This window comes from Oncorhynchus masou, chromosome 1 (assembly GCF_036934945.1).
Source record: "Oncorhynchus masou masou isolate Uvic2021 chromosome 1, UVic_Omas_1.1, whole genome shotgun sequence".
NCBI lineage: Eukaryota > Metazoa > Chordata > Actinopteri > Salmoniformes > Salmonidae > Oncorhynchus > Oncorhynchus masou.
The window spans coordinates 12,716,426-12,860,604 of NC_088212.1; the positions used below are offsets into that span (position 1 = coordinate 12,716,426).

Below are 144,179 nucleotides of genomic sequence, written 5' to 3' on the forward strand. Positions count from 1 at the left end.
TTTTACTATTTTCTACAATTGAAGAATAATAGTGAAACATCAACATTATGAAATAACACATATGGAATCATGTAGTAACCAAAAAAGTGTTAAATATATTTAATATTTGAGATTCTTCAAATAGCCGCCCTTTGCCTTGAGGACAGCTTTGCACACTCTTGGCATTCTCTCAACCAGCTTCACCTGGAATGCTTTTCCAACTGTCTTGAAGGAGTTCCCACATATGCTGAGCACTTGTTGGGTGCTTTTCCTTCACTCTGCGGTCCAACTCATCCCAAACCATCTCAATTTGGTTGAGGTCGGGGGATTGTGGAGACCAGGACCCCTGATGCAGCACTCCATCACTCTCTTTCTTGGTAAAATAGCCCTTACACAGCCTGGAGGTGTGTTGGGTCATTGCCCTGTTGAAAACCAAATTATAGTCCCACTAAGCCCAAAACAGATGGGATGGCGTATGGCTGCAGAATGCTGTGGTACAGTAGCCATGCTGGTTAAGTGTGTCTTGAATTCAAAATAAATCACAGACATTATCACCAGCAAAGCACCCCCACACCATAACACCTCCTCCTCCATGCTTTATAGTGGGAAATACACATGAGGACATCCGTTCACCCACACGGCGTCTCACAAAGATATGGCGGTTGGAACCCAAAAAATCACATTTGGACTCCAGACTAAAGAACACATTTCCACCAGTCTAATGTCAATTGCTCGTATTTCTTAGCCCAAGCAGGTCTCTTCTTATTGGTGTCCTTTATTAGTGGTTTCTTTACAGCAATTCGACCATGAAGGCCTGATTCACACAGTCTCCTCTGAACAGTTGATGTTGAGATGTGTCTGTTACTTGAACTCTGTGAAGCATTTATTTAGGCTGCAATTCTTGAGGCTGGTAACTCTAATGAACTTATCCTCTGCAGCAGAGGAAACTCTGGGTCATCCATTCCTGTGGCGGTCCTCATGAGAGCCAGTTTCATCATAGCTCTTGATGGTTTTTGCAACTGTACTTGAAGAAACTTAAAAAGTTCTTGGAATTTTCCGTATTGACTGACCTTCATGTCTTAAAGTAATGATGGACTGTTGTTTCTCTTTGCTTATTTGAGCTGTTCTTGCCATAATATGGACTTGGTCTTTTACCAAATAGGGCTATCTTCTGTATACCACCACCTTGTCACAACACAACTGATTGGCTCAAACACATTAAGGAAAGAAATTCCACAAATTAACTTTTAAGAAGGCACACCTGTTAATTGAAATGCAATTCAGGTGACTACCTCATGAAGCTGGTTGAGAGAATGCCAAGAGTGTGCAAAGCTGTCATCAAGGCAAAGGGTGGCTACTTTGAAGAATCTCAAATATAAAATATATTTCGATTTGTTTAACACTTTTTTTGGTTACTACATGATTCCATATGTGTTTTATTTATCATTTCAATGTCTTCACTATTATTCTACAATGTAGAAAATAGTCAAAATAAAGAAAATCCCTTGAATGAGTAGGTGCTCTAAAACTTTTGACCGGTAGTGTATATAACACAAGACACTGTGTAACCTTCACACGCCCCCCCCCCTCCCCAATGCCGCACCTCACATAGTCAATTCTCTATCAGATAGATAACTTCAAGCGAAGACTGAGGGTCAGACTGTAAGTAATCTCTTCCATGAAGACTAACTCTCCCACACACATTTGCACACACACACACATTTAAACAAAACAAATAGTTTGTGATTACTGATCAATTCATTTATACATTTATAATTAGTAGGTTTTGTTTTCTGTTTTAATAAACCTTTTTTTATTTTTGTACTGATTGTAAAGCCCTTGGGCTTCCAACCTCCTTTTTTTCAATCTGTATTGTTGTTTATCACTTGCTTTCTTTGGTGCAAATACATGTAACTAAACAAAAACTAAATGACTCTTAAACAAGCTCTCTTCAAATTCAATATGGTGGCAAGGAGAATTAGAGACTAAAACTGTGGGGAAAGACTAGAGGCACGCGCCGTTCACACTTCCATTCAGGAAATATTGTAGACCGATGCAGAGGTAGTATTTACTCTAGCAATTAGTCCAGCATTACAGCCATGGAAATTACCGTGATGCAGTAATAACTGTCTGCACTGCCTTAGGGGAAAGCAATGAGCACTCGAATAGAAAGTCACGTCTTATTATACTCATGGTGGAGGTGAGACATATGGGGTCCTGTAATTAGACTGGTGGTTGGCTGTTACTCTCCAACAAACACAACCATTCCTAAGAGATACTGTAGCTGATTTTCCTGAGATAGAGTAGCTACATCTATGTGAGACTTCTAGGATGATATCAGTTGTAAAGCAGATGACTTCCAGAAAATAATGAGAAGGAGCATCAAACTATTGGAAATCAGGAACTCAATGAATCTATTTTTGTGGAATGACATGGAGTGACAACATGGCCAACTCTTTCACCAATCATTGGCTAATTCCTTCAATGATCAAAACAATATTTTGGAAGTGAAAACCTTGATTCAACATCACGTCACCTTAAATACAGTGTCCGTTATGTTTGACCATTCATTTACCAATGTCTCAGCCACAGTCATGAGTAGCCAGCCTGTGGAACAAAAGGCCACATTAAGCCATTCACCTGTTAGTGTGAGAAATTAGTGACTGCACAACGGCGCCACTATTTAACAGCAACGACCCATCTTATCTGCGGAGGCGGCATGAAATGGTGTTTGCTTTAGATAACATCTCCCTATATGAACCATGCAGGGGAATTTAGCTAGCTAGCTAGCTGGCACTGGGACACAAACCCAGTATGGACGCAGGCAGGCTGCACCTCAGAGGGACATAAACCCTCACAGCACCCTGAAGGGAGTGGTAGAGAGAGGTACTGTTCTCCAGAAGCAACATTACAAGAGGATTCTTCTCTTATGTAGGTCAGATGATGAACAGGAGCTGTGCTGCACTGCCTGGAGATCATCTCCTCCCTTCCTCTCAGGTTACCTTGAATTAGCTCAACATGCTATAATCAGCTGACAGGGGAGCCCACCGTAACCTAAGAGAGGGTGACTAATGAATTGATGATGGTAATTTTTCCTAATTCACAAGCTACTTAAAATGGACTGTCGTTGAGGAACCTGTTTCAACTGTTATATAAACAGCATGGGGAAGAAAACAAATGACAGAATGCTCGGTCTACCAGACTTTTTCTGAAGTCAAACCATATTCCCTCTGACTGCTACATCAGTAGACTACCCACAGGGCCATGCATCTTAATACTGTCTCCAAACCCAATTAAATCAGCTAGCGTTGAATTGTCTTAGCAGCATTATCAATAAAGGGCAGATTTGTCGGTTGTACACAGGATGTAAAGACATGAATGAAACATGCAGCGCGACTAATAAAATTAGAATTGAGACAATGAACACATCACTATGCATGAAGCAATACAGCATCCGCTGCCATACATTTAATCAGGGCTGGCCAAGGAACCTAGCTGTTCCTCTCTTGGATGAGTGAAACGTGAGCGAGGGGGCATTGTGTGGCCTCTGTGAGAGTGATGATAAGTGTTCCCAGCCCACCACTCCACATGAGATGACGGACAGGCAGGAACTAGTGCTGAAACACTGGGGGCCTTGTGGTCATGCGCTTCTACTATCAGTCACATGACCACGCCACATGGCTGCAATTTGTTCACTAGATATGTCATAAATGTACACACAGAGGTATTACTGTTCACTTTTTAGTCCTGATTGGAGGGGGGTTCAGGCGGTTCTCTTAATGTAGTCTACCAACCACTGTGCCCTAATAGTAAGACCCGTTTTCCCCCCAGATTTGAGGGATGGTGAATACATTTCTTTGTGGTGTATATTTTTTCTTGTATGTCTTTAGTAACATTGTTGGTAGACTAAATTATGTTTTGCAATATTAGCATTGAAAAATCTATTTGTCAATTACTTTTACAAATGTATCTTCACATAAGGACAGGCTGCTGTAGAACCATGTAGTCCAATTGTACAACTGGTAAATTGCTGAGATTGCTTTCATATGGGTAAACTTAGAAATATGGAAATACCTCATAGAGCACTATTGCAAATACTCTGTCATTGTCTGAAAGTTGACATGACTTGGGAGGGCATTACAAATGACATCTGATGTATTAAATAACACTTACTAACCGCCGGTGTGCTTGATTAAGCTTTAGAGATAGACCTGGCCTTTGGGTGTAACATCAATCACATATCACTTTGCACAAGGTGCATTTCCCCACACAAATATCAATACCTACAACAGACGGGTGGGTTATTGAACCGTGGAGCAGAACTTGCGGTTTGGCTTAGAATCAAAGGATTAATGACAACATATAAACTATATTTCTGTTCCAAATTGTATTGAAAACATAAATACATTTGAACAATGAGCACTTGTTTACTCTTAAATACATCGTTGCAGTTGTTGGTTAGCTCGCTATCAAATGTTTTGCAATATTAGCATTGACATGACATCAGTCAAAACCCCTCAAAACAAGACATGATATCAATAACAAGATCCAACGGGCTGAAATGAGCCACCTGCGATTCCCAACATGGCAGCTTCTTGTCATTGTTGGTACCTATGTGATCGTCCAGAATGATAACACACTTTTGCCCCATCGATGCACAAACATCCTTTTCATTATGTTGTCAGCTAACCCTTCTAGAGTCCAGCAGCCCTGCACCCACACCAGTCACCTGCACCGGGGAATGATAACAAGATGATGTCACTGAGTCTACAAACATATCACTTCAAAGCCATAAAACATCTACATAGCTAAGTTGAGCAAACAGCCCATTTCTCATGGTATGATTCCCTCCAGAAAGGTCACCCAGATGAGAGAATTGTACCCCCAGCTTGGATTTCAGCCCAATGGCACTGACAATGACAAGGTTCTTTCTTCTTAATGTGGCCCACATGAAAGGCTGTGAAGAAAGTCCCATGATTAGAGACTGATTTTCCCACTAGACACTAGTTTCACTGAAAATACCCACTGGCAAGGTGTAATGTGATGAAGCACAGCAACAATATGGCCACATTAAATCATTACAAGACAGCAGAGATTACAGACTCCTTTGGGAGGTACAACATGACCAAGAAAGACCATCTTAGAGGAATTCAAAAATAAATGTTCAACACTGATCATCTCAACATACTGATAGTAAAAATACATTTTATAATGGAAAGTGGTCTCAAAATTCCCCAACATCCACTTTAAAAAATAAAAAAAACAGATAACAACATCAATCTCTCCAAACACATTCTATGTAATAGTGGAAGCCAATTCTATCTCTGAGTCACCCATTGTAAACAAAGGACAATAAGGCTTGTTTGGTTTACAGTAGACATAGCTTCAGCCTCTTAAGTGAAGGACACATGATTCCAGGTATGAACTCTACTGGAAAACCCTCCTTACATTTGATTCATCCTTCTACAGAGTGAGCATACTGCTTTGAGATGAAATTGCAAACCATTTTGCCTCTTCAAGCACACACCCAGGTAGAGAGGCTGCTCCGAGTGCTGCCCTGCAATCTCTCCTGGCCTTCTCCAGGCACCCCAACACCATCTCAGACCCTGAAACTATGGCAACCGAACAAGAGAGCAGCCTCCATGATTAATAGATGAGAAATGCTGTGCCAATCGCGGTGGGCCTGGGGAGGGGGACAGATGTACACCCCTCTCTGTGATTCACCGCCACACACCGCGGCACGGAAGGAGGAAAGAGGGCCTTGCGACGCAGGCAACATGCACCCCTGCAACACAGGGTCATGGAACAACCCCTCAACACAGGGTCATGGAACATCCCCTCCACACAGGGTCATTGAAACACCCCATCAACACAGGGTCATGGAACACCCCCCCAAAGAAGAGTCATGGAACACCCCCTAAACAAAGAATCATGGAACACCCCTCAAAGAAGAGTCATGGAACACCCCTTCAACAAAGAGTCATGGAACACCTCCTCAAAGAAGAGTCATGGAACACCCCCTCAACAAAGAATCATGTAACACCCCCTCAACAAAGAATCATGGAACACCCCTCAACAAAGAATCATGGAACACCCCTCAAAAAAGAGTCATGGAACACCCCTTCAACAAAGAGGGTCATGGAACACCCCTCAACACAGGGTCATGGAACATCATGGAACACCCCCTTAACACAGGGTCATGGAACACCCCTCCACAGGGTCATGGAACACCCCCTTAACACAGGGTCATGGAACACCCCTCAACAAAGGGTCATGGAACACCTCCTCAACAAAGAGTCATGGAACACCCTCTCAACACAGGGTCATGGAACACCCCCTCAACACAGGGTCATGGAACACCCCCTCAACACAGGGTCATGGAACACCCTCTCAAAACAGGGTCATGGAACACCTCCTCAACAAAGAGTCATGGAACACAACCCATGGAACACCCTCTCAACACAGGGTCATGGAACACCCCCTCAACACAGGGTCATGGAACACCCCCTCAACACAGGGTCATGGAACACCCCCTTAACACAGGATCATGGAACACCCCCTCAACACAGGGTCATGGAACACCCCCTAACACAGGGTCATGGAACACCCCCTCAACACAGGGTCATGGAACACCCCCTCAACAAAGAGTCATGGAACACCTCCTCAAAGAAGAGTCATGGAACACCCCCTCAACAAAGAATCATGGAACACCCCCACCCCCCAACAAAGAGTCATGGAACACCTCCTCAACAAAGAGTCATGGAACCCCCCCCCAACACAGGGTCATGGAACACCCCCTTAACACAGGAACATGGAACACCCCCTCAACAAAGAGTCATTGAACACCCGCAGAACAGTCTGCTGTAGAACCATGTAGTCCTACATGAGCATCAATGCATATTTCATGGGCAGCCAATGAGAGCTGATCACAACCGGAAGCAGCCAATGAGCTAACCATAACTGGAAGCCAAAGTTGTTCATAATGAGTGTTCACAGCGAGCAGCGTTTGTGACTCATGGCCACTTACCTGTATAAGCACAGTACACATTCAAGACATTTAACTATTTACATACCAAATGCTATGTGATGTCTGGCATCACATTAGACCCTTATCAACACTTGTCAATCTAAGACAGTTTCTAGTTTGTTTGCAGACAATAAAACCCCATTGCAGAGACAGGTGGATCATCTCTGATAACATCTATGATGCAAGCAGTTTGGCTACGTCAACTCTCCTCTCATCACAATTTCATTTAATACATTTCCATAAACAAAGTCTTGCCAAAGAGCAACAGTGAACATGCCAACAGACAGTCTGCCAATTCAGCCATTGACTTAAGAGGTTCTGTCCAAAAGCTTCATACTGTAAGCCTTTGGCTTTTCTGGCGCTAAAAATGCCCTCAATTATGTTAATTTAATGAGTCTAAGGGAAGGGAATTTTACACAAGGCCTACTAATTAAAAAAAATATATAGTGTATTGAGAGCCTGGGGAGTTAATGCAAGGTGAGAAACAGAGGCTAAACTACAACAGCAACGATGTTAACAAATCAGTACACTTCAAATGAGGCGTAATGTACAGAACAGAATGAACCATATGTCCCACAACCAAATACATTTCATTTAATTCATTATTGTCAGATCAATGGTCAGGTTTTTAATATAATGGGATGCGATTTCACCTTAGAGTGGAGCTTTCCCACAAAACATGATGTCATGATATTTGCAATAAGGGGACTGATGAGCGGAAGAAAACCTTCTCTAAATGTCATGCAGCTTCTGAACACCAGCACGCTCTTGGTTTCATCTTAGTATGACACCATTCTATTATGGGGTGGTTGGAGGATGCGAGGTGTTTATCATTTTCTATCAGCAGGAGGCACACAGAGAGATGCTCATGTAAAATTAGTTTTTGAAGAAAATATCCCCACAGACACACAAAATTAGAATTTTCCATTTGGCAAAAAGGTGAAAGGCGCTAGAGCGAAAACCGGTTAATGTTCACATCGAAACATAGCCTATATCCTACATATGAGATGTAATTTCCCCACAGGATTATGGTATTAAAATGTATATGATTCTGCTATCAGTGGACTACTAATGGAGCATGAATAAAATGCAATGAAAGCTGTTTTTTAAATGATTGAACCAGAATTTACAACTACAATTTTCAATGCTCTAATATACTGTGTGTACATATATATATATATCATAAATAAATCACATTTTGATGAGTGTGAGGATTGTAATGCTCTCATACACTCTAATTGATTACAATAAATTCTAAATCACACTGGATAAACATGAATTAAACATGCAATCATAAAATATGCATAAATACACAATTCTACTCGACCTACCGCATTGACACTGAATTTGAATCAATGATTAACATGGCCTCGCTTTGCGTAATTGAGTGCAATTCATTTCACATAGGCACGCCATTTATCAATTATTCAATACCAAGCACGTCTATCTGTCCTTGACTGACACATGTAAATACCAACTTACACCCCTGCACAGTGTATACAAGCACACCAGTGTGACAAATCCACATCAGTCACACACAATGCCAACCTCATTGCTATTGTTGGGAAGCTGCAGATCAAATGCTCCACAGAGCATTGCTCCAAACAGTGGTTACCCACAATGCATGCTGATGTTTTGTGTTTCCCCTTTTTTCTGCGTGACAAAAAAAACTATGCTTTCTCCAAAGGTAGTTAGTCACACAGTGACAGGCACACATGTACACATACATCAATAGCAGTATGATCTGCTTTTCGTGTATATCTTGTAAACAGTCTAGCATTTATGGCAGGTGTTTCAAAATGGCTCCAGGATTATTGCGCACCACTGTAGCAATACTGGATTGTATTCCACACACGGATAGCCCACCTACAGTACATATCTTCTCTAGTATCTCATCTCAACTTAACTGTTAGACCTTATCTCCATGGGCTAGTGAAGAGGATGAAAACGCATCAAATATTCTTTAGAGTGATTTCATGAAATAATATATTGCATACTTTTTTCCTATCAATGTGTTTTTACAAGACACTCTCATCTTTTTTTTTTGTAACAGTATTTTTATTGGAATTTCACAATTTTCACTCATATTAAGAGATACAACAACAGAGACAAAGCACACAGAACAAAAACAAGAAAAACAGCACCCACTTACACACATCTACGCGCATATATATACACATACATACATAAGACACTCTCATCTTAAAAGTAATTCCCACAAATATCATATATTACTGTAAAAAAAAATATATATATATTTTTGTTCACAGGCATTTAGCCCTATTCCTCATTGTTTTGATGTTATCAACACACAGGCCATGGAGCATCTATACACATCCCTTGACTAGAGCCCCTTTGCAAATACAGCAAGCCAGACGTCTTCAAACTGGTTGAAGAGAGGGAGAAATGGCTGAGAGAGCCGAGGTGTTAGCAGCCCTGTGTGTTGCATGGGGCCTCTGTACTGCACCTAAACACAGCTTTCAGTATATCACTGTAAAAAGTGAGATGGCACTGTTGTTCATCTGAGGTGCTTTTATTGAATGGTGTGATCTAACGTTATGTTTTGGTAATTTTTAAAAAATGTAATGAATGCTTCTAAATTGCTTTCGACACCTCATGCGCATGCCCATTGTATAGCGGTTGGGGCAATATAGCATTGGGGGCAATTAGAAGAGTTTGAGGCATGGCTTATTGGGGGCGTGGCTTCCAGTTTGTTCTTTTTGGCCATCCCTGAGAGTGAATGTCATTCCAGTTAATGTGTTCTGTTGTATTCATTATACAAGATTAAACGCAAGGTTTCCATTGATAACAATGATCGTCATTTGGTTACAATATTGTGGTCAAGAAATGTGACTGACCGGCTCAAATTGGTCTTATATAGCAACATTTGAAATGACTAAGCTTGTAATTTATGTGAAGTAGTGACCTGTGACATATGCCTAGTTTCCTGAAATGCGTCACAAATGTGAATGTTTTTTGTAAAGATTGTGTTTGGAGGTATTATTTAATGTTAATGAACAAACTTTTTTGATTTACAGGGAATTTATTTATTTGCTTGAAACCCAATTTAAGAATTTTGGAAAAGTCCAAGAGAAATTTCAACTTGGAGCAAAATGAAAAAAAAAGTGTTATATTAACATGAAATATTCCGTTATATTTATGTTACATATTAGGTTGAACAAAGGGGGAAAAGTCATTATGTTGCACCAGCCATATCCCTTTCTAAAGGAAATACATTACATGTAAAAGATATTTGATAACACGTGTGCCCAATGGAGCAATTACACCAGTGATCCGCCCTGAAATGGCCTTTAAAGCCTGGAGTCACTCAACAAACCCTGTGTGGACAATGCTTCACTCCCCTCTCTCTCTCTCTCTCTCTCTCTCTCTCTCTCTCTCTCTCTCTCTCTCTCTCTCTCTCTCTCTCTCACACTCTCTCTCTCACACTCTCTCACACTCTCTCTCTCACACTCTCTCACTCTCTCTCACACTCTCTCTCTCTCTCTAATGTGTGTGTGTGTGTGAGAGAGAAGTGATGTAACTACAACCATATTACACCAGTTAAGACATTTCAGTCTCTGAATTGTGGGTAGATAAAAATGAAACGAAATTAATGAAATAGCTACAATTAACTCCACAGCCATAAATAATGTATGATTCGAGTTGAAGACAGATAAAGGCCTATAGATTGAAATAGCGTATTTTCCACCTGGAAAGACACAGGTTAAATATTCGTTTTGCCAACAATGAACATTGAAATGCCTGTCTGTCTTCTCACACATGAGAATTGCATCTCTACATTACGCTACCATGGAGGGGGCAACAACGAAGGGCAGTGCAAATTATCCAAGTAGTTTATAATGCTGAGTCCTGTAGCCTATCAGTTCACACCACACTAAAAGCAACGGAGAGTTTGTATCCATACATTTCAGACGTTGAAATTATAAACGCTTTCATCACCTGGGGAAATTGTCGCAGAGTTGTCTATAATAACATATAGGCTAATTTCTGAAGCGTTGTAAGCACGCAGTAATTCTAAATGCAATGGAATTGACCTGATCCAGCTTGGATAAATACGCGTAAATACGTATTTACGCACAAACATCTCATATTTAAATTGCCAAAATAACTATTATCTTTACGAAATAATTGTACATTTCCCCAATGAATTGTTATTCATTAACTGCAACAGAAATAAATAATTATAAAGTTACTGAAGTGACGTGTAGTTAGTTACCTTGTTGCAGGCGCCTAGGTGTGCACTTGTCCTAGTAGTGATTGGGAAAACATTATAGCCATAGGTTCCAAATAAATAGATTACTATTATGCACATACAAAGTTAGAGAATAAAAATACAATACCTTCAGCTCATGAATGGAAATGCCTTGGGGTAAATGTATCGTTCGTCCTTTTATTAATCCATTCAAAATAATGTTCCTAAAGCAGCTCAGACAATGATCATTTCGAAAAAACAATGCGAAACGCTACTTTTCTAAACCTCTTGAGATTTTTTTTGTTACATGCCGCGCTTGTAGCCTACACAACTCTTCAAATCGGAATATCCATCGGAAATCCACTTGAAACCCAGCGGTTTTAAAAGCTCCTTTGAGAAAACTGAGCAAGACAACCTGGAATCCAATAACTAACAATTGAGGGTTCCGAACCATTCGTGGAAAGCCAACTCAGTCCCGCTACAAAAGCTGCAGGTCATCCTATTTCGAGATGAAGCCTTCTTACTAGTGCACAGCGATCCCAGCTGTCACCCGCTACACACAGGGAGGAGCTATACGCCCTAGACTGGAGTGTGCTAGTGAAACAGGATCTATTGTTTCATGGGTGCCACTTTATGGACGACTGTATTTTTAGAATTCGAAAATACACAATTCAAAAAATAAACCACTATAGGCTAAATGGCTAAATATAATGATTGCGTAGGCTGTATTATTAGTTTAAAAGAGAAACAACAACATTACAACAAACTGTATTTATTCCATATGGAAAAGTGAACCCTTTTTGGCTCGCACACAAAGTGTCAGAAACAATATTGGGGTGACAATGATGATGCCCACAGTTACGCATTGGTACCCCTATTGCTTTGAGCCCGGCCAATGCGAAAGGGAATGAATGCAACCAGGTTCAAAGCCTCTCTTGTCTTCATCAATGGGAGACCCCACTCCGGTGGTCCCATCCTCTCCAGCCACTGCACAGTGTTTATAATCGCCCTTCAGTCGGTTCCACATAACACAGAAGCCGATCAGTTTTGGGCCCCTTATCAGAATAACAGCAAATCCTGCTGAAGTTGCAGCTACTTTTGTTTGGAGTCTTCTACACCTAAAAAACAAACATGTTATACTCTGGATGGAAGCATGGCACATTGAAATCCGGCTGGCCATCTGCAACCAGAGGCTTACACTCTAAGAAGGCCAAGGATTCATAATGGCTCATGCTCAGCATGGGAGTTGTTTGCTTTATGTAGGCTAATAACAGACCACCTGTGATGACAATGTTAATTGTGTCCCAGATAGCCACTAGTCCAGATGCTTACTGTAACAAATTGTATTATAGGCGTGCTATTATAATTCATAAACTGGGCACTTTGAACCCTGAATGCTGACAGCCGTGATATATCGTATGACAAAACATCAGTTTTTACTGTTTTAATTACATCGGTAACCAGTTTATAATAGCAATAAGTCACCTGAGGGGTTTGTGGTATGGCCCATATTTGTAAACTATTTTGTACATAATGTTGCTGCTACTGTCTCTTATGATGGAAAATAACTGTTTGACATCAAAACAGCGATTACTCACCACAAACTGGCAGAAGCGAGTTAACGAGTCCGATGAGCCTGACGTGAATGACATACTGCTTTCCCGGGAACAGGCCCAAATCCCCGTCATTTGCGCGAAGAGACAACGGAGAAAAAGAAGACGGAGGTTGGGTTGCCTTCTGAGAATTCGTAGGCGATCAAATAAACCCCCCCTGCCCTCGTCCCCACAGTTCTACTAGCTAACATGCAATCATTGGAAAATAAAATCGACAACCTATGAGGAAGATTAAACTACCAACGGGACATTAAAAACTGTAATATCTTTTGCTTCATGACGTCGTGGCTGAACTATGACATTATCAACATACAGCTGGCTGGTTTTACACCGTCTCGGCAGGATAGAACAGCAGAGTCTGGTAAGACAAGGGGTGGCGGACTATGTATATAACAGCTGGTGCACGATATCTAAGTCTCAACGTTTTGCTCACCTGAGGTAGAGTAGCTCATGATAAGCTGTAGACCATACTATCTACCTAGAGAGTTTTTAATCTGTATTTTTCGTAGCTGTCAACATACCACCACAGACTGATGCTGGCACTAAGACCGCACTCATTGAGCTGTGCACTGCCATAAGCAAACAGAAAAACACTTATCCAGAGGTGGTGCTCCTAGTGGCCAGGGACTTTAATGTTTTACCAAAAATCTATCAGCTTATTAAATGTGCAACCAGAGGAGAAAAAACTCTAGACCACCTTTACTCCACACACAGAGACGCATACAAAGCTCTCCCTCACCCTCCATTTGGCAAATCTGACCATAATTATATCCTCCTGATTCCTGCTTAAAAGCAAAAATGTAAGCAGGAAGCACCAGTGACTCGGTCAATAAAAAAGCGGTTAGATGAAGCAGATACTAAGCTACAGGACTGTTTTGCAAGCACAGACTGGAATATGTTCCGGGATTCTTCCTATGGCATTGAGGAGTACACCACATGGGTCCTTAGATCCTCAAAAGGTTCTACAGCTGCACCATCGAGAGCGTCCTGACTGATTGTATCATTGCTTGGTATGGCAACTGCTCGGCCTCTGATCGCAAGTCACTACAGAGGGTAGTCCATATGGCCCAGTACATCACTGGGGCCAAGCTTTCTGCCATCCAGGACCTCTATACCAGGCGGTGTCAGAGGAAGGCCCTAAAAATTGTCAAAGACTCCAGCCACCCTACTCATAGACTGTTCTCTCTGCTACCGCACGGCAAGCAGTACTGGAGTGTCATGTCTAGGTCCAAGAGGCTTCTAAACAGCTTCAACCCCCAAGCCATAAGACTCCTGTACATCTACTTAAATGGCTACCCAGACTATTTGCATTGCCCCCCCACCCTTTTTACGCCGCTGCTGCTCTCTGTTATTATCTATGCATAGTCGCTTTAATAACCTACATGTACATATTGCCTCAATTACCTCGACTATCCGTTGCCCCCGCACATTGACTCTGTACCTGTACCCATTGTATATAGTCTCGCTATTGTTTTTTTTACTGCTGCTCTTTAACTTCTTGTTACTTTTATTTCTTATTCTCATTCATATTTTTTAAACTGCATTGTTGGTTAGGGGCTTGTAAGTAAGCATTTCGCTGTAAGGTCTACACCTGTTGTGTTCGGCGCATATGACTAATAACATTTGATTTGATTCGATATACCACGGCTGTATGCAAGCACTCCGTGTTGTGTCGTATAAACCACACCCACACTGGTGCTCAGGCAAGATTAATCAAACACCTTCAATCTTTGGCTCTATCCAAATGCTCGCAGGTACAGTGTTCGGATAGGCAAGCCTACATGATGAGATTATTATGGATAAAAACTAGATTATTTTTATTTGTCAAATGGTTGCCAGGGATCGATCTTCATGTCACCAGAGTAAGACCCTCAATATTCAATGGAAAGGCGCATCAATCTCATTACCGTGCACTTTCACCACCCTGTGATGTTCATCATAACATATTTAATCTGTACACAGTACATTTTGCAGTGTTAAACCAACACTTAAAGTGTTAATGTCAACACCATGTCAGATAGTGCCACTCTACAGAGTGTAAAACTCTGATTATAGTGTTACATTTTGAATGTTAATGTAACAATCGTATTGGGCATATGCCACACCCCCATGCTTACAGCATGGTTCGATATTCCTCCTTTATCATCATGAATTATATTGAATTGCATTTGAGTAACTCACTACTACATCACTTAGTAGCAGTGCAAGTGGATCCTTGTGTGTGAGTCAATAACCAAAAGATGATCAACTATTATCCCAGATAAATGGCTGTTGTCTCTTTACAGTTCTTGTGCCATGTGTTCTTCTAGACCTGCATGTATTTGATAATGTGCTCCCTTTGGTGGACAACATAAAAAACGATGTCACGTAAAATCATAGAACGCTGATTCAATCAATCAATCAATCGCATTTATAAAACCCTTTTTACATCAGCAGATGTTACAAAGTGCTCTAATGGTCAAATCCATTTGGAACAAATCTACATTATGCAAGTTGATACACCTGTTATTATGTATGGTAATATTATTCTTTCCATGTGACATAGCCATACTGTGTGACATAGCCATACCGTGTGACATAGCCATACCGTGTAACATAGCCATAACGTGTGACAACCATGTGACATAGCCATACCATGTGACATAGCCATACCATGTGACATAGCCATACCGTGTGACATACCCATACCATGTGACATAGCCATACCATGTGACATAGCCATACCGTGTGACATAGCCATACCGTGTGACATAGCCATACCGTGTGACATAGCCATAACGTGTGACAACCATGTGACATAGCCATACCATGTGACATAGCCATACCATGTGACATAGCCATACCGTGTGACATACCCATACCGTGTGACATAGCCATACCATGTGACATAGCCATACCATGTGACATAGCCATACCATGTGACATAGCCATACCATGTGACATAGCCATACCGTGTGACATACCCATACCATGTGACATAGCAATACCATGTGACATAGCCATACCGTGTGACATACCCATACCATGTGACATAGCCATACCATGTGACATAGCCATACCGTGTGACATAGCCATACCGTGTGACATAGCCATACCATGTGACATAGCCATACCATGTGACATAGCCATACCGGTGGCATTAATCCAATATAAATAACATGCCAAATAATCCTCCAACCAAAACAAAACATTCAGTGCCTTCAGAAAGTATTTACACCCCTTGACTTATTCCACATTTTGTTGTGTTACAGTCTGAATTCTAAATTGATTAAATAAAATATAAGTCTCACCCATAATGACAAATGATGAATACTCTATAATGACAAAGTGAAAACATGTTTTTAGAAATTTTTGCAAATGTTTTATAAATTAAATACAGAAATATCAATACTTTGTATAAGCACCTTTGGCAGCGATTACAGTTGCGAGTATTTTTGGGTAAGTCTCTAAGAGCCTTCCACACCTGGATTGTGCAACATTTGCTTGTTATTTTTTTATTTTAATTCTTCAAGCTCTGTCAAATTGGTTGTTAATCATTGCTGAACAACCATTTTCAGGTCTTGCCATAGATTCTCAAGTAGATTTAAGTCCAAATGGTAACTCCGCCACTCAAGAACATTCACTGTCTTCTTGGTGTACTCCATTGTAGATTAGGACTTGTGATTTAGGTTATTGTCCTGCGGAAAGGTGAATTCATCTCCCAGTGTCTGGTGGAAAGTAGACTGAACCAGGTTCTCCTCTAGGATATTGCCTGTGCTTTGCTTTCTGTTTATTTCTGATCCTGAACACTCCCCAGTCGTTAATGATTACACACACAGCCAAAAAACATGATGCAGCCATCATTATGCTTGAAAATATGGAGAGCAGTACTCAGTAATGTGTTGTATTGGATTTGCCCCAAACATAACACTTTGTATTCAGGACCAAAATCTATTGCTTTGCCACATTATTTCCAGTATTACTTTAGTGCCTTGTTGCTAACAGGATTCATGTTTTGAAATATTTGTATTCTGTACAGGCTTCCTTCTTTTCATTCTGTCAATTAGGTTAATATTGTGGAGTAAGTACAATGCTGTTGATCCAAGTCACCTTTGGCCTCCTGGTGAAATCCCTGAGCGGTTTTCTTACTCTCCGACAACTGAGTTAGGAAGGACGCCTGTATCTTTGTAGTGACAGGGTGCATTCATACACCATCCAAAGTGTAATTAATAACTTCACCTTTATTTTTATCCTACAAAGGGTCCCCTTCTTTGCGAGGCATTGGAAAACCTCCCTGGTCTTTGTGGCTGAATCTGTGTTTGAAATTCCCCGATTGACGGAGGGACCTTACAGATAATTGTATGTGTGGGGTACAGAGATGAGGTAGTCATTCAAAAATCCTGTTATTACACACGGAGTCTATGCAACTTATTATGTGTCTTGTTAAGCACATTTATACTTCTGAATTTATTTAGGCCCACCATAACAAAGGGGTTAAATACTTATTGACTCAAGACATTTTAGCTTTTAATTTTGTATTAATTTGTAAACATTTGTAAAAGCCTAATTCCACTTTGACATTATGGGGGTATTGTGTGTCGGCCAGTGATACAAAATGTCAATGTAATCCATTTTAAATTCAGGCTGTAACACAACAAAATGTGAAAAAATTCAAGGGGTGTGAATACTTTCTGAAGGCACTGAATGTATGCTCCTACTAGCTTGACAACATTTGATATACTATAAGTGTTTTGCGTGGGTATGAATACCCCTGGGTTATAGACTTGGGCTAGCTTGATTAGCTATGTATCAAAGCTGATCTCGCTGTGAAGATACAGAACACACAAGATTAGATACACACTAATCTTGTGTGTTCAATGGCCTATTTTGGGAGGACACAGCCAAATCAAATCAAATGATGCATTGACCTGGGGTGGCAGGTAGCCTAGTGGTTAGAGCATTGGGCCAGTAACCGAAAGGTTGCTAGATTGATTCCCTGAGCTGACAATGTAAAAATCTGTCGTTCTGCCCTGAACAGGCAGTTAAACCACTGTTCCTATGCTGTCATTGTAAATAAGAACTTGCCTGGTTAAATAGAGGTCAAATAAAAAACGTGTCAGGGGAAAGATCCCAGGATACTGGATTTGTCCATTGTTTCTCTAAGTGGTGACTGGTTGCTTGGGATTTAAGTCTGGTGGTTAATTCCTTTTTGTTAACAGGAACCCTTTGCTGTTGTTCACCTGCTGTGGCAATGAGACAGCTAGTATGGAGGGATTGGGGCCCTGCCACATGCAGTCTCAGCTACTGTATGTTCTATAGGAAAGGTATGGGGCCCTGCCACATGCAGTCTCAGCTACTGTATGTTCTATAGGAAAGGTATGGGGCCCTGCCACATGCAGTCTCAGCTACTGCATGTTCTATAGGAAAGGTATGGGGCCCATGCAGTCCACTATGCAGTCTCAGCTACTGTATGTTCTATAGGAAAGGTATGGGGCCCTGCCACATGCAGTCTCAGCTACTGTATGTTCTATAGGAAAGGTATGGGGCCCTGCCACATGCAGTCTCAGCTACTGTATGTTCTATAGGAAAGGTATGGGGCCCTGCCACATGCAGTCTCAGCTACTGTATGTTCTATAGGAAAGGTATGGGGCCCTGCCACATGCAGTCTCAGCTACTGCATGTTCTATGTTCTATAGGAAAGGTATGGGGCCCTGCCACATGCAGTCTCAGCTACTGCATGTTCTATAGGAAAGGTATGGGGCCCTGCCACATGCAGTCTCAGCTACTGCATGTTCTATAGGAAAGGTATGGGGCCCTGCCACATGCAGTCTCAGCTACTGTATGTTCTATAGGAAAGGTATGGGGCCCTGCCACATGCAGTCTCAGCTACTGTATGTTCTATAGGAAAGGTATGGGGCCCCCTGCAGCCACATGCAGTCTCAGCAGTCTCAGCTGCATGTTCTATAGGAAAGGTATAGGGGCCCTGCCACATGCAGTCTCAGCTACTGCATGTTCTATAGGAAAGGTATGGGGCCCTGCCACATGCAGTCTCAGCTACTGCATGTTCTATAGGAAAGGTATGGGGCCCTGCCACATGCAGTCTCAGCTACTGCATGTTCTATAGGAAAGGTATGGGGCCCTGCCACATGCAGTCTCAGCTACTGCATGTTCTATAGGAAAGGTATGGGGCCCTGCCACATGCAGTCTCAGCCACATAGTCTCAGCTACTATGTTCTAGGAAAGGTAGGAAAGGTATGGGGCCCTGCCACATGCAGTCTCAGCTACTGTATGTTCTATAGGAAAGGTATGGGGCCCTGCCACATGCAGTCTCTACTGCATGTTCTATAGGAAAGGTATGGGGCCCTGCCACATGCAGTCTCAGATACTGTATGTTCTATAGGAAAGGTATGGGGCCCTGCCACATGCAGTCTCAGCTACTGCATGTTCTATAGGAAAGGTATGGGGGCCCATGCAGTCTCAGCTACATGTTCAGTCTCAGCTACTGCATGTTCTATAGGAAAGGTATGGGGCCCTGCCACATGCAGTCTCAGCTACTGTATGTTCTATAGGAAAGGTATGGGGCCCTGCCACATGCAGTCTCAGCTACTGTATGTTCTATAGGAAAGGTATGGGGCCCCTGCCACATGCAGTCTCAGCTACTGCATGTTCTATAGGAAAGGTATGGGGCCTGCCACATGCAGTCTCAGCTACTGTATGTTCTATAGGAAAGGTATGGGGCCCTGCCACTGCAGTCTCAGCTACTGTATGTTCTATAGGAAAGGTATGGGGCCCTGCCACATGCAGTCTCAGCTACTGTCTCAGCTATGTTCTATAGGAAAGGTATTGCAGTCTCAGCTACTGTATGTTCTGCCACATGCAGTCTCAGCTACTGCATGTTCTATAGGAAAGGTATGGGGCCCTGCCACATGCAGTCTCAGCTACTGTATGTTCTATAGGAAAGGTATGGGGCCCTGCCACATGCAGTCTCAGCTACTGTATGTTCTATAGGAAAGGTATTTCCTGCCACATGCAGTCTCAGCTACTGCATGTTCTATAGGAAAGGTATGGGGCCCTGCCACATGCAGTCTCAGCTACTGTATGTTCTATAGGAAAGGTATGGGGCCCTGCCACATGCAGTCTCAGCTACTGTATGTTCTATAGGAAAGGTATGGGGCCCTGCCACATGCAGTCTCAGCTACTGTATGTTCTATAGGAAAGGTATGGGGCCCTGCCACATGCAGTCTCAGCTACTGTATGTTCTATAGGAAAGGTATGTCTCAGGGTTCTATAGGAAAGGTATGGGGCCCTGCCACATGCAGTCTCAGCTACTGTATGTTCTATAGGAAAGGTATTTCCTGCCACATGCAGTCTCAGCTACTGTATGTTCTATAGGAAAGGTATGGGGCCCTGCCACGTGCAGTCTCAGCTACTGTATGTTCTATAGGAAAGGTATGGGGCCCTGCCACATGCAGTCTCAGCTACTGTATGTTCTATAGGAAAGGTATGGGGCCCTGCCACGTGCAGTCTTGAGAGAGAAGAGAAACAGTCACCCATCCTAAGAGACAGTTATTAATTCATACTATTGTCTAAGTTAAAGACGGCACAATAATGTTCAATTACAACTTTTATATATTTTAGTATCCACTACTGTTGAACAGTTTATAATACTCTTGTTTTATTTCATAAGGGGATGTGTCAGCTTCCAGTTGACATGTACAATAAAAAAAACATTGGAGCGTGCATGACAAGTTGAAATGGGCTTGTTATGCATTTCAAGTGGAGGATCCTTTTAAAAGTCAGACAGACAGACAGACAGACAGACAGATGCGTAATGTCACCTCATTCCGGCAGGAACATGTTTTTTAATTCTGTGGCATTGGAGAGGGCATGCAGTCTTTAACACCCTCTCTCTGTCAGGGAACAGCTTCACACTACTTAATTGGTCTCAGAGAAAATTGCAGTGAAACGGTTTTCTCATCAACACATAGGCCACCATACTCTCCGTAACTGTCACGTTCGTTGAATGGAGGAGACCAAGGCGCAGCGTGATATGAATACATGTTTCTTTAATGACGACGAAGAAACACATAAACTACAAAACGAACGTGACGCTAAATATGTAGTGCAGACACAGGCAACTAACACATAGACATAGACAATAACCCACGAAATACCCAAAGATGGCTGCCTAAATATGGTTCCCAATCAGAGACAACAATAAACAGCTGCTTCTAATTGAGAACCAATCTAGGCAACCATAGACATACATAAACACCTAGATGGTAAACAACCCCATACACCTACAAAACCCCTAGACAGTACAAAAACACATACATCACCCATGTCACACCCTGACCTAACCAAAACAATAAAGAAAACAAAGAATACTAAGGTCAGGGTGTGACAGTAACATGTTATCAATATATAAATAAATGTATATTCAGGTAATAAGCGTTCCCTTTATTATATATTCTATTTAATTCCAGCAGGCTCCTCTTCTTCTCTGAATCATAACAGCTACCCACTGTGTTAAAGTGATGTGTTGTAAGTGATAAGCAGTAGGCTACTAAAATGACTCTGGTAGATGATTATCCAGAATAGGTTTTTCCATTTTTTCTTACTGACCATGGTTTTACTGTTTGCAGTTATGCCAACCATTATATTTTGTCCCATCATCACTGTTTTATAATAGTGTTGCAGTTTGCACATCAGCTCTTTCAGAGATGAGCTCTGAGCTCTGACTGAAAGCTTCAGACATCTACCTCAGCATATTCAATTAAGGTAAGCCTGGTGACCTATAATGGCAAAATGTTGTAAAGCTGGGGTAGAGATTCACTCAGAAACCTGCAACTTGAGTCTGAGCCAGAGCATGCACCAAGGCTTGCTTAAAAGCATGAATAAATCAGTGTTTCTGCCCTGAGTCCCTATAGTGACGAGTGACAGTTAAAGAGCCCAGTGTTTTGGGCTTCAGTAGGCATCCGCCGTCATGTGCCTTTCCAAATGGACCTGGTGCAGCAGAGAGGCATCTGCTTCAGGCACGGGGTAACTGGACCAGGAACCCGCCCTTCCTTGGCTCTGTGAGTCACATGTGCGTCTTTGAGTCCCCGGTTTAGGGGGGGGGGGGGTGTCCCATTAGCCCCATCTCTAGCCAGCTGTGGGTAAACCAGATGTTTTAATGACAACTGTGCTCAGGTCCTGCTGAATAAATAATCCTGCCAGTGCTAACACATGATAGTGCTCATACAATTTTTAGCCAATCCATCTCTGTCACTCTCTCAACGTGGATGCGTATGTACACGTTAGGCGGGCCTATTTTTCTGCATATTTTAGCATCATCTGAACTCTCTATTGAGTCATATGTTTTTTCTCAGTGGTTTTCGGAACTTGTTTTATTCCATTACCTGCAGATTTGCACGTGTTTCCCATGGTGAAGACTGTGTGGAAAGCAAGGGTTTCTGCTCTGAAATCAGTGTACCTCCACCATGTTGTATCTACATGTATTGTATATGAACAATAACAATGTTTTGATTAACTGAAAGGAATCAAGAGTAGAGGTCTGCAGAAACTGATATCCACCCATGATTAAACATCACAATCAGGCTTTTGACTTTCCAGTGTAGGCAGACCTGAATTTGAACTGATACATGATTGATGTGTCATATGAAAGCAATGTAGGTCATTGTGGGTGAGGATCCACATGCACAGCATAAATAATAACCAACTACCATGAAAGATAATGGCCCATCAGACCATTTCAGGTGCATTCAAGGTCCATAACTCAAACAACCTGTCTTTACATAGTCACTTATGTCTGGCACAGGTACATTTGTGATCGACAGTATTTAGGACATTAAACGCACATGTAATTTTATAGTGGGCTATTGATGTCAAGATTTACGGTGATGGATCAATATTCAATAAACAGACAACAAACAGTATGGCGCCAAAGGAAATCAATTCATATTAACTATATTTTAGATATTTTTATTCCCTGACAACGGTTTGCTATATAAGAAAGTAATGCCAGTTAATGTTGCTATTAATCAAATCAAATGTATTTATTTAGCCCTTCTTACATCGGCTGATATCTCAAAGTGCTGTACAGAAACCCAGCCTAAAACCCCAAACAGCAAGCAATGCAGGTGTAGAAGCAAGGTGGCAAGGAAAAACTCCCTAGAAAGGCCAAAACCTAGAAAGAAACCTAGAGAGGAACCAGGCTATGAGGTTTAGCCAGTCCTCTTCTGGCTGTGCCGGGTGGAGATTATAACAGAACATGGCCAAGATGTTCAAATGTTCACAAATGACCAGCATGTTCAAATAATAGTAATCACAGTGAACAGGTCAGGGTTCCATAGCCGCAGGCAGAACAGTTGAAACTGGAGCAGCATAATGGCCAGGTGGACTGGGGACAACAAGGAGTCATCATGCCAGGTAGTCCTGAGGCATGATCCTAGGGCTCAGGTCCTCTGAGAGAGAGAAAGAAAGAAAGAAAGAAAGAAAGAAAGAAAGAGAGAGAGAATTAGAGAGAGCATACTTAAATTCACACAGGACACCAGAAAAGACAGGAGAAATACTCCAGATATAACAGACTGACCCTCGCCCACCGACACATAAACTACTACATAAATACTGGAGGCTGAGACAGGAGGGGTCAGGAGACATTGTGGCCCCGTCCGATGATGCCCCCAGACAGGTCCAAACAGGCAGGATATAACCCCAACCACTTTGCCAAAGCACAGCCCCCACACCACTAGAGGGATATCTTCAACCACCAACTTACCATCCTGAGGCAAGGCCGAGTCTAGCCCACAAAGATCTCCGCCACGGCACAACCCAAGGGGGGGCGCCAACCCAGACAGGAAGATCACGTCAGTGACTCAACCCACTCAAGTGACGCACCCCTCCTAGGGACGGCATGGAAGAACACCAGTAAGCCAGTGACTCAGCCCCTGTAATAGGGTTAGAGGCAGAGAATCCCAGTGGTGAGAGGGGAACTGGCCAGGCAGAGACAGCAAGGGCGGTTCGTTGCTCCAGTGCCATTCCGGTCACCTTCACACTCCTGGGCCAGACTACACTCAATCATATGACCCACTGAAGAGATGAGTCTTTAATAAAGACTTAAAGATTGAGACCGAGTGTGCGTCTCTCACATAAGTAGGCAGACCATTCCATAAAAATGTCTCTATAGGAGAAAGCCCTGCCTCCAGCTGTTTGCTTAGAAATTCTAGGGACAATTAGGAGGCCTGCATCTTGTGACCATAGCGTACGTGTAGGTATGTACAGCAGGACCAAATCGGAAAGATAGGTAGGAGCAAGCCCGTGTAATGCTGCTTTTCTTTTCAATAAGTACATTTACAAAATCACATTTATTTTCCTCTTATATATAGTAGTTATAAACACGTTCATCAAAGAGTATCTACTGTATGTGGAAAAGGACATGCGAAAAATGATCTCTGCACACCTGTCTTTCATTCTCAACTAGGTTTCAGATGCCTTGGTGAGAGTACGCTATCTGAGTGAGAAGTGCTCAGAGCATCTGCTTATGTCCTATTGTTAAATTCTGTAAAACAATATATACTCCTTTCCTCATTAAGCCTAGTTCACTTAGCATTTTCAGAGACAAGAGAGGGGCTGCCAAACAATGAGTGATGCAAAGGCTATACTCAAAAGGCATAGACTGTCATCATGAAAAGTGCCGTGAAATTAAGCTGTGTAACATTTATAATTCAAAAACAGTTTAAATATATTTTTTTACCTTTTAGGAACCAAGTTTGTGCCAAAACAAAATCTAAGGTGGAGACCGAAATACATTTTACATCAATTTGCATAATTGAAAATGACTAGTTAACAAATTGTCCTCTTGACAGTTGACCTTACACAACATGCATACATTATAATACTTCATTATACTACATATTGTTGTTCATTACCAACATTCAATTGAATTCAAATGTAAATAGCCATTTTCAGCAGCAAAACAAATTCATCAAATCATATGATGAGTTATTTATTTAAGTCTCAGTATTTCCGAAACACAGCCACAAGCTACCCAAAATAACAAAAAGAGAACACAGCAGGCACTCCCTGAGCTCTCCTCTGTAAGAGAGAAAGCCACAAGCTACCCAAAATAACAAAAAGAGAACACAGCAGGCACTCCCTGAGCTCTCCTCTGTAAGAGAGAAAGCCACAAGCTACCCAAAATAACAAAAAGAGAACACAGCAGGCACTCCCTGAGCTCTCCTCTGTAAGAGAGAAAGCCACAAGCTACCCAAAATAAGAGAAAGCCACAAGCTACCCAAAATAACAAAAAAGACACAGCAGCACTCCCTGAGCTCTCCTCTGTAAGAGAGAAAGCCACAAGCTACCCAAAATAACAAAAAGAGAACACAGCAGGCACTCCCTGAGCTCTCCTCTGTAAGAGAGAAAGCTACCCAAAATAACAAAAAGAGAACACAAGCTACCCAAAATAATAAAAAGAGAACACAGCAGGCACTCCCTGAGCTCTCCTCTGTAAGAGAGAAAGCCACAAGCTACCCAAAATAACAAAAGAGAACACAGCAGGCACTCCCTGAGCTCTCCTCTGTAAGAGAGAAAGCCACAAGCTACCCAAAATAACAAAAAGAGAACACAGCAGGCACTCCCTGAGCTCTCCTCTGTAAGAGAGAAAGCCACAAGCTACCCAAAATAACAAAAAGAGAACACAGCAGGCACTCCCTGAGCTCTCCTCTGTAAGAGAGAAAGCCACAAGCTACCCAAAATAACAAAAAGAGAACACAGCAGGCACTCCCTGAGCTCTCCTCTGTAAGAGAGAAAGCCACAAGCTACCCAAAATAACAAAAAGAGAACACAGCAGACACTCCCTGAGCTCTCCTCTGTGAGAGAGAAAGTACTGTAGTTCTGTTGTTGTCAGCATAACAACGGCAGGCATGCAGGTGATGGAAGGATAATAACTGTGGGAGGAGGCTACTTGACCTCTGGCAACCTCTTCCTGGATGCTGCTGCTGGGACACGATTCAGGAAGTGGGTGCAGTTAATGTGATGGGATTTCCTGCTGCTGCCAGCCCTTCTTCCTCATACAGTAATTAATTGTTCCCACAGTCCGAGTCACCTTTGCAGGATGCTGCACTTGAAGTGCACACAGACACCTCCAGGTGTCTCAACAGACACAGCCGAGGACGCTTTCACTCAGACAGACAGCGTTGACACTGCAACAGAGAAAAGAGGAATTCAAAACTCACACAATCTAACAAAAATGGCGATAACAAAAGCAATGTGATCATCATGGTACAGTTGGACGAGGAATCCCCTGAACATGCAGTAGCTGCTAAGAGCACAAAGCTTTCTGTAAGTACAGTTTCACACATTTATGCCAAGAACAAAGCTTAGTGTTGAAAAGGTGTTTAAAGTACACTAATTCACCAAAATGACATAATTTCCCATTTTATGATTACTGGGGCCAAATGATGATGGTTCCCTCTTCAAATAATTTGTTGTTTTATTTGCCATTATGTGTTATTAAGGTTTGGTGCGTATGGCCTTCTCAGATATTTCTGTGAGCATTCTCTTGTTTGAAGGCTTGCATTTTTGTTCCTTGAACATCAAAGGATGGGCACACTGAAACTTCAAGCACATTTTGACATTGCCCTCCCTCCTGTCTCTTACACAGTAATTACAGCTCGGAAAAGACAACATTATTACCCATCAAGTCTGGATATAATAACACTACAAAACACTTTAAAGAGGAGGGAAAATAAAAGCCATGGATTATGTATTAGGAATTGTTCGACCTCTCCAAAGCTAATGGGAGCATTGTATGTCAACCATAAAGAAGATTAACAATACCTTTAATAATATATTCTAGCTTGCTGTACTTCTCATACAATCATACAACTGTTAATTGGGCCAATGGTCTTTGGGGAAACCCCATTATGAACAACTTCCATAAAAAAAACATTTTTCCATGAGAGAGTTATGGTTGTTACAAAATCAATATTCCATTAAGCATTGCATTTGTTTAGAAAGTCTTGACTGTTTGGTAAAGCTTGGAAGTTCTCCTCACTGAAGTACTTTCATGTTTCAACACTGCCCTCTTGTGCATGATGTTTAACATGCAAATGTACACAATAAAAATGCTTTCAATATGTGCTCTTCATTTTTTTTGTCAGACATGATAATTATACTGTTGGAACATTCATTTATATAACAAAATTAGATCTTTGCTCACAAATGTGCTTTGTGTACGAAGGTGTATTGTGACAAACTAAACCAAGCCAGATCAACAAGAAACATGGCCAACAAACAGACATGGTCAACAAACAGACATGGTCAACAAACAGACATGGTCAACAAACAAACACACATGGTCAACAAACAGACATGGTCAACAAACAGACATGGTCAACAAACCAACAGACATGGTCAACAAACAGACAGACATGGTCAACAAACAAACAGACATGGTCAACAAACAGACATGGTCAACAAACAAACATGGTCAACAAACAAACAGACATGGTCAACAAACAGACATGGTCAACAAACAAACAGACATGGTCAACAAACAGACAGACATGGTCAACAAACAGACATGGTCAACAAACAGACATGGTCAACAAAGAGACATGGTCAACAAACAAAAAGACATGGTCAACAAATAGACAGACGTGGTCAACAAACAGACAGATGGTCAAAAAACAGACGTGGTCAACAAACAGACAGACGTGGTCAACAAACAGACAGACATGGTCAACAAACAGACGCGGTCAACAAACAGACGTGGTCAATAAACAAACAGACATGGTCAACAAACAGACATGGTCAACAAACAGACAGACATGGTCAACAAACAGACATGGTCAACAAACAGACGTGGTCAATAAACAAACAGACATGGTCAACAAACAGACGTGGTCAACAAACAGACAGACGTGGTCAACAAACAGACAGACATGGTCAACAAACAGACATGGTCAACAAACAGACATAGTCAACAAACAGACAGACATGGTCAACAAACAGACAGACATGGTCAACAAACAGACAGACATGGTCAACAAACAGACATGGTCAACAAACAGACAGACATGGTCAACAAACAGACGTGGTCAACAAACAGACAGACATGGTCAACAAACAGACGTGGTCAACAAACAGACATGGTCAACAAACAGACATGGTCAACAAACAGACATGGTCAACAAACAGACGTGGTCAACAAACAGACATGGTCAACAAACAGACGTGGTCAACAAACAGACATGGTCAACAAACAGACATGGTCAACAAACAGACAGACATGGTCAACAAACAGACATGGTCAACAAACAGACGTGGTCAACAAACAGACATGGTCAACAAACAGACATGGTCAACAAACAGACATGGTCAACAAACAGACATGGTCAACAAACAGACATGGTCAACAAACAGACATGGTCAACAAACAGACATGGTCAACAAACAGACATGGTCAACAAACAGACATGGTCAACAAACAGACATGGTCAACAAACAGATAGCACAATACATCTAACACATCCTGCTACTTACTGCTTCCCCTACAAATACAAGTCTATTACTTTCGTTTTTTTTTGTATGTATGTTCTTAATTAATACATTGCACATCCATGATCCCTGTACACTGCACACTCCAGAATAATGAATCACCAGTCTTCTTATACATCCCTATATACCCCAACTGTCCTCATTGATACTTGTTAAGCAGGTCAATTGAGTATGAGGTTTTAAACCTGTTGGACCTGAGGAACATGAAAAACAAAATGATGTCATGATTGATGTTCAACCCCATGTAGTCCTTGGTGTGCCATATGGAAAGTACAGGTGAGATAACTCATACTGGTGCTACACAGTTTGTACACACAGACCAAGGTGGATTTGTGAGTGTTGTACTAGCTGAGCTCAATCAGCAAGGAACCAATGGTACCAGTTAGATGACGCGTGGGTTAAATGTCCACTGTCCAGCTGTTGCATTTTGGCATGTAGGATGTAGGGTTTGGATGGTGTTGAAAGCGAAGGAGAAATCTATAAAGAGACTCTGGCGTTAGTCTTTGATCGATCTGTCTGTTTGAGGATCAGGTGCTGGCTGAACTCATTTCTGTAAGCAAATTGGTATGGGTCCAGCTTCATTTCCACTGTGACAAGTAAGTGGTGTTGAATCACAAAATCTCTCCAATGTTTTTATCAGCACTGAGGCTACTTGGACCATGTGTTTGGGATGGAGATTATGTGTGATCTTTTCAATGGAGGATATCTGGCAGATGGGTTGCCAGACAGATGATAGATGCGTCAGCGGCAACTATGAAATATAGAAATAGATGTCTTTAAAAACCCCTAGTCTATTGACGCACCGGTGCATCAATCTAAGTAACATCATTTAAAAAAAATCCCCGTCAAAATCTGTCAGTTTAAGCTGGAGATATCTGGGCTGCGTCTCAACCCATTGCCTTCTGCATCTACAGTTGAAGGTGGCCGAACTACAGAGATGTTTGTCTGTGGAAGGATGAGACTCTCACAAACACGATGGTCGTCTCCGTTTTGTTCGACGACCCCCACAAGTGTCACGGGACTCGTCTGAAGGTAACCAGTAGTGGTTTATAAAATTAATGGAAGTACGGAGGTAGTTTAGTGCCAACAAAAATAAGGGGTTAATTATGTGAGCTTTCTTATATATCCTCAATACAGGACAGACACTTACAACGCTTATTCCTTATGATGTATTTGTTGGATGTCTTCACCATTTCTGAATGTGTTATTCAATGTGTTTCTATTGGCTATAGTAGTAAAGTACAAATTCAATATTTTATCAAATCATTTTTTTTATATATATTTTTTTGTATACCAATAGTGGTCCTACAATTCTAAATCAAATTGCTAAATGATCCATGCTATGGCCATCTTAAAACAATTCCATAGGTCAGCTTAGAACCCCCAACCCACCACCCACCAACGGCTTCGACTCTTAAGATATAAAATCATCTTTTTTGTTGTTGTTTTCTATCTTATTGCAACTGCAATTCTTTGCCATGTCAAAATAGAATATCTATTTTTGCAGAAGTCTGATCCGTGCACTCACTAACAAAGTTAGCCACCAGTGAGGCCTAAGAGAATTACATTTTATTCCCGAAAAACAAGTTCTTATGCAGATTACCTGACATAACACACTTGGGGCACAGCTTTTCTCTAGCATTTTCCAGTCAGTGTGTTTCTATTCAAAGCCGTATTCAATGGGGGTGGGGGGGTACTATCATGTACACACAGATAATGTGACATGTTTATACTGAGGGAGACTAAACCTGTGGTGTGTGCAGGCCCATAGCTACATATGAGGACACAGGTTGTTTCAAAATAAATACATTTAAACATAGTTTTTTTTGTAGGAATTCTTGCCGTGTGTGTGTGTTCTAAGCAATGTAATATTTAGTGTGAGGCATGGACTGAATCTTTAATGACGTTGTGACCTACTTCTGGTCAGCACAGTCAACAGTTTCACCAACTGCTGTAGAAGACAATATATCCCTAAACCATCTTAATGTCAATGACATGTCAGACTTTTAATTATTCAGGAGACTGTCTGTCCCACTTATCTCTGCACTATTTAGCTGACCTTGAAATGACCTCAATGCACTTCCACTGTGACGTTTTAGCCTTGACAATGAAGGCAGGCATACTGTCATTATGACAATTCACAGTGATTAATAAAGTGATTATTGACCAAATATCCCTGCGGGAACACACGCGGTAATAACACCAGACGGCCTGATAGTACCACAAACCCACAACCTAGAGGGCTTCCAGGTGGGGCGGGGGGGGGGGGGGGGGTGTAGGCTAGCTTACCTCTGGCTAGATTACATTAGCCACTGTACATGCAGTACAGATCGCTTTTTTAGAGCTCATACAAATGTAGACCATATTACACCACTCAAAATAGATTGGCTTTATGTTAAATGATCTTGACCATGATATTCAGTGAGCTCCAAAAGTATTGGAACAGTCACAATTTTGTGTTGTTGTTTTGGCTCTGTAATCCAGCACTTTGGATTTTAAATGATTCAATGATATGATGTTAATATGAAGACTGTCATCTTTAATTTGAGTGTATTTTCATCCATATCGGGTGAACCGTTAAGAAATTACAGTACTTTTTGTACATTGTCCCACTTTTTAGGGGACCAAAAGTATTGGGACAAATTCACTTATATATGTATTGAAGTAGTCAAAAGTTTAGTATTTGGTCCCATATTCATAGTACACAATGATTACATCAAGCTTGTGACTCTCCATCTGTTGGATGGATTTTCTGTTTATTTTGGTTGTGTTTCAGATTATTTTGTTCCCAATAAAAAATCATTGGTAAATAATGCATTATGTCATTGTTGAGTTTTATTTTTTGTAAATAAGAACAGAATATGTATCTAAACACTTCTAAATGAATGTGGATGCTACAATAATTAAGGATAGTCCTGAATGAGTCACAAGCTTGATGTAACCATTGTGTCACGATGTCAATCATTGTTCCTGTACTCAAGAAAGCAAAGGTAATTTAACTAAATTACTATCTCCCCAAAGCACTCGCTTCTGTCATCATGAAGTGCTTTGAGAGGCTAATTAAGGATCATATCACCTCCACCTTACCCGACACCCTAGACCCATTACAATTTGCATACCGCCCCAACAGATGCACAGATGACGCAATCGCCATTGATTGCACACTTCCCTATCCCATCTACATTTGTAAGAATGCTGTTCTTCCACTACAGCACAGCCTTCAACACCATAGTGGGAAGGGGTCTGTCCATGATAGGGCGTTGCTTTGCCTTCTTGACATCTCAGTTGACCAGACAGGTCCTACAGGCCCTGGTTTTGTCGCACCTGGACTAATACCCAGCTGTGTGGTCATGTGCGGAAAAGACATTGCAGTTGGTCCAGAACCAAGCAGCACGTATCACACTTAGATGTGTAGTTGCAAGAAAAAGTATGTGAACCATTTGGAATTACCTGGATTTCTGCATAAATTGGTCATCAAATTTGATCTGATCTTCATCTAAGTCACAACAATAGACAAACATAGTGTGATTAAACTAATAACACAGAAATGATTGTATGTTTCTTGTCTATATTGATACATCATTTAAACATTCACAGTGTAGTTTGGAAAAAGTATGTAAACCCCTAGGCTAATGACTTCTCCAAAAGCTAATTGGAGTCAGCTAACCTGAAGTCCAATCAATGAGACGAGATTGGAGATGCCTTGCCCTATAAAAAACATTCACAACATTTTTGTTTGCTATTCACAAGAAGCATTGCCTGGTGTGAACCATGCCTCAAACAAAACAGATCTCAGAAGACCTAAGATTAAGAATTGTTGACCTGCATAAAGGGTTACAAAAGTATCTCTAAAAGCCTTGATGATCATCAGTCCACAGTAAGACAAATTGTCTATAAATTGAAAAAGTTCAGCACTGTTGCTACTCTCCCCAGGAGTGGCCATCCTGCAAAGATGACTGCAAGAGCACAGTGCAGAATGCTCAGTGAAGTTAAGAAGAATCCTAGAGAGTCACCTAAAGACTTACAGAAATCTCTGGAACACGCTAACATCTCTGTTGACGAGTCTGCCGTCCAAAGAAAACCATTGCCGCAAGCCTGAAGTTAGCAAAAGTGTACCGGGACAGAAAAAAGGAACACACAACACCATGTGTGGAGGAAAAAAGGCACAGCACACCAACATCAAAACCTCATCCCAACTGTTAAGTATGGTGGAGGGAGCATCAAGGTTTGGGACTGCTTTGCTGCCTCAGGGCCTGGACAGCTTACTATCATCGATCTGAAAAATGTATTCCCAAGTTTATCAAGACATTTTGCAGGAGAATGTTAGGCTATCTGTCTGCATATTGAAGCTCAACGTAAGTTGGGTGACGCAACAGGACAAGGACCCAAAACACAGAAGTAAATCAACAGAATGGCTTCAACAGAAGAAAATACGCCTTCTGGAGTGGCCGAGTTAGAGTCCTGACCTCAACCCGATTGAGATGCTGTGGCATGACCTCAAGAGAGCAGTTCACACCAGACATCCCAAGAATATTGCTGAACTGAAACAGTTTTGTAAAGAGGAATGGTCCAAAATTCCTCTTGACCGTTGTGCAGGTCTGATCCGCAACTACAAAGTTTGGTTGAGGTTATTGCTGCCAAAGGAGGGTTAATCAGTTATTGAAACCAAAGGTTCACATTTTTCCCATCCTGCACTGTGAATGTTTACACGGTGTGTTCAATAAAGACATGAACATGTTTAATTGTTTGTGTGTTATTAGTTTAAGCAGATTGTGGTTGTCTACTGTTGTGACCTAGATGAAGGTCAGAACATTTTATGACCAATTTATGCAGAATTCCAGGTATTTCCAAAGGGTTCACATACTTTTTTTTGCCAACGTACATGGAGGGAAAGTGTCAGTGTAACGGCTTTCTTCCGTCGAAGGAGAGGAGGACCAAAATGCAGCATGGTTAGAGTTCATGTTTTTTAATAAGAAAAACTAAACATGAACACAAATACAAAATAACAAATGTGTCAAAACAGTCCTATCTGGGGCAGAGAACACAAAGACAGGAAACAACCACCCACAAATCCCAACACAAAACAGGCTACCGAAATATGGTTCCCAATCAGAGACAATGACTAACACCTGCCTCTGATTGAGAACCATATCAGGCCAAACATAGAAATAGACAAACTAGACACACAACATAGAATGCCCACCCAGCTCAAGTCCTGACCAACACTAAAACAAGGAAAACACACAAGAACTATGGTCAGAACATGACAGTCAGTAACATGCATATCAGTCTCTGCTGGCTCAAACTTGAAGAGAGATTGACTGCATCGCTATTGATTGTGTCCCACTTGTTGTTGATTCTTCGCCAAAAAATACAGTTTTATATCTTTATATTTTAAGCCTGAAATGTGGCAAAAGGTTGCAAAGTTCAAGGGGGCCGAATACTTTCGCAAGGCACTGTATCTTCAGGCCATCAGACTGCTAAATATTCATCACTAGCTACTGAAAAACAGCTTCTATCTCCAGGCCTTCAGACTGTTAAATAGTCATCACTAGCCGTCCTCGGCCAACTGGCACCCAGTACTCTACCCTGCACCTTAATCACTGTTTCTAGCCGGCTACCACCCGGTACTCTACCCTGCACCTTAGAGACTGCTGTCCTATGTACATAGTCATTGAACGCTGGTCACTTGTTTACATACTGTTTTACCCACTTCATATGTGCAGTTGAAGTCAGAAGTTTACATACACCTTAGTCAAATACATTTAAACTCAGTTTTTCACAATTCCTGATATTTAATCCTAGTAAAAATTCCCTGTCTTAGGTCAGTTAGGATCACCACTTTATTTTAAGAATGTGAAATGTCAGAATAATAGTAGAGAGAATGATTTATTTCAGCTTTTATTTCAGTCATCACATTCCCAGTGGGTCAGAAGTTTACATACACTCAATTAGTATTTGGTAGCATTGCCTTTAAATTATTTAACTTGGGTCAAATGTTTCGGGTAGACTTCCACAAGCTTCCCATAATAAGTTGGGTGAATTTTGGCCCATTCCTCCTGACAGAGCTGGTGTAACTGAGTCAGGTTTGTAGGCCTTCTTGCTCGCACACGCTTTTTCAGTTCTGCCCACAAATTTTCTATAGGATTGAGGTCAGGGCTTTGTGATGACCACTCCAATACCTTGACTTTGTTGTATGCTTGGGGTCATTGTCCATCTGGAAGACCCATTTGCGACCAAGCTTTAACTTCCTGACTGATGTCTTGCGATGTTGCTTCAATATATCCATAAAATTTTCCTCCCTCGTGATGCCATCTATTTTGTGAAGTGCACCAGTCCCTCCTGCAGCAGAGCATCCCCACAACATGATGCTGCCACCCCCGTGTGTCACGGTTGGGATGGTGTTCTTCGGCTTGCAAGGCTCTCCCTTTTTCCTCCAAACATAACAATGGTCCTTATGGCCAAACAGTTCTATTTTTGTTTCATCAAACCAGAGGACATTTCTCCAAAAAGTATGATCTTTGTCCCCATGTACAGTTGCAAACCGTAGTCTGGCTTTTTTATGGCGGGTTTGTAGCAATGGCTTCTTCCTTGCTGAGCGGTCATTCAGGTGATGCCAATATAGGACTCGTTTTACTGTGGATATAGATACTTTTGTACCTGTTTCCTCCAGCATCTTCACAGGGTCCTTTGCTGTTGTTCTGGGATTGATTTGCACTTTTCGTACCAAAGTACATTCATCTCTAGGAGACAGAACGCAACTCCTTCCTGAGCAGTATGTCAAGTTCTCCCTAGGAGAGGTGGGTGTGGAGTCAGGCACAGGAAAGAGCTAATTGCAAGAAAGGGTGTTTATTTACATGTCCAAAGAACAGGACCACAACAGTAGCTACAAAATGACAGGAACGCAGTCCAGAAAAACACCTGTTCAACAGAACAAACAAAAACGCAACCCAAACAAAATGACAGCTACATGAACAATCCCGCACAAAACCAAGAGGGTAGGGCAAGATTAAATACCCCCACTAATGACCTAAACTAGACACAGGTGAACAACAAGACAGACAAAACCAAACGAAAAAGGATCGGTGGCAGCTAGTAGACCGGCGACGACGAGCGCCGAGCGCCGCCCGAACAGGGAGAAGAGACACCTTCGGTGGAAGTCGTGACACAGTATGACGGCTTCGTGGTCCCATGGTGTTAAAACTTGCGTACTATTGTTTGTACAGATTAAAGTGGTACCTTCAGGCGTTTGGAAATTGCTCCCAAGAATGAAAAAGACTTGTGGAGGTCTATAATTTCTTTTTCTGAGGTCTTGGCTGATTTCTTTTGATTTTCCCATGATGTCAAGCAAAGAGGCACTGAGTTTGAAGGAAGGCCTTGAAATACATCTACAGGTACACCTCCAATTGACTCAAATTATGTCAATTAGCCTATCAGAAGCTTCTAAAGCCATGACATTATTTTCTGGAATTTCCCAAGCTGTTTAAAGGCACAGTCAACTTAGAGTATGTAAACTTCTGACCCACTGGAATTGTGATACAGTGAATTATAAGGGAAATAATCTGTCTGTAAACAATTGTGGGAAAAATGACTTGTGTCATGCACAAAGTAGATGTCCTAACCGACTTGCCAAAACTATAGTGTGTTAACAAGAAATTTGTGGAGTGGTTGAAAAACGAGTTTTAATGACTCCAACCTAAGTGTATGTAAACTTCTGACTTCAAACGTATATACTGTATTCTAGTCAAGGCTCATCCAGTGTAACTACTGCTGTACACAGCTTTTCTATTCATATGCTGCCCAAACAGTCTATTTCACAGCATTACATACATACATAATATGTATACATTTCATAGCATTATATACATTATATACATACATTCCGGACTCATTCTGATATTTATACATTTCTTTATTTACATTTTTTGGATGTATCCGCATTGTTTTGCATTGTTAGGTATTACTGCACTGTCGGAGCTAGAAACATTAGCATTTTGCTGCCGTTGCGATAACATTTGCAAAATTGCATTTAATTTGAAAACTATAATTTTGATATAATGTATATTCAGTCCTTGCATGCATAGCTCTGTCTATGAATTTGAGAGTGGTTACATTTCTCCAGGCCCATCTCTCAGCTTTTGACTAACAGAGGTAAATGCTTTGTTATTATTTCAATGAACTCTTCTAGCTTTAAAGGTATAATCTGCAATATTTACAAAGGTCATTTCAACATACAGTACATGTACAGTACCAGTCAAACGTTTTGGACACACCTTCTCATTCAAGGGTTTTTCTATTTTTTTTACAATTTTCTATATTGGCTTTAACCGAATCATAACGCAAAATGGAGTTATGTTTTGTTCGTAAATAGTGTTTTTGTTAACAAACCATTTATATCCCTATTCCGCATTTACAGCAAACCAAGTTGCAAGGCTGATGTTTGTCTTAAATAAGAATGAAGGAGTGAAATATGTCCCTTAAATATGTCCCTTATGTCCTACATGTAAAATTTTCCTGCGTGATATTTGTTCCTGCAAGAATTATCTTTTTTTTATTTTTTTTATTTACTTCTGAAGGTTGTCCCACAGAAAAATACACTCAAAATCCTGTAGGACTTGTTGTAAGGGTTGAAAGAGGTAAGAAAACATGATAAACTTACCTGGCATGTGAGATACATTGATCACCCAGGACAAGGCTCGACCATTGCACTCAGGCCATGCTGACTTCTGTGAATTTTAAAAATGTGGGAATCTCGACTGCATAATTTTTTAAAACATTTAATGTTCATACAAATTATAGACCCAGATCAGCATCATTGATTTACCCATCGCTGTCAGCAGTGAGGAGGAGAGTCAGAGGAAAAGACAAAATTAAAGAACTGTACAGAATTCTTGCCTCTGGAGGTGCTCTTGAGCCAAAAGGGGTCTGTCCCCTAAATGGACAAAAATATTGTCCAGAAATGACCTTTTTGGACATAAAGAGTACAACTCCCTTGTTGTTTTTTATCATTATTGGAGAATGGGGAATGACGTGGCAATTGGACCCAATACACTGCATGCTATTTTAGTTGACTGTGTGAGGGCCAGCATTGTTCTTTTTTAAATTTAACTAGACAAGTCAGTTAAGAACAAATTATTTATTTACAATGACAGCCTACACCGGCCAAACTCTGAAAACACTGGGCCAATTGTGCACTGCCCTATGGGTCTCCCAATCACAGGCGGTTGTGATACAGCCGGGAATCAAACCAGGGTGTCTAGTGATGCCTTGAACACTGAGGCGCAGTGCCTTAGACTGCTGTGCCACTCGGGAGCCCCAAGTTATGAAGGCATGAGGATATTGAATGGTGTAGCAAGTAAGGAATTATAATTTAGAATGCTGGACATGAACCTTCTTCTGATGGTCTAAAGGTCAGATATTTTGGTCAGGGACTTGGTCCACCATGGTTTGCCAGTTCTGTGATAAGAAAGTGTGTAAAATAATGCATTTTAAGAATGTATTTGCACCATATGTTTGTTAGTATTAACTGACAATATGCCAACATTCCATTGAAACAATGCAGTCAATACACAGCCATACATTGGCTAAAATCAGTTGATGGTAGGACTGATATTGTATCATATAATAGCACTCACAGCTTTCCAAGACAACACAATTTATGATCTGTTTACATATATTTTAAGAGACTACTTATACATACAATTTGTATAAAACCTATATAAACTGTATTTATTTTTTATATGACACGATTTTAGGTTGACAATAATTCTATTACACAATTTCTGATAAATCACTGGCCTTACTTTTATTTTCGTGTGGAAGAAAAAACTGGATTATGTTGTACAACTGACTCGGTATCTCCCTTTCCCTAGACTGGTTAGGATTTCTCCCTGACCAATATGGCTGCCATTTTCAATCCATTCTGAAACTTCGAGAGTTTATCATAAACACCTCTCTCTCCGTATGTAGAGGGCATCCGTAAAGGGCAAACATATTCCGCAAACAGCATCGTCATTGATGAAATCACGCACCATCAATTACTACAATGACCACAATCCATAGCACGGTTTCATGACCGTCACACGGGAGAGGAGCGCCACTAGCTAACTCTATACCACAGCTAGCTAAATGGTTTAACGTGTGTATTTAGCATATTATTTGAAATTGTCCGTTATCTTACAAGAAGAATAGCTAGCAACCAACGTGACTGAATGACATATGATAGCAGGTCGCAATGAGTCAAACCAAACGACGAGAAGTAAGTGCATTTTGACACTAGGCTAGCTAGCTGTAACGTTACATTTCGGATTTCGCCCAATAGTGTTCTATACTGTAACGTAATATTTTGTATCGAAACTGCAGCTAACTAGTTCATTTAGTTGACGATAACTAGCTAGTAAGCCTGTAGAGACGCAACAACATGGCTAGCTAGGTAGCTTATCTATGGGAAACATCTGTAATCTATGTATTAGTTACAGTGACTCCCGATGTGTCCCAAAGCTAGGTAGCAAGCTCGTGTCTTTGCTAGCTAGCTAGTTGGTTGTTGCGTGAATTGACTTGATAGTTGACCACTTGCTTATTGATAGCTATATCTTAAAAATTAAAATAATGATAGACAATATGTTGCTTTTATTTAGCTAAATGGGTTGCTATCTGTCATCTATTTCCGAGTGATGGTGTCACGTGAGTTGGCACACGGAACTTGCTCACCTCTTTCCAGTTTAGAAACGATTGTTATGCCGGTGTCCGTTCTAGTTTGCCGGCCAAACACCTCTACATTCAGGTTGGTTTTCCATGTAGGAGCGATGATTTCATGGGATGAGGGGTGTAAATTATCCAATGCACTTATGGGCTAATGTCTCAACATTGTCATTAGCTAACTAACTAGCTGTAATCTTTAGCTACAGCTAGCTACCTGCTACTGCTAGTTTGCTGTCATTGGCTAGCTAGGTATGTAGTCATTTTTGTTTACTTGCTAATCTAGCAATGTTGTACTGTACCAAGTTATCAACCCAGCGTTAGTTGTCTCACTAACTGACATGTCTGGTGATGTTTGCCACTGAAGATTGTCTTGCTGAGAATATGACATTGAGTGCGATGGCTACAAGTTACCTAGCTAGTGTCTTAACTGTCAGTAGCACAACTAACAACGGACATGTTTCTCTTTCTCACAGGGGAACTGACTTTATGATTTGAAGCACAATGACCACGTCATTGCATTGGTTTCTCATGAATTTGTCCTGGATCAAGGCCACATTGTGAGGGCAGGAAGACAGCGTTACAAAGGACCATGAATCTTCACCAAGTCCTTACTGGGGCCGTCAACCCAGGGGACAATTGTTTTTCTGTAGGTAGCATAAACAACCAACCATTCACGGTAAGATATTTCAGGCAGTCAGTCTCCCTACATTTTAAGCATGCTTTGGGAGTGCTCCGTGCTAGTCCAGCAACACTGTTCAGAGAAGAGAATCTGATACTATACCCACAGTCTTTCACTGAGCCGATCAATATCAGACTATTTTTGTCTCTGTCCTCTAGTGCAGGCAAAAGTTACATTGTGCTGCTTATGCCGTGTTGACAGTCTGCATTTTGTCCGTATATTTATTCATGGAATTAGTATGCATACTACAGATATCTTCTGCTTGTCAGTGTCATGCAATGCAAAGTCATACTAGAAGTTCAACTTCCATTAAATCATACTTGACAGTTCTTTGTGATTATTGTCCTAAATGAGTGACATTCCTCGCTCATCCCACCCTCTCATGTGATAGGCATATGCCTCTGGCTGTGACGTTGTGATTTTGGGCAGTGACTTTGAAAGGCTACAGATCATCCCAGGAGCGAAGCATGGGAACATCCAGGTGGGCTGTGTGGACAGCTCACTACAGGGAGGCCAGGTAAGAGACATTGTTTCATTGTATTACTTGTCTGGTGTAGTTACTGCAACTTATAGACAATGTTGTTTGGCAAAGAACCAGTTGAGTTTGCATGCTACTATGACCCTATTTGTATATCCATGTCATATTGTTTACATGGCCGTTGCTTTGTATCAATATTGACCATCAATTTGCTATAGGCTATATTGTAGCTAAACCTTGAGCAATATTGAGCATTTATTTGCTATATTGTTTCTAAGCGGCAAAATGTGTGAATTATGATGCAATATTACAAATGCAATAGATATCACAATATTTCAGAAAAAGGAAATGAAGAAAAGAGAAACAAACTTAGCCAGCCAATACACACACGGTGGGAAACTGTTGCATGTTGCGACTCAGACTCACGAGTCACTACCCATGACATGTAGCTCTCCTGGCTGTTGGAACATTGTCCTTATTAGACACAACCTGTATTATCGAAGGAAGTTAGCCTATAGTTATTTTTGTGCCTGACTATGGACTACCTCGTTTTAGATCAACCAGTAACTTTCAGAGTTAGAAAGAGGCCAATATACTTGATTCCTATGTGTTAATTATTGGGTCTGGTGCAGATTTCAAATTATGCTAAGTAGACATTTAGCTTGTGGTAAAATGCTTAACCCTTTACACTCATGGGAATTGGCCTATATGACAAGTTGAAATGTTTCTTACAGAATAAATATGAAAAGCATATGCATAACCATGGTAGCAATTGACAGGGAACAGTTTGGAGATTGTGGGAAGATTTTTCGACCAAAGTTGAGGACACAACTGTAAACCTGACACGAGACTGAATCCGAACATTACACTGTTGATTTTATGTGAATTTTACATTTTAATGTACTTTTCGCCGCGTTTGTTGATAAATCATAAGGTACTCTGGTTACTTTCAGTAACATGATAAGAATATTTATGGAAAATGTGGGATAGATGCCACATAAAACCATAATTCTCTCTCCCATTCTCTCTTTCCTCTCTCCTTTCTCTTCTCTCTCTATTTTTATTTATTTACTCAAAGAAAAGTCTTCAACTATAAGGTGTTTTTTGTTGTTGTTTACTCTCCAAGCATGCCGTTGAACTAGAGCAAGCACACTTGTAGTTGTTTTGTTTGGAACTCAACCCTGCATCCCCGCCATCACACAATTACTGTTTACGTAATCCAAGAACGGCCCGTTATAAATCGCAATCTGGGTCAAGCGGGCATCATTTTGAAAGCTTGTTCTGTTGTCAACAGTACTAGCAGGACGGTGTTAGGCTTTCACATTGCCATTCATAGAAAGTAGTCATGAGTGCATTCAGGTGCTTGAGAGGATCAAGTCTGTATCAGCGCAGTCCCTTTTATAGTGCAAATAGCTTGCTCTACTTACTCATTCATCGCTAGAGCTGTCTGTGCTGCATTAGCTCCCTAGTCCCCACATGCTGCACAGAAGTTAACTTGAATAATGCAACACGTTATGTTGAAATGTTGAAACTGTTCGTTACTGTCTGCAAAAACAATGTCCATACAGGCTAGAACACTTCCAATGCAAGACGATGCAGGTAGCTTCCAGCTTTAATTGTAAGCTGACTTTCCTTGTTAGTTTACAGCTGAATTCACTACCCTAGTACTTTGTTTGTGATAATATGCAAACCATAACGCCAAAAATGTCTGATTTCAAAGTTGACCCGCCAACATTTTATTAATTCACTTCGTCTCCTTGCCACCAAAAACTCATTCAGTTCTTCATCTTCCTTTACCAAATCAGATTCCACAACCACATTCTGCCTAACAAATTGTCATTCATCTCTTATACAGGCACACTTAGAAAATAAGAGATTGCTTATCCTATAGAAGGGTTGGTTGTCTAGCAACATTTGACGCGTGCGCAATTATGGGGCAAATCAGACGCGGTTGGCTTAATTGATGACATGTAAACTATATTTTGTTGCCAATGTTTATTGAACACGTAAATACATTTGCACAATGAGCACTTGTTGTCAAATACCTCTTTACAGTTGTTGTTAGTTAGCGAATTTGACCCATATTAGCATAGACCTGAGGTCAGTCAAAATAAGACATGGTATGAAGAACAAGCTGAAACGATTCCCCACATGGCAGTTTCTTGTCGTTCTCGCCATCCAGAATCACAACAACACCCGGACTTCTGCCCCATAGAAATGTGTGCATTGTTTCTGTGACGTTGGCAGCTAACCCATCTATGCAAATGTTGTTAATCAGCACAATAAAGTAGTAAGTTATCTTATCAGTTGCCAATAAAATAGTCCTAAATGGAAGGGATTGTTATTTGTAGCCCAATGGAATCAGCTAAAACAAGCTCAATCAAATCAAAGTTTATTTGTCACGTGTGCCAAATACAACATACCTTACAGTGAAATGCTTACTTACAGGCTCAAACCAATGGTGCCAAAAAAGCTATGTATGTGTTTATTTTTACCTTTATTTAAGTAGGCAAGTCAGGTTAAGAACAAATAATTATTTTCAATGACGGCCTAGGAACAGTGGGTTAACTCCCTGTTCAGGGGCAGAATGACAGATTTGTACCTTGTCAGCTCGGGGATTTGAACTTGCAACCTTCCGGTTACTAGTCCAACGCTCTAACCACTAGGCTCCCCTGCTGTGTGTAGGCAAGTAACGAAATAAAACAACAGTAGAAAGACATTTTGAAAAAAGAGTAGCAAGGCTATATACAGACACCTGTTAGTCAGGCTTATTGAGGTAGTATGTAGGTATCGTTAAAGTGACTATGCATATATGATGAACAGAGTAGCAGAAGTGTAAAAAGAGGGGTTGGCGGGTGGGGGGACACAATGCGGTTAGCCAATGTGCGGGAGCACTGGTTGGTCGGGCCAATTTAGGTAGTATGTACATGAATGTATAGTTAAAGTGACTATGCATATAAGATAAACAGATAGTAGCAGCAGCGTAAAAGAAGGGTTGGGGAGGGGGGGCACACAATGCAAATCGTCCGGGTAACCATTTGGTTCAGGAGTCTTATGGCTTGGGGGTAAAAACTGTTGAGAATCCTTTTTGTCCTAGACTTGGCACTCCGGTACCGCTTGCCATGCGGTAGTAGAGAGAACAGTCTATGACTGGGGTGGCTGGGTTCTTTGACAATTTTTAGGGCCTTCCTCTGACACCGCCTGGTGTAGAGGTCCTGGATGGCAGACAGCTTTGCCCCAGTGATGTACTGGGCCGTACGCACTACCCTCTGAAGTTCATTGCGGTCGGAGGCTGAGCAATTGCCGTACCAGGCAGTGATGCAACCGGTCAGGATGCTCTCGATGTTGCAGCTGTAGAACCTTTTGAGGATCTCAGAACCCATGCCAAATCTTTTTAGTTTCCTGAGGGGGAATAGGCTTTGTCGTGTCCTCTTCACGACTGTCTTGGTGTGTTTGGACCATTCTAGTTTGTTGTTGATGTGGACACCAAGGAATTTGAAGCTCTCAACCTGCTCCACTACAGCCCCGTCGATAAGAATGGGGACGTGCTTGGTGCTCCTTTTCCTGTAGTCCACAATCATCTCCTTCGTCTTGGTTACATTGAGGGATAGGTAGTTATTCTGGCACCACCCGGCCAGTTCTCTGACCTCCCTATACGCTGTCTCGTCGTTGTCGGTGATCAGGCCTACCACTGTTGTGTCGTCAGCAAACTTAATGATGGTGTTGAAGTCGTGCCTGGCCATGCAGTCGTGGGTGAACAGGGAGTACAGGAGGGGACTGAGCACGCACCCCTGGGGAGATCCAGTGTTAAGGATCAGCGTGGCAGATGTGTTGCTACCTACCCTCACCACTTGGGGGCGGCCTGTCAGGAAGTCCAGGATCCAGTTGTAGCGGGAGGTGTTTAGTCCCAGGATCCTTAGCTTGGTGATGAGCTTTGAGGGAACTAGTGTTGAACCAAAGGCAGGTTGTCTTTGTGTTCTTGGGCACAGGGACTATGGTGGTCTGCTTGAAGCATGTTGGTATGACAGACTCAATCAGGGACATGTTGAAAATGTCAGTGAAGACACCTGCCAGTTGGTCAGCACATGCCCGGAGCACACGTCCTGGTAATCAGTCTGGCCCCGCAGCCTTGTGTATGTTGACCTGTTTAAAGGTCTTACTCATGTCGGCTACGGAGAGCGTCATCTCACAGTCGTCCGGAACAGCTGATGCTCTCATGCATGCCTCAATGTTTCTTGCCTCGAAGCGAGCATAGAAGTGATTTAGCTCGTCTGGTAGGCTCGTGTCACTGGGCAGCTCGCGGCTGTGCTTCCCTTTGTAGTCTGTAATAGTTTGCAAGCCCTGCCACATCTGACGAGTGTCGGAGCCGGTGTAGTATGATTCATTCTTAGCCCTGTATTGCCGCTTTGCCTGTTTGATGGTTCGTCGCAGGGCATAGCGGGATTTCTTGTAAGCTTCCGGGTTAGAGTCCCGCACCTTGAAAGCGGCAGATCTACCCTTTAGCTCAGTGCGAATGTTGCCTGTAATCCCTGGCTTCTGGTTGGGGTATGTACGTACAGTCACTGTAGGAACGACGTCCTCAATGCACTTATTTACAAAGCCAGTGACTGATGTGGTGTACTCCTCAATGTCGTCGGAAGAATCCCGGAACATGTTCCAGTCTGTGATCGCAAAGCAGTCCAATAACTCAATGCATGCACACACTCCTACTGAATAATATGCATTCACCTGTATTGTGAATAGACCTAGGCTCCATCTTGATATACCCAGTTTATCATTAGATATTTTTGTCATTTAAATAAATGATTACCAATATATTGTTTTGAAGTTACAAAGTCAAATTGATTGTATCATTTACTCAATTTATGCATACATAGCTGTCTCCAAAAAAGTTGACAATGTTCAAATGTAATGATATTGAACTAACGATTTAACAGAGCTGTAGTTGAGTTTATCTGGCTGGATCAAGTGCCATTCTGTGACTGGCTAATATGTAGTCTTTTTTTCTGGTATCGCTTTGATATTTAGTATCATGATACTAAACCTGGTATTGATATGGAAGTCAAAATTCTGGTATCATGATAACACTAGCGTGTGCCATGGTGAATTTTCTTAATAATAGACAGACTAATTTGGCTCAGAACAACCCTTGTAAATGTACATCAAACATCGTGATTATAAACTGACACTGTATATTTTATCATGTGGAAATGTGCACTTTTGGACTCACAGGTTTTGGCTTGCTTGTATGACATCATCGGGGTATTTATTATAATCCTAAATGTCTAATTTTTCAAAATACACCGTTTACATAAGAAAACCATTCAGGTAGCCTAGTGGTTAGAGCGTTGGGCCTGTAACCCAAAGGTTGCTAGATCGAAGCTGACAAGGTAAAAATCTGTCGTTCTGCCCCTGAACAAGGCAGTTAACCCACTGTTCCTAGGCCGTCATTGTAAATAAGAATTTGTTCTTCACTGACTTGCCTAGTTAAATAAAATAATAATAAAATGTAAATAAATTCATTAGGCCCTAATCTATGGATTTCACGACTGGGAATATAGATTTGTAAAAAGGTAGATTCGTGGATCAGAAAACCAGTGAGTATCTGGTGTCACCACTATTTGCCTCCTGCAGCACAACATCTCCTTTGTATAGAGTTGATCAGGCTGTTGATTGTGGCCTGTGGAATGTTGTCCCACTCCTCTTCAATGGCTGTGCAAAGTTGCTGGATATTGGCGGGAACTGGAACACGCTGTCGTACACATAGATCCAGATCATTCCAAACAGGCTCAATGGTAGACATGTCTGTTGAGTATGCAGGCCATGGAAGAACTGGGACATTTTCAGCCTCCAGGAATTGTGTACTGATCCTTGAGACATGGGGTCATGCATTATTATACTGAAACATGAGGTGATACTGGCAGATTCATGCCATGACAATGGGCTGAAAGCATCTCATCACGGCATCTCTGTGCATTCAAATTGCCACCAATAAAATGCAATTGTGTTCCTTACAGTGCATTCGAAGTATTCAGCCGCCTGGACTTTTTCCACATTTTGTTACTTTACAGCCTTATTTCTCATCAATCTACACACAATACCCTATAATGACGAAGCAAGAACTGAAACATACACATTTAAGTATTCAGACCCATATTCAGACCCGTACTTTGTTGAAAGGGAAATCAGAGATGGGGGGGGGGGCCTTAATCGACATTCACCTCTTCGTCGCCTGGGGAACAGTGGGTTAACTGCCTTGCTCAGGAGCAGAACGGCAGATTTTTACCTTCTCAGCTCGGGGATTCGATCCAGAAACCTTCTGGTTACTGGCCCAACACTCTAACCACTAGAAGGACCTTTTGCAGCGATTACAGCCTAGAGTCTTATGTATGAAACTACAAGCTTGGCACACCTGTATTTGGGGAGTTTCTCCCATTCTTCTCTGCAGATCCTCTCAATCTCTGTCAGGTTGGATGGGGAGCGTCGCTGCACAGGAATTTGAGGTCTCTCCAGAGACGTTCGATCGGGTTCAATTCCGGGCTCTGGCTGGGCCTCTCAAGAACATTCAAAGACTTGTCCTAAAGCCTCTCCGGCTTTGTCTTGGCTGTGTGCTTAGATTCATTGTCCTTTTCGAAGGTGAACCTTCACCCCAGCCTGAGGTACTGAGCGCTCTGGAGCAGGTTTTCATCAAGGATCTCTCTGTACTTTGCTCTGTTCATCTTTCCCTTGATCCTGACTAGTCTCCCAATCCCTGCCGCTGAAAAACATCCCCCATAGCATGATGCTGCCTTGACCATTTTTGACTTTAGGGATGGTGCCAGTTTTCTTCCAGACATGACTCTTGGCATTCAGGCCAAAGAGTGCAATCTTGGTTTCATCAGACCAGAGAATCTTGTTTCTCATGGTCTGGGAGTCTTTAGGTACCTTTTGGCAAACTCCAAGAGGGCTGTCATGTCTTTTACTGAAGAGTGGCTTTCTTCAGGCCACTCCACCATAAAGGCATGATTTGGTGGAGTGCTACAGAGATGGGAGAACCTTCCAGAAGGAAAACCATCTCCACAGAGGAACTCTGTGACCATCGGATTCTTGGTCACCTCCCTGACCAAGGTCCTTCTCCTCCGATTGCTCTAGGAAGAGTCTTGGTGGTTCCAAACTTCTTCCATTTAAGAATGATGGAGGCCACTGTCTTCTTCGGGACCTTCAATGCTGCAGACATTTTTGGGTACACTTCCCTAGGTCTGTGTCTCGACATAAACCTGTCTCGGAGCTCAACTGGAAAATTCCTTCGACCTTATGGCATCGTTTTTACACTGTTTACTGTGGGCCCTTTATATAGGCAGGTGTGTGTGCCTTTCTAAATCATGTCCAATCAATTGAATTTAACACAGGTGGACTCTAATCAAGTTGTAGAAACATCTCAAGGATGATCAATGGAAAATAGATGCATCTGAGCTTAATTTCGAGTCATAGCAAAGGGTCTGAATACTTAAGGTATTTGGTTTTTATTTTTAATAAGCAAACATTTCTAAACCTGTTTTTACTTTGTCGTTATGGGGTATTGTGTGTAGAGGGGGAAAAAATAATTGAATCCATTTTAGAGTAAGGCTATAATGTAGCAATGTGGAAAAAGTCAAGGGGTCTGAATACTTTACGAATGCATTGTATGCCTGCCCATACCATAACCCCACCGCCACCATGGGGCACTCTATTCACAATATTGACATCCGCAAACCTCTCACCCACATGACGCCATACACGCTGTCTGCCATCTGCCCGGTACAGTTCAAACCGAGATTCATCCGTGAAGAGCACACTTCTCCAGTGTGTCAGTGGCCACTGAAGTCGACTACGGAGCCAAACTGCAGCCAGGTCAAGATCCTGGTGAGGATGACGAGCACGCAGATGAGCTTCCCTGAGACAGTTTGTGCAGAAATCCTTTGGTTGTGCAAACCCAGTTTCATCAAATCAAATGTATTTATATAGCCTTTCGTACATCAGCTGATATCTCAAAGTGCTGTACAGAAACCCAGCCTAAAACCCCAAACAGCAAGCAATGCAGGTGTAGAAGCACGGGGGCTAGGAAAAACTCCCGAGAAAGGCCAAAACCTAGGAAGAAACCTAGAGCGGAACCAGGCTATGAGGGGTGGCCAGTCCTCTTCTGGCTGTGCCGGGTGGAGATTATAACAGAACATTGCCAAGATGTTCAAATGTTCATAAATGACCAGCATGGTCAAATCATAATAATCACAGTAGTTGTCGAGGGTGCAGCAAGTCAGCACCTCAGGAGTAAATGTCAGTTGGCTTTTCATAGCCGATCATTAAGAGTATCTCTACCACTCATGCTGTCTCTAGAGAGTTGAAAACAGCAGGTCTGGGACAGGTAGCACGTCCGGTGAACAGGTGGAGAAGCCGGATGTGGAGGTCCTGGGCTTACGTGGTCTGCAGTTGTGAGGCTGGTTGGACGTACAACCAAATTCTCTATAACGACATCTGAGGCAGCTTTGGTTACAGAAATGAACACTAAATTATTTGGCAACAGGTCTGGTGGACATTCCTGCAGTCAGCATGCCAATTAAAAAGTGCAGCTGTGTAATGATCGCGCTGTTTAATCAGCTTTTTGATATGCCATGCCTGTCAGGTGACTGGATTATCTTGGCAAAGGAGAACTGCTCACTCACAGGGATGTAAACAAATTTGTGCACAAAGTTTGAGCGAAATAAGCTTTTTGGAACATTTCTGTGATCTTTTATTTCAGCTCATGAAATATGGGACCAACACTTTACATGTTGCGTTTGATATTTTTGTTCAGTATAAATAGGCCTGTTAATTTATAGCATTTACCTCCCTCAGACAGCAAAACATTTGCAGAAGTTGCCCAATTAGTGGGAGGGATTGGCTTGTCACCCAAGTTCTGGACATCAGTCAGTCAAAACCCATTCACCGACGTGAACCGCAGAGCCAGAGCTCTGGTGTCATATAAAGCATGTTACTGTACAGCCATTTCATTCCAGTTTAAAAATGTATCCGTGTCTTTTAATCTATTATATTCAACCCATACAGGTGTTAAAGGGCTACAGTAAAATGACGTTACGTTTCTAAGGTTGCCAAGAAATGTTTTATAATTCATGTGGTTATTTACAGTTTGTGAGGATGCTATTACCACAACTATCTTAAGTCGTAATTGCAGTATTCGCATCTTTTAATCATCTTCACTCTAACCATGAGGCTGCAGCTCACAGTCCTTTCAAAAGTCACAAGTATTGTGCTTGGTACTCGTTACGGTATAATGAGAGTGAGAAGGTCAATCCTTCACATTGAATAAAATGTCCCTTCTCTTCAATTGCTGCGGACAGGTTGCAGCTTCCTATGGAAGTATTGTCTGTGTCTTTGAGCCGGTTCAGCTCATGAACCAGAAGGACAGGACATCAGCAGTAAGTGCTAATTGTATTGATTCTCTAATAGTAATTGATTCTTACTGACTGCACTGCAGTGTAACTTTCTGATACAAATAATATGTGAGGAAATGATTAATTTATCGTTCCTAATGACTTGGTATTAACAATTTGGATTTGATCATTTGAATGCTTGTGTTCTGACAGGAACTGAGCTACCAGTGGCAGAAGAGTGGACAGTTTGTTTTGCAGTCCATAGTGCGTAACCTAGCCTGGGACCCCACAGGTAAATCCATTATTCTATGTATATTTGGTATCTTTCCAAATTCAAAAGGCACTCGAACATCTGAGCTATCTTTTGTTACAGGTGCATAGTAACAGTTGAATAGTGTGAGAAAAAACAAGAAACCCACACACTGCTCTTGATCGTATCACTGCTCTGTAATAAGCTTTATGGATCCACGTTAAGATTACACACGGCTCTTGATACTATCTTTTGCAAATTAAAACGTCCTGTGTTCTTTAAAAATAATCTTCTCTCTCCATTTGTTTGATTTTTGTTTTATATTTTGCACACAGGCACTCGTCTCTTAACTGGGTCCGCTAGCCTGCAGCTGTGGTCCAATATCAGCGATGGTTTTGATGAGGCAGGGGAACAGACAGACATGACAATTGGTGACCCTCAGTGTCCCTGGAGGTGTATCTGGCACTGCAAGTAAGAACTGCACTATGAAATAGTCCTAATGTAGCCTGTTTAGAAGGAGAGGACAAAATAAAAAAAATATTCTCATGGATCCATCTGATGTATTGTTGTGTCTCCCTCATCTTAGAACCGCCTCCCCAATTCAGCTCATGAAGTTCTCTCCAGATGGAGAATTCTTTGCTACTGCCGGACAGGTGGGTGGCCTTTGGTGTCCATTCATGCGGCATAAAGATGTTCCTTTTTTTTTTTTAAAGACCTTACAGAGAAATGCATTCTAACAACAGCCAGGTAACCCTTCGTTTGCTAACTCCCAGTGATGCCGTTGTTTTCAGGACGACTGTCTGGTCAAAGTGTGGTACGGCACGAGCAAATGGCAGTCTGGCGTGACCAAGCTGTTCACCCCACCGGAGCACAGCGCTCAGGGCGAGCTCGACTTCTCTTTTGTCTACCTGGCACACCCACGCACTGTAACAGGCTTCTCCTGGAGGAAGACCAGCAAGTACATGCCACGGTAAGGCCCATCGTTAAGGCTTTAGAATATGTTTCTCCATACCTGACCTGATGGAGTTGTCGTCTTGTGTTTTTCCCTCCAGGGGTTCAGTGTGCAATGTTCTACTGACATGCTGTAAGGACAGTGTGTGTCGCCTGTGGGCCGAGACCCTGCTTCCCAGTGACAGCTTGCTGTCCGGACACATGCTCAGTCACGTTAATAATAACGGACAGAGCAGCGACTCACTGAAATCGTCAAGCAGCAAGAAGACTCCCCCTCGTATCAAAACACAGGACAGGAATTCCCTGGAGGTAGGAAGAATGTTTCCACCGCATAGTCAATCAGGCTGGTGAGAAGTTAAGAGAGCATAACAGGCTTAGAGCTAAAAGGATATCTGGCAGAAAGCTCGTTTTCTAGGCTTCGCAGCCCTTGACAAGATCACACAAAAATAAATTGTTTCTATACAGTACATCCGTTGATTTAAAGCACGTCTGTTCATTTTGCGGACAAATGTATTTAGTTTTTTGTTGCGGTGCTCTAGTAACTAGTTATATGATCAGATGCATTGCCTTCACTTTAGTTGTGTAAAGAACTTTTCCTTATTGGACGACTGTCATTACATGGTTATGCATCTTGCCAGAAAATATTGAGGAGCAAGGGATAAATTACATTGCAGGAAAAATAGATATGCAAATGTATATTCAATGCCCAGAGGAAAGTCTGCTAACATTGCTGAGTTATTCATTAACATCACTGACTGAGATATCAGAGGTACTATTTTAGTTCCGGTCTGGTTTTCCAAAGCATATGAGAGCGAGATCCCTACTTAGGAGCTCTTTTGTTGCTTCAGTTGAATCTGCAGGAGTCGTGGAGAGCCCCCTTGAGAGGTGTGGCCCAGCCCTCCCTAACCGGCCACCTCCCGACCCAGCAGAACAGTCACCACAACCACAAGACCAACAGCGTGCCCCATGCCAACGCTCTCTGCCACTTCCACATTGCTGCCAGCATCAACCCTGCCACAGGTACTGCACACAAACAGTGGTTCAGTGGCATTAATTCAAGGATGTTTACATTGCTTAACAGTTGATTTTAGGATAACAGAGCCTGTCGTAAACCCCTTCTGTACTTCATTCATAAGAATGACAATGCAGAGGTTATGCCTAAGAGTCAATATTATAAGCCCATCTAACTGACCGTTAGTGATGGAGGGTGGAGTTGATACAGTTACATATTGGGATATTATTTTTGGCAATATATTGTATCGTTTTGACAACATTGTGATATTATTAGGCTGTACCTGCACCAAAATACCAGTATTTTTCCTTCATAGCTTGTACTCCATCTTTTTTTAAATGGGGAGCTAATATGTTTCCCACACTTTTATTTCCATGACTGATCAAAACTTTCTCATGGCTCTCGCTTCCCTCTGCAGCCGACATATTGTGAGCAGTGTTTGGACCATGGAATCGCAATAAAATCACAGTATTGGATCGCAATACGTATACAATCATATCGGCACCTAAGTATTGTGACATCGGTTCACTGACATTATCGGACGATATAGCAGTATCGGACGATAATTCAACCGTTAAACGATATTCAATAAATGGGATGGAAAAAGGGAATTTTTCATGTTTATCTGAACAATTGCGGCCGTATTCATGATGTCATTGTCACAATGTATGAAATCGACATTTTTAAGCATAGTTCATGGACAATTGCTCTTTTGGATGCCAATTCAGTAGAATTCTAAATTACACGTTTTCATTGCCCCACTATGAAACAGTATATTGGCAGATATATTGGTAGGGGTACGATTTGTCCTCCCCCCCCAAAAAAAATCGGAATCGATATCGGACCAAAAATACCTCATCGGTCGGGCTCTAGAAAATATTGTATCGTGAGGTCCCTGGCAATTCCCAACTCTACTGATCATCACACATATTTAGGGATAATGTGACCTACCCAAGAACAACCAGGTAGAGAATTGCACGATTTCATACTACAGGTTTTTTTGCTGACATCCCACCTGCTCCCGCCAAATCTCTTCCAGCTCCTGTACCCAGTCCCGCAATGTTAAAATTACACATCTTCAAAACCTCTATCTTATGCATTATAATGTGCAATGAATGCACAAGACATTTGCTGGTTGGAAAGTCCCAGAATGTCCCTGTTCACCTTGTAAACTTCCAATTCCAATCATCTCAATTCAAACTGTCAGTAAGCAAATGGAAAGGCAACAAATAGGCTATTGATAGGCTTACTAGTGCCTGATCATAATAGCCATTATTTCATTACCTGTAGAAAATGATTAACAACATACTTTCCATTGAGAACTGCAAGCTGATAATTGCTTTTTATAATTCATCACAAGTGGCCACAAACTCAGTCACATCAGATAAAAAAGATAGATATATTTTCCACCACTACTGTTTGAAGCAGGCGTGAGCCAGTTGTGTAACGAGCCTCAGAGGAGAGGAGCCAGAATGACTGAGAGGGATTCGTATGATAAGTGGTTTTATAACGGATCGCAGTGCTTTTAAACGGCGACACGGCCATTATTAAATCATTTGCAGAAATAAAATTATATTTTCATCCTGAATTTGTCTTTCTGATCGTCCGCTGCCTGCCCCGCAGCATGAAACATTCCGACTGTGGGATTATGGGAGTCCCAGGGTAATGCAGGGCTCTGCAACAAGGACCAACTGTGTGCACAAATGACTGTACACCAGTTAAGTGATCCAGTATGGGTGTGTTGTTTGGAGCAGATATCCCCCTGCTGCCCTCTATCACGTCGCTGTGTGGGGGAGATGACGAGGAGCCTGGCGGGCCCTTCACCGTGCACTGGCTCAACAACAAGGAGCTGCTTCTCACCCTGGCCATGGAGGTGTTCCTGCAGCAGCTCAGAGGCAGTGTGGAGCAGAACCACTCGGAAAACTCCCAGGAGGGTAGGTACTAGGTAGAGCGCAGGGGTGGATTTATTAGGACATAATGTTTTTGCAACGGAAAATGCTTTTTTTAATTGGACAAGTTCATGTTAGTACCTCAGAGTTTTAGCTGTTTTCTTAGGTTTGCTTCTTAGTGAATACACCAGGGGTAGGCAACCCTTGTCCTCGAGATCCTTACTAATTAGTGACCTTAATTCATCCATCAAATAAGGGTGGAACAAAAACCCTTAATCACCCGGACCTCCATGGAATGGAGGGAATTGAGACGTGGCCTAAATTATTTCATTCTCACACTTTACCAGATTGCACAACATGTCATAAAATAAAAAGTCATAGAGCAATATAATACACTTTTTTTAAAGAGGCAATCTGCAGTTGCTTCATCCGATTTGGAGTTAATGAAACGTACCCACTGTTTCTTGAACAATATGACATATTGTTTAACTGCCTCATAAGCTTAGTTCAATTGTCGTACCTCATCAGAACCCAATATAAAAGCTTGTTTTACTCCACTGTTTGTAAACAAAGTAAATGTAAAGAAACACTATATAGTCACAAAACATGGTTAAAACTGTAATTTTGTCATGGATGGTCAGCCCTTACATCCGTAGCTCTATGAATTTGAGTGGTTACATTTCTCCAGCCCTATCCCTCAGCTGTTAAACGAAATGGTTGGGGAGATCGCTTTATTGTTTCACCTGCTGATTGCCGCTTTAATATAGAAATGAAAGGTCTTTGGTAATGAGCTCTCCTGTCGGTCTGTCTCCCAGAGCTTGACTATGAGGAGGTAGAGGAGGCTTCTAGGCGAGCGGCAGAGGGAGGACCCGATGTGGCGTCCACCCAGCTGCCTGCTGCAGCGGTGGAGCACCAGGTAGAGGTGCTACTGGAGGACTGGAACAGAGGGGCAGATATGCTGTTCAGTATCCACCCCATGGATGGCTCTCTGCTGGTGTGGCATGTGGACTGGCTGGATGAATACCAGCCCGGCATGTTCCGGCAGGTCCAGGTATGTTATCTTCATCAGTAAAGCAACCTAACTGACATTTCTGTTGTTTTGCATCACAATACAGTGCCTTCGGCAAGTATTCAGACCCCTTGACTTTTTCCACATTGTTACATTAGTCTTATTCTAAAATTGATTTTTTTTTAAATTCCCCCTTCAATTCCCCATAATGACAAAGTAAAAACACTTTTTTCAAGATACCTTATTTACATAAGTATGCAGACCCTTTGCTATGATATTTGAAATTGAGCTCAGATGTATCTTGTTTCCATTGATCATCCTTGAGATGTTTCTGCAAGTTGGAGTCCACCTGTGGTAAATTGAGTTGATTGGACATGATTTGGAAAGGCACATACACCTGTCTATATAAGGTCCCACAGTTGACAGTGCAAAAACCAAGCCATGAGGTCAAGGAATTGTCTGAAGAGCTCCGAGACAGGATTGTGTCAAGGCACAGATCCGGAGAAAGGTACCAAAAAATGTCTGCAGCATAGAAGGTCCCCAAGAACACAAGTATTTATCTCAACGTCAACAGTGAAAAGGTGACTCCGGGACGCCCGGGGAGTTCCTCTTTCTAGTTTCTGTTCTTTTGCCCATCTTAATCTTTTATTTTTATTGGCCAGTCTGAGAGATGGCTTTTTCTGTGCAACTCTGCCTAGAAGGCCAGCATCCCGGAGTCGCCTCTTCACTATTGATGTTGAGACTGGTGTTTTGCTGGTACTATTTAATGAAGCTGCCAGTTGAAGACTTGTGAGGCGTCTTTCTCAAACTAGACACTAATGTACTTGTCCTCTTGCTCAGTTGTGCACCGGGGCCTCCCACTCTTCTTTCTATTCTGGTTACAGCCAGCTTGCACTGTTCTGTGAAGGGAGTAGTACACAGCGTTGTACGAGATCTTCCGTTTCTTGGCAATTTCTCGCGTGGAATAGCCTTCATTTCTCAGAACAAGAATAGACTGACGAGTTTCAGAAGAACGTTCCTTGTTTCTGGCCATTTTGAGTCTGTAATCGAACCCATAAGTGCTGATGCTCCAGATACTCAACTAGTCTAAAGAAGGCCAGTTGTATTGCTTCTTTAATCAGAACAACAGTTTTCAGCTGTGCTAACATAATTGCAAAAGGGTTTTCTAATGATCAATTAGCCTTTTAAAATGATAAACTTGGATTAGCTAACACAACGTGCCATTGGAACACAGGAGTGATGGTTACTGATAATGGGCTGCTGTAGATATTCCATTAAAAATCATCCGTTTCCAGCTACAATAGTCGTTTACAACATTAACAATGTCTACACTGTATTTCTGATCAATTTTATGTTATTTTGATGGACAAAGATTTTTGCTTTTCTTTCAAAAACATGGACATTTCTAAGTGAACCCAAACTTTTGAACAGTGGTGTATGTAAATGTAATATTTCAGTTTTTATTCGTAATAAATTATCTGTTTTTAATATAACATAATGGGGTATTTTGTTTTTAAGATTGGTGAGGGGAAAATCTATTTAATACATTTTAGAATAAGGGTGTAACGTAACAAAAAGTCATGTGGAAAAAGGACTCTGAATGCTTTCCGTAGGCACTGTATGTGATCAAACTGCATGTGATATTTGATGGATTGACCTACCCTGTCATAAAAGTATCAGTAAAGTTGCATAACTGACATTTCTATGGTTTCTGCTTCACAATAGAACAACCTTTTCTGAGTCAAGATCACTTATGCAGTCAAAAAGCAAGCCGTGAACTACCGCTCAGAATTTCTTTTAAAACATGACTACATTTATTTTAGATTAACCTAATACAAACAGTTTTGGAGGAATTAGGTTTGTGCAGCAGGCCTAATACATTCACAGCATATTGTCTGTATGCCTGGCCTTTCAATATTTTTCTTCTCAGACCATATTATATTTCAAATCTCGAGCTTTGGTAACAAAATAGATCACTTAGTGTAGCACTTGCGAGGCACAGCTGAGCAAAAATGTAAATAATTAGCTTTTTATTTTACTGGACTGATGGTACCTGCATCTGATGGTCATGGTGCTTTCAAGACAACTGTGAAAAAAGAACATCAAGTCATGTCAGTGATCTTCAGGTCTGAGCTCTGGAAAGATGCCCAAGTTTCCGACTTTGAATTCCGAGTTGGATGACCGTTCAATAAGATTCTTCCAAGTCGGATCTTGTTTTTTTTTTCTCCAAAGTTCCTAGTTGTGTTGAACCCACTGAAGTCTGAGATTTCCCAGTTCCCAGTAGTTTTGAACACTATATATTAGTCTCAGCGGAGGGACCATAGAGAGGGGACGCAGTCTTCCACCTGGCGGCTAAACTCGAGTCGCACCGCATCCAAATCATACACAAATTCATGTTGTTCCTATGACCAGAGAAAGTGAAATTCCTTGATATTAAAATAGACACAACAAGCTGCTAATAATAAAGAACACCGGGCTATAGATACACTTAGCTACTCGTTCATTGCAGCGCGAGTGGAAGTAGAGATGTTTTGTAATGGTGTTGAATAAAAGAGAAACAAAAACAGCAGCTCTTTGCAGGAATTCTTTGACATTCTCTCTGGTCTTTTATAAAGTTATGAAATCTAATGTAGATGAATATCAAAGTTTACTGTGGCCGGGGTCATGGAAGCTATAGGCATGGTGATTTGGAGCTATCCGATTGGCCAGCGCAGTAGATGTCCTCGATTTAGCCACAGATCTCCTAGTCTGCTGGGTAGGCAGATTTTAAAAAATATTTTCAGGCAAATGAAATAGATCAGAACGGGAACACTTTGCCTAACCGGTGCACAGGGCTTCTGAATCAAGGGCACCTTCCGCCAACGGCGCAATACAAAACAAAAGAAGCGCAAGACTTTATTGTGGGCTTTTCTACAGAAATGTGTGGTGAGGCCTCCCGAGTGGTGCTGCTGGGTTCGATCCCGAGCTGTGTTGCAGCCGGCCCCGAACGGGAGACCCATGAGGCGGCGCACAATCGGCCCAGCGTAGTCCGGGGAGGGTTTGGCAAGCCTGGATGTCCTTGTCCCATCGCGCTCTAGTGACTCCTGTGGCAGGCCGGGCGCATGCATGCTGACACGGTCACCAGGCTTCCTGGTTAAGCGAGCAGTATGTCAAAAGCAATGCGGCTTGGCAGGGTCTTGTTTTCGGGGGACGCACGGCACTCGACCTTTGCCTCCCCCAAGTCCGTACAGGAGTTGCAGCGATGGACAAGACTAACTACCATGAAATTGGGGAGAAAAGGGTTAAAAAAAATTTTTTTTAAATGTGTGGTAATCGACTAGGAATTCCGGTTGGTGACCACTGCAATAAAATAATAAATTGGATATACAGTGTTCCTTTTGTTCCATAAAGATTATTTTTATACCCAAAATACCTACGTTTGTTTGTTGCATTATGTTCAGAAATCCACAGGAAAGCGCGGTCACGACAACGCAGACGTATATTCCAAATAATGTCCACAGAAACATGTCAAATGTTTTTTATAATCAATCCTCAGGTTGTTTTTAAAATATATATTCGATAATATATCAAAGGCGACGCACTGCAGTTCTTAATGCAGCTGGTGTCAGCAGATACTGACTGTTACTTTTGACACCCCCTTTGTTCAGGGACACATTATTCAAATTCTTTTAGTCACATTTCTGTGGAAATTGTTCAGTTTGTCTGTTCTTGAATCTTGTTATGTTCATACAAATATTTACACAAGTTAAGTTTGCTGAAAATAAAAGCAGTTGACAGTGAGGATGTTTTTTTGTTGTTGCTCAGTTTAGTATTCTCTCCTTCTATATCTTCACATCACACAGAATCCCTGTATAACGTTATCAAACAATTTAGGTATTTATATCCACACCACCCCATCTGCATCCTGTGCACCATATGTATCTTCAACGGTTCTCTAGCCTCCCAGAAACTATGGTACAGTGGTCCCAGATCACATGGACAATTCTCAGAAATGCCTATAGACTTCTACTTGCCATAGATATAAAACAACACCCTGTGCTATTACTAGTAGTCCCAGGCTACGATGGGCAGTGGTGGATGGAACCCCCTCACTAAGGTTATAGGTCGAAAAACTCTCTGTCCCTCAATTATTTGCAGATGTGTCTCCTCCTGGGCAGCTCGCAGTATGGGTCTGGGCGGGTCCTCATCTTTTGGTCAGACGGGAATTTCCCTCACGTTTCATAAAATGCCCCACCGGTTTTCCTTGCAGACCCTCACTAGAATGCTCCACAGGCAGAATCAGTCATCCTGTTTCGTTGACTCCAGATTGTTGTGGAAATCCAACACAGGGACACTCAGTCCCTAAAGTACCAGTCTGAAGTCTGCCAGGAGCTCTGTCGGGGCAGTCCCGTAGGTTCTCTTATTTACGGCTATACAAACAAGCTTCACGGGCATGGTTCATAGGGTTGGTTCCTGTATGTGACTGGCACCGTCTCCTATCTTAACATATAGAACATATTCTGGGCGTTCTGACAAAAGTTTTGAAAAGGGGGTCATGACGGTCTTCCCTTCATATCTCTACCCAGCATCTACAGGAACCAATGATTGTATGAGACAAGATGTAAAATTCAAAGCTATTTCTTCAGACAACAAATGCACTGCTCTGTAATGCACTGTCAACTGTTGGAAATTTTATATAGACGGGTGTGTTTCTTTTCTAAATCATGTCCAAATAATTGAATTGGCCACAGCTGGACTCAAATCAAGTTGTAGTGACATCTCAAGGATGATCTAAGGAGATCGGATGCACCTGAGCTCAATTTGGTGTCAGCAAAGGGGTGTGAATATTTATGTAAATGAGATATTTCTGAATTTCATTTTCAACAAATGTGCAAACATTAAAAAAAAAAAAAAAAAACTGTTTTCACTTTGTCATATTGTGTGAAGATGGGTGAGAACAGATTGATTTAACCCATTTTGAATTCAGGCTGTAACACAACGAAATGTGGAATAAGTCAAGGGGTATGAATACTTTCTGTAGGCACTGTGTTATGTGGTCTGTCTGACTTTCATTTTTGTTTCTTTTTTGCTTATTTTAATACGTGGAATATTAACATAAATCAACGTGCTACTACTTGAAAACAACATTAGCTGTCTCCAAGAAACTAATCATTTTGACAGTTGCGTTGTACAGCTTACATTTTAATGGATTCTCACTGACGCTGTGTTAATTATATTATAATTAAGTCTGACATGATTTGAAATTGGAAATGCGTTTATCTGCAGTATAATGGTTGGACCTCTTTTGATCCGGCAGTCAACGCTGCTGATGGAATCTCAATGACATTTATTAGGGCTGGCTGCCTTCATTTGATAAAAATGTCAAAGCGTAATGCATAATAATATGCTAATTATCTTTGGTGAAGAAGTGAAGCAGCACCAACTGACCAATCATGTCTCCGTTGTCCCGTGACAGGTGTCCTTTGTGTCCCGGATTCCTGTGGCCTTCCCCACGGGCGACGCCAACTCCCTGAGCCGCAGCGTGGTCATGTACGCCTGTAACAAGAACGTGGACCTAGCCATCCAACATGGCCGCCAACGGCCTGCCGGCCTGCCACATTCTTCGTCGGTGCTGATTCCCTACGGCCAGAGCAAGGCGACCTCCTACTCCAGCAGCCTACGCCTCAGCATCTTCACCCCCAACGTGCTCATGATCTCCACGCACTCCGATGGCTCCCTCAACCAGTGGGCGGTCAGCTTCGCAGAGGAGTCGGCCTTCTCCACTGTGCTCAGCGTGTCCCACAAGTCACGCTACTGCGGCCACCGCTTCCACCTCAACGACCTGGCCTGCCACTCCCTGCTGCCCCTGTTGCTCACCACCTCACACCACAATGCTCTGCGCACCCCCGACGTGGACAGTGTCCCCGCCCCCTCGACCACCCTTTCTCAACCCTTTGGGGGCGGGCCCAGCCGGGTGTCCCTGGGCGCTGTGTCGCAGGACCCCAACGCCATCTACAGCGAGCTCATTCTGTGGAGGGTGGATCCAGTGGGACCTCTGTCCTTCTCTGGAGGGGTGTCTGAGCTGGCCAGGATCAACTCTCTCCACTCCTCCGCCTTCTCCAATGTAGCCTGGCTGCCCACACTTATCCCCAGCAACTGCCTTGGTAAGGAAGGAGACCGTCAGTGGGATTTACCTTTGAAAACTCTGGTAGCTACAATATCTGTCAGCAGGTGGCTTGTTGCAATAGTTTTCTTCTCTACTGCAGGTGTCTACTGCAACTCTCCCAGTGCCTGCTTCGTGGCCAGTGACGGTCACTCGCTGAGGCTTTATCAGGCTGTTATTGAAGCCAAGAAACTACTCAGTGAGCTCTCCAACCCAGATATTTCAGTAAGTCGACCACCAGCACAATGTCTTTTTTTAATATCTCAGATCGACATAATTTTGACTTACCCTCACTATTCTCGATATCTAAACATTTACAAATATATATATATCTTTTTTTCTTTGTCTCAGAAATATGTCGGGAAAGTTTTTAACATCATCAGCCAGCAATCGACTGCTAAACCAGGTTGTATCATCGAGCTCGATGCCATTACTGACTTCGTAAGTATAAGTTTATGGGAGAAGGAAATATTGAGTGCACACAGATTTTCACTGACCTTTTTCAGCACCATGATTGGGGTTTGCTAGGCATAGTAAGCGCAATCCAATATTCAATACATGACTGAATTCTATTTAACACATTGTTTAATGGCTTCTTGCCATCTTAATGAAAAGGTCAGCCATGCCGTAGGTGTTTTACACTGTAGCCTAGCCAGTAGGCCTTAAATCATGCGGAGCTACCACCAAGTCACAGCCTGGCCTTGGCATGAAATAATTCACTTTGTGTGTGTGTGTGTATTATGATGATGATTATGCATGGTTAGATTCTATGTATTTATGTATGGAACCAGGAGCACACTCTTTAATTGTTCAAGACACTTTTCCCCTCGGTGACAAAGTATATCCTGTCCTATTGTGTGTCCTGTCTAGCTCAGTTGGTAGAGCATGGTGCTCTACCAACTGGAAAAAGTATAAAAATGTATGCACTCACTACTATAAGTCGCTCTGGATAAGAGCATCTTGCTAAATGACAAAAAAATATAAATGCGAAATGTGTGTTCTACAGCAGGGAAAGGAGACTCAGCTGCTGCATGTGTTTGAAGAGGATCTGATTCTGGGCAGTGAGCGGAGAGAAGCCACTCAGGAAGCTCCCGCGATAGAGACTGGTAGGATCAGGGGAGACACTCACTAATATAACCTTCACTTTACTCTCCAGGCCATCTCATTCAGTGTGATGTACGTGTCCTTGTGTTTGTTTTTGTTTTTGCTCCTGCAGCCTCCAGCCAGCCAAGCTTCTCCGCCCGCTTCTTCCTGGTGGTGGTAGAGTTTACCCAGACTGGCAGGTCTTTCCTGCATATGTGGCACCTGCAACTGGCAGCTGGCCAAATCACTATGGGTGTGTGACCTCAAGGATCCATTTCTATGTTATAGCATTGTTGGGCATTGTGTGCCAGCCAGCCAGCTTTAACCTGGCTCTAAAAAAACATATTTGTTTTTATGTGTCTTTACAGATGAGACCGGCGCTCAGCCTGAAAAGGAGAATATGACCTCGTCGCCAATGAACAGCTCCTTTAGCTTTGAGACATTCAGCTCCCCCTCGGCCCAGAAGAACAAGCCTTGGACGTCCAACCTGCAGAGTGCCAGTCGCCTCACCCTGGCCACTCACAGGTTGTACAGCCAGGAGCTAGCTCTTCCAGATGGTGTTGAGGTGATCAGTGTCACGCCCTCAGCAGGTGAGAGGGAACTGAACCACAGTCACACTGCCCTCCTCTCCTGTATAATGGGACAATCCTGTTTGTTCTTCCACAGGAATGTAATCAACTCACAAAGTTGGCTAATTCTATAGAATGGAACCAGTTCAACTGAAATTGGATAAGAGATCATTAACAGCCCTTTGTTTGGAAAGGTTTTAGGGGGTGGATGCATCTTTGTTACTTTGCTGGCATCAAAGTGTTATTTCAGTATAGATATAGCTTAAGTCAATTGTATTGAGTTTATGTCTTAAAAAAAACTTAACTAGGCAAGTCAGTTAAGAATAAATTCTTATTGACAATGATGGCCTAGGAACAGTGCCTCGTTCAGGGGCAGAAGACAGATTTTTACCTTGTCAGCTCGGGGATTCGATCCACCATCCTTTCGGTTACTGGCCCAACGCTCTAACCACTAGGCTACCTGCCGCCGTAAGTGTACAAGCCTACCCAGGAAGTATGGCTAAACTAACTAACAAATGATTGTTCTTGTTCCAGGTCATCTGAGCGCGTCCTCCCTGCAGCCGGCAGGTGGCGCTCCCTATCTCCTGGCCACTTCCTGTTCAGATGGGAAGGTGAGGTTCTGGAGGTGCAGGGTGGCTGCAGTGGAGCCAGACACCAAGGAGCTGACGTACACCTGGGAGGAATGGCCTCTATTGGTGGAGGAGGGGCTGGGCAACAGCAGTGCCGTGACCGTGTCAGGCAGACCAGTCACGGTCAGCTGTTGTCACACCAGCCGCATTGCAGTGGCCTACCGACACAACCCTAGCCCTCACCTGAGCCCTAACCACCTGAGCCCTAACCCTCAGCAGGGTGTCAGGGAACCACTGGTCCATGTTGGGTTATTCCAGTGTGAGTCCACAGGTGGCTCCCACTGGGTGCTAGAGCAGACCCTCGTCCTGGATGCCTCCACTCCCACTGGTAACAACAACAATAACATGGAGAGTGGCGTCAAGGACCTGAATGTGGAGAATAATGACCTGGACATCTATCTGCCCAATAACGACTGCCTGGGGACCTCTGGTAAGAGTCTGGTCCACCTGGACTGGGTCTCCAGGGAGGACGGCTCCCACATTCTTACTGTGGGGATTGGTTCCAAACTCTACATGTATGGCCTACTCTCTGGCAAACCTCCTGAACTGGGCCTGTCTGAGGGCCCCAGGGAGCAGAGCTCTTCCCGCCTGGTCCTCCTGCGCTCCGTGGACCTGGTCTCCTCCGTGGAAGGCTCCCTGCCCATCCCCGTCTCCCTGTCCTGGGTGAGAGACGGCATCCTGGTGGTGGGCATGGACTGTGAGATGCACGTGTACTCCCAGTGGCAGCCCCCGGCCCTGGCCAAGTCCACGGCCTCGAACACCACCACCACAGACATGGGCAGCGTGTCATCTCTCCTGGCTGCAATGAAACAGAGCCATGAGGAGGGCCTGAACCCCGTTCCTCCCAAGAAGAACTTGACCAGGTCCATGACCAGCCTGGCCCAGAAGCTGAGTGGGAAGAGGACAGTGTACGACCTGCCTGCGGAGATGGAGGACTACGGGCTGTTTGAGGCGGCACACCACCTGTTCCCCACCCTGCCCCAGTACCACCCGGTACAGCTGCTGGAGCTCATGGACCTGGGGAAGGTCCGGCGGGCCAAGGCCATCCTCTCCCACCTCGTCAAATGCATTGCCGGGGAGATTGTGGCCCTCAAAGACAACGGCACCAACCAAGACAAGCGTCTCCGCTCGCGTACCATCAGCGCCGGCGGCAGCACCTCCAGAGACCCCAAGCTCTTCAGCAAGGGCAAGAGCTCGGACTACACAGAGATTGACTCCATCCCTCCCCTGCCCCTGTACGCGCTGCTGGCGGCCGACGAGGACTGCTCCCCCAAGCCCAAGGACAAGGTGGCCAGCTTGAGTGGAGACAGTGGCCACGGGTCCAGTCAGACGGACGTCTACGATGAGCTCTTCCAGAGCAGCGGGGTGGGTGTGGACGACCTGGAGCATATGGACAGCGACCAGGAGGACGGCGGTGCTAAGGTCATAGACCTGTCTCAATATAGCCCCACCTTCTTTGGGCCAGAGCACGCCCAGGTTCTGTCCAGCCACCTGCTCCACTCCAGCCTGCCGGGCCTGACCCGCATGGAGCAGATGTCCCTCATGGCCCTGGCTGACACCATCGCCACCACAAGCACTGACATCCGGGAGAGCCAGAGCAGGGGAAAAGGTACTGTATCTCATTTAACCCAACACAAACTGTCCTTTTATAGTCCTTCTCCTTACAAAATGTTGTTCAATAGACTACTATGAAAAAAGGAGGTGTATTTGTTTTATTCTAGTAGAAGGCCTGTGAGGAGGAGTACTGCAGATGGTCATGTTCTTTCCATTGACTAGGTGGTGAGACTTTGGATGAGTGCGGTCTGAAGTTCCTGTTGGCTGTGAGGCTTCATACGTTCCTGCTGACCACCCTGCCTCCTGCCCATCGCGCTCAGCTGCTTCGCCAAGGTAGGCAGGGCTGAACTCAACACAACTGAGCACAGCAGCCCACTGAGGTTCAGATGGCTAGAACATGATTCTTGTTGCAACACTAGACTTGTGGGTTTAATTCCTGCATGGCTGACCTATGCTGATTAGCCTATTTATTTTTGTAAAAAAATACATTTAAATCAATGTGGGTAAATTAACATATTATTACATAGTCAAACAACTCTAGTTCCTCCAGCCTGGTGCTGTGTAGACTAGTGTGACGTTTGATTGTCTTGACAACCTGTGTTTGGTCCTCCAGGTCTGTCCACCTGTCACTACGCCTGGGCCTTCCACTCCGAGGCTGAGGACGAGCTGCTCCACATGTTACCTGCCTTGCAGAAAGGAGACCCCACCTGGCCCGAGCTCCGCGCCATGGGCATGGGCTGGTGGCTCAGGAGCACCAATAAACTCCGGAGGTGTATAGAAAAAGTGAGCCCATGTGTCCCATATACCTATTGCGATCATTTTTCCTCCCTTTAAATAAATATATACATGCATGCATACATACAGTGCATTCGGCAAGTATTCAGACCCCTTGACTTTTTCCACATTTTGTTATGTTACAACCTTATTCTAAAATGTATTTAAAAAAAAAAAAGAATAATACATCAATCTACACACAATACCCCATAAAGCGAAACATTTTTTTTAATGTTTGCGTATTTATAAAATATGTCAAACTGAAATATGACATTTCCATCAGTACTTCAGACACTTTGCTATGGGACTCAAAATTTGGAGTCCACCTGTGGTAAATTGATTTGGAATGGCACACACCTGTTTATATAAGGTCCCACAGTTGATAGTGCATGTCAGAGCAAAAACCAAGCCATTTAGGTCGAAGGAATTGTCCATAGAGCCTCCAAGACAGGATTGTGTCAAGGCACAGATCTGGGGAAGGGTACCAAAAAGTTCTACAGCATTGATGGTCCCTGAGAACACATTGGTCTCCATCATTCTTAAATGGAAGAAGTTTGGAACCACCAAGACTCTTATTAGAACTAGCCGTCCGAACAAACTGAGCAATCGGGGGAGAAAGGCCTTGGTCAGGGAGGTGACCAAGAACCCAATGGTCACACTGACACAGCTCCAGAGTAACTCTGGAGATGGGATAACCTTCCAGAAGGACAACCATCTCTGCAGCACTCCACCAATCAGGCCTTTAAGGCACATGACAGCCCGCTTGGAGTTTGTCAAAAGGCATCTAAAGGACTCTGACCATGAGAAGCAAGATTCTCTGGTCTGATGAAACAAAGATTTGGCCTGAATGCCAAGCGTCAAGTCTGGAGGAAACCTGGCACCATCCCTAGGGTGAATTATGGTGGTGACAGCATCATGTTGTGGGGATGTTTTTCAGCGGCAGGGACTGGGAGACTAGTCAGGATCGAGGGAACGGAGCACAGAGCGTACAGAGAGATCCTTGATTAAAAACCTGCTCCAGAGCACTCAGGACCTCAGACTGGGGTGAAGGTTCATCTTCAAATAGGACAACGACCCTAAGCACACAGCCAAGGCAGTGCAGGAGTAGCTTCGGGACAAGTCTCTGAATGTCCTTGAGTGGCCCAGCCAGAGCCCGGACTTGAACCTGATTGAACATCTCTGGAGAGACCCATCCATCCTGCCTAGAAAGCCAGCATTCCGGAGTCACCTCATCACTGTTGACACTGGTGTTTTGCTGGTACTATTTAATGAACCTGCCAGTTGAGTACTTCTGAGGGGTCTGTTTCTCAAACTAGACACACTAATGTAATCGTCCTCTTGCTCAGTTGTGCACCGGGGCCTCCCACTCCTCTTTCTATTCTGGTTACAGCCAGTTAGCACTGTTCTGTGGAGGGAGTAGTACACAGCATTGTACGAGATCTTCAGTTTCTTGGCAATTTCTCGCATGGAATATCCTTAATTTCTCAGAACAAGAATAGACTGACGAGTTTCAGAAGAACGTTCCTTGTTTCTGGCCATTTTGAGCCTGTAATCGAACCCACAAATGCTGATGCTCCAGATACTCAACTAGTCTAAAGAAGGCCAGTTGTATTGCTTCTTTAATCAGAACAACAGTTTTCAGCTGTGCTAACATAATAGCAAAAGGGTTTTCTAATGATCAATTAGCCTTTTAAAATGATAAACTTGGATTAGCTAACACAACGTGCCATTGGAACACAGGAGTGATGGTTGCTGAAAATGGGCCTCTGTACACCTATGTAGATATTCCATTAAAAATCTGCCGTTTCCAGCTACAATAGTCATTTACAACATTAACAATGTCTGCACTGTATTTCTGATCAATTCAATGTTATTTTGATGGACATTTTTTTAAATTTTCATTAAAAAATAAAGACATTTCTAAGTGACCCCTAACTTTTGAACGTGTAGATAGATAGATAGATAGATAGAAGAGTTATTGGTTGCCTTTGAAATACAAAAGGAGAACAGAGTCAGATTTTGCTGCAATACAGAATTCAGTAATATAAATCAAAGAATGTGGAATGACCTATATACAAATGTGTTTTTCTACCTCCGTTATTCATCAGGTCGCAAAAGCGTCTTTTCAAAGGCAGAACGATCCTCTGGACGCCGCCATCTTCTATCTCGCTATGAAAAAGAAAGCGGTGGTCTGGGGACTGTACAGGTAACGTCTTTGAGAAGTTCTTGAATATAATTTCCCATATCCCCTGAAAAGATTGAAACAATTATTTCACATTACAGATAGTCTAATGCCAACGTGTGTTGTTCCATCAAGGTCTCAGAAGAATGCTAAAATGACTACGTTCTTCAGCAACAACTTCGGTGAGGAAAGGTGGAGGAGGGCTGCCTTGAAGAACGCCTTCTCTCTGCTGGGGAAGCAGCGCTTCCAGCACTCTGCAGCCTTCTTTCTTTTGGCAGGCTCCCTCAAGGACGCTGTGGAGGTAAAATTTCGCTGTCAGCAGCTACAGTAGATATGAGGTCCACGTTTTTCATACAAAGATTTTCAGGAGAGAGGTAGCTCTCTCTTTAAAATATATATATATTAAATACAAAGTTGTATCTTTGAGCATTTATACAAATTACATCTGGCCATGCTTTCAACACTGTTGGATGAGGTTTGGCCTGCCTTGTACAGGTTTGCCTGGAGAAGATGCAGGACCTGCAGCTGGCCCTGGTGATCTCCCGGCTCTATGAGTCCGAGTTTGAGACGTCCTCCACCTACAAACGCATCCTGCAGAGGCACGTGCTGGGCCAAGACCGCCAGCTCCCTGCCCACCAGGACCCCTTCCTGCGTAGCACGGCCTACTGGGTACTGGAGGACTACAGCCGGGCCCTGGATACTCTGTTGGAGCAGCCTGCTGCCCCAAACCTAGCGTCCTCCACTCAGGCTGGCCACACAACTCAACCAGGTAGGTAGTAGTAAGAGAAAGATGCTTTTTCACTTCTTAGATTTGACGTTTGATTATTTTAAGATAAATTGATGATGTGAATGCCTGGGGAAATGACAGAGCTGTGATTTGCAGGTACCTCGTCCACGTCCCTCTGTAGTCCGGAGGTCTTCAACTTCTACACCTACCTCCGCACACATCCCTTACTACTGCGCCGCCATTTTGGCTCGTCTGAGAAGACCAGGGTGGGTCTGACAGCGGAGGGTCGCATGGCAAACTCAATAAGCCTGGTGGAGAGGAGGCTGTTCTTCACCGCAGCCTACGCTCACCTGCAGGCCGGCTGCCCCATGCTGGCCCTGGAGGTCCTCTCCAAAATGCCCAAAGTCGTCAAAAGATCCAAGCTCCCCCAGGACGATACCACCAACCCTGACCTGAGCGAGACGAAAAAGGAACAGGCGTCAGATTTGGACTGGTCTCAGCCCGCGTTGAACGGCTTTGAGTCTGTGTCAGACAGCTTGTCCAATAGCCAATCGGACTCTGTGCTGAGTTTTGACTGGGGCCAGCCCTCTGTGTCGGTTCAGGATGAAGCCCTGGAGTTGAAATGGGACAGCGACAAGGAGGAGGAAGAGGAGGACGACGAACAACAGGGCTTGGCCATGAAGAGTGCCGACAACACCAGTAGCGTCTTTCAAGATGCCATCTCTCCATTGACGGAGACGCTGCTGGACGAGGGTGACTTCCTCATGCCCTCTGAGGACATCCTGGCCGCTCAACTCAAATTCAGCGCTTGCCTAAAGATCCTGACCACGGAGCTGCGGACTCTGTCCACGGGTTACGAGCTGGACGGGGGGAAGCTTCGCTACCAGCTGTGCCAGTGGCTGGAGAGGGAGGTGGTGGCCCTGCAGAGGTGCTGCAGCTACAAGCCCTGCCTGCCAGAGCTGGCCCTGGGAATGGCAGGGCCGGGTGGAGAGGAGGAGGCCCAGGCCCACCCTGGTGAGGCTCAGCGCACCCGCAGACACTGGCTCCAGAGCAACCAGCCTCTCCTGCGCATGTTCCTCAGCTACTGCAGCTTGCACGGCTCCCACGGAGGAGGCCTGGCCTCGGTGCGCATGGAACTCATCCTGCTGCTTCAGGAGTCCCAACAGGTACAGCACACACCAACGCACACACTGTATGTTGTCAATCTTATTAAAATGAGTAACAAATAGCCATATATAATGTGTACAAAACATTAGGAACATTAGCACCCCCTTTTGCCTTCAGAACAGCCTCAATTGGTCTGGGCATGGACTCTACAAGGTGTTCCACGGGGATGCTGGCTCATGTTGACTCCAATGGTTCCCACAGTTGTGTCAAGTTGGCTGGATGTCCTTTGGGTGGTGGACCATTCTTGAATAACACGGGAAACTGTTAAGCCAGCAGCGTTGCAGTTTTTTGACTCAAACCAGTATGCCTGGGAACCTACTACCATACCCTATAGAAACGTAAATATTTTTTCTTGCCCACCCTCTGAATGGTACACATACACAATCCATGTCTCAAGGCTTAAAAATCCTTCTTTAGCCCGTGTCCTCCCTTTCATCTACACTGATTGAAGTGGATTTAACAAGTGACATCAATAAGGATCATAGCTATATTGGCCATATCACAAACCCCCGAGGTGACTTATTGCTATTATAAACTGGTTACCAACGTAATTACATTTTGCCATACCTGTGGTATACTGTCTGATATACCACGGCTTTCAGCCAATCAGCATGCAGGGCTCCAACCACCCAGTTTTATAATTATACTGAACAGAAATATAAACGCAACGTGCTACAATTTCAAAGATTTTACTGAGTTACAGTTCATATAAGAAAATCAGTCAATTGAAATCAATTCATCCATGGATTTCACGTGACTGGGAATACAGATATGCATCTGTTGGTCACAGATACCTTAAAAATAGAAGGTAGGGGCAAGGATCAGAAAACCAGTCAGTATCTGGTGTGACCACCATTTGCATCATGCAGGGCGACACATCTCCTTTGCGTATTTTCTCAGGTTGTTGACTGTGGCCTGTGGAATGTTGTCCCACTCCTCTTCAATGGCTGTGCAAAGTTGCTGAATATTGGCGGGAACTGGAACACTCTGTCGTACACGTCAATCCAGAGCATCCCAAACATGCCCAATTGCTAACATGTCTGGCTAGTATGCAGGGCATGGAAGAACTGGGACATTTTCTGCTTCCAGGAATTCTGTACAGTTCCTTGCAATATGGGGGCTGTGCATTATCATGCTGAAACATGAGGTGATGGCGGTGGCTGAATGGCACGACTATGGGCCTCAGGATCTTGTCACAGTATCTCTTTGCATTAAAATTGCCATCGATAAAATGCATTTGTGCTCATTGTCCGTAGCTTATGCCTGCCCATACCATAACCCCATCGCGACCATGGGACACTCTGTTCACAATGTTGACATCAGCAAACCACTCACCCACACAACGCCATACACGTGGTCTGCGGTTGTGAGGCCGGTTGGACCTCCTGACAAATGATCTAAAACAACTTTGGAGGTGACTTATGGTAGAGAAATTAATATTAAATTATTTGGCAACAGCTCTGGTGGATATTCATGCAGTCAGCATGCCAATTGCACTAACAGTGATGTAAACAAATTTGTGTACAAAATCTGAGAGAAATTAGCTTGTTGTGCGTATTAAAAATTTCTGTGATACTTTATTTCATCTAACAAAACATGGGACCAACACTTTACACATTGCGTTTATATATATTTTTGTTCAGTACAGCATTAAAACTCTTCTAACAAAAAAGTATCTTTGTTGTAAACAAGACTAAGAAAAAGGCTCTTGCATTTCAGTACTTGACAGCAAGTTCTCTGAGGGATACGAAGGAAGGGCAACACAAAAACTGAAGCAAAGAAAGAGGAGCTTGCCATTTTGCTTCAGCCTCGCGTTTGCCGGGCTGGGGTTTTGCTGATGGTTGGAATCAGTGACTTCTGTAGTGAGTGGCTGGCTGTCTGACAGACGAGTGATTCCAATTCTCTTCTGATGTCTTGTCCTACTTAGACAAGCATTGAGTCTCCAAAACAGGAACACACAAAAACTGCTCTCCTCTGGAGCGTTTGGAACATCAGATGCTTCTGTCATACCACATGACAGTAACGCCTCTGTCTGAGATGACTTACTTTAAGTTTGACATCAAAGCATCTGATCTGATGAGTGAACCGCAGAATAGTAGCCAGGATGCAATTCTGTAGCATTTTTTTTTTTAGGGATGTAAAAATGTGCCTATACGCATCGTTTACTGGTTCAAATGTTTAAGATGCGAATGCATCGGTCCGCGGATCCCAAACTGATCCAAGTAAAGCATTAATCGGTAATAAAACCGAATCGCCTGTTCGTTGACGTGTTTTGTTCCTTTTTTTTCCTGCCTTATTACGAAAATACCTCATGTTGTGACTGAGTTGATGCGTCCTCTCCTTCAGCCTATTGAACTTTTATACCCGTAACTGCGTTTGACATTGATCTAAAATTCAGATAACTGCGCACAGTGCAGGAGAAGCAGCTTCTCGCTCCAACGAGAAGTAGGCCGTCCCCCATCCCTGCTTCAATATGTGTAGGCTATATCTGCCCCACACCTTCAGCATTCAGATGTTTGGAAAATGGCTTTTGCAATAATAAATCATAGGCTTTAAGGACAACCAATGTAATTGTCTGTCATTGTTACCAAATGCACTGTAGAAAATGGTGTTTTACCAGCATGGCTGTGTAGTCTACCATCGTGGACACAACTCTCATCTTGCTGCTGATTGCACATTTAACTGATGATTGGGGCTTTTCGATTGCCAGGTTCACTATACAAAATATTTTTGGTAGTTCTGCTTCAAACAATCTGCATTTGGTCATTTTTAACTGAACAGGGTAAAGATGAAATTTCATAACAAGGACAGCAATCATTTTTGCAAGATGCACTGGTCAGAACGGGAGAAGAGAGCGGCTCTCTGTTAAGTTCCAAATGGGGGTGAAATTCCCTGTTTTTGAGAAGGGTGAAATCCAAAGCTGCATTACATAAATTGTCTATGTATGTCATAGCTCATTTCTAAAGATAAATATTGACATTACTAGCTCAAAACACTTTAAACTGTTATGAGAAGTTACTTAGTTGGTGATGATAATTTCAGATAAAAAGTGAGGGGGGTCAAAAACAATGTTATAGTGGTAGATGCTCAGTCTGCCATATGGCTCCGCACACACACACAGAGTTAGCTCAGACAGATCCAGCTCAGTTGTTTATGTATTTTGTCTGTTTGTCTTGGAGCCACGCTTCACGCCACGCTACTCTATGTCCACAGGATGATGGTGTCCAGTCAGCCGTCGCCCCCTACCTGCACCACGCCTCCATTCCTCTCCTGCTGGCCTGCACTGCTAGTGCCAAGACAGTTGTGGCCAACCCCATCGTCCATCTGACCAACCTCACCCACGACATCCTGCACACCATCAACGCACTGGACTCCCCGCCACACCCAGACGTCGTCAACAACGAGGTCAGACACGTGCACCAGCCAAGGCTATCGTCATGCTGTGTGCTCCAAACAAAGAGCATGTTGAGAGATCAGAGTGTTGGTTGTGCGGGGTGGATGTGTGGGGGGGTAATGTGCTGTGAACTTGACAGGGGCGGTAATGTGCCGTGAACTTGACAGGGGCGGTAATGTGCCGTGAACTTGACAGGGGCGGTAATGTGCCGTGAACTTGACAGGGGCGGTAATGTGCCGTGAACTTGACAGGGGCGGTAATGTGCCGTGAACTTGACAGGGGCGGTAATGTGCCGTGAACTTGACAGGGGCGGTAATGTGCCGTGAACTTGACAGGGGCGGTAATGTGCCGTGAACTTGACAGGGGCGGTAATGTGCCGTGAACTTGACAGGGGCGGTAATGTGCCGTGAACTTGACAGGGGCGGTAATGTGCCGTGAACTTGACAGGGGCGGTAATGTGCCGTGAACTTGACAGGGGCGGTAATGTGCCGTGAACTTGACAGGGGCGGTAATGTGCCGTGAACTTGACAGGGGCGGTAATGTGCCGTGAACTTGACAGGGGCGGTAATGTGCCGTGAACTTGACAGGGGCGGTAATGTGCCGTGAACTTGACATGGGTCATATCTTATCAGAAGTGTTTTAGTGGAGATATTGTGATAGATGGATATCACTGGTAAAATAAGGTGAGTTGATGGTGCTGTTCTGCTGCTCCTAATGTGTCTCATACCTCCTGCTCTCCCAGATCTATGTGATGCACACACTGGCAGCCTCGCTGTCCGCCTGCATATACCAGTGTCTCTGCGACGGCCACAACCACAGGTTAGTCTGAATCCTAACGCCGCCAACTTTGATCTATGCTCCTGATCTCTGCACTAGAACGGCTCACAACCAACAGCATGCTGGGAAATGCACATTAGGCAACAGTTCAGACATTTCAACTGCACCATGCATCTGATTTTGAGAATCTGCCTGTCAGTGTATGTGTATGATAATGTATGTGATAATGATCATTAAAACCTTATCCTGTTTTTTGATTCTCTAACAGCTGTACTACTACAAGGAGAAAAGTGTATGATGTTAAAAAGTAGAGAAAAGGCTTTTTTCTTTGTCTCATCTAACAGTTGAATGACCTTAAAATAGGAATCACGTGACTGCGCCCGGCCCTCCGCCTGACCTTGGCATTTCAAAGCTCACAGATCTGTAAATGAGTAAGGACTTTGTTTTGAGCCGTGCCCAACAGTTCCCCCTCTCGTGTGGAGAATGAAGCGGTGCAGTCCGACTAAATTAGCTTTTTCTAATTCAACACTCTCCTTTTGTTATGCTAATGAAAACCCACGCCGCAGTCGTGCTAGAGGTTTGTCGAAACGTTGACTCTAAATTCAACTCATGGTAGGTGATTCCATCTGGCGAAACATGTGAAAGGCTTCGAACGCTGGCTTTTTTATGTTGCAGATTCACGGTCCTTTTCAACTTGCCCTGTCCACTAAAGAAGAACTTTATGTTCTAATATTGCAGATTTAGCCTGTACACTTCCAGTAACTCAATTCTGTGTTATGTGACAGGAATCAGCTCTTTCATGCAAGCTTAATAGAGGACTTAGTAGATATACAATGCACTCTAATATACCCGTCAGTATACTGAAATAGAACCATCATGTTGAGAGAGCTATATATCCCCCCTGTGAGAGATGGAACTCTGTGCTGCCTCCCAACTCATTAAATATCTAGAGAAGGCTCTTTGATGTCAGAATACACTTCTGCGCTTCATCTATAGATCTCCTGAATTCTTTATTGTAACCAGAGAGTGAGGAGCCACAGCAGTGTATTAGTGTTTTATGTGTTAAATGGGTCTGCTGTTCTCTGGATTCAGAGAAGTTAAAACATTTACAGTCCGCTCCATATAGGCCTATGTACACGTCGCCATTTCCCCTGGTTGATAATCCCTTGTTTAATGGAACGTCCCCTTCCTCCTTGCTAAATGACTGAGTGGGTGTACTTCCTTGTCTTTCTCTCCTCCCAGCCATGTGAACCAGTTCACTGGGATAGTGTACCAGAGTATCCTCTCCTTCCAGCACCACCCGGTACGCACTGTGAGCATGGAGGAGACTGTACTGCCCAACACCCACCCAGCACAGTGGCCTGGTAATCCCACTTTACTTCCACCAGTTTTCACTTCATTTCACAGAAATTGTACCCTGTTTGGAGAACCATTGCTTGATTGCTACATTAAAGGGGCAATCTGCAGTTCAAACAATAACAAAGTGTAGACCCTGCTGAGGGATGGGTCTGGACAAATGTTACCACTCTCAAATTCATAGACAGCTATGGGATGCAATGACTGACCATCCATGAGATCAAAATGACAGTTTTAACTATGGCTTGAGGCAATAGTGTTTGTTTACAAACATTGAAATATTTTTTTTGCATATATTTTGGGTTCTGATGGGTTACGATTGTTGAACTAATCTTATGAAGCATTTCTAAGTAATATTCTTCAAGAATCAATGGGTACATAGTATTAATGTAGAAGTCAAATGTATGTAGCAATTGCAGTTTGCCCCTTTAACACCACAGTCCTAAACATACTACTTTTAAAGTATCACTTTAAACACAAACACATTTTTGTGTTTTGGTTATTAGTATTTTGTTCTTTCATTAAAAAGCAAAAAAGTGTGATGCCTTTTACATCAGTAAAAGTGCTCCAACTAAAAAAACATTTGTTGGGACTATATCAACAGTGAACTAATGAACAATATACTGAAATAATGTTTTTTTTAATAAAGTGATTCTTTAATTCTAGTCAATTCATTCACTCTCACTCCTTCACGGTCTCTGTGTGTCAGGTATCAGTACCCTGATCCGCCTGTTGAACTCTGCTGGTGAGGAGAGCCAGCCAGGCCTGGCCGTGTTACTGTGTGAGATCCTGACGGCCGTCTTCCTCAGCCTGTTTGTGCACGGCCTGGCCACCCACTCCAGCAACGAGCTGTTCCGCATCGTGGCCCACCCGCTCAACAGCAAGCTGTGGGTGGCTGTTTTCGGAGGGGGGGCGCGTACCCCCATCACAGAGAAGCCCAGTAAGGCCACGTCACCTCCAGGTGTGGTGTGTGTGTGTGTGTGTGTGCGCTCGTCAGATGTAGAGGCTGATGTAACTGTAATGCAAGGGTGGGCAACTCGGAGCCATGTGGGCAGCCTTCACCCCTGATTCAAAGATCTGTTGAAGATTGTGATTGGTTGAATCAGGCGTATTACAGCTGGGCTGGAACAACAGTCTCCACACACTGCAGCTCTTGTTCGTCTCAATATTATCCGTAATATTATAAGTCCAGTATGTCCAATAAATATGGCATGTGTGTGGTTGTCTCAGCAGCCAGTGAGGAGTTCGATAGGAAGCCCAGGCGCTTCAAGCTGCTGTCGTCGTCGCCACGCAGTGCCTCCAGAGAGGGGCCAGAGACCTCCAGCCCAACCAGCCCTGTGGTGGAGCAAGAGACCTCCATCTTCAAAGAGCACTTTGTCCCCCCGGAGCTCAGCATCTGGGACTACTTTATCGCAAAGGTACAGTAGTAGTGTACACTTCCAGGTTCATAGTTCACTTAAACCATGCCCCTCTGAAATACCCAGTCATTCAGCTCATTCTAACATGTATGTACAGTTGAAGTCAGGAGTTTACATACACTTAGGTTGGAGTCATTTAAAGCTAGTTTTTCAACCACTCCACAAATTTCTTGTTAACAAACTATAGTTTTGGCAAGTCGGTTGTTTCCAGACAGATTATTTCACTTATAATTCACTGTATCACAATTCCAGTGGGTCAGAGGTTTACATACACTAAGTTGACTGTGCCTTTAAACAGCTTGGAAAATTCCAGAAAATGTTGTCATGGCTTTAGAAGCTTCTGATGGACTCATTGACATCATTTGAGTCAATTGGAGGTGTACCTGTGGATGTATTTCAAGGCCTACCTTCAAACCCAGTGCCTCTTTGCCTGACATCATGGGAAAATCAAAAGAAATCAGCTAAGACCTCAGAAAGAAATTGTAGACCTCCACAAGTCTGGTTCATCCTTAGGAGCAATTTTCGAACACCTGAAGGTACCACGTTCATCTGTACAAATAATAGTACACAAGTATAAACACCATGGGACCACGGAGCCATCATCTGCTCAGGAAGGAGATGCGTTCTGTCTCGTAGAGATGAACGTACTTTGGTGCAAAAAGTGAAAATCAATCCCAGAAAAACAGCAAAGGACCTTGTGAAGATGCTGGAGGAAACGGGTACAAAAGTATCTGTATCCACAGTCAAACGAGTCCTATATCAACATAACCTGAAAGGCAGTGCAGAAAGGAAGAAGCCACTGCTCCAAAACCGGAATATAAAAAACCAGACTACGGATTGCAACTGCACATGGGGACAAAGATCGTACTTTTTGGAGAAATGTCCCCTGGTCTGATGAAACAAAAATAGAACTGTTTGGCTATCATGACTATCGTTATGTTTGGAGGAAAAGGGGGGGTGCTTGCAAGCCAACAAACAGGGAAGCACGGGGGTGGCAGCATCATGTTGTAGGGGTGCATTGCTGAAGGAGGGACTGGTGCACTTCACAAAATAGATGGCATCATGAGGAAGAAAATTATGGGGATATATTAAAGCAACATCTCAAGACATCAGGAAGTTAAAGCTTGGTCGCAAATGGGTCTTCCAAATGGACAATGATCCCAAGCATCCTTCCAAAGTTTTGGCAAAATGGCTTAAGGACAACAAAGTCAAGTTTATTGGAGTGGCCATCACAAAGCTCAAACCTCAATCTATAGAAAAAATTGTGGGCAGAACTGAAAAAGTGTGTGTGAGCAAGGAGGCCTACAAACCTGACTCGGTTACACCAGCTCTGTCAGGAGGAATGGGCCAAAATTCACCCAACTTATTGTGGGAAGCTTGTGGAAGGCTACCCGAAATGTTTGATCCAAGTTAAACAATTTAAAGGCAATGCTACCAAACACTTATTGAGTGTATGTGAACTTCTGACCCACTGGGAATGTGATGACAGAAATAAAGGCTGAAATAAATCACTCTACTATTATTCTGACATTTCACATTCTTAAAATAAAGTGGTGATCCTAACTGACCGAAGACAGGGAATTTTTACTAGGATTAAATGTCAGGAATTGTGAAAACCTGATTTTAAATGTACTTGGCGAAGGTGTATGTAAACTTCCGACTTCAACTGTATGTCTGTTTATAGTGTTTTCTCCTCCTCCCACAGCCTTTCCTCCCTCCGTCAGAGAGCAGGGTGGAGTACGACTCGGAGGAGAGCCAGGGCAGTCAGGACGAGGATGATGATGATGATGAAGACGAGTTTGGAGACTTTGACCCCAACTCTCCTAGCCGAGAACATTCCAATCCCAACTCCTACAGGTACAGTCAGTGGGCAGCACTATCAAAGCAAATGGCCGTTACTCTTGTCAGTGATGGTTAGACATAACAATGGTGATTTGTGTGTGTGTGTCCAGTTGGTGTCTGATGCGTCTGGCCATGGTCCAGCTGGTCCTAGGCAACCTGAAGTCATTCTACCCCATGGCAGGACACGACCTACTAGGTACCGTACACTAACGACAACTAGCCTTCACAACCACTGGACTAATGTCTATTTGTGGAGACAATTTTAGTTGGAAGCATTAGTGCTAGTGAAGTCCAAACTAAGAGAGGGATGTTGTCATATTGAACCAGACTCTCTTTTAGATAACTGTCTGCCCTTTTTGTGAAGTCTCACGTATCTGAATGTACTGTTGTTAATGTCACCTAGTGTTTGTGTGTTTCTCTTAGATCTACCTGTGGGCTCTCCTCTGTGTCACGCGGTGCTGAAGACCCTCCAGCGTTGGGAGCAGGTGTTGCTGAAGAGGCTGGAGATCTTCGGGGGGCCGCCCTCCAAGTACATCTCCACACACCCTCTGGATGAGACGGCTGCCTCAGGCCCCGCCATCCTCAGACACAAAGCCCTGTTTGAGCCCTCCAACACACCCTTCAGGTGAGTGCCAAACAGGAATTCTCTGTATACTGATATGTTTGCCATAACATTCTGTAAATCAGTGGTCACCAACCGGTCAATTGCATTCGACTGGTTGATCATCAGGGCGCATTCCTAGTCGATCATCAGGGCGCATTTCTGTAGAAAAGCCAACGATGCTGGTCCCCAAAGCCTTGCGCGCTATTTTGTTGTTGTTCTATTCGTCTTGCAAGGTTGATGGTAGGTGCACTTGATTCAGAGGCCCTCCGTGCTCGGTAGGCGAAGTGTTCCCATTTTGAACCATTTCATTTGTCTGAAGGGACAAACTCCGCCTACCAGATGGACCAGGAGAGCTAAATCAAGTGTGCCTACTGCTCTGGCCAGTCGAATAGCTCAAAATACCATGCCTACAGCTTTCACGACCCAACAGTAGAGTTTGATACTACTAGCTTACGTGGGATCTCATAACTTTTAAAACCACGACCAGAGAGAGACTGTCAAACAATACAGAAAAGAACTGCTGTTTTTATAAGTGACTTCATGTTTACGTTTTTATTCAACACTGTTTTTATTCAGCACTTTTGTAAAATGTGTTTCTCGCTACTTCCACTCACGCTACAATCATCACTGCAGCTGCAGTACATGAGTAGCCAAGTGTATCGATAGGCCGGTATTTGTATTATTAGCAGCTTGTTGTGTCTATTTTAATATCAAGGGATATTTCACTTTCTCTGGTCATAGGAACAACATGAATTTGTGCATGAGACAGAAATAATGTGGTGTGTTTCAAGTTGGGCCGTCAGGAGGAAGACAGTGTCTCCTCTCTCTGGTCAGTTTCACCAGAGAAAAAGAGAGGACAGTGAGGGATGGACCTTCTGCTTCTCTCTCCCACCACTGAGACTGACCATCAGTCCAGTAAAATAAAAAAGCTAATTATTTCAATTTATTCTCAGCTGTGCCTCCCAACTGATACAACAAATTATCTAATTTGTGATAAAAGATTGAGTCTAAAATATAATATGGTCTGAGAAGAACAATATTGGCAGGCCAAGCATAGTCAATATGCTGTGATAATGTATCAGTCCTACTGCACAAAACCTTCCTACAGAACTGTTTTTATTAAGTTAATGTTGCATATGCGCATTACAAGTCCTTTTCTAAATAAATCTGAGTGTCAGATCTAGGCTTGCTTTTTGACATCGAAAGTGATCTTGACTCCGAAAAGGTTAGTGACCACTGCTGTAACTATGGGTTTTGGGTACACACTGATATGATCCACACCAAAGTCATAAATGCCTTTTTGTAAGTGAGCTGTATAACCGAGGGGAGTGTTGTGTGGCTGCAGGTCCAGTCACCACTCTGCCCTGCCTGTGAAGAGGCTGTGGCAGTACCTGGTCAAACAGGAAGAGGTGCAGGAAACATTCATCCGCAATATCTTCACCAAGAAACGAAACCAAAACGAGGTAGCTACCGCTCCACTTCACCCACCGCATGCTGAGCAGTCTGAGCACTGACACATTGCACACTGTCACTAAATAACATCTCCCATTGAATAATACCTAAAACAGCTTTTCTAGTCCCAGAGAGCGTCATTAACTTTTTCTATCCCTGTTGACGCATTTGTGCTTTTGTTTTGCATGGTTCCTGTATTTATATCCTAATTGCCTTTTACTTTGTGGATTTCTGGTGAATAATATTGTTCTTAAACCCTGATAATTAACCGTCTAATTCTAGATTGTGTTTCCTGTTGACTCTGCATGATTCATCACATTGTTTTGTCTGATGTCTTGGGGGCTTCTCAAATAATTAAGTCGATTGAGGACCTCAATGAAAATGACAAATGTTCAGGGATGGAGGAGCCTAGCTGTAACCAGGTACTGCTTTGGATAATTTTGGTGGTGTGGGGGTTTATGGGTTGTAATTATCATGCTCATTGACCAGTAAAATCATTTCAGTTTTTTTCCTGTTTTTAATTGACACCTGTGTTTTACACTGGGAAAATGTCATCTATTTCCGCATCCACTTCCATTCCGCGTTTTCTGTTTTTAACTTGACTTCAAGATTATATCATGAAATTCATAAAAACAGTCATAGTTTTGATATCTTCACTATTATTCTACAATGTAGAAAATACCAGTCAAACATTTGGACACACCTACTCATTCAAGGGTTTTTCTTTATTTTTACTATTTTCTACATTGTAGAATAGTAGTGACGATATCAAAGCTATGAAATAACACATATGGACTCATAGAGTAACCAAAAAAGTGTTCAGACAAAATATATTTTATATAGCCACCCTTTGCCTTGATGACAGCTTTGCACACTCTAGGCACAACCAGCTTCACCTGGAATGCTTGAAGCAGTTCCCTCAAATGTTAAGCACTTGTTGGCTGCTTTGCCTTCACTCTGCTATCCAACTCATCCCAATTTGGTTGAGGTCGGGTGATTGTGTAGGCCAAGTCATCTGATGCAGCACTGCATCACTCTCCTTCTTGGTCAAATTGTCCTTACACAGTCTGGAGGTGTGTTGGGTCATTGTCCTGTTGAAAAACAAATGACAGTCCCACTAAGCGCAAAGCAGATGGGATTGGCGTATCGCTGCAGGATGCTGTGGTAGCCATGCTGGTTAAGTATGCCTTGAATTCTAAATTAATCAGACCGTGTCACCAGCAAAGCACCATCACACCACCTCCTCCATGCTTCACGGTGGGAACCACACATGCAGAGATCCTGTTTACCTACACCGCGTCTCACAAAGACACGGTTGGAACCAAAAATCTCAAATTTGGACTCATCAGACCAAAGGACAGATTTCCACCGGTCTAATATCCATTGCTCGTGTTTCTTGGCCCAAGCAAGTCTCTTCTTCTAATTGGTGTCTTTCGTAGTGGTTTCTTTGCAGCAATTCAACCATGAAGGCCTGATTCATGCAGACTCCTCTGAACAGTTGCTGTTGAGATGTGTTGAACTCTGTGAAGCATTTATTTGGGCTGCAATTTCTGAGGCTGGTAACTCTAATGAACTTATCCTCTGCAGCAGAGATAATTCTGGATCTTCCTTTCCTGTGGTGGTCCTCATGAGAGATGGTTTCATCATAACGCTTCATGGTTTTTGTGACTGCAAATTTTCCGGCATTGATTGACCTTGATGTCTTAAAGTAATGATGGACTGTCGTTTCTCTTTGCTTATTTGATATGTTCTCGTCATAATATGGACTTGGTCTTTTACCAAATAGGGATATCTTCTGTACTGATTGGCCCAAACACACTAAGAAGGAAAGAAATTCCACAAATTAACATTTTAACAAGGCACACCTGATAATTGAAATGCATTCCAGGTGACTACCTCATGAAGCTCGTTGAGTGGATGCAAAGAGTGTGCAAAGCTGTCATCTATGCGAAGGGTGGCTACTTTAAAGAATCTTAAAACAATCAAAATATATTTTGTATTTAACATTTTTTAGGTTACTACATTATTTCATAATTGTGATGTCTTTACTATTATTCTACAATGTAGAAAATAGTACAAATAAAGAAAAACCCTGGAATGAGTAGGTGTGTCAACTTTTGACTGGCACTTTATTTATTTATATGTATGTAAACTCAGCAAAAAAAGAAACGTCCTCGCTGTCAAATGTGTTTATTTTCAGCAAACTTAACATGTGAATGAACATAAGATTCAATAACTGAGACAAGTTCCATAGACATGTGACTAACAGAAATGGAATAATGTGTTCCTGAAAAATCAGGGGCTCAAAAGCAACAGTCAGTATCTGGTGTGGCCACCAGCTGCATTAAGTCCTGCAGTGCATCTCCTCCTCATGGACTGCACCAGATTTGCTAGTTCTTGCTGTGAGATGTTACCCCATTCTTCCACAAAGCACCTGCAAGTTCGCAGACATTTCTGGGGGGAATGGCCCTAGCCCTCACCCTCTGATCCAACAGGTCCCAGACGTGCTCAATGGGGTTAAGATCCAGGCTCTTCTATGGCTGTGGCAGAACACTGACACTCCTGTCTTGCAGGAAATCACGCACAGAACAGAGCAGTATGGCTGGTGGCTTTGTCATGCTGGAGGGACATGTCAGGATGCAGGAAGGGTACCATATGAGTGAGGAGGATGTCTTCCCTGTAACGCACAGCGTTCAGATTGCCTACAATGACAACAAGCTCAGTCCGATGATGTTGTGACACACTGCCCCAGACCATGACGGACCCTCCACCTCCAAATCGATCCCGCTCCAGTGTACAGGCCTCGGTGTAACGCTCATTCTTTTGACGATAAACGCGAATCCGACCATCACCCCGGGTGAGACAAAACCGCGACTCGTCAGTGAAGAGCACTTTTTGCCAGTCCTGTCTGGTCCAGTGAAGGTGGGTTTGGCCTACAAGCCCTCAGTCCATCCTCTCTCAGCCTATTGCGGACAGTCTGAGCACTGATGGAGGGATTGTGCGTTCCTGGTGTAACTCGGGCAGTTGTTGCCATCCTGTACCTGTCCCGCAGGTGTGATGTTCGGATGTACCGATCCTGTGCAGGTGTTGTTACACGTGGTCTGCCACTGCCAGGACGATCAGCTGTCCATCCTGTCTCCCTGTAGCGCTGTCTTCGGCGTCTCACAGTACGGACATGGCAATTTATTGCCCTGGCCACAGCTGCAGTCCTCATGCCTCCTTGCAGCATGCCGAAGGCACATTCACGCAGATGAGCAGGGATACTGGGCATCTTTCTTTTGTTGTTTTCCAGAGTCAGTAGAAAGGCCTCTTTAGTTTTCATGACTGTGACCTTATTTGCCTACCCTCTGTAAGCTGTTAGTGTCTTAACGACCATTCCGGCGGTACATCTTAATTAACTGTTTATGGTTCATTCAGCAAGCATGGGAAACAGTGTTTAAACCTTTTACAATGAAGATCTGTTTAGTTATTTTAAGTTTTACGAATTCTCTTCGAAAGACAGGGTCCTGAAAAAGGGACGTTTCTTTTTTTGCTGAGTTTATGTATGTATCTCACAGACACAGACACACACAGACACACACACACACAGACACACACACACACAGACACACACACACACACAGACACACACACACACACACACACACAGACACACACACACACACACAGTGCCTTCTGAAAGTATTCAGACCCATTGACTTTTTCCTCATTTTTAAGTTACAGCCTTATTCTAAAATTGATTACATGTTTTATTTATTTTTATCAATCTACACATAATACTCCATAAGGGTAAAGCAAAAACAGGTTTTTAGAATTGTTTGCTAATTTATTACAAATTTTAAAAAACTATATCACATTTACGTAACTATTCAGACCCTTTACTCAGTACTTTGTTTGGCAGTGATTACGGCCTCAAGTCTTCTTGGGTATGATGCTACTAGCTTTCCACAACTGTATTTGGGGACTTAATCCCATTCCTCTCTGCAGAGCTTCTCATGCTCTGCCAGGTTGGATGGGGAGCGTTGCTGCACAACTATTTTCAGGTCTCTCCAGAGATGTTCAAGTCCGGCCTCTGGCTGGGCCACTCAAGGACATTCAGACACTTGTCCCGAAGCCACTCCTGCATTGTCTTGGCTGTGTGCTTAGGGTCGTTGTCCTGTTGGAAGGTGAACCTTCGCTCCAGTCTGAGGTCCTGAGTGCTATGGAGCAGATTTTGATCAAGGATCTCTCTGTACTTTACTCTGTTCATCTTTGCCTCAATCCTGACTAGTGTCGCTGCCGCTAAAAAACATCCCCACAGCATGATGCTGCCACCACCATGCTTCACCATAGGGATGGTTTCCTCCAGACGTGACGCTTGGCATTCAGGCCAAAGAGTTTAATCTTGGTTTCATCAGACCAGAGAATCTTGTTTTTGAGTCTTGAGGTGCCTTTTGACAAACACCAAGCGGCCTGTCATGTGCCTTTTACTGAGGAGTAGCTTCTGTCTGGCCACTCTACCATAAAGGCCTGATTGGTGGAGTGCTGCAGAGATGGTTGGCCTTCTGGAAGGTTCTCCTATCTCTACAGAGAAACTCTAGAGGTCTGTCCATCGGGTTAAAACAAAAATAATATTTACATTTAACCATCATATAACTAGGCAAGTCAGTTAAGGACAAATTCTTATTTACAATGACGGCATACCCCGACCAAACCTGGACAACGCTTGGCCAATTGGCACCACCCTATGGGACTCCCAATCATTGCCGGATGTGATACAGCCTGGATTCTAACAAGGGACTGTAGTGACACCTCTTGCACTGAGATGCAGTGCCATAGATCGCTGCGCTACTTGGTCACCTACCTTACCAAGGCCCTTCTCCCTCGATTGTGCTGTGTTCCTAGAGCTGGCCCCCCGGACAGTCTTGGTGGTGTAAGAATGAGAGGCCACTGTGTTCTTGGGGACCTTTAATGTGGCAGACAGTTTTTGGTACCCTTCCCCAGATCTGTGCCTCGACACAATCCTGTCTCGGAGCTCTACGGACAATTCCTTCGACCTCATGACTTGGTTTTTGCTCTGACATGCACTGTCAACTGTGGGACCTTATATAGACAGGTGTGTGCATTTCAAACATTCTTATGTAAATTTTATTTTTTATTAATTTGCAAACATTTCTAAACTGGTTTTTACTTTGTCATTATGGGGTATTGTGTGTAGATTGATGACGAGGATTATTTTTTTAGAATAAGGCTGTAACGTAACAAATTGTGGAAAAAGTCAAGGGGTCTGAATACTTTCCAGATGCGTTGTATATCAAATTATATTAGTGAATTAATTTACTTCAACCTAATGCATTTTATGGAGGTTTTACATTGCATTTTGTGCTTTTTGCACTTGAAGACCATTTTAAAAAACGGAACAAATAAAACATGGAAGTGAATGTCTCACTTTCCCAGTGCATTATTCATTTGGCAAATTTCCCAAGTCGTTTGAAATAATTGAACCAATTAGTTAAGCAATTTGGCTCATTTCAAAAAGCTGCATTGGTTTTATTGAAATCGTGTTAGCATGAGCTAACAAATGCATGTGCATTGCTTTCATTAGGCAATCTGAGATTTGTATGAATTTTGTAATGAACAGCTTCATAAAGAACCAAACAATGTTTATACTGTCATGGTATAGAGCTACATAAAAGACATTGCCATGCTTTTATCTGAATGTTATACAGTAGACTAGATGTAAGACAAAATTCACTATATATACGGTATATGGTGTGATTTTACACTTTCAGAATTTTTGGACGGTAAAATGATGACATAAAACGCATGTTCTGTACTCTGTGATAAAGCCTTTTCCTAGTCTATACAGTGATTAGGTTGCCATAGTTCGTCACAAAAGAATTCCACAGAATGTGCAGAGGAGAATAAGACTGTCATGAAGTCCAATAGGTTCTGATTAGCAGGCCCAGAGTGTCACGTTGAATGTTCGTCGGGTTAAGATGAAGTACGATGTGAAAATGGCAAGTCACCATATTTAGACTTCATAGTCAAGCCGAACACTCTGAGAGGAAATGTGGTATTTACCATTTAATTAATTGTGATGTAGAAAGTAATTCAACCTAATGTTCTGTGAAAGCCTCCGTTCGGCGTCTCGTGTCAATACATCCCTTTTATATTATACAATAAGACGCCCATCTCAGTGGGTTTGCTGAGCCTCGTGTGCTGAGCATTGTCTCCAGAGGTTGAAAATGGCACTAATCTTGATAACTGTGGGTTCTTGACGCTCTAGTCTCCCACCCTGTAGCCCTGAGGCAAGGCTCTGTTAGAGATACACACCCTCCTACTGCAAACAGGCATGCGTCGTCCATTCATCTCCCACCACTTCCTTTAGGTCACACTGAAATGATTCAGACGGGCAGAGACTGTATAATGATTCAGACATGCAGAGACTGTAATGATTCATGCATTGCTCTACAGAGCGAGGCAGATCTGGGCAACCCCGGAGGCAAGGCCCGGATCATCCACAAGGACTCGGACATCATTACCGCCTTCGCCATCAACAAGGTACTACACATGTTCTCCACAGGAGACGTCTGTTCTAGCATGTTCTCCACAGGAGACGTCTGTTCTAAGCATGTTCTCCACAGGAGACGTCTGTTCTAAGCATGTTCTCCACAGGAGACGTCTGTTCTAGCATGTTCTCCACAGGAGACGTCTGTTCTACGCATGTTCTCCACAGGAGACGTCTGTTCTACGCATGTTCTCCACAGGAGACGTCTGTTCTACGCATGTTCTCCACAGGAGACGTCTGTTCTAGCATGTTCTCCACAGGAGACGTCTGTTCTAAGCATGTTCTCCACAGGAGACGTCTGTTCTAAGCATGTTCTCCACAGGAGACGTCTGTTCTAAGCATGTTCTCCACAGGAGACGTCTGTTCTAAGCATGTTCTCCACAGGAGACGTCTGTTCTAAGCATGTTCTCCACAGGAGACGTCTGTTCTAAGCATGTTCTCCACAGGAGACGTCTGTTCTAAGCATGTTCTCCACAGGAGACGTCTGTTCTAAGCATGTTCTCCACAGGAGACGTCTGTTCTAAGCATGTTCTCCACAGGAGACGTCTGTTCTAAGCATGTTCTCCACAGGAGACGTCTGCGTCGTTATGTTAGACTAGCAAGGTGTCACATTGGCTCAATAGGCTGTGTGAAGTGGAAGGACTGATTTTGGATTTCTCTCCTCTTTCTCTATTCTCTCTGTGTCCCAGGCTAATCGGAACTGCTTAGTCATGGCCTCCACTCATGACATCCAGGAGCTGGACGTGTCCTCCATCTTGGCCACTCAGATTCTGACGTGGATCGATGACGATACGGAGGCCGAGGCCAAAGGGTGAGCCCGGATCTCAATTACCCAAACAAGAAAATAAAGTGTCTTCTATAGAGTTGTGTAGGAACTTTGAGTGTCCCTACCTGTGATTTGGCTGCTGAATACCTCCTATTGACCATATCAGAGATGTTTAGATTGGCAAGAAGTAAAAGCCTGACGCTTGGTTCTTGGATGCAGTCAGCACTGTGTTAATACTGTTCTGTCTGGGAGTGTCCTCTCAAACTCTTCTCTCTCTCTCACATATGCACTCTCACACTAGTGATGACTTCCTGGTGATCCAGGCCCGGGACGACTTCAACACCCTCCACGGCACCACCCCCTATACCCACAGCAGCCTAGGGACGCCCATCAACATGCCCTGGCTCGGGGGCCTGCAGACGGGGAGAGGCGCTGCCGTGGTGAGGCCGATAGAGCTTTTATTGCGGTTCCTTTTTCTTTTCTTTTTTGCCACTGATATTGAGCACAATGCAGTACATTCTACTAGCATGTCTTGTTGAGTATCTTGTCCTTTTATTTCCTGGTGCAGCTCATCAAAAGGAACATCAACAATGTGAGAAGGATGACCTCCCACCCAACCTTGCCTTACTGTAAGTAGATGTAACTTCTTTCCTGCTTGTATACAATGACTGAAACTGCCACACATGCTATTTATGTGGACCATGTCTATTTTGTTTAGACCTTGATGTTATCATCCTTGCCTTGTGCTAATATTCCAAGAATATACACACGTCCCTTTATTGTCAATACTACATTGGGATTGGTGAATCCTATTGGTGAATCCTATTGGTGAATCCTATTGTTGTGGTTACCAAGTCCCTCCCTCCCTCAGACTTAACAGGAGCGCAGGACGGAAGTGTCCGGATGTTTGAGTGGGGCCACTCTCAGCAGATCATCTGCTTCCGAAGTCCAGGCAATTCCAGAGTCACACGGATACGATTCAACCACCAAGGAAACAAGGTGACTACATTTTCCTTCCCCTTTTGCACCCTTTTCCCAATTTCCCTTTATAGTGCACTACTTTTGACCAGGGCTCATAAGAATCTGGTCAAAAGTAGTGCACTGGAACGCATATTTAGTTTACATTTAATTATTCACCAAGTAACGTTTTCCCCGCCCAACTCAGTCCCTCAACAACATGGCTACTGCTGAGGAATGATGTAGTTGCTGGACATTACTTTTACTCCTTATTTGAATGATCTTCCTAATATGGTCATCTCTTGGCTGTGTTGTCCAGTTTGGTATCGTTGACGCTGACGGAGCCCTACGTCTATGGCAGACCAATACGACTGGGAACACCCCTAAACCCTACCTGGTAGGAACAAAGCGCCTCTCTCTCTCTCTCTGTCTACATGTAACTGCCAAAATAAAAGAAACACTTGAGTAAATGAAGGATACAACATATATTGAAAGCAGGTGCTTCAACACAGTTGTGGTTCCTGAGTTAATTAAGCTATTAACATCCCATTATGCTTAGGGTCATGTATAAAAATGATGGTCAGAATGACAAATCCCCCATCCACACGGCAAGGGTGGTCACTGAATGGTTTGATGAGCATAAAAACGATGTAAACCATATGCCCTGGCCGTCTCAGTCACCAGATCTCAATCCAATTCAACTCTTATGGGAGACTCTGGAGCAGCGCCTGAGAAAGCGTTTTCCAACGTCAACAAAACACCAAATGATGGAATTTGTTGTGGAAGAATGGTGTCTCATCCCTCAAATAGAGTTCCAGACACTTATAGAATCTATCCCAAGATGCATTGAAGCTGTTCTGGCGGCTAGTGGTGACCCAATGCCCTATTAGTACACTGTATGTTGATGTCCACTTTATTTTGGCAGTTAGCTGTGCCTCCTACTGTATGGTAGCGTTGTTTATTGGTGATGTTCTTCCCTCCACAGACATTGCAGTGCCATAATAAGACGGCTCACGACTTTGTGTTCGTGGGCTCATCCTCCCTCATAGCCACAGCAGGGCTGTCAACAGACAACAGGTACACTTCGTAGCCCTGCTACAGAGCCATGTGATCAAACCTCTCAATCACTTCACTGGGGACCAAATGGGCTGATGTTATAGAGTGCCTGTTGGTCTAATGCGCTGTAAGTAATGCTTTGTTTTGTCTCCATAGGAATGTGTGTCTTTGGGATACATTGGTGAATCCAATGAACAGTCTAGTGCACGGTGAGTCCTCCACAACACTATTAACATTCTAGTGCACGGTGAGTCCTCCACAACACTATTAACAGTCTAGTGCACGGTGAGTCCTCCACAACACTATTAACAGTCTAGTGCACGGTGAGTCCTCCACAACACTATTAACAGTCTAGTGCACGGTGAGTCCTCCACAACACTATTAACAGTCTAGTGCACGGTGAGTCCTCCACAACACTGGCTCTTTCTATTGAAGCCAGTAAATCATCAACAATAATACAGAAAGTAGCCAAGTTAGCTACATTTAAGTTGTTCCTATTTTGCCCCTCTCCTCTCTCTGCAGCCTTTAGTTGTCATGAGTCGGGGGCCACGGTGCTGTCGTTGGCCCCCAGGCAGCAGCTGCTGATCACAGGTGGCAGGAAGGGCTGGATCAGCGTGCTGGAGCTCCCCCACAGGCACCAGCGCCAGAGCTTCCAGGCCCACGACTCCCCCGTCAAGGCCCTGGCTGTGGACCCCACCGAGGGCAGCTTCATCAGCGGCTCTGCCGAGGGCAACATCAAGGTGCCCTCCCTCCCTCACTAGCCACATAGTCCCCCTCACTGCACCTGTTGCTTGTTTATTCTTTTTAGGTGACTGGGTTAGGATGGGTCAAAAACAACGGTTGTGGATCGGTATAGGGTAGGTTTATGGGTGGATTTTGGGGGGTTCAAGGGGAGTAGGGTGGTGGGAGCAGCCTATTGCAAAATCAGGATTACAATAGATATTTGGTTCCCCCCTGTATAGCATGTTAAAGATTTAAATCCATAAATCGTATGCAAAAATTACAAAAAGGTTACTTTAGCTCCAACCCTGACTGTGGTGTGATGTTGCAGGTGTGGAGCCTGTCCACGCAGTGCTTACTGCATCAGTTCCCCAACGAGCACGCTCGCCAGTCCCTGTTCCGGAATCTGGGCACGGGCGTGATGCAGATCGAGGTGGGCCCGGCCAACCACATCTTTTCGTGTGGCGCCGACGGTACCATGAAGATGAGGATTCTCCCTGACCGCTTCAGCGTCAACAATGGCAACCTGAAGAACGACGTCAAGTTCATCATTTAGCTAACTTAGCACAGCCTCAGCTTGTGGTTTACGTGACCAAGACTGCCTTTGTTTGCACAAGTTACTGCAAGATGAGTGTGGAGGGACTGACTGTCTGTCTGCACAAGGAGATGACACTCAAAAACGGACGCAAGCTTCCTCCTCTCACCAGTGATCACTTTTCTAAGGCAATCATTATATTGGAATCTTACATGTCAAGATGAGTCATGTGGAGATGAGATGATCTGTGCAGTGTATGATTTGGGATGTCAGGTGTTTCTACAGTGATCTGCATCCATTTTAAGACTGTAAAATACTGACATCCCTGCTTGCTTGAGTTGTTAAGGCCAGTTGATATAAAGCACACTATCGAATCATTAAGAATTTGCTTTGTTTGCTCATAAAAAGGTAAAATTATATGCAGTGCATAGTTTAGATCCCAGAGAGCAAGCCAAGCCTTAAGTATAATATTCTGTTTAGTATTGTTGTGGTCTAGATTCAAACAGTGGTGATGTGTCCTTATAAATCTAACTCATACTGGTACTGCACCCATTTCCCCTAGGTATTGTTGAGTGGTATTTAGTTCTGGTTGAACCTTGTGTGCAATTGACCAATCAAGTGATCTTCATTTTGAGGTACACACATAGCTTTAAGGACCCACTTATCAGGGAAACCCAACATAATTGGTCTGTTCTTCCCCTTGATTATTTTAGACAGAATGCTGTAACTATCAAGTAGCTTATAGTAACGCCACGTAAGCACGTTATACTTTAGCCAATCCGAGAAAGAGAGCACTAATTTCAATGAGTGTCTTGAGTAAGAAACTGTTTTATTCCAACACAGCACTTTCCTCCTCCCATCCCCAAATCAACCACAAATGCATAGATAAGTCACTTAAATTGTGGATTTACCTTTGCTAACATGAAATTGACTTTACAAAGTGGTTAAAAGATTGTCAGTGAGGATGCATTTAGACAAGCAGCCCAATTACCTTTTATCCACTAATTGGTCTTTTGACCAATCACATCTGATAGGTATAAAAAGAATGTGGGTACTTGTGTGGTTTGAACAATAGCTTTTATTTTTACAAAATGCATTGCCTTCAGGAAATGACCTTGTAACTTATAGATTGAATCTAGGCCCATGTATATTGTGTTATCTATTATTCCCAATAACTTCATCCCCTTGGCATATTGTCACAAAGCTGCTGTAGACAAATCTATATTTGGGGTATAAGCTGGAGAAAAGTAAAATAAAATTGTTATTGCATTCTGTAAATAGAACAAACTACACCTCACAACTTTACTGTGATGTTTTAGCAAGTCCTGCTTTATGAAGACAATTCTGTGAAATACCAGTAATATTTATGGATTGTGTTTATACAATAGTGCCTGATCATGATGCAGATAAGAATCAAAGTACATTGATTTATGGTTAGAGCGTTGGGCCAGTAACCGAAAGGTCGCTGTGCTCTTGAGCAAGGCACTAAACCCTAATTTCCTCCCGGGGTGCAGTACAACTATGGCTGTCCCTGTAAAACACATTTCACTTGCATACTCATTGCAAAGTAATTGAATAAAATCTTTAATCAACGATGCGTAGGAGATGTTAATTTCCTGATACAAATTGCTTAGTGTAATATGCTATCACAGACAAGGGATGAGTATTTAACTAGAACCATCATATACAATAGGGGTTCCATCTTCTTCCTTTACACTGTGAATATGCTCAAAGCTAATTTTATGAATATGTTAAGTCAGATTTACAAGTGTAATATAATAAAGCAACTTATTGTAATGTACACTTGTCTGTTTGGAACCTTGATTAAAGGGTATTAAAAAGTTTATCCCGTCAGAAGCCACATGATTGAACGTGCGTAAGATTTATTAGAAATTAGTGTAGCATGTTGCACCAAGCCAACACTTGTTAATGTGGGTTACATTGGATTTTAGGGAAGTCAGGACACTTAAACTATGCCTAATCTGGGAGCACAAATGCAATTTTGTGAAAAGATGTATCACAGCAGAGGTTCTGCTAGCCTTTTCTTCATTGCCCTGGAATACAGCAAGCATCCCCAGTTGACACTATAGTATCTTGTTCATGTACAGTTTGTCCTGCATAGCCCAGTAATTTATTGGCCCCATGCACCCGTCATCTGACTTGACATTCAGAATTGCACATCAGCACTATCTTAACCGTTGATGTTTAATAAACGTCCCTATACATTTCATCAGCGTCAAAGTAAAAATCATGATCGCAGCCCCAGCCTAACACTAAGTGTAATGTGGCGATTTGTTGAAATAAAATTTAATGCTAACTCTCATTTAGGTTATTTCACTGGATATGATGCAGTAATTTGACCTGGATTTCAATGCAACAGAAGAGGTGCAATTTGAAAAAACAAAGAAAATAACATTGTGCTGATTTATTGGCTCTGTGGATGATGTTAAAACAATGATGTGACTTCTGCCATCTTTATGCACATTGGCAATTAATGCTGCTACCTCAGGTTAGATAACTGAGTGGTTCTCCTGTCGCTCAACCTCACAGTTTAGCATAGTCTTTAAGGATCACCTCCAGCTTCTGGCTCAGCATGACGTTCCCTCGCAATTTCAGCTTGCCTGCAAAGAACGCCTGGAAGAACAAGTACAAGTCTCAGGTCACTGAGAAAAATATATGCTCTTACAACCCCATATTAAAACGATCATAAGCTAAGGGCTTCCTGGAGCTACACTGAACAAAAATATCAAATGCAACCATTTAAGATTTACAGTTAAGGAAATCAGTCAATTGAAAAAATACATTAGGCCCTAATCTATGGATTTCACATGAATAGGTTGGTCAGATGTGTTTCGGTAGGGTCGGATCAGAAAACCAGTCAGGAGCTGGTGATACCATCTCCTTCGCATATTTGTGTGGCCTGAGGAATGTTGTCTCCTTCATTGGCATGTGTGAAGTTGATGGCTATTGGTGGGAACAGGAACACGCTGTCATACACATCGATCCAGAGCATTGCAAATAGGCTCAACGGTGACATGTCTGGTGAGTATGCAGGCCATGGAAGAACTGGGAAATTTTCAGCTTCCAGGAATTGCAGTCAGGTCAACACCCTGGTGAGAACGACGAGCACGCAGCTGAACTTCCATGAGACGGTTTCTGACAGTTCATGCAGTAATTCTTCGGTAAACCCATATTTATCAGCTGTCCAGGTGGCACGTCTCAGAACAACGCAGATGTGGAAGTCCTGGGTTGGCATGGTTTACACGTGGTCTGCGGTTGTGACGTACTGCCAAATTCTCTAAAAATTATATTAAGACGGCTTATGGTAGAGAAATGAGCAATTCTCTTGCAACAGCTCTGGTGGACTTTCCTGTAGTCAGCATGCTAACTACACACTCCCTCAAGACATCTGTGGTGTTGTGTGAAGAAAAAATAACTAAATTTTAGAGTGGCCTTTTATTTTCATGCTGTTTCCTCAGCTGCTTGATATGTCACACCTGTCAGGTGGATTATCTTGGCAAAGGAGACATGCTCACTAACAGGGATGTCAACAGATTTGTGCACAATTTTGAGAGAAAAGATTTTTGCGCATATGAAAAATGTATGGGATATTATTTCAGCACATGAAACCAACATTTTTGTTCTGTATAAAAATCAGGGAAAAATTAATTGGGGTGGGAGCCACAAAAAAACCTTTACTCATGATGGGCTGCAGTGGCACACAGGCAGTAAAAGGCTATCCTAGCCTTTTGGGGGCCCTAAGTGAAATTGTTGAAATTTGTTGTGCATCAGCAGTTTCTCAAAACTGCAACTTGTGTATTCTACCTCTCAACATTAAGTTGTTCCCTCCACCCCTCATTTTATTTTACCGAAATTGATCCGCGGGCCTACAGAAAGGAGGGCCGCCAGTTATCCATCCCTGGTCTAAAGTCACAAAACAATGAAAGGTGAAATGTAGCTCATTCCTGCCAAGAAAACCCACTCTTACTGGGATGTACTTAGTTTTAAAAAGCTTTGAAGTGTGAATGGGCTACACATTGGCAGTTCTCTGCTGAGTCACCATTCAGCTTTCTACAGTGTCTCAGATGTTGCCAGGCATGTAGGCTAGGGGAGATGTCTGTACCTTCTGAGGGTTGAGTTTTCCCTGCACTACTTCCATGAAGTCATCATCAGATACAGTGATGGTCACATCGGTTTTGCCACTGTATGGGCCCTTGTGCAAGGCGCCAGCTCCAGTTTTCAAATCAATGGCTGGGGGAGAACATAATGAAATTATGGTTGAGGCATTAACACAATGGGCCAGTTTTAAGTTTAGTAGTAGACTAAAGTGCACAATGGTAATTCTCCATCGAGGATCATTTTTAGTCCAGGACTTGGCTTAATCAGGGCCCGGGAAGCAGGCCGCATTAGGTTCAACATGACTGCATTGATTGACAGGAGGGCTTGGAAAGCAACAAGGGTTCACTTACTCCACTGGGCTGCAGTGTTTCCCCCCTTGGTGATCTCCCAGCCAAACACGGCATTGACCTTCTTCACCATCTCAGCCCCTAGGTCCTTAATGCGACGGCCGATCTCAACGAACACCAGCTCACTCTTGAGTCCCCCTGCCTAGAAGGGTTCAAAACAGGAAAAACTAGTCAGAGGTCATTTCCACCTTTGGGATTTTGCATCACACATGAATAGTCTGACTGATGTACCTCAGGAAGAATTTGTGGGGAGCCATCTGCAGCCGCATGCAAGTCCACATAGGCACCTGACAGAACCACAGCACTGCTCTCTTTGACCTGAGGAATAAGACATAACCCAATCAATTTAACATGGATATTTGGTATCACATGGAAAGAGGTTACTGGACTTAATTTGGGTAATTCTTTCAATCTTAATGGATCACTATTAACCACTTGCACAACCATGATAAAACTGCTTACTTTGCACTGAATGTGAATTCGGTTTCCTTCTTTCCACATTTCAGTCTGTAGAGACTGGCCTGGTAGCACTGGCTTTACAAAGCGAACCTGAAGGATACAGTAGGAACCAGGAAAAAGTTGTTTAAAAACAGCTTATTACATTTTCAATTCTAAACATTTAGCAGACACTCTTATCCAGTGACTTACAGTTAGAGCACCCATCTTCAAGGTAGCTAGGTGAGACAACCACATCTCACAGTCATAAGTCAAACCTTCCTCAAAGCAACTATCAGCAAAGTCAGTGATAGTCAAGAGACAAGTGTAAGAAAAAGGTAAGAGCAACGGTAGGGCGTTCTTATTTTTCTTGATTAAGTGCCAAGCTCCAAAAAGATTTCGGGAACTGTTAACAGGCGTCGAACCTCTAACCCCGGAAATTTGACCGGTAAACTCAATGGTACACTCGCAATGGCTGCCTGGTTTCCAGGGTAATGTAGAAAGTTAACTGATGTCGCTCATGCAATTTAATGTTTTTTGTAATGTCAGTTGAGCTGACTCAAATCATAGCACAGATTGATGGGTACACTCGCAACGTCCGCCAGTTGCCCCATTATGCCATCATTGACTTGAATGGGAACGGCCGTTCTATTCAGTCTATGACGTTACTGCCAAGATCGTGCTTCACCTTGATGGACTTGAATCTGGAGGCATCGTTGTTGGCATACTGCTTCAGCACATGCCTAGCCGCAAACCCAAAGGAGCACAGGCCATGCAGAATAGGGGATTTGAATCCTGAACAATGGAGAGACGAGGGCTTTATGATTCAACACAATATCCTGCATAACACTGTGCAGTGCTTTATTCATATAAAATAATCAAAGTTTGGTGCCAGATCTGTTGGTGCAATCATGTCAACTCCTTGGCACTCTTCTTATGGCATGACAAGGAGTTGACACGATTGCCAAAACAGATCTGGTACCAGGTCAGAAGACTCACCTCCCATTGCTGCAAAGCTGGGGTCTATGTGGAGGGGGTTCCAGTCCCCACTCAGACGATACAAGGCAGCCTGAAAGCGTGGAGTCAATGTCAAGTCACTCCTTTTAGAAATATCCTTAGAGTCGGGCTCCCGTTGAGCCATTATGGCTACTTATTTGATGCTTCAACTTTTGTAAAAATCCAAACAGTTTGGGCACTAGTAGTAAAAATCAGTGTATACACTAGATGGAACAACAAACCTGGTCCCTTGTTGTGGTGTCAGTCATCACAGCATCAGGAGTTCTGTTTGGATGTGCTACTGTGCTCTGAAAGAGTGAGATTAAGTTACGTTGAAAGAAAAATAGTATGAGTCAACCATTTTGTTCTGGAAAAAAATAATGGTAGTACTTCTGAATAGTTTGAAAGCATTGGTGTTGTTAACAGACTCCTTGTTACCATTGCTTTATCAGATGTCCTCTTTCCTCCAAAGCCACCAGCTCCCACGATGAACAGAGAGTACTGGTTGTAACACAACAGCTCTTTACCACTGTACGTGTGGACTGTGGAGAAAGACAATGTTATCTTCCAAATGGTCCTCTGTTGCTCAGTTGGTACAGTGTGGTGCTTGCAATGCCAGGACAGTGGACTTCAAATGTGTGCAGATGATGAAGTCGCTTTGGATCAAAGTGCCTGCTAAATGGCTTATTTTCTTTCTTTTCTTTCTTCGTTACTCTGCTATTTCTTTGCTCATCTCATGCAACCCTGTGGAACGTCACTTATAAACCCTGTACTCTACCACACTAATTCTCAGGGACAAGGAAGTAAGCTTAACAAAACTAACCATCCAGGAGAATGACTGCGCCAGATCCTTTGTCTAACACATCTGCGATTCTAGCCTGAGACGTCAGTGTTCCTGCAAATGCAGACAAATTATTTTAAGTAACAGGCTTTTGTAAGCAGGAAATGTTGTTCTCAAAGATACTTAGGATTTGTAATGGGCACACATACCGGAGGTGGGTAATGGTTTGAAAAGCTCCAGATACTGCTCTCCATGCAACAACTGAGTGACAATATCAGAATGAACAAAGGTGAGTAAATTGGTTATGGTTACAATAGCGGTCTCAGTTAGGCTTTGCTCCAAGCAAAATAAAATGTATTATTTACCCACTAAATGAAATGTGTGAGAACAGCAATAGTTGCTTGCCACTTCTGTATGGGTTGAGTTCTGAGTTTACAAATCTATATAATGCATATAAACTGTTACTTCTACTGTACTTGGGGAAATAAAGATGATTAGGATTGTTTCCTGGAGCTTTTACCCTGGTGAAGTCAAAGTTGAGTCCAGGCACGGAACCTAGCCCTCCGTCCATCATGGCCGCCTGGGAGGGGATGACCCCGAAGGTGGGCAGACAGCTAAAGTCCTCGTGGCCCTCGTACAGGAACTTGAGGTGGTCGTCATCCTTGGTGGACATGCCCACTCCTAGGGCGTACAGGATGCACTGAGTTTGGGAGTAGCTGAAGGTTGACTCCGGAAGCTTCTGTCCCACCGCCTCCAGCTGAAGGGGAAGCACAGCGACAAATCAGCACAGAACGAAGTGGACACAAGCCATGTCGTTACTAAGCATGCCTTTAGGTAGAACCAGGCCCCGTAGGTCAGCTAGGGTACATTGACATCAGCCTGCCAGGGACTGTTTGATTTGGAGCCATGGCCCCATGGTGTCAAAGACACTCCAAACAGACATCTTTGAAGACATGGCCCACAGAGAATCATTATGAGATCTGTCACCAACATGCATGACTTCACTTCATTCCAGCCTAGTACCGTTGACCTCTCCACTCACAGGACTGATCCCAGATGCAGCAGTGGCCATAACGCTGGTGGGGTTGGGGGCAATTCCCTCATCAGTCTCCACTCTTGACAGCACCTCCACCAATGTGGCCACGGACTCTTAAAAATAAATAAAAAAATGGGACAAGAGGAGATTCATTATCTTCACTCAATAAGGATGTTGTGGAACAAAGACGGCCAAAAGTCCTCTAATAAGGTACAAATGAGGAGCACTACAAAGTCATGGTAATGAGGCACTCCTCTGGAGGCTGCCACCCCCATGCTGCTGCTGCTGCACATCCAAGGGCAAGCCGAGGGAGGAGAGAATAATGAACCCTTGTCATGTTCTTTCTGTGCCTGACCCAAAGGCGCTCCGCTCGATACTGTACTGTGCTCTCCATTCAAAGACGAGGGGGAAATACCATTGGTGGAATTGACATTGTGTCAAAGCAGCACAAGCAAATGAGTTTGTTCACTCCTCTTAGAGGTTTGATCCCTGGTCAGCCACTCGGTTTACACTGCAGACCTTGTCCCATGAAATTGGTTGTTATTACAACACCAAAAGAGTTCCAGCATTTACTGCAGGTGGACTATTGAATGTTTCACTGACAACTACCTAGTCAGTAATTTTCTGCATTTTACACTATTGTCAAAAAAAAAGTTTAAATTCAATACATCTGTGTATAAGTCAATGACTAATATCTGTAATGTATCTGACAGAGGCAAAATATGCCAGCATAGGTGTTCAGTCTAAGGGCTGCTTGACTTGGTTACCGTTGATGTCGGCAGGTTTGGTGGCATTGGTGAAGTCACAGATGTTGTCCCACTGGTCTCGTACAGTCTCAGGAAACATGCCCTGGTTCTTCTTCCTCACAATGCGGCCCTGTGAACGCTCCCAGCGCACTACATAAAACACATTGATGGAAAATATTGTAGAACGGTGAAAATACTCCCAAATGAGAATAATAAATTCAACTCACATTTTCCAATCCAGCCAGCACCAACCTTAACAGGGAGAGAACATTAACAGAATAATCAGGAAGGATTGGAAGTAAGGCGACACAGTTTAAAGCATAAGTGAACATTTCATACAGTTCTCAAACAAACCTCGAACAGGCCTCCATTTTCCTGACACTGGTCATGAGACAGCCACAGAACTAGGGGCGCCACGTATTCTGCTTTCAAGGACTCACACAGAACTACGACAAAAAAAGCTACATGTTAAGTTGCTAATAACATGAAAAGGTATGCACATTGTGGGGATATGCTGGTATATCCATATATATTTTTAATCTTCATAAACCATAGGACAGGGGTGTCGAACTCATTCCACAGAGGGCCGAGTGTCCGCAGATCTGTTTTTTTCCCTCTCAATGAAGACCTAAACAACCAGGTGGGGGGAGTACCTTACTAATTACTGACCTTAATTCAGCAATCAAGTACAAGGGAGGAGTGTAAACGAGACACTCAGCCCTCCGTAGAATGAGTTTGACACCCATGTCCTACAGTTTAAGATACTTTTTTTTTATACCAGCAAAGGGGACCGTATCACACAACTTTCATATGGGATATGATGATATCACGTGGCAGACACCAGAGAAGAAAATCACAGATGTCAGCCAAGCCCACCAAAGCAATCATTAAATGCCCAACCCATAAAAAAACGTCATTTGTCAGAACGCATGATTAAGCTTAGTGTTTACTCAGTTTGTGAGTGCACTAGTTTGACAAACTTTAGTAACACATTTACATGATGCAACAGTGCTCGACTTAGGCAGATCACTAGAGCAGAGAACCGGCACCTCAAATGTTTTCTACTGCTGGGTTCCTGTATTAAACTGGGTGGTTTGAGCCCTGAATGCGGATTGACTGAAAGCCGTGGTATTTCAGGCCGTATACCACAGGTATGACAAAAATATTTATATTTACTGCTCTAAATACGTTGGTACCCAGTTTGTAATAGAAATAAGGCACCTCTGGGATTTGTGGTATATTGCCAATATACCACGGCTCTGGGCTGTATCCAGGCACACCATGTTCAGTCGCACATAAGAACAGCCCTTAGCCGTGGTATATCGGCCATATACCACAACCCCTCAGGCCTTATTGCTTTAATAGAATATTAGCTCAAAAGTATGTAGAGCTCCTGCATCTAAATGAAAACAATACCGGCACCCACAATGAGTACAGTCACCCATCAGTACATGCCAAGCACTGGTAACTCGTCGCAATATTACACAACAGATCAACTGAAATCATTGAGTCTTAAGATGACCCAGTAATGTGTGCTGCTCAGCCTGTTCAGAGCAGTTCCTCAGCGGCTCCTCTGACCTGGGGGCATAACAGTCTCTGTGAGGCGCGAGCCTGCGGTCGGGGCGATGGTGTTGCAGTGGATGTTGTACTTTTGGCCCTCGATGGCTAGGGTGTTGGCCAATCCCAGCAGACCCAGCTTCGCCGCGCTATAGTTCGCCTGCCCAAAATTGCCATAGATGCCAGCAGCCGATGAAGTCATGATGATCCTGGGAACAGACAGGGCACAGTGGCACGTTGATTCAACACAGTGCACTGAATTAGACTGAAGCGCCAAAGCTGTTTCAGGCACGTGGCAATAACAATAGTTAAGAAACCCATCCGCTTCACTGCCTGTCAAAAGCTAACAACCACCTAAAAACTATTCTAGGACATTTGAAGACCGTATTCTTGGTACCGATGCTGCAAATCAAGGGGTATCATAAGGATGATTTCTAAACATTAATTTAAGACAGGGTCCACCTGTGCGCAAACCTGAAACAGATCTACTCCGCACCGGCCATTACCTAACTGAAACAGCTCCACTCCGCACCGGCCATTACCCAACTGAAACAGCTCTACTCCGCACCGGCCATTACCCAACTGAAACAGCTCCACTCCGCACCGGCCATTACCCAACTGAAACAGCTCCACTCCGCACCGGCCATTACCTAACTGAAACAGCTCCACTCCGCACCGGCCATTACCTAACTGAAACAGCTCTACTCCGCACCGGCCATTACCTAACTGAAACAGCTCCACTCCGCACCGGCCATTACCTAACTGAAACAGCTCCACTCCGCACCGGCCATTACCTAACTGAAACAGCTCCACTCCGCACCGGCCATTACCTAACTGAAACAGCTCCACTCCGCACCGGCCATTACCTAACTGAAACAGCTCCACTCCGCACCGGCCATTACCTAACTGAAACAGCTCCACTCCGCACCGGCCATTACCTAACTGAAACAGCTCCACTCCGCACCGGCCATTACCTAACTGAAACAGCTCCACTCCGCACCGGCCATTACCTAACTGAAACAGCTCTACTCCGCACCGGCCATTACCCAACTGAAACAGCTCTACTCTGCACCGGCCATTACCTAACTGTTTGGAGTGTGTTCAGTATGAGAGCTGGATTGATTGGATGTACACAAGGAATTCTGAATACCTAGGCACTGCTTATGAGCTGAAATTATTGAGTGGGTCAAGGGGTTCTCAAACTTTTTGGGCCCTTGGACCGAGTGAGTCATCAGGGACCCCCCTCATAATCAGAACAACGTGAGTGAGATTTTAAAAAAATAGCATGCAGGGAGTTTTACTAGGACTTTGGCAGTACATGTCCGGACAAACCAAGTCCAGAGCAGGAACATTTTAAAGGCCCATATATTGGCATGGGTTGCAAATTTTGCCATTTTCAAGCAAATTTCCTGCAATTCTGCACAATTTGTCATTGGGAATTTTGTTGGGGGGGGGAGTACAATTTGTGGAGTACTGTGGACACCAATATCCCTGTGAGCCAACCAGGCCCATGTCGTCCAGAGTTGAGAACAGTAATTGCAGATTAGATCAAATGTAAATATGTATGTATGTATATATATTTTTAGAATAATAATAATAAAGTGTGTGTGTGGGGGGGGGGGGGGGTCTAGCCGCAAACCCCTGAAGTACCTCCACGGACCCCACTTTAAGAACCTCTGGTAAAGATGACAGCAAGGCGGTGGTGAGAATTCCATCCAGGCTATCAGAAGGCTATCACCATGTTGCTTATTCCTATCCAATCCACACTGATCTACAGGACTGCAGAGCCTGCTCTAGGGTACGATTTGGGATTTAGCATAACAGTCAGCTCTACTTCCTTTTACATAGGCAACATGGTGCTGGGTCTGACCCTTGACATCACCTCCCAAACTTCTGCTTCTTCATGTGGTTCCAGGCAGCTCTAGTGACCATGAAGGACCCTCTCAGGTGGACTCTATGGATGAGGTCTGAAATACAAGCAAATGTCTTTATAAAGGCCTTTTTACATCAGCCGTTGTTACAAAGTGCTGTACAGAAACCCAGCCTAAAAACACAAACAATGCAAATGTAGAAGCACGGTGGCTAGGAAAAACTCCCTAGAAAAGGCCAGAACCAGGAAGAAACCAGGCTCGAATGTTGCATTACAATAACTATGTAGAGGTTATCCTGTTCTTGCAAATTACTGCTCAGACTGCATTTGTCATTAATTTCTCTACGCTAAAATCATTGGAATTAAAGCTCTTCTCCAGCCTGATAGACATTTACTATTCATTCCATATGACTGTTTAATATGCAATATTCTCCTTCCGTGATGATTGACAGAATGAATGTGTACTCAGAAATAGACTCCTTACCCCAATCCAAATCACTCGTTCTGCCAAAGGAACGATCCCGAAGTATCCTTGAAATCAATAAAACAGGGTGTTGTTCACTTTGGCCTCTATTCTATTATTTAATTATTTAACCTTTATTTTACTAGGCAAGTCAGTTAAGAACAAATTCAGCTCGGGGGTTTGAACTTGCAACCTTTCGGTTACTAGTCCAATGCTCTTACCACTAGGTTACCCTGCCGCCCCATTATATACATAGAGTAAAATGGAATAGTTTTCCATGTCACATAGCCATCTGAAACACTACAGTTTAGTTTATTATGTAAAGAAGTGGTCATCAAATCTGATTAAAAGGATTTAGATAAATCACGTCCTTACCCAGCATTATTAACAACAATATCTGGAAAAGATAAGCAACAGGTCTGTTTAAATCAAAATTCTTATCACCAAATCATGTACTGTAAGATGCCAAAACAAACCATTTGCACAATCAAAGCAAGCCTGAACATACAATGCATTCGGAAAGTATTCAGACCCCTTGACTTTTGTTACAGCCTTATTCAGACCCCCCAAAATGACAAAGCGAAAACAGGTTAAATTGTTTTAAATTTATATAACATAACTGAAATACCTTATTTACATAAGTATTCAGACCCTTTGCTATGAGGCTTGAAATTGAGCTCAGGTGCATCCTGTTACCAGTCATCATCCTTGATGTTTCTACAACTTGATTGGAGTCCACCTGTGGTAAATTAAATTGATTGGACATGATTTGGTAAGGCACACATCTCTCTATATATAAAGGTCACAGTTGACAGTGCATGTCAGAGCAAAAACCAAGCCATGAGGTCAAAGAATTGTCTGTAGAGCTCAGAGACAGGATTGTGTGGAGGCACAGATCTGAGGAAGGGTACCAAAAACTGTCTGCAGCATTGAAGGTCCAAGAAATCAGTTCTCCAGCCATGTTAAATGGAAGAAGTTTGGAACCACCAAGACTCTTCCTAGAGCTAGCAGCCTGGCCAGACTGAGCAATCAGAGAAGAGCCTTGGTCACCTCCCAAACGAAGTGCCCAATGGTCACTGACAGAGCTCTAGAGTTTCTCTGTGCAGATGGGAGAACCTTCCAGATGGACAACCATCACTGCAGCACTCCACCAATCAGGCCTATATGGTAGAGTGGCCAGAGGGAAGCCACATGACAGTCCCCTTGAAGTTAGCCAAAAGTTACCCAAAAGACTCAGAAAATGAGAAACAAGATTCGCTGGGCTAATAACCAAAATGTAACCCTTTGGCCTGAATGCCAAGCATCTCATTTGGAGGAGACTTGGCACCATTCCTAGGGTGAAGCACGGTGGTGGCAGCATCATGCTATGGGGATGTTTTTCCAGTGGCAGGGACTGGGAGACTGGTCAGGCTCGAGGAAAGATTAACATAGAAAAGTACAGAGATCCTTGATGAAAATCTGCTCCAGAGTGCCTAGAACCTCAGGCTGGGGTGAAGGTTCACCTTACAACAGGAGAAACCTAAGGACACAGTCAAGACAACACAGGAGTGGCTTCTGGACAAGTCGCTGAATGTCCTTGACTGGCCCAGCCAGAGCCCTTGAACATCTCTGGAGAGACCTGAAAAAAGCTGTGCAGCGACACTCCACATCCAACCTGACAGAACTTGAGGGGATCTGCAAAGAACATCACACCTGCATTTGGGGAGTTTTCCCCAAACTTGTAGCATCATACCCAAGAAGACAACATAAAAACATGTTTTAATAAGGTCCAAGAGTCTGAATATTTTCCAAATGCACTGTATAGTCATGCTTGACTTAACACCATCAGCCATGCTATGTTTAAAATTGTTAAAATGTGCATTGTGTCATTGGTTTTAAAACAAGGAAAACAGTTGTATAAATACACACCTATTCGCCCAAAAGCATCCAGGGCAGTCTGGATCAATTTCTCACCATCTTCTACAGAATCTGTGGGGCATACATGACAATAAATAAATAAATGCCTAACCAAGGTGTAATGATGGCAAAGAAACTCTGGGAAGAAAGAAACCAGTCTATGCTCTTCTGGGTGGCAAGGTCAAAAAGGGAAACATCAAACAGTAGACAAATGTGCATGGCTTCTTTTCACAGCTGATATAATGCTCCTAAACAGTTCTGGATGTCTACAGTCATGTTTTTTTTGAGCCCTCAATGAAACTACAAGGAAGTAAAATTGGGCAATGGAAGGATGGAATTTGAGACTCTATCAAGGCTGTGAATTTGCCCTGTAACCTGCCCACATAGCCTTGAACCTAACTTCAGATTACAGGGCTCTAGACAGGATTTGGAAGGTTGGCTACGCAAGACTCTTGAACCATGTGCAAAAGTTCAAATGAGTTAGATAACTTGGCCCATCTACCCACCATAGTTAGCCACTGCTTTGCCTCCCTTGGCTTTTATCTCTTCCACGACTTTATCAGCAGCATTGGAGCTCTTCCCTCCCCCTTTAATATCTCCTCCGAGGTCATTAACTGTGTGCAGAGAAAAGATAAACAATTAAACCAATAACTAAGCATTGAACAGTATATTTTCTGTATAGTTGCCAGCTTATTTAAATGTAGATCTTAAAAATATACATTCACAATACTTACCAACTACTGAGGCACCCCTCACACCAAAAGCCAATGCATATTCTCTCCCAAGTCCTATGGAAATAAGTTTAAGTTAATACTTGGTCAAATGAAAATGTAAAATAAGACTTACGGTTGCAGCAAAGTGTCCAACACAGTACATGTTGTATTCATGCGTGGATGGGATGGGCTACTGGGCACTTTGTTGCAAGAATGCCCTCACATAAGGTATCTGGAATTAGCTAAATGTACTTTGTCCTGTGTGGCCGAGCGATATCAGATTCAAGTATAAAGTGTTGCAACAATGACAGCAGTGGGTAACTTGCTCCAGTAACTTAGCAAGCTGGCTACTTTCTGACATAGCGCATAGTCACCAAGCACTACTACTGGTTAGGATAGCTAGTTAGTTAGCCACGGTTGCTACCAGACAAATAAGAATACCCTTGGCCATAATCCTTACAATGGATTCACAACCATGTCAACCACCACTAAAACACAACACCACCTTGCACAACGTAACGTTAGCAATTAACAAGATGAGCATAGCCCAAAGAAGCTAGCTATGTTAGCAAAAGATAGCAGTCATTTACCTCCACCGGCCCCAGTGACAATAACAACTTTCCCGTCGAAAACCAAAGGCACAGACATGATGAAGTAGTTCTGGATTTTAACTTTGTGTCCAGATTCAAAACTGTGCTGGTAGTATGTGAAGACAGCAGCGCAACGACTAGAGTGTTAAAAGCTATCAGGCTGAACTTTGCCTTACTTCCGCAAGAGGGGCGCTGGGTAATCAAAGGTAACAACAACCAATCACAGAGATCCAAGTACAAACTATTATAAATCCAAGATAATTTAACCTGTTAATTACTTAAATGCCCTCTGCTGAAAAGTGCTTACGTCTTGAGCTGAACCTTTTGCTATAATGATCCAGTGCTTATTTGATGCACAAATTAATTAAAATTAAAGGCATCGGATGCACACAAAAACAATAATCTTGTCAAACAAATGTCACAACTCTCCAAACCATTGTGGATGGCACGGCATTGTCATTGAGTTCTCCAAGCAAACAAAATATATCTTTAGAAGGTTGTAGCCTAATGTAATACTAGGCTCAACATAAGTGATGATGACCCTGCTCTGACTCTGGCCAATAAGACATACAGGTGAGTTAATAGGCTATAGTCTAGGCTATAGTTCGAAAATTACATTGAGGAGCCCTTTTTAAAGGGCTCCTCAATCATGGGATCTTAGATAAATTCTTGACATACAACTAAGGCTGCAGCACTACCAGCCAAATCACTTTGTTTTAGTGAGGAAGGATTATGACAATTTAGTGGGCGTTTGACTGACTCAACTTGGACTGATACATACTTGCAATTGTATGCCTTCAGTATTTTGCATTATTATGAGAAAATCAATGAAAAGCAGTGGGAGCATTTAAATGTCCTTTCATTTTTTTCTCAAATTAAAAACCACAGCTTCACAAAGCCAATATCTCTAGTCTGTTCACATATCCTACCGTGTCATAGGGCCTATATGAAGTTATTCAAATGAAATCATTGATCACACCTGTCTCTGATCATATATGGCAAAAAATAGCCTAGACATGTTTTGGGTCAAGGTTTGAGGATACAGACCAAGCCAGAAGCACCCTTATTCCAAAATTGAACTAGATGTCCAAGTGGGGCCTAAGTATTATAAATGACTGCTTACCCTGGGCAAGCAATCCATGCCTTGTGTTGTGTGCAAGACACACACAGGTCAATGATGATGGATGTGATTGCTTAACTTGGATGTGAGATCTTCAAGAGTAAATTACCCTGCCCATTAAAATAGCTTACAGTATTGCCGATTAGTATGGTTGGAAATATTATTTCATTACATCTTAAAGTTTGTCTATAGGCATAATCACCCAAAAAGCAGAAGTCAAACGCTTTTCTCATATAAACATGCAGGCAATATAAGATGAGTTGTCCAAACAGAAGAAACAAGCCCATTGGGAAATATTCCAGGAACTTGATGAATGTTATGTAATAGTGAGTTGGAAAGCTTTCTATGTTGTTCCTATGTTAGAAAGTCTAAAGAGGCCGTAATATTTACCCCCCAACAAAAGCCTAGAAATGTGCAAAACTTTCCCAAACTGCTTCAATGCAGCCATGCTTAACCCAGGAACCTGTCATCGGGAACCGCAGCCGTTCGACGAATGTGATCTAAAGGCTATTTCCTCTAGTACACCTGATCCAACTGGAGTTGGCTACTTGAATCAGGTGTGCTAGTGTTGGAATAGATGACATAGCCCATGTGAAAGTGCTGGCTGAGGGTAATGACACGTCACGTGTACCGGTTCGGGAAACATTGTTTTAACCATAACACTATGGAAATAATGGTGAGTAACACGAATGTATCACTTTTCGAATCAAAAACATGAAGAACAGCCTAAGGTGACCTGCTTCTGCGGCGCGCGTGTCATGACACGCGCAGCCGTGCAGAGACCATTCTCTCGCCTGCTGTATGGGCAGGCTATCAGACACCGCGGAGGCTTCGATGTAGATGCAATGTGAAGAAGGGATTATTATCACTTGTCATTTATTCAGTAAAGTAACTGCAGTTTATGAATATATTATGCCTGTCGTATGTAGCCTATAGAATATACATGTATTTTTTTAGAGACAATCCGTTCAATGGGGATGTCTGGCGCAGCCTATGGACCATTCTGATTAGAATATTGGACTTGGATTGGATTGATGTGTACTATGTACCATGTTCCTTTTCATTCTCTTATTATTTCAGTCTGATTAAAATTATGGACCGAATATCTGACTAGGCATCTTGCCACAAGGAAATGTGACATATCAGCATTTGTTTTTTTGACAGAAATGTTAAAAGGTAACGGCGGAATGATCACGAGCGACTGTCTAGAAACACCTCTCCAGCAACATTATTTTATTAAACATTTTTAAGATAATATTATTTTTGCTATGCTCTATTGCGCATGCGTGCTGGCCGGGACGCTGTCACCACGCTTCGCTACATTATTGCGTGATTTAGCCTGTATGGGAGGAAAGTGAAGAAAACAGAACATTAAAATGCATAGGCAAAGTGGTATGACGGCAGCGGAAGGATTTACTTGTAATCCTTAAAAATACGTTGTGCCAACGAAGAATGTCAGGGACATCAAATGTAGAATCTGCTGAAGGAGTAGTCTCCAAAGTTAAAGTCAAAAAGCAGATCAAGACTATCGTGAAGGATTTGGAGACCATACTGGGAGACTTGAGGGATGTAGCCAAGGAACTCAAAGAGGTTAGTGGAATAGGTTTCCTATGTCTGGCTTATGTTTTGTGTGTTTTATTTGAGATGAACATTGTTTTGTTTTAATGCAGGTATGTTTAGGGTATAGATTTTTTACTGATTGGGAAAAAGATTGTTCTATAATAAACATCTGAAGGCTCAGATATAATTAAGTCCATGGCCTGTGCATTGCCCTTTCGTATGTGATCACATATCTTATCAGTGAACATGAAAGACATATGGGACACGTTGTATGTGCGAAGGATGACAACGCAGCTGCGCCTTCGTGCGAACACTGGGCTTTGATAATTTAAGTGCAAACATGTATCATGATTAATCACGTGTAGTTCACCGGTATGGTTTTGCATTGCATTTCATCATCTAAATGCAGTCTAGCCTACTGTTTTTATTATAATTGTCTCCTGTCAAATTATACAGCAGCTCTCTTCTCGATAGGCACCTTGTTACAGTACCAGGATTGTGTCAGCGCTGTCATTGTGTCTAAGTGATATACAATTGTTAGGAATATCAATTTTAGAGCATTCATTCATTTAACTCATACTATATTTGTTTTCTGTTGATTTCACACATTGATCCCTGTGGTCTTCCTTCCATCGTCCCTATAATGACACGCAATCTAACCTGCTTTGACGCGTGGATGTAGCCTACCTAGATGTTTGTACGAAAGGAACTGTCCGGCCTGCTGGTCCTGAAATACCCACCCTTACACGATAGGTTGTCACTTTAGATGAAACCTACACTGTTCTTCTTAATTGGTGGATGTAATGGATGGATACATGACACACATTTCCTCTGACATAATGCTGCTCTTTCAACATTTTCAACAAGTATTTGAATTAAACACAATGTTATAGAAACATCAATCTGGGGCGGAAGGTAGCCTAGTGGTTAGAGCGTCGATCTAACCCAAAGGTTGCGAGATCGAATCCCTGAACTGACAAGGTAAAAATCTGTTCTTCTGCCCCAGATAAAGGCAGTAAACCCACTGTTCCCAGGCAGCCATTGTAAATAAGATTTTTTTTCTTAACTGACTTGCTTAGTTAAATAAAGGTTAAATAAGAAATAAAACGTACAAATCAATATTCTATTTAGGAGAGTGTGCACTACTAAAACAACCCACCTCGGGGATTGTCAGTTTATTGTCAAAGCCAATGTTTCAGTAAATCCCATTTAGATGCAGTATTTATCTAGTGCAACTCACACACTTGAATTATTGGATTCAAGCCTATGTTTAAGAGGAGCTGAACCCAGATGCTTGGCACAGAGAGAACCATCATGCCCCTAAGCATGTTGCAATGGATACTGTGACTCTCTTTTGTGTCCCACTAAATGATCCATTTAAGACTGCATGGAGATTTCACTCTACATGAGCTTTTTACCCAACCTCAGTTTTATATTCCATTAAATGTGGATATGCTGATATTACTTCACTAGCGTCAATTACTTTAAAATATAATGACTTTTTAAAATGGTATACTATGTGGATACTGTTCACAGATATGGTTTGGCAAAGTATTGGCTACCACTGAAATGTAAAATGATAGGCAACTTATACCATAGGTCTTAATTAGTAGGTATTGTGTCAGTAATAGATTACAAAATAACAAGTAATTTCAGACTCTCTCCATAATAGTGTTGAACATTGTGTATTTTATACGTGCACAAAGAGTAATCAAGGTTTATTTCTACTCAAAACTAGTAAACATACCTAAGGGAAGATGTAGTCATTTGCTACAAAGAGATGTCTTTGCAATTTTCACTGCCTGTCATGTAGGTATATTATTATCACCTCAACCATGAATGTATGGAGGGGCCAAGTGTGTGCTTTCAACAATTTCAATTTCATCTTAATATGTCCAACACGTGCAAGAGCATACTCACAGAATTCATTCTTATATAAACTGATCATGTACGTTATCAAGTTAGTATTGCTATAGCCGGAGGGTCTTGCTTTTGATTTAGAGTCTTCATACAGTTTGGTGTGTGTTCTTTTCATTGGACTATTATGGGTAGTTTCTAGTTTGCCCTTACCTTACAAATACACGTCTAGCAAATTAATTAATCAAACACGACCTGCAATTAATCAGAGAATACTGTGTAATATTGTTGTGTTGCATGCGAATCTGGCTTGAGAGGACCATATGTCTACAAAGTTATTAGAATAATTCATTAGTTTAAATGCCAAATTAAGGAGTTTTTATTTCCATATCAAATCATTTCTGGTAACAATTAAGTACCTTACTGTGATTGTTTTCAACTAAAATGGTCAAAAAGAAGCAAAAATAGCTTCTCAGCAATGAGCAATTTCTCAAGCAAAAATTTTGCTAGGACTGTCTGCGAGTGGTCTGAGTGGGGAGGGGAAACGGAAGACAAGCTTTTATTGGAAGAGGTTTGAAAACTCTCTTATTGGTCTATTAACTAATTAACCACCTGGTGATGTCACTAGGCACGCCAAAACACCATCCCACCAAAACAGGCTGAAATTTCAGGCAGACTTTTCAAACAGCTCTTACACTAGAAGGACATTATCATCATTTTCACAATTTCACAATATTATTCCAACCACATAGTGTGGAAATATACATTATATACAGTGCCTTCAGAAAGTTTTTTCCCACCCATCTACCCCCAATACCGTATAATGCACATTTATTGAAAATTAAATACAGAAATATCTCATTTACATACAGTACCAGTCAAAAGTTTGGACACACCTACTCTTTCAAGGGGTTTTCTTTATTTTTTACATTGTAGAATAATAGTGAAGCCATCAAAATGATGAAATAACACATATGGAATCATGTAGTAACCAAAAAAGTATATATCAAAATATATTTGAGATTTTACATTCTTCAACGAAGCCACCCTTTTACCATGACGACAGCTTTGCACACTCTTGGTATTCTCTCAACCAGCTTTATGAGGAATGCTTTTCCAACAGTCTTGAAGGAGTTCTCACATATGCTGAGCACTCAATGGCTGCTTTTCCTTCACTCTGCGGTCCAACTCATCCCAAACCATCTCAATTGGGTCGGGTAAGTGTGAAGGCCAGATAATCTGATGCAGCACTCCATCGCTCTCTTTCTTGGTCAAATAGCCCTTACAGAGCCTGGAGGTGTGTTTTGGGTCATTGCCCTGTTGAAAAACAAATGATAGTCCCACTAATCGCAAACCAGATGGGATGGCGTATCGCTGCAGAATGCTGTGGTAGCCATGCTGGTTAAGTGTGCCTTGAATTCTAAATAAATCACTGACAGTGTCACCAGCAAAGCACCCCCACACCATAACACCTCCTCCTCCATGCTTCAGGGTGGGAACAACACATGCAGAGATAATCCATTCACCTACTCTGCGTCTCACAAAGACACGCCTGTTGGAACCAAACATTTCAAATTTGGACACATCCGACCAAAGGACAGATTTCCACTGGTCTAATGTCCATTGCTGGTGTTTCTTGGCCCAAGCAAGTCTCTTATTATTGGTGTCCTTGAGTAGTGGTTTCTTTACAGCAATTTGACCATGAAGGCCTGATTCTCGCAGTCTCCTCTGAACAGTTGATGTTGAGATGTATCTGTTACTTGAACTCTGTGAAGCATTTATTTGGGCTGAAATCTGAGGCTCTGCAGCAGAGGTAATTCTGGGTCTTCCTTTCCTGTGGTGGTCCTCATGAAAAAGTGTAATTAATAACTTCACCATGCTCAAAGGGATATTCAATGTCTGCTTTATGATTTTTACCCATCTACCAATATGTGCCCTTCTTTGCGAGGCATTGGGAAAACCTCCCTGGTCTTTGTGGTTGGATCTGTGTTTGAAATTCACTGCAAGTCTGAGGGACCTTATAATTGTATGTGTGGGGTACAGAGATGAGGTAGTCATTAAAAATCATGTTAAACACTACAATTGCACACAGAGTGAGTCCATATCGCTTATTATGTCACTTGTTAGGCAAATGTTTACTCCTGAACTTATTATAACAAAGGGGTTGAATACTTATTGACTCAAAAAAATATAAACTTTGTAAAAATGTCTAAAAACAAAATTCCACTTGAACATTACGGGGTATTGTGTGTAGGCCAGTGACACAAAATTGCAATTTAATCTATTTTAAATTCAACACAACAAAATGTGGAAAATGTGTGAATACTTTCTGAAGCCACTGTAAAACAAGTTTTTTGACTGCAGTGGGCCTTTATAACGCCTTAGAGTCGATGTCCACGTTTATGTCTCATTCTACCGCATCCACCAATGACGGCCTTCCGCATCTTTGGTGGAAGGTGACCGAGCTACAGCAGTGTTTGTCAGACCTTGAGACATCCCAAAAATTGGTCTTCTCACGAAAACGTCTGCAGTAGAGTACAAACTGTTTGGCTACATATGAATATGCCTCTATGAAAAGACGAGACTCTCACGAACACATACACGTTGGTTGTTTTGCTGACAGGTGTATAAAATTGAGGGCACCGCCATGTAATCTCCATAGACAAACATTGGCATTAGAATGACCATACTGAAGAGCTCAATTACTTTTAACATGGCACCTTTACAACAAGTCAGTTTGTCAAATTTCTGTCCTGCTATAGCAGCCCCGGTCAACTGTAAGTGCTGTTATTGTGAAGTGGAAACGTCTAGGAGCAACAAAGGCTCAGCCGCGAAGTGGTAGGCCACACGAGCCCACAGAACATGATCGCCGAGAGTTAAAGCGCGTATTGCGTAAAAATAGTCCGTCCGCAGTTGTAGCACTCACTACAGAGTTCCAAATTGCCTCTGAAAGCAACATCATCTGTTCGTCGGGAGCTTCATTAAGTGGGATTCCATGGTAGAGCAGCCGCACACAAATCTAAGATCAGCATGCGCAATGCCTGCGTCGGCTGGAGTGGTGTAAAGCTCGCCGCCATTGGACTCAGTGGAAAGGCGCTCTCTGGAGTGAAGAATAACGCTTCACCATCTGACAGTCCGACAGACGTATCTGGGTTTGGCAGATGCCAGGAGAACGCTACCTGCCCAATGTAAACTGCCAACTGTAAAGTTTGGTGGAGGAGGAATAATTATCTGGGGCTGTTTTTTATTGTTCTGGCTAGGCCCCTTAGTTCCAGTGAAGGGAAATCGTAACGCTACAGCATACCTGTGCTTAGCTCTATTCCGACATTCTAGACAAGTCTGTGCTTCCATCTTTGTGGCATCAGTTTGGGGAAGTCTCTTTCCTGTTTCAGCATGACAATGCCCCCGTTCACAAAGCGAGGTCCATACAGAAATGGTTTGTCGAGATCAGTGTGGAAAAACTTGACTGGCCTGCACAAAGCCCTGACCTCAACCCCATCGAACACCTTTGGGATGGATTGGAATGCCGACTGTGAGCCAAGCCTAATCGCCCAACGTCAGTGCCCAACCTCACTGATACTCTTGTGGCTGAAAGGAAGCAAGTCCCTGCAGCAATGATCCAACATCTAGTGGAAAACCTTCCCAGAAGAATGGATAGCATAGGGGGGCCAACTCCATATTAATGCCCATGATTTTGGAATGAGATGTTAGACGAGCAGGTGTCCACATACCTTTGGTCATGTAGTGTATATCTATATGGAAGTAGTTCAGTACAAAAGAAAAATGGGGTAAATATGGGTAAAAAAAAATACAAATAATTTCTGTATCTTTCTTATATCTCTCAGCTATAGGACAGACACTTTAAAACAAAATTCCTTTGCACACATTTTTTGGACTATGTATGAATCTGTTATTCAATGTGTTTCTATGGGCTAATAGCAGTAAGGCCAAATTCAATGTTTGATCAAATATTTTTTTAATATACAGTATACATATATTTTTTTGTTATATACCTAAAGGGTTCCTAAAACTCAAAATCAAATGGGTAAATGATCCTTGGTATGACCATCTTAAAACAATTCCATATGTTAGCCTAGTAGAAGCCCTCTCCCCCTGCCTAACTATTTACTAGCCAGGTTGCTTCATACAAGTGCTTCATACGGTAACATTTTGGCTGCTGCTGTATTTTCTACTCTATTAGTCTATTATATTTCTTTGTCTGTCAAACTAAATATGTACTGTCCTCCATTTCTTTTTCTCCTGGTGCAGGTTGTGCATGAGATCGACTCCCTCACGTGTGACCTACAGCTGGAGGAGGAGATGACAGACAGTTCCAAGACAGACACCCTGAACAGCAGCTCTAGCAGCACCACCACCACCACCACTGCCTCCAGCATCGACAAGATCAAGATCGCCATCTTTAGGCCCCCGTCTGTCAGCCACGCCATCCTGACCGTGATGAAGAAGCCCCACCCTCCGCTGCCCCCTCCCAGGCTGACACCTATCAATGCAGAGGAGCGCAACAAGAACCCACTATCAGGGAGCCTACTAGCCAAGGCTAACGGGACTCTTATGCGTAATGGTGTTTTCCCAGGGAAGCCAAACAGAGACTTATCGTGTTGCATCTCTAATAGTACAAAGGAAGAGAGAGGACTTTTGCCTATGCCTTTGCTACGGCATGAAAAGACCAAATGCCCCCAGGCAACCCGGGAGAGGGTCCGATTCAGTGAAAAGGTCCAGTATCACGGGTACTGCCCTGACTGTGACCTGCAATATGACGTTGACAACACAGATATGCACTTACAGACAGAATTTACTGATGACATGAGCCCTGTCCATCAGTGTTCCTCCTCCTCACCACCATCCCAGCTCACGTTAGAAAATGGCGGTCTAAGTGTCAGCCATAGTTTCCCTCCTACAAAACTGCCTTGTGTGCCTCACTCTAACCCTTCCCTGAAACCACAGAAAACCATCCTTCGAAAATCAACCACCACAACGGTTTGATGTTAATCACCCTTAATTTAAATATTTCTAAATAATTTATAGTGTTTTCTATTTCATGAGCACTTTCTACTCCAGTCAAACGTGGATTATCTAAACGATGAGGAAAAAAGAGCGCTAGAAGACGTGGCCTTGAGCTCAGAAATGCACAAGGAGAGAATGAACGGTGAGGTGAGTGAGTGGCAGCTAACAACTGTCCTGCTCGTGTGAGGGTTTGGCAGGATTGGTTTGAGAGATGTGAAGTAACATTGTATTTTTTATATATATTTTTTGATTTTTTTTTTAGAAACAAGAAGCTGTGTTAGAACATTTATGCTCTGGGTTAAACAACAAATCAAGCTTGCCTCAAATCCGACCGCTGACCCAGATTCTACAGTACACCTCTGTGTATAGGGCTGAGACAGTAATACAATGATGGCATATACTATCTTTTGTCACCCGATATTGATTCACTGCCATACTTCACTTCTTGAGATGGGGAGGGTGTGTCACACTACTGAATCTAGAGCAACATCTACTGGTGGCTTAGGTTATAGGAAGATGTCAAATAAATATAGTCACATTGAGTTTAGCTTGTGAAGACGAACCATGTCAAACCATGTCAAACCATGGTGGACTGAACAGACACTATTCGAAAGTGTTTCACCTCAGATGTTTTGAGGTTAGATCTTAGTTAGATGTATTACCATTCAACATATGTTGGTATTTTAATCTTAATTTACCATACATTTATAGAACTGTAATTAAACAGTAGTGGCTGTGTGTGGGTGCTTCATTATGTTATCGTGTCATTCAGAAAGGAATGATCAAAAGGGTATGAAAGCATTTCAGTGCTTTGGAAGGGAAGAAATTAGGCATACCCTAGAGGTGGATGGAAATAGTAGCACCTCCTACTAGCAAGCCTTCTAATGAGCAGGACTAGGCTAATACTGTGCTGATAACACTATTTCATACTGCCTTTGTACCAACACAAATGTTGACAATGCTCTAAAGTAGACATGGGAAAGTGATGTTTGTGTAAAATGTGTGTGAGTCTGTGGGAACAAAGACAAAAAGTGGGATGTGAACGCTGCTGAGATTCAATGTCTTTGCTCTCATGGACAAGCTTACTAACCCGCGTTCAACATTTAGATAGGGATTGGTGCTTATTCAAGCATTTTAAATAAACAGAAATATGAAAAAATGTAACAAACATGAGGAATGCCATGAAGGATGTAGCGATATCAGCTTATGCCCTGCAGGCTTGCTTCGCCTGGTCGCATTGTGGATGAGATTAGTAAAAAACATTTTATTCTGGAGAAATAAAATAAATGTCTTAACCTTCATCAAGTAGTACAGCTCTATGTATGTCATATTGAATACTAACAAATTAAGAACAATTCCCTTGAAATACATAAATGCATAAATGTACTAAAAGGAAATGGGCATTGTAGGGTGATTAGAAAAGACTTCCACAAGAGTGTGCCCACAGCAGAACTATATATAGAGATCTCTATCGCAATGATGAATCCCACCCACCCAGCTACAGTACATGTTCTGCATGTACCTGTGGGTGGGAAACTATTCTAGACATTTAGAATTCTGGTGTAAAACATATTGTGCAAAACTGATGGTTAAAAATTCTGCGTGACATCATCACTTGCCGACCTGGCAAAGAGGAATATGCATAAATGTGACACAATTACAGTTGTTTCAATTAACAATTAGCTATCATACTCTTCCATATCGTACTACAGTGCCAGACACAATTGTTGATATACTCAACATGTATCACTTGGTTAGGTCTTTTATTTCAATTGGATACAAGCTTCCTAAATTGAAATAAAGTGAAAAGAAATTAAACAAAAGGGAAAGTGAAAAGACAAATAATACAGTTTTGTTCCAGAGGCGTTCCGTCCATAATGGAGACATCAAAATAATGTTCACCTATAGTACATTATCAAAACATCAGAGTGCTAATAATACATCTCATACATATTGGGAGAGAGAGAGAGAGAGGGCATTTTTGAGAAAGTTGTGAAGTAATCCAAGATTATTATGCTCCTTTGGAGACTATTAAAAGGAGAGACATCAGATTATTATGCTCATTTGGAGACTATTAAAAGGAGAGACATCAGATTATTATGCTCCTTTGGAGACTATTAAAAGGAGAGACATCAGATTATTATGCTCATTTGGAGACTATTAAAAGGAGAGACATCAGATTATTATACTTCTTTGGAGACAATTTAAAGGAGAGACATCAGATTATTATGCTCCTTTGGAGACTATTAAAAGGAGAGACATCAGATTATTATGCTCCTTTGGAGACTATTAAAAGGAGAGACATCAGATTATTATGCTCATTTGGAGACTATTAAAAGGAGAGACATCAGATTATTATGCTCATTTGGAGACTATTAAAAGGAGAGACATCAGATTATTATGCTCATTTGTAGACTATTTAAAGGAGAGACATCAGATTATTATGCTCCTTTGGAGACTATTAAAAGGAGAGACATCAGATTATTATGCTCCTTTGGAGACTATTTAAAGGAGAGACATCAGATTATTATACTTCTTTGGAGACAATTTAAAGGAGAGACATCAGATTATTATGCTCCTTTAGAGACTATTAAAAGGAGAGACATCACATTATTATGCTCCTTTAGAGACTATTAAAAGGAGAGACATCACATTATTATGCTCCTTTGGAGACTATTAAAAGGAGAGACATCAGATTATTATGCTCCTTTGGAGACAATTAAAAGGAGAGGCATCAGATTATTATGCTCCTTTGGAGACTAAAAGGAGAGACATCAGATTATTATGCTCCTTTTTTAAAGGAGAGACATCAGATTATTATGCTTCTTTGGAGACTATTAAAAGGAGAGACATCAGATTATTATGCTCCTTTGGAGACTACTTCTTTTATTTAAAGGAGAGACATCAGATTATTATGCTCCTTTTGGAGACTATTTAAAGGAGAGACATCAGATTATTATGCTCCTTTGGAGACTATTTAAAGGAGAGACATCAGATTATTATGCTTCTTTGGAGACTATTAAAAGGAGAGACATCAGATTATTATGCTCCTTTTGGAGACTATTTAAAGGAGAGACATCAGATTATTATGCTCCTTTTGGAGACTATTTAAAGGAGAGACATCAGATTATTATGCTCCTTTTGGAGACTATTTAAAGGAGAGACATCAGATTATTATGCTTCTTTGGAGACTATTAAAAGGAGAGACATCAGATTATTATGCTCCTTTTGGAGACTATTTAAAGGAGAGACATCAGATTATTATACTTCTTTGGAGACTATTTAAAGGAGAGACATCAGATTATTATGCTCCTTTTGGAGACTATTTAAAGGAGAGACATCAGATTATTATGCTCCTTTGGAGACAATTAAAAGGAGAGACATCAGATTATTATGCTCCTTTGGAGACTAAAAGGAGAGACATCAGATTATTATGCTCCTTTTGGAGACTATTTAAAGGAGAGACATCAGATTATTATGCTTCTTTGGAGACTATTAAAAGGAGAGACATCAGATTATTATGCTCCTTTTGGAGACTATTTAAAGGAGAGACATCAGATTATTATACTTCTTTGGAGACTATTTAAAGGAGAGACATCAGATTATTATGCTTCTTTGGAGACTAAAAGGAGAGGCATCAGCTGCATCTCCTTTTTTAAGATAAACAATATTGCAATTGGGACTTGTTTGTTTTTCAAATGGTGATACAGCTGTACAGATCTACAGTCAAGAATTTGTCAAGTGGAAGAATTGGTCAAGAGACTATGAAGAATGTACGAAACACACACAGTTCCTCTAACTGCCACTTCCTCTGTCTGACACTTAAAATGCAGAAGATTTTATGTCACCCAGAAACTGTAAAGAAAGGGACAGTATCAACATTCTACTATAATGTGTAATCACCATTGAAGTAATCCATTTAAATTTGATGATTAGATAAAGATTTTTAGTCAAAGTACAAGGCATTCAAGTTGACCAACATCTATCTGTGAGTTAGAAAGTGTAAGATTCCGACCACATACTGGATTATTGATGTTGGCTATTATGGTGTAGCTGCATGCACATGACAAACATAAGAGAATTCACAATGTACTATTTTGTTCACCATTTTTGTGATTTTATGAACAAATAAGTTTAATGTAACTTTGAATGTAGTGAAAGGAATTGTGAAATAATGTTCTGACCAAAAAAACATCCCATCCTTTTATTTGAATTGTGGTCATGTTCTTTTTTAATCTGTTCATTCCCATGGCTACTGCTGTTATGCAAGTTCAATTGCATTTCCCTCTTCCTATCAGAATGCTCACATTAATGTGTTTTCCTTGTTTCCCCTGCAGGTCCTTCTGGGTAAAAGTCGAAACAGCCTTTACTGACATGAAACGGATCAATTTTGGTTCATCATACAGTCACTGAGAACGAGGCTCCCTACCTTTGACAGAATACCAAATCCTCTGAGCCAAGGCCAAATAATTAATCCTCATAGAGAATTGGAAGACATAGTAGCACAGTTTTATTCATAGGATAATCATGGTAAAAGTTCAAATGTAATGCAAACATAAGATGAAAACATTGCATCCAAATGTGACTGGTTCATTTACAATTGAAATGGAGATTCTATGTATAATTATAGACAGTGGGATTACTGATGTCCCAGCATTCTGAGAACTCTTCAAGGGTGAGAAGTTTGCTTATAGCAGACATTCCTATTGAAAGTGAGAAAGAGAGAAACATAACCATGTTCATGTTACTTTCTTATGACATAATTTGAACAAGAACAGACACACTCAATTCATAATTGTATGTGTTGGTTACAGGTTTTGGTGAATTGTGGGATATTAGACATAAACAGCCAGTAAAATCTGCTGGACAAGATTTGTTGATCTGCAGTGACTGCTCTTAATATATAGGAACATAAAATACATGTGTCGTATTGAAAATCCAACATACAATATGAGGCAAGTTAAATGGCTAAAATATAGGAATTGAGGATGTTCGCTAATTTGTGTTCGGAATGCTATGTTGAGCGTATAGAAATCTATGTGTGATCAAATGTCATACAAGTCGCTTGCAAAGATATGGCATGCACTTAAAGCAAGAATAACTTGCATTACATGTTATTTGTATATATTTATATATTTATAAAACCTTTCTACAGAGATTGTAACATTTAAAAAGAGGATATTTTTTTTATTCCGTGGGATGAAAGGCGTGTTTTAAAGAAGGCTGTCATTCTTCTGAAAGTACATGCGTTTCTGCAGGGCATATCTGGATCATTTATTTATATAGTGAGACAGTATATATATATATATATATATATATATATATATAAATAAACACATTATTGTTATGGTATAAGAGGCGGAAAAAGTTGTGTAAAATGTGAAAGCAAACTAGATTAAACCAAATACATTGTTGTGCTTATCAGAGGAGGAATGATACTGAATGAATGCATGACTGATTCTTTTTCCACTTCCTCCTGTCATCGCTGTGGTCTGCTATGCATTTCCTGGAGCGGCTATAAGGATCCACCAACTGGAGTGCACCTCACTTCGGCCCACCCTTAGTCGATGTGGACTATGTGACTGTGTTCTCTCTGGGAAAAAAACACATTGTCAATGACGTGTTGGGGAACAACGTCCACATCTCTGGACATCTTTTGCACTTTGCACTTATGTTAGTCTTTATACTTTGTTTTTCCTTTAACATGTTAATTACAGAATCATTTCAAGTATGTGTTGATTGTGTTGATTTGAAATGGTAATGCCTGCTTCTAAAGCTATTTGAAAGGTCAATGACCTACAGTATATCACCCCGCTGTAAGTCAAATGAAAAAGTTAGTATTAACGCTCATCCAAGCAAGTGCTACTGTCGTGATCTCAGATTTTCAGTGAGAGTCAAAAACCTATTTCAAAGTGAACAAAGATAAGAGGCAAAAGGAAGACAATTGCTATCTGGGCTCCTGAGTGGCGCAGCAGTCTAAGGCACCGCATCTCAGTGCTAGAGGGGTCACTGCAGTTCCTCGTTCGAATCCAGGCTGCATCACATCCGACTGTGATTGGGAGTCCATAGGGCGGCGCATAATTGGCCCAGCGTCGGCTGGGGTAGGCCATCACTGTAAATAATCATTTGTTCTTAACTGACTTGCCTGGTTAAATAAAAAATGTAATCATTGTACCATGTAAGACCATCGTCCCAATTAGCTGAAGACGTTCAATGTAAAAAAAAAAAACATGGAATGAATATAATTATAATACCCATAAATTCTCCATTTGGAATCAAAGGAACTGGGTCAAATAGATCCCTCTGATAGTGGTCTACCTTTGTTCAAGAGCCCCAGCTGTTGCTAGAGCTGATTTTTATGCAACTGGAGCACACTTCCAGAGGTGTCCTCCGTGATACTACACTGTGTAAGGAAATATATAGCCTACACTATATATACACGTGTATGTGGACACCCCTTCAAATTAGTGGATTCGGCTATTTCAGTCACACCCGTTGCTGACCGGTGTATAAAATCGAGCACACAGCCATGCAATCTCCATAGACATACATTGGCAGTAGAATGGCCTTACTGAAGAGCTCAGTGACTTTCAACGTGGCACCGTCATAGGATGCCACCTTTCCAACAAGTCAGTTTGTCAAATGTCTGCCCTGCTAGAGCTGCTTAGTGATGTTATTGTGAAGTGGAAACCTCTAGGAGTAACAACGGCTCAGCCGCAAAGTGGTAGGCCACACAAGCTCACAGAATGGGATCGCTGAGTGCTGAGGTGCACAAAGAGTAAAAATCGTCTGTCCTTTGTTGCAACACTCACTACCGAGTTCCAAACTGCCTCTGGAAGCAACGTCAGCACAGTAACTGTTTGTCGGGAGCTTCATGAAATGGGGTTCTATAGGCAAGCAGCTGCACACAAGCCTAAGATCACCATTCGCCAAGCGTTGGCTGGAGTGGTGTAAAGCTCGCCGCCATTGGACTCAGTGGAAACGCGTTCTCTGGAGTGAGGAATCCTACTACTCCGGCTCTGACGCCCGCTGTTACAGGGCTTGAAAAATATTATGGACTACAGCCGTGAGCTGCCCAGTGACGCGAGCCTACCAGATGAGCTAAATGCCTTTTATGCTCGCTTCGAGGCAAGCAACACTGAAGCATGCATGAGAGCACCAGCTGTTCCGGACGACTGTGTGATCCCGCTCTCCGTAGCCGATGTGAGCAAGACCTTTAAACAGGTCAACATTCATAAAGCCGTGGGGCCAGATGGATTACCAGGACGTGTACTCAGAGCATGAGCGGACTAACTGGCAAGTGTCCTCACTGACATTTTCAACCTCTTCCTGACCGAATCTGTAATGCCTACATGTTTCAAACAGACCACCATAGTCCCTGTGACCAAGAAGCGAAGGTAACCTGCCTAAATGATTACCGCCCCGTAGCACTCACGTCGGTAGCCATGAAGTGCTTTGATAGGCTGGTCATGGCTCACATAACACCATCATGCTGGAAACCCTAGACCCACTCCAATTTGCATACCACCCCAACAGATCCACAGATGACGCAATCTCAATCACACTCCACACTGCCCTTTCCCACCTGGACAAAAGGAACACCTTTGTGAGAATGCTGTTCATTGACTACAGCTCAGCGTTCAACACCATAGTGCCCCCGAAGCTCATCACTAAGCTAAGGACACTGGGACTAAACACCTCCCTCTGCAACTGGATCCTTGACTTCCTGACTGGCTACACCCAGGTTGTAAGGGTAGGCGACAACACATGTGCCATGCTGATCCTCAACACTGGGGACCCTCAGGGGTGTGTGCTTAGTCCCCTCCTGTACTCCTTGTTCACTTACGACTGTGTGGCCAAGCATGACTCCAGCACCATCATTAAGTTTGCTGACGACACAACAGTGGTAGGCCTGATCACCGACAACGATGAGACAGCCTATAGGGTGGTGGTCAGAGACCTGGCAGTGTTGTGCCAGGACAACATCCTCTCCCTCAATGTGAGCCAGACAAAGGAGATGATTTGGGACTATAGGAAAAAGAGGGCCGAACAGGCCCCCATTCTCATCGACGGGGCTGATGTGGAGCGGGTTGAGAGTTTCAAGTTCCTTGGTGTCCACATCACCAAAGAACTATCATGGTCCAAACCCACCAAGACAGTTGTGAAGAGGGTACAACAACAGCGTTTCCCCCTCAGGAGAATGAAAAGATTTGGCATGGGTCCCCAGATCCTCAAAATGTTCTACAGCTGCACCATCGAGAGCATCCTGACCGGTTGCATCACCGCCTGGTATGGCAACTGCTCGGCATCTGACCCTACAGTGGGTAGTGCTTACAGCCCAGTACATAACTGGGGCCAAGCTTCCTGACATCCAGGACCTATATACTAGGCTGTGTCAGAGGAAGGCCCAAAAAATTGTCAAAGACTCCAGTCACCCAAGTCACAGACTGTTTTCTCTGCTACCGCACGGCAAGCGCTAACGGAGCACCAAGTCTAGGACCAAAGGCTCCTTAACGCCTTCTACCCCCAAGCCTAAGACTGCTGAACAATTATTGTATATAGCCTCATTGTTGTTATGTAATTTTTTTTACTTTAGTTTATTTAGTAAATATTTTCTTACTTCTATTTTTTGAACTGCATTTTTGGTTAAGGGCATGTAAGTAAGCATTTTACGGTAAGGTCTACACCTGTTGTATTCAGTGCATGTGACAAATACAATTTGATTTGATTTGAATCACGCTTCACCATCTGGCAGTCCGACGGACGAATCTGGGTTTAGGAGAATGCTACCTGCCCCAATGCATAGTGCGAACTGTAAAGATTGGTGGAGGAGGAATAATTATCTGGGGTTGTTTTTTATTGTTCGGGCTATGCCCCTAAGTTCCACTGAAGGGAAATCTTAACGCTACAGCATACAATGACATTCTATACGATTCTGTGCTTCCAACTTTGTGGCATCAGTATGACAATGCCCCCGTACACAAAGCGAGGTCCATATAGAAATGGTTTGTCGAGATTAGTGTGGAAGAACAGGGCCTGCACAGAGCCCTGACCTCAACCCCATTGAACACCTTTGTGATGAATTGGAACGCCGACTGCAAGCCAGGCCTAATCGCCCAACATCCGTGCCCGACCTCACTAATGCTCGTGGTTGAATGGGAGCAAGTCCCTGCAGAAATGTTCCAATTTCTAGTGGAAAGCCTTCCCAGAAGAGTGGATGCTCTTATAGCAGCGAATGGGGGGACCAACTCCATATTAATGCCCATGACTTTGTAATGAGCTGTTCGATGAGCAGGTATCCACATACCTTTGGTCATGTAGTGAATATTAACAACCTTATTGTTTTACTGTCAATGGGTTAAAAGCAAAATAAGAGTCCAGAAACAACACCTTACACCCACGTTGTGTGACAGACTGCAGACTCTCACCGCCTCTTCTTTGTCTAGGACCACTAGACAAAGAGGTTGGAGTAGAAAGTTGTAAAGTTATGGTAGTGTTCCCAGAACCAGCAAGTAAGTACTTCCATCCTTTGCATTTGACAAAAAAAAATAATTTGGGAAGAGATTGGGGTTATTAATGACTTTCCTAGCCAACACTCTCTTTCCCTGAGAGACTATTATGCTATCAAATGTCAAATTATTCTTCAAAGTTTTAAAAGCATTATCACGATCATTGATGGCTTTATTACATACTTCAGGCACCAAGGAACTATCTTTCGTCTACCACCTGTATACTTACAGAACCAGTCAAAGGTTTGGACACACCTGCTCATTCAAGGGTTTTTCTTTATTTGTACTATTTTATACATTGCAGAATAGTAGTGAAGACATCAAAACTATGAAATATTACATTGGGTATCATATAGTAACCAAAAAAGTGTTAAACAAATTATTCAGAGTAGTTACCATTTGCCTTGATGACAGCTATGCACACTCTTGGCATTCTCTCAACCAGCCTCATAAGGAATGCATTTCCAACAGTCTTGAAAGAGTTCCCACATGTGCTGAGCACTTGTTGGCTGCTTTTCCTTCACTCTGAGGTCCAACTCATCCCACACCTTTTCAATTGGGTTGAGATCGGGTAATTGTGGAGGCCAGGTCATCTGATGCAACACTCCATCACTCTCCTTGGTCAAATAGCCCTTACACAGCCCGGAGGTGTGTTTTGGGTCATTGTCCTGTTGATAAACAAATGATAGTCCTTTGTCAGAGATAAACAAATGATTGTCCTTTGTCAGAGACTCCAGTCACCCTAGTTATAGACTTTTTTTCACTGCTACCACACAGCAAGAGGTACCGGAGCGCCAAGTCTAGGACCAAAAGGCTCCTCAACAGCTTCTACCCCCAACCATTCATAAAATCGCCACCGGACAGTTTACATTGACCCCCCCCCACCCCACCTTTTGTACACTGCTGCTACTCTCTGGTTGTTTGTAACTGATGCATAGTCACTTCGCCCCCAGCTACATGTACAGATTACCTCAACTAGCCTGTACCCCTGCACACTGACTCGGTACCGGTGCCAGATATAGTATATACTGTAGCCTCATTATTGTTATTCTTATTGTATAACTTTTTATTATTACTTTTTATTTTAGTCTACTTGGTAAATATTTTCTTTGTCTTGAACTGCACTGTTGGTTATTAAGGGCTTGTAAGTAAGCATTTCACTGTAAAGTCTACACTTGTTGTATTCGGCGCGTGTAACAAATAAAGTTTGATTTGACTAAACGCAAACCATATGGGATGGCGTATCGCTGCAGAATGCTGTGGTAGCCATGCTGGTTAAGTGTGCCTTGAATTCTAAATACATCACAGACAATGTCTCCAGCAAAGCACCCCCAAACCATCCCACCTCCTCCTCCATGCTTCAAGGTGGGAACCACACGCGTGGAGATCATCCGTTCACCTACTCTGCGTCTCACAAAGACACGCCGGTTGGAACCAAAAATCTCACATTTGGACTCATCAGACCAAAGGACAGATTTCCAAGCAAGTCTTCTTCTTATTGGTGTCCTTGAGTAGTGGTTTCTTTGCAGCAATTTGCAGCAATTTGACTATGAAGGCCTGATTCACGCAGACTCCTCTGAACAGTTGATGTTGAGATGTGTCTATTACTTGAACTCTGTAAAGCATTTATTTGGGCTGCAACCTGAGGTTCAGTTAACTCTCATAAACTTATCCTCTGCAGCAGATGTAACAGGGTCTTCCTTTCCTGTGGCTGTCTTTCTGAGAGCCAATTTCATCATAGCTCTTGATGGTTTTTGCGACTGCACGTGAAAGTTCTTGAAATTTTCCGGATTGACTGACCTTCATGTCTTAAAGTAATGATGGACTGTTGTTTCCCTTCACTTATTTGAGCTGTTCTTGACATACTATGTGTCAAGGTTGTGCGCTACTGGTGGAGAAGTCAGGAGAGCAGAGAGTTGTGAACAGACGCACACTTTATTAAGGCAGAGGCAAATAAAACAGTCAAACGCCACTGCGTCCAAACCTCCAGCCAAAGGTAAAAGTGCTATGGGCGAAACTGTCACAAAAATTTTGCAAATGCTGTACAATCAACATCCCTCGTGAAAAGCCACGGAATAACGGGGGAAAAGCCAGCCTGGTGCGTACACACGAACATGTAACAAAAACAATTTCTCACAAAGACATGGAGGTGAACAGAGGAATAAATATATGCAGTGATTAGGGAATGACAACCAGGAGTGCAGGGAACAAGACAAAACTAATGCGACAATGGAAAAATGGAGCAGAGATGGCGAGAAAGCCGGTGACGTCGACCACCGAACGCCGCCCAAACAAGGAGAGGAGACAACATTGGCGGAAGTCGTGACACTATGGACTTGGTCTTTTATCAAATAGGGCTATCTTATGTATACCCCCTACATTGTCACAACACAACTGATTGGCTCAAACACATTAAAGAAGGAAAGAAATTCCACACTTAACAACTTAACAAGGCACATGTTTTAATTGAAACGCATTCCCGGTGACTACCCCATGAAGCTTGTTGAGAGAATGCAAAGCAAAGGGTGGCTACTTTGAAGAATCTCAAATATAAAATATATTTGGATTTGTTTAACACATGTTTGGTTACCACATGATTCCATATGTGTTATTTCATAGTTTTGATGTCTTCACTATTATTCTACAATGTAGAAAATAGCAAAAATAAAGAAAAACCCTGGAATGAGAAGGTGTATCCGAACTTTTGACTGATACTGTACTTCAAGATCTATGTTCATGTGACTGGAAAATGATCACTACCTATTGTGGATTCTATCTTTACACCCCACGTACATACTGTGTACCAGCAATGGAGGAGGACCCAATGTAAGATCTAAGCATGACAATGCAACTTTAGTCACATTTATCCATGTCCCCCGAACATAATTTATACCAACTAGTCCCATTCGATCCATAAAGTCTTCAGCCACTAAACCATTAGCGTCTGCGATATTGCTGCCCCACAAGCTGTTATGCACACTGAAATCTCCACACCATACTGTATCTCATTATCACCTTTACTGGATATCGCAACTAGATTCAGATACGGGTTTACAACCCAGATACGGGTTTTCAGAGACAGGTTTACAAGGATTATGGTAGTATTAAACAATGTGATATGACCCCCTTCTCTACAAATCTCCAGTGCCACACATTCACGTTCTTTGAAACCATGAATCTCTCTAAGTGCTACATCTTCTTTAATTAATGAAGCCCACCACTGAAAACTCTAATTTCTATCACTTCTCACAGAGATAAACTCAGGTATAATAGAATCCAATTGAGGTTTAAACCATGTTTCCTTTTTCACACATCACGTCCTGTAAAACATCTAAATCATGTACACTTCTTAAATTCTTGTCCATTGGCAATCAAACTCCTAGCATTCCATTAAACAACATCAAACACCATAATACTCTTACTATTATTATTAATGCTATGTATTATGCTGATCATCATTTGAATTTTGGTTCAGCATCAAATGTATCATTTCTGCATAACTTCAGAAATCCCCAGAATATCTTTGGTTGCCTTCACAAATTATTTTATTTGTGCAGTCCTGTTCTTACCTGGAGCAGTCATATTGATTGCCCTACACATGAAGGCCAAGAAGTTTACACGATCTTCTACCATGATCTTTCTATGTCATCAAGCGTTTATGCTCGCATATCAATCGGGCTGAGTTTCCACAGGCGTCCAAGGAGCGGTGACTATCTGCTGATATGTTGTATTTTCGGGGTATTTTGAACACTAGGTTTGTTATTCACTTTCCAGATAGTCTCAGCATAGGATACGTTGTTTGTAATTGTGTACCTCTGTGCTTCCATGGCTTCCTGTTGTACTTCAAATCCGCCCTCACAGTTATAACATTTAACTCTAGCATCAGGCCCACATTTCCCATACACGTGATCTCTACCACACTTTGCACTTCTCATTTTACCTTTGCACACATTAGCAACATGCTCCATCCGTTGGCACTTGAAGCACAGAAGTGGAGGCGGCACGTACTCTCTATCCGGATAACTGAGGGATCCTAGCTGCACCCTATTCTGCAGCTTCCCTTCTAATTGTAACAGTACAGTTGTAGTGTTCACTCGACTGCCACTTCTTTTGCTTTTCATCCTTTTCGCGTCAATAACTTTTCCTCCTTTCAGGGAAGCCTTAACTTCTTCCATTTCCATTGGCATTCCAACAATTACTACTCTCATTTGAGACATAGTACTGGGAATGTGACATTCCACTCGACCCCCATGTAGTGAGTTCAATTTCAAAACTTTCTCTTGCTGAATTGTACTGTTTGCAGTGATCAGGAACTTCCCCTAACCCAGCGATTGGACATCCCTAAGAGCGCCAAGAAAGGTGCATGGCAGGAATTCTGTTATTTTATAGGAAGGGAAACAACTGGGGGATGAGTGGAAAATGTTAAAGAGGATGATGGGGAAAGGAAAGACAGTACAGATAACTATGTTAGTTGAGGACGATGTTATTGCTGTTTCAAACAAAGAAAAAGCAGATGCTCTGGGAAGAGATTTTGCAGCAGTGCAATAAAGTTCACAATCTAAGTGATGAATGTAAAAGATGTAAGGAAGAAAAGCTAAGAACGCATGAAGATGTATACCGTAAGAAATGTGATTCTGGATTATCTCTGGATGCTGAATTCGCCACGTTTGAAATAATGAGGTCTTTGGTTGCACTGCTCCAGGTGAGGATTGATTATGCTACATTTTGTTTAAACATTTTCCTACAGAAGATTTAGGAAATATTTTGATTTTATTTAACAAAATATGGAGGACAGGAGTGCTATCATCAGGATCTGCATATTCATTTTGTGAAGAGAATATGAGGTACAAAATGGAGCTCCACAAGGTAGTGCTGTTAGTCCTATCTTATTTCACATTGATGTTTGATGATATCTTTGGGGTATCGGACAGGGTGTAGGGGAGGCATTATATGCAGATGATGGTGCCATTTGGAAAATGGGAAGAAATATTCCTTATGTAATAGAGACAATGCAAGGTGCTGTTGTAGCAGTAAAGGAATGTTCCTTATCATGGGGTTGTTACCATGTTGCCGTATGTTGTTCACTAATAAAAAGATTTAAGGAAGATGTCAGTGTTCAATTATATGCAATATGAATGGAAAGGGTAACATAATTTAAGTATTTAGGGCAATGGTTTTATGAAAAGCTTACATGGAGACATATTACATACAGTGGGGAAAACAAGTATTCAATACACTGCCGATTTTGCAGGTTTTCCTACGTACAAAGCATGTAGGGGCCTGTAATTTTTTATCATAGGTACACTTCAACTGTGAGAGACGGAATCTAAAACAAAAATCCAGAAAATCACATTGTATGATTTTTAAGTGATTAATTTGCATTTTATTGCATGACATAAGTATTTGATCACCTACCAACCAGTAAGAATTCCAGCTCTCACAGACCTGTTAGTTTTTCTTTAAGAAGCCCTCCTGTTCTCTACTCATTACCTGTATTAACTGCACCTGTTTGAACTCGTTACCTGTATAAAAGACAACTGTCCACACACTCAATCAAACAGACTCCAACCTCTCCACAATGGCCAAGACCAGACAGCTGTGTAAGGACATCAGAGATAACATTGTAGACCTGCACAAGGCTGGGATGGGCTACAGGACAATAGGCAAGCAGCTTAGTGAGAAGGCAACAACTGTTGGCGCAATTATTAGAAAATGGAAGAAGTTCAAGATCACCCTCGGTCTGGGGCTCCATGCAAGATCTCACCTCGTGGGGCATCAATGATCATGAGGAAGGTGAGGGATCAGCCCAGAACAACATGGCAGGACCTGGTCAATGACCTGAAGAGAGCTGGGACCACAGTCTCAAAGAAAACCATTAGTAACACACTACGCCGTCATCGATTAAAATCCTACAGCGCACGCAAGGCCCCCCTGCTCAAGCCAGCGCATGTCCAGGCCCGTCTGAAGTTTGCCAATGACCATCTGGATGATCCAGAGGAGGAATGGGAGAAGGTCATTTTTGTCCGATGAGACAAAAATAGAGCTTTTAGGTCTAAACTTAAATATTGTGAGGACAATAGTTGGGCATGATTGGGGGGCAGATAGACAATATTTACTGAATATTTAGATTGAATATTTAGATTGAGTACTTTGTACATGGTTCTGCGGCTTTTACATCACTGTTGCACCTTGATAGGATGCAAGCGAGGGCACTCAGGATGTGCGGTGGTGCATTTAAAACTGCACCGGTTGAGGCTTCACAAGTAGATACTGGGTAAATGCCACTATCCCTTAGAAGGGATAGCCCTGGCATACTGGATTAAAGGGTAGTATGGTAGACCATCATATACTGACAGTACTGGAAGAGTGCTGGGAATATGAACAATATCAAAAGAGAGGTTTTGGCCCAAAGATTGGAAAAAGGGTTGATGAATATGGACTCAGAGATGTTGTTATAAGGCCATCTGTGGCAATAGGAAATGTGCCTCTGTGGTTTTATACAAGACCACATGTTGATCTGAGCCTGACAGAAGAAAAGAAACAGTGGTGTGAAGAAGATAATGTAGGAACAATAGTGGGTCAATATAGTAGTAATACGTTTTATTCTTGTCTTGCAGTGAATACAGATGGTTCAAAGGATCTCATGAATGGGAAGACAGGAGCAGGTGTATTCATTCCTGAGTTCTATATTAATCTATGCAAGAGACTAACAAATGATTTATCTGTATATTCAACAGAAATGGTTGCTATAATTGTTGGAGTCCAATGGATAGAGGAGGCACAATCAAGAAGACTAGTAATATGTTGGGACTCTGCATCAGTTTAGTGTAGTTGACGATCAGGAACGTCAGAACGTGAGGATTTATGGGTAGAAATAATGATGCTGTTGTTAGGGTTACAAAGACATGGTATTGAAATTCAGTTCTTTTGAATTCCGGCTCATACAGGAGCTAATGGAAATGACACAGTAGATATAATAACAAAAAGAGCAGTGAGAAAGAATATTGTGGATATAATGGTGCAGTTGGGTAGAGGGGAAAATAAAACATTGATTCGGGAAAATGGGTTAGATTGCTGGCAGAGACAATGGGATGAAAGTAGTAAGGGCAGAAATTGTTATAATACAATGAAATCTGCACGGGAGATAGTGTCATATAATGGGAACAGAAGGGAGGAGGTTATGTTGTGTAGGATGATATCAGGAATATGAGATTGAATTAATCTTTGAAATTGATAGGGAAACATGGTCCTGGAATGTGTAATGGATGTATGGTAGAGGAAATGGTTGATCATGTATTTTTATATTGTGAAATGTATGATGTAGAAAGGGATAGGTTGTTTGATGGGGTCAGAGAGGTTGGATGGGAAAGGGGAGTGGGTGGTATTTTGGGTGGGGGTAATGGGAGTAGTGAGGTTTGTTGGGATTTATTTTAATTTTATTAGAAATTCTGGGTCAGTTAATTAAGAAAATATAGTGGTATAAATATAGTTGAAGTCGGAAGTTTACATACACCTTAGCCAAATACATTTAAACTCAGTTTTTCACAATTCCTGACATTTAATCCTAGTAAAAATGTCCTGTTTTAGGTCAGTAAGGATCAACACTTTATTTTAAGAACATGAAATGTCAGAATAATAGTCGAGAGAATGATTTCTTTCAGATTTTATTTCTTTCATCACATTGCCAGTGGGTCAGAAGTTTACATACACTCAATTAGTATTTGGTAGCATTGCCTTTAAATTGCTTAACTTGAGTCAAACGTTTCGGGTAGCCTTCCACAAGCTTCCCACAATAAATTGGGTGAATTTTGGCCCATTCCTCCTGACAGAGTTGGTGTAACTGAGTCAGGTTTGTAGGCCTCCTTGCTCACACATGCTTTTTCAGTCCTGCCCACAAATTTTCCATAGGATTGAGGTCAGAGCTTTCTGATGGCCACTCCAATACCTTGACTTTGTTGTCCTTAATAAGCCATTTGCCACAACTTTGGAAGAATGCTTGGGTCATTGTCCATTTGGAAGATCCATTTCCCACCAAGCTTTAAGTTCCTGACTGATGTCTTGAGATGTTGCTTTAATATATCCACATAATTTTCCATCCTCATGATGCCATTTATTTTGGGAAGTACACCAGTCCCTCCTGCAGCAAAGCACCCCCACAACATGATGCTGTGATAGGTGAGAATTGTCTGTTCATTGAATGATTAGAATATTCCGCCCTGAAACATATAATTGCATGGAATTGATTGGAATGTATAAAATATCAATAAATGTGTAGTCCTAGTCAGAATTAGGGTTAAACAATATGTCTTTATGGTATTTTAAACACAGACTGTCTGAGCTTGGTGCCGACCTGACTAGAGATTTGGGAGAGAACGGGGAGTACGTCTCAAGGACAAGGTCACTATCTCTGTCGGCTGGGTAGTGAGACAGACCGTGTGTGCGTAGCAGGACATGTGTGTGCGTCAGTTTGTGTGCATGTGTGTGTGTGTGTGTGTGTGTGTGTGTGTGTGTGTGTGTGTGTGTGTGTGTGTGTGTGTGCGTATGGGTGTGTGAATGTGTGGGCGTGAGAAGTCAGTATAAAAAGAATTGTTTTGTGTTCTTGACTTCAGAACGTTCTGTGAATAAACCTTTTTGACTATTTAGCTGGATCTCCGTCTGTTTCATTCGGCCAGGATCTTACAAATTATGGTTTGCAGACAGAGAGTAATATAATTAAATTGGGTGATGTATCTAGAGAACATAATTCTGCCACCCCCGTGCTTCACGGTTGGGACATGTTCTTCGGCTTGCAATATTCCCCCCTTTTCCTCGAAACATAACGATGGTCATTATGGCCAAACAGTTTTATTTTTGTTTCATCAGCCCAGAGGACATTTCTCCAAAAAGTACCATATTTGTCCCCATGTGCAGTTGCAAACCGTAGTCTGGCTTTTTTTATGGTGGTTTTGGAGCAGTGGCTTCTTCTTTGCTGAGCAGCCATTCAGGTTATGTCAATTTAGGACTAGTTTTACTGTGGATATAGATACTTTGTACCTGTTTCCTCCATCATCTTCACAAGGACCTTTGCTGTTGTTCTGGGATTGATTTGCATTTTTCGCACCAAAGTACGTTCATCTCTAGGAGACAGAATCCATCTCCTTCCTGAGTGGTATGACTGCTGCGTGGTCCCATGGTGTTTATACTTGTGTACTATTGTTTGTACAGATGAACGTGATACCTTCAGGCGTTTGGAAATTGCTCCCAAGGATGAACCAGACTTGTGGAGGTCTACAATTTGTTTTCTGAGGTCTTGGCTGATTTCTTTTGATTTTCCCACTTGTCAAGCAAAGGGGCACTGAGTTTGAAGGTAGGCCTTGAAATACATCCACAGGTACACCTCCAATTGACTTAAATTACGTCAATTAGCCCATCCGAAGCTTCTAAAGCCATGACATAATTTTCTGGATTTTTCCAAGCTGTTTGTCGGCACAGTCAATTTAGTGTATGTAAACTTCTGACCCACTGGAATTGTGATAAATAATCTGTCTGGAAACAATTGTTGGAAAAATGACTTGTGTCATGCACAAAGTAGATGTCCTAACCGACTATATAGTCCTATAAGTATAGATTGTTAACAAGAAATGTGTGGAGTGGTTGAAAAACGAGTTATATTGTCTCCCACCTCAGTGTTTGTAAACCTCCGACTTCAACTTTCGGTCGTGACCAGCCTTACACTCCAGTACAGTAGGTGGCAGTGTATGCACATGTCAGTTGGTTGTGATTTGCCAATAAAACTAAAAGAAGAACCTCCCGCACGGAGCGAGGGACAGCACGTGTGCCTTCTGCTGGTTAGGGTGATGCTGTGTCGAAAGAACACGTGACTGAATAGGGGAAAAAGGAATGAAAGGCTAAGAAGAAAAAGGTGAAAAGAGCTAAAACAACACTGCAAGGTATGAGAAAAAAACACTTGTGGAAATGGGACAATTGTATGTATATATATATAATGTTATATATTTAAATGTCAGACATAGTATTAAGTATCCCGTTTTAAGGCGAGGAAACTGTATTTGCTGACGTTGGATAATTTTCACTGTCTGGACCAAAAACATTTAGCCAGTTAGCTAGGGGCATCAAGTTAGGTGTGTGTTTGCTAGCTAACGTTAGCTTTCTTTCAGTAGTTGGATTGGCTAGCTAGTACTGTTTTCAAGGGGAGTTATTGGTAACGTTGCATCCTTGTGCTGGTGACGTGTCAAATCTAAGCCATTGAAAGTAAAGCTGGCTAACGTTATTCCTGAAACATTCATGTGTTGGTACTTAAAGGCCGTTTTTTTTTCCTGTGGTGTGAGACTGTCCTTTTTGTTTTCCAAATTACAGTGTAAGATTTGCGGTGTTTTTCTAGCTCCAGTGGAGGGAAAGGGGATGGTGAATTCTGACCTGCGATGCTGTTGTGAGATCAGACAGGCCTGCGGTAAAGGGTTCACCAACTGGATATGAGAGCGATCTGTGAGTATATCCCTAGTCTACATCCAGTCTTCGGCGCTATTGACTGAAAATGCTGTTAAATGTAAAACACTTTTTTTGCACCACTACCCTGTTGTGATACATAACATTTTTTATCACTGATTAGACTTATCTGGAAAGGTTAAATATATATGGCAGATCACTCACTTTCATCTGTTCAATCATATAACATCGGTGCCAATACGCCAGCGTTTCCCAAACTCGGTCCTCGGGATTTTTTTATATATATTTTTTGTTGAAGTTGACGAGCTCTCCAGACTGCTGGCCTGGGCAAAAACCGATACATGCACCCCTTGGGGTCCCCAGGACAGTGTTTGAGAGACTCTGCATTAGGCTAAGTTGCTCTAGCTAGCAGAGATCGTTAGTGACCTCTTGCATGACCCCTGTCTTTGTTTGCAAGCTACAGTACTTGTAAACTACAAATGAGCAGGTATAGGACTTGTGAGCTGTTTAATTTGTTTACAGTAGTCTAATCCTAGATGCCTCTGACCTGTGTTGTGAGAGGTGTGTATACCTAAACAAATAGTTAATTCATTTTATTGATGAGCTGGACAAGTACTCAAATGCTTTATTGTGATTTATTTTTTTTATTTTTTTTAAGAACATCCCTGTGGAGAAGGCGTGATGAAGCTGAATGAACGTAGTGTGGCTCACTATGCCACCTGCGACTCGCCGCCAGACAAGACAGGCTTCCTCTTCAAGAAGGGGGAGCGAAACACAGCCTACCACCGGCGTTGGTTGATCCTGAAGGGCAACATGCTGTTCTACTTTGAGGAGCGTGAGAGCCGGGAACCCATCGGCGTCATCGTGTTGGAGGGCTGCACCGTAGAGCTCTGCGAGTCAGCTGAGGAGTTCGCCTTTGCCATCAAGTTTGACTGCGCCAAGGCGCGTGTCTACAAGATGGCGGCGGAGAACCAGGCGGCCATGGAGTCGTGGGTTAAGGCTCTGTCGCGAGCCAGCTTCGACTACATGCGGCTGGTGGTGCGGGAGTTGGAGAGGCAGCTGGAAGAAATCCAGGAGGGGGCTGCTGGGCTGCAGGGCAGGCCCAAGTCCTCCAAGAAGGCTGGGGGGGTGGCACGCTCTAAATCAGGAGCATCATTCAGCACTTCCCACGTGCCCTCTACCCAGGTTACAGGTGCAGCGCTCGCACAGGGTTCGGCTCATGCTCGCAGCCTTCAGGAGGAGGTGCAGCTCCCGTCAGGCACCTCTAAAGAGAATGGGGTGGCCTGGAGCAAGCCTCTGGTCAATGGGTTTGGTGAGGGCCCCCACTCTGGTGTGCCGTGGGAGGGAAATGGGAATGGAGGGGGCGATGGGTTCAGGCCTCCGCCCGTCCCTCCGCGCAGGAGGGGTGCATCTCTTGAGAGTCCTGTCTCCCCCGGGACTGGGTGCTTCTCCAAACTTCACGACTGGTACGGAAAAGAGGTGGCTGAACTGAGGGTGGAGTGGCTTCAGAGCCATTGAGGCGCCCCACCCTCCCCCTCACCTCACAGCCCAGCTGTTAGCCATTATTAGAAAGGGCACTTGTCACTTCGCAGGATTGTTTCACCCCGAAATACCTTGATTTTAATGCCAGAGAGCGTGTCCTTAAAATTCCAAACCCTTGGGGCAGTCTGTGGAGCTGGTTGATTTTCTAAAAGCAGCACTTTCCTGGTATTTTTAGGTCTTGTGGGCCAGTGGGAATATGATGTGTTGTCCTATGACTGTCTGTCACTACATTTTTATGAGTCTATGGTACATTTTGGATGTTTTTTTGTGTGTTTTTTTTGTGTTTTAAGGAAAATCTTTGTATTTACTGTCTTTTTTGTTGTAGTTTTTTTTCCAATCAGAAACTACGATCACTTATCACTTTCTCTATCGTTGTTGTGTTCTACCATTGTTATATTCACAAAAGAAAGGATGACCCCTGATTGTTACTGAATTGAGTGTCTCTGACACATAATATAAATCGGTACATATACATAGTTGAGAAAATGCATTTCATTCCATTTCACCGGATGTTTTGAAACGGGGACCATTGAAGAATGAACACCGGCGCATTCATTCATTATACCACATGAATTTTGCTCATGCAATGGTTTACATGTTTAGAAAATTCTTCTCGCTCTCTTTTTAACCTGTGCCTTATGATTTTCCTCCCAAACCTGTCGTTGACAGTAATCTAATAATAAGTGTAGGCCTACCCAATGCTTTTATCTGCCTTTCGTTTTTGCCAAACCACACCGTAGTGCAATTTGTTGGTTTGCGACAATGGCTCAATCCATTTGGCCAGATCTAACGCACAGTATTTTCATTAGTCACTTTATATATACATTTACCGATAATGGCATAACCCAGTTTTAATTTGTTATATTTTTTAGCGGGGCCTTTTCTGTTTCCTGGTCATACCATACTAGACTGGTGGCTTTAGACAAGTCTGTTACTTGTGCCAAAAATATGGTAGGACGAGGAATGGAAAATCAAGTTGTGGAAAGCCAGTAAAGATCCTGAACAGGCTACAGGTGGCTGGTATAGATGTGATTGTGACTGAGTGAATGATCAGTTGTATGTTATTAATTACTATGTTTAAAAAAAAATCTATTTCTGACACTAGGAGGACATTTTGTACTGAGTTATAGTTCCCTTTTTTAATTCCATGACATTTGGAGTATGTCAAATTATTGGATGAGACATTGCACAGCATGACACCTCTATATCCAGTGTGCTAAAAATGGAACGATGACAACCCAATGCTTCTTTATACTTTTGTAATCTGTTTGTGGTCAACTTCATGGAAAGAATACCAAAATATTTTAGTACACTACTGCCAGAAGAATGTCCTGTTTCCATGTGGCAAGATGGGATTGTGTCTAGAGACAGTAATGCAATTACCTTCAGCTGCTCACCCCCGAATGAATGAATGACTGAACTTATAATACTATGAGCATTACCTATAAGTAATTTAAACAAATCAATAAACAGCTGAAAGATTATCTTGTTTTGTCCAGGTGTGTATCCTTGATTTCAATGTTCGAATGAATACATTTGTTCATGTTGGGCCTCTCTTGAATTGGAAACTTTTTTTATGCTAAACTGATGCCAATTTTTGTGTTGGCAGCATAGCCTAGTAGTTAGAACGTTGGACTAACAACCGAAAGGTTGCAAGATCAAATCCCTGAGCTGATAAGGTACAAACTCTGTCATTCCGCCCCTGAACAAGGCAGTTAACTGTTCCTAGGCCATCATTGAAAATAACAATTTGTTCTTAACTGACTTGCCTAGTTAAAGGTATAAAAATGTATGTAGAATAAAGTTAAATTTAATACGAGCGAGGAAACTGAGATGGTTGGCATTAAATTCAACATCAGGTGACCAGTCCAGATGGGACAATAGGGTTGTGTTGTCTCTAAATGAAAGCAAAATGCTTCACTTTACCAGATGTCGCGCCAAACTTTGCTATATTGTAAAAATTCATAAAAACAAAAATGTGCTTTTGGATCTTAAATTAAGGTTAGAGTTGTGGGTCAAATCGTTTAGCAGTGTGGTTCATTTTAAGGTTAGGTTTAAAATCACATTTTAAGAAGGTACATTGTAGAAATAGGGGGGTTACGACTTTTTGTTGTAACTACTGACGACCGAGGTGTATGGAATGGGTAGATAGGCCTAATTCCTAGTCCTTTTAATTTATCAATACATATTTTATAGAGATTATTAAAACACTGACCAAATCTACATTGACAATTTATTACATGTTTGTATGTATTAGTGTTACAAGGACTAATTGTATTTTTTTTGTTTCCAATCCTCTTGTTGTTCAAGTCTTGAAAAAACAAGTGTCCTACCTGAACGACTTCAAACCTGTCGCTCTCACCTCGTTCATCATAAATCTTTGAGAGCCTGGTACTGTCCCCTCTCGAAACCATCACCGACGCCTCCCTTGACCCACTGCAGATCGTCTACAGACCTAACAGGTCTGTGGACGACGCTGTCAACATGGGCCTACACTACATCCTCAAACACCTCGATAACCCAAAGACACATGCAAGGATATTGTTATTGGACTTCAGCTCTGCGTCAATACCATCATCCCAGAACTGCTACAAAACAAAACTCCCAGCTGAATGTGTCCAGCGCCATCTCTCAGTGGATCACTGACTTCCTGACAAACAGGACACAACACGTGAAGATGGGAAAACACCTTTCTGACTATCAGCACCGGTAAGCCTCAAGGATGCATGCTCTCACCTCTACTGCAATGACCACCTCCAACAACGCATCTGTCAAACTACTCAAGTTTGCAGATGACTCCACTGTTCGGTCTCATGACTGACAGTGAAAGTCCATGTACCGTGGAGAGGTCAACTGGCTGGTGGCCTGGTGCAATAGCTTCATACGATATCATCCTGATCTCGCATTCTCTTTCACTACACAGATGTATCAGGATGACCCATGTAGCAAAATGGATTGTGAGTGTGTGAGATCAGGATGACCCGTGTAGTGAAATGGAATGTGAGCGTGTGAGATCAGGATGACCCGTGAAATGGAATGTGAGTGTGTGAGATCAGGATGACCCGTGAAATGGAATGTGAGCGTGCGAGATCAGGATGACCCGTGTAGTGAAATGGAATGTGAGCGTGCGAGATCAGGATGACCCATGTAGTGAAATGGAATGTGAGTGTGTGAGATCAGGATGACCCGTGAAATGGAATGTGAGCGTGCGAGATCAGGATGACCCGTGAAATGGAATGTGAGCGTGCGAGATCAGGATGACCCGTGTAGTGAAATGGAATGTGAGCGTGCGAGATCAGGATGACCCATGTAGTGAAATGGAATGTGAGTGTGTGAGATCAGGATGACCCGTGAAATGGAATGTGAGTGTGTGAGATCAGGATGACCCGTGAAATGGAATGTGAGCGTGCGAGATCAGGATGACCCGTGTAGTGAAATGGAATGTGAGCGTGCGAGATCAGGATGACCCGTGTAGTGAAATGGAATGTGAGTGTGCGAGATCAGGATGACCCGTGAAATGGAATGTGAGCGTGCGAGATCAGGATGACCCGTGTAGTGAAATGGAATGTGAGCGTGCGAGATCAGGATGACCCGTGAAATGGAATGTGAGCGTGCGAGATCAGGATGACCCATGTAGTGAAATGGAATGTGAGCGTGCGAGATCAGGATGACCCGTGTAGTGAAATGGAATGTGAGTGTGCGAGATCAGGATGACCCGTGTAGGGAAATGGAATGTGAGCGTGCGAGATCAGGATGACCCGTGTAGTGAAATGGAATGTGAGCGTGCGAGATCAGGATGACCCGTGAAATGGAATGTGAGCGTGCGAGATCAGGATGACCCGTAAAATGGAATGTGAGCGTGCAAGATCAGGATCACCGTGTAGCGAAATGGAATGTGAGCGTGCGAGATCAGGATGACCCGTGAAATGGAATGTGAGTGTGTGAGATCAGGATGACCCGTGTAGTGAAATGGAATGTGAGCGTGCGAGATCAGGATGACCCGTGTAGTGAAATGGAATGTGAGTGTGCGAGATCAGGATGACCCGTGAAATGGAATGTGAGTGTGTGAGATCAGGATCACCCGTGTAGTGAAATGGAATGTGAGTGTGCGAGATCAGGATGACCCGTGAAATGGAATGTGAGCGTGCGAGATCAGGATGACCCGTGTAGTGAAATGGAATGTGAGCGTGCGAGATCAGGATGACCCGTGTAGTGAAATGGAATGTGAGTGTGCGAGATCAGGATGACCCGTGAAATGGAATGTGAGTGTGTGAGATCAGGATGACCCGTGTAGTGAAATGGAATGTGAGTGTGCGAGATCAGGATGACCCGTGAAATGGAATGTGAGTGTGCGAGATCAGGATGACCCGTGAAATGGAATGTGAGTGTGCGAGATCAGGATGACCCGTGAAATGGAATGTGAGTGTGTGAGATCAGGATGACCCGTGAAATGGAATGTGAGCGTGCGAGATCAGGATGACCCGTGTAGTGAAATGGAATGTGAGCGTGCGAGATCAGGATGACCCGTGTAGTGAAATGGAATGTGAGTGTGCGAGATCAGGATGACCTGTGAAATGGAATGTGAGTGTGCGAGATCAGGATGACCCGTGTAGTGAAATGGAATGTGAGTGTGCGAGATCAGGATGACCCGTGAAATGGAATGTGAGTGTGCGAGATCAGGATGACCCGTGAAATGGAATGTGAGTGTGCGAGATCAGGATGACCCGTGAAATGGAATGTGAGTGTGTGAGATCAGGATGACCCGTGAAATGGAATGTGAGCGTGCGAGATCAGGATGACCCGTGTAGTGAAATGGAATGTGAGCGTGCGAGATCAGGATGACCCGTGTAGTGAAATGGAATGTGAGTGTGCGAGATCAGGATGACCCGTGAAATGGAATGTGAGTGTGTGAGATCAGGATGACCCGTGTAGTGAAATGGAATGTGAGTGTGCGAGATCAGGATGACCCGTGAAATGGAATGTGAGTGTGCGAGATCAGGATGACCCGTGAAATGGAATGTGAGTGTGCGAGATCAGGATGACCCGTGAAATGGAATGTGAGTGTGTGAGATCAGGATGACCCGTGAAATGGAATGTGAGTGTGCGAGATCAGGATGACCCGTGAAATGGAATGTGAGTGTGCGAGATCAGGATGACCCGTGAAATGGAATGTGAGTGTGTGAGATCAGGATGACCCGTGAAATGGAATGTGAGCGTGCGAGATCAGGATGACCCGTGTAGTGAAATGGAATGTGAGCGTGCGAGATCAGGATGACCCGTGTAGTGAAATGGAATGTGAGTGTGCGAGATCAGGATGACCTGTGAAATGGAATGTGAGTGTGCGAGATCAGGATGACCCGTGTAGTGAAATGGAATGTGAGCGTGCGAGATCAGGATGACCCGTGTAGGGAAATGGAATGTGAGCGTGCGAGATCAGGATGACCCGTGTAGTGAAATGGAATGTGAGCGTGCGAGATCAGGATGACCCGTGAAATGGAATGTGAGCGTGCGAGATCAGGATGACCCGTAAAATGGAATGTGAGCGTGCAAGATCAGGATCACCCGTGTAGCGAAATGGAATGTGAGCGTGCGAGATCAGGATCACCCGTGAAATGGAATGTGAGTGTGCGAGATCAGGATGACCCGTGAAATGGAATGTGAGCGTGCAAGATCAGGATCACCCGTGTAGCGAAATGGAATGTGAGCGTGCGAGATCAGGATGACCCGTGAAATGGAATGTGAGCGTGCGAGATCAGGATGACCCGTGTAGCGAAATGGAATGTGAGCGTGCGAGATCAGGATGACTCAAGACTAATGGTACAGTCGCAATAACTTGGAACTCAACAGACAAAACTGTGGAGATGGTGGTTGACTTCAGAAAACACCCCCACCGTCTCTCCCCCCTCAATGTTCTCCCAAGTCATAGACTGTCCTCTCTGCTACCGCACGGTACCGGTACCCCTTGTATGACGCTTCTTTATTGTTATTTTATTGTGTTAAACTTTAGTTTATTCAGTGAATATTTTCTTAAAACTACATTGTTGGTTAAGGGCTTGTAAGTAAGCATTTCACGTTAAGTCTATACCTGTTCTATTCGTCAAATAAAATTAGATTTGAAGATTGATGGCACTGCTGAATCATAAAAATCATAATCTCCCACAACTTCAAGTGGAAGGACAACCAAGAAGACAACATCACAGCAGTCACCTAGAAGGCAACATCACAGCAGTCACCAAGAAGGCAACATCACAGCAGTCACCTAGAAGGCAACATCACAGCAGTCACCAAGAAGGCAACATCACAGCAGTCACCTAGAAGGCAAAATCACAGCAGTCACCTAGAAGGCAACATCACAGCAGTCACCAAGACGGCAACATCACAGCGGTCACCTAGAAGGCAACATCACAGCAGTCACCAAGAAGGCAACATCACAGCAGTCACCTAGAAGGCAACATCACAGCAGTCACCAAGAAGGCAACATCACAGCAGTCACCAAGAAGGCAACATCACAGTGGTCACCAAGAAGGCAACATCACAGCAGTCACCTAGAAGGCAACATCACAGCGGTCACCTAGAAGGCAACATCACAG

At 42.8% G+C, this 144,179-nt stretch overlaps 5 protein-coding genes across 15 annotated transcripts in view; 3 read left to right on the forward strand and 2 right to left on the reverse strand.

Moving 5' to 3' along the window:
• The window catches only part of LOC135516920 (semaphorin-6A-like), a 112,587-nt gene extending 100,830 nt beyond the window's left edge, over positions 1 to 11,757 (reverse strand). For all 4 annotated transcript variants that reach the window (XM_064941110.1, XM_064941185.1, XM_064941054.1 and 1 more), the window contains exon 1: positions 11,368 to 11,757. The gene's annotated coding sequence lies outside the window, so the exon portion shown is untranslated. The remainder of the gene's footprint in view (positions 1 to 11,367) is intronic.
• Positions 11,758 to 38,441: 26,684 nt separating this feature from the next.
• LOC135517186 (dmX-like protein 1) lies at positions 38,442 to 92,785 on the forward strand. 7 transcript variants are annotated; one of them, XM_064941301.1, is made up of 45 exons: positions 38,442 to 38,633; positions 39,550 to 39,752; positions 40,147 to 40,272; positions 49,587 to 49,664; positions 49,833 to 49,911; positions 50,205 to 50,340; positions 50,456 to 50,522; positions 50,661 to 50,839; positions 50,922 to 51,129; positions 51,669 to 51,840; positions 53,587 to 53,766; positions 54,537 to 54,772; positions 60,186 to 60,873; positions 60,976 to 61,097; positions 61,224 to 61,313; positions 61,879 to 61,978; positions 62,089 to 62,208; positions 62,324 to 62,545; positions 63,059 to 64,762; positions 64,930 to 65,040; positions 65,321 to 65,490; positions 67,590 to 67,687; positions 67,799 to 67,964; positions 68,159 to 68,432; positions 68,547 to 69,556; positions 72,771 to 72,962; positions 73,694 to 73,770; positions 74,971 to 75,092; positions 75,794 to 76,045; positions 76,315 to 76,502; positions 78,208 to 78,359; positions 78,455 to 78,540; positions 78,768 to 78,969; positions 80,294 to 80,411; positions 80,760 to 80,822; positions 86,857 to 86,943; positions 87,640 to 87,761; positions 88,018 to 88,156; positions 88,285 to 88,345; positions 88,588 to 88,715; positions 88,993 to 89,070; positions 89,659 to 89,750; positions 89,886 to 89,938; positions 90,252 to 90,469; positions 90,781 to 92,785. In XM_064941301.1, the coding sequence occupies exons 2-45, from the start codon at positions 39,666 to 39,668 to the stop codon at positions 91,003 to 91,005; spliced, it is 9,078 nt and encodes a 3,025-aa protein (XP_064797373.1). In that variant the 5' UTR covers positions 38,442 to 38,633; positions 39,550 to 39,665; the 3' UTR covers positions 91,006 to 92,785. The 7 variants fall into 7 exon arrangements, with proteins under 7 accessions (XP_064797373.1, XP_064797542.1, XP_064797629.1 ...); XM_064941470.1 differs by having other exon boundaries at positions 76,318 to 76,502; XM_064941557.1 differs by having other exon boundaries at positions 75,794 to 76,024.
• hsd17b4 (hydroxysteroid (17-beta) dehydrogenase 4) lies at positions 92,553 to 106,722 on the reverse strand. Its single transcript, XM_064941935.1, has 24 exons — positions 106,534 to 106,722; positions 105,965 to 106,018; positions 105,737 to 105,844; positions 105,243 to 105,302; positions 103,710 to 103,731; positions 103,356 to 103,402; positions 102,884 to 102,968; positions 101,023 to 101,210; positions 99,799 to 99,890; positions 99,672 to 99,696; positions 99,466 to 99,594; positions 98,705 to 98,811; positions 98,183 to 98,419; positions 97,872 to 97,923; positions 97,705 to 97,776; positions 97,320 to 97,423; positions 97,124 to 97,189; positions 96,885 to 96,954; positions 96,574 to 96,680; positions 95,913 to 95,999; positions 95,682 to 95,768; positions 95,454 to 95,592; positions 95,108 to 95,235; positions 92,553 to 93,618 (listed from the first exon to the last, which is right to left on the reverse strand). The coding sequence occupies exons 1-24, from the start codon at positions 106,589 to 106,591 to the stop codon at positions 93,529 to 93,531; spliced, it is 2,214 nt and encodes a 737-aa protein (XP_064798007.1). The 5' UTR covers positions 106,592 to 106,722; the 3' UTR covers positions 92,553 to 93,528.
• A 2,302-nt stretch (positions 106,723 to 109,024) lies between these two features.
• LOC135546424 (protein Largen-like) lies at positions 109,025 to 116,231 on the forward strand. Its single transcript, XM_064974878.1, has 2 exons — positions 109,025 to 109,243; positions 115,340 to 116,231. Exons 1-2 carry the CDS (start codon positions 109,106 to 109,108, stop codon positions 116,072 to 116,074), a joined length of 873 nt encoding a protein of 290 aa, XP_064830950.1. The 5' UTR covers positions 109,025 to 109,105; the 3' UTR covers positions 116,075 to 116,231.
• Positions 116,232 to 135,398: 19,167 nt separating this feature from the next.
• pheta1 (PH domain containing endocytic trafficking adaptor 1) lies at positions 135,399 to 139,073 on the forward strand. Of its 2 annotated transcripts, none has more exons than XM_064942144.1 (3): positions 135,399 to 135,533; positions 135,958 to 136,086; positions 136,706 to 139,073. In XM_064942144.1, exon 3 carries the CDS (start codon positions 136,729 to 136,731, stop codon positions 137,563 to 137,565), a length of 837 nt encoding a protein of 278 aa, XP_064798216.1. In that variant the 5' UTR covers positions 135,399 to 135,533; positions 135,958 to 136,086; positions 136,706 to 136,728; the 3' UTR covers positions 137,566 to 139,073. The 2 variants fall into 2 exon arrangements, with proteins under 2 accessions (XP_064798216.1, XP_064798130.1); XM_064942058.1 differs by having other exon boundaries at positions 135,983 to 136,086.
• The last annotated feature ends 5,106 nt before the right edge of the window (positions 139,074 to 144,179 follow it).

Coding starts and splice junctions, on each gene's coding strand:
- LOC135517186 (XM_064941301.1), top strand. CDS start 39,666: ATGAATCTTCACCAAGTCCTTACTGGGGCCGTCAACCCAGGGGACAAT. Junction 61,098..61,223: donor TCTCCAACCCAGATATTTCA/GTAAGTCGACCA, acceptor TCTTTGTCTCAG/AAATATGTCGGGAAAGTTTT. Junction 89,939..90,251: donor AATGAACAGTCTAGTGCACG/GTGAGTCCTCCA, acceptor CTCTCTCTGCAG/CCTTTAGTTGTCATGAGTCG.
- hsd17b4 (XM_064941935.1), bottom strand. CDS start 106,591: ATGTCTGTGCCTTTGGTTTTCGACGGGAAAGTTGTTATTGTCACTGGG. Junction 106,019..106,533: donor TGTCACTGGGGCCGGTGGAG/GTAAATGACTGC, acceptor TTATTTCCATAG/GACTTGGGAGAGAATATGCA. Junction 95,769..95,912: donor GAATTCACATTCAGTGCAAA/GTAAGCAGTTTT, acceptor CTTATTCCTCAG/GTCAAAGAGAGCAGTGCTGT.
- LOC135546424 (XM_064974878.1), top strand. CDS start 109,106: ATGTCAGGGACATCAAATGTAGAATCTGCTGAAGGAGTAGTCTCCAAA. Junction 109,244..115,339: donor TAGCCAAGGAACTCAAAGAG/GTTAGTGGAATA, acceptor CTCCTGGTGCAG/GTTGTGCATGAGATCGACTC.
- pheta1 (XM_064942144.1), top strand. CDS start 136,729: ATGAAGCTGAATGAACGTAGTGTGGCTCACTATGCCACCTGCGACTCG.